General features: G+C 40.6%; 2 protein-coding genes across 3 annotated transcripts; both read right to left on the bottom strand.

Moving 5' to 3' along the window:
- Positions 1-6,503: 6,503 nt before the first annotated feature.
- Positions 6,504-10,298, bottom strand: LOC148015583 (putative proteasome inhibitor). Its single transcript, XM_087665222.1, has 2 exons — positions 10,271-10,298; positions 6,504-7,180 (listed from the first exon to the last, which is right to left on the bottom strand). The coding sequence occupies exons 1-2, from the start codon at positions 10,296-10,298 to the stop codon at positions 6,504-6,506; spliced, it is 705 nt and encodes a 234-aa protein (XP_087521348.1).
- A 27,182-nt stretch (positions 10,299-37,480) lies between these two features.
- Positions 37,481-120,249, bottom strand: LOC148015582 (uncharacterized). 2 transcript variants are annotated; one of them, XM_087665764.1, is made up of 9 exons: positions 120,079-120,249; positions 118,322-118,509; positions 117,709-117,890; positions 117,335-117,619; positions 117,143-117,201; positions 73,368-73,404; positions 73,206-73,277; positions 72,843-73,119; positions 37,481-38,141 (listed from the first exon to the last, which is right to left on the bottom strand). In XM_087665764.1, the coding sequence occupies exons 1-9, from the start codon at positions 120,110-120,112 to the stop codon at positions 37,737-37,739; spliced, it is 1,539 nt and encodes a 512-aa protein (XP_087521890.1). In that variant the 5' UTR covers positions 120,113-120,249; the 3' UTR covers positions 37,481-37,736. The 2 variants fall into 2 exon arrangements, with proteins under 2 accessions (XP_087521890.1, XP_087521889.1); XM_087665763.1 differs by lacking the exon at positions 120,079-120,249 and adding an exon at positions 118,988-119,955 and having other exon boundaries at positions 37,482-38,141.
- Positions 120,250-144,179: the final 23,930 nt, after the last annotated feature.

Below are 144,179 nucleotides of genomic sequence, written 5' to 3'. Positions count from 1 at the left end.
CATGAACTATGGCTCAGAATTGAGGGCCACTAAAAGGAAAATGGCTAGTTCAAAGGGAAAAACAAGGGGGTAGGATCAGATTTCAATTTTGATCAATGTAGGGGGCAATCTCATGGAAAAGCGGCAAAACAAAGGATAAAGACAAATGGACAAGGAACAACCTCGGGGACGGGGTGAAAATAGGACGGGTGGGTGGGGAAGGGACCCCATTAGGGAAAATTAGGACATGGTATATATGAATAATCAGATAGGGGTGTTTCCATGAGGATATGCAAAATAGATGTGCAGGGACGTGTCCCCACACTTAAGACCTTAATAGATCGGATTGACTAATCAACAGGGACCTAACACTTGACCACGACCCCTACCCGTACACCCCCACACTTAAAACATGACAAGCACTTGTAAATAAAAGGGGTAAAGTTAGAAAAACTTGGCTCGATTTGCAAATGGTCAAGGTGAACTATCGCTGACACGTAAAGAGTTGTAATTATTGACAGATACCACAGTTCGCCATATCACACTCGTCCAACATGGCAAGGACCATGTAGTAGTACCTAGGGAGGTAGCATTATTGAAGAAGAGCTGATTCAGGTGTCAATGATGATGAAGAATCAACACTCATCTCAACAGCCACTCACATGAAAATGATAGATCAGGCACTCACCCCATAACTCACATCACTTGAAGAGAATGATTGAAATACATATCTCACACTTGATTTAGAAATGAACAAGAGGGATGGTTCAAAAGGAGTATGTCAGTGCGCACAATTGATGGTGCATCAATGTGTCCCAACCCATCTGACATAGGTGCAAGAAGCAAGGCCAAGGAGCCTTAACGTGTAGTGCACCAACACAGTGAGGTGTGTAGTGATGATGGTGGAGGTGTGTCCCATGTGTGCATAGGGAAACGAGAATGTACCTGACTCCAATTGTCATAATGTCCCTCAAACCTCACTCTCAGTTGATAAAGGGAAAATCAACCACTCTCAGTCCCCTCTCTATTTGACGCTTTGTTGATAAATAGAGAAGGATAACCAAGTTCAGCACACCCATGGATTGAATCCTTACTACCATTTGTGCGAAGGTTGTATGCCTTGTGCACAAGTGATAGTACAATAGTGCATCCCGTCCTATGCCAGCATTTGGTACAAGAATAAAGGCTGCATTGAGAGGTCCATTCTATGCATGCAACACTCCTACACACATCTCACCTCTCAGTTGAATATAAATGCTGTTAACCCGACTTCGAGATGGAGAAAAAGAAGTCCAAAAAAACTCCAAATGCACACACAAAGGAAGAAGCAAGAAGGAAAATGGCCAAAAGCGCAAGGGCAGCCTCAAAAGCTAAGTCAAAGGCAAAATCACATTGTTAAATGTAAGGTGCCCATAAAACTTTTGTAAACGAGTGTCAAGATCCCTCCTATGCAAATTCTAAAGGGTAGATGGGCATAGGTAAAGAGAAAGGGCAACTACAAGGGAATGGGAAAAGAGGAACTTGCCATAATGGCTGGTCATGTAAAAAAGGGGATGGGTGCCCAAAGGGATAAGGGTTTTGTATATAAACTCAAAAAGTGAATGAGAAGCTCATTCTTTGGTGTGTGGCAAATTGGACTCTTCTTTTCTTCTTCTCTCCTTCTTTCTTTCTTGTGTGTGCTTGAGAGAGGGAGTGTGAGTGTGTGAGGGAGTGAGTATGGGAGGGTGAGGGATCAAGGAGAAGAAGCTCTCCATCATCTCCTCTCTTCTTCTCTTCTTTTCTATTCTCTTCTCTTGTCTCGCGCGCAGCTAATGAGGATGGAGCTTGAAGGAGGAGGCTTGAGATTTCTTGAGCTCACATCACGAATCATGAAGCTATCAGTATGCTTGAAGGAGGAGCATACTCAATCGAGCATCGAGGTAAGCTCACTACACTTGTAGAGAGGGATAACACATCGACTATGTGAGAGGTAGCCATTAGTACTGGGCTTGAAATACTTGAACAATAAGCGGTCCATGGGTCTTGGTGGTTGAGCGTGAGCTCCCAACATTTTGGTTCCATTTCTAGGACCAATGGATTCGAGTCTTGAGTGCTTGTGCACTTCAAATTGAGCATTGAAGTAGGGTTTTACCCTCGAACTAGTGCTTGATATAGGTGGGAGATTCAGACACTTTGATCTTCGAAACAAGTAAGTGTTTGGAGTTTTTTATGAGTAGACAAGTAGATTACTTTAGCCCAAGGATTGCTTTGTGATTTTTGGTTGCATTTAGGTAGATTAGGACCAAGAACTTGTAGGGAAACAATAGGATTTTGCTGTTGTGAAACAGGGCAGAATAGGGAAAAGAAAATGGAAAAAATGAGTTCTGGGGTTTAGTGCATGCAAGATAAGGTGTTTGAAGGTTAAGGATGGATAGACAGGACCCTAAAAGCCCAAAACCAATAGGGAAGAGCTCATCTCTGCACTTTAGTGAGAAAGAGAGAGTGAGAGAGAGAGAGAGCTACAAGTATAGAACGAATCGAGCGTGTTGATTTCGAGTCCAATCTTTTAGTCCAGATGTCTCTAGGCCTTCCTTGTCTTCTAAATGTTTGTTTTGAAAGGTTACCAGTTGGGCGATAAACCCTAGGGACCTCTAGCATTGATCACACCGGCATTTGTGTTTGCACTCTCCACAGTTGGACCAACCATCGGTGTCCGACTCCAAATCAAACTGTCTGATTGGTTAGTCAGCTCAATCGGACAGTCAAATACCAAAGTCGGACCGTCCGACTTTGGGAATCAAACCAATAGTGCAAAACAAAAAAAAGTGCAGATTTATGAGTCTCTAACCAGAACCAACTAAGCCACAAACTAGGGAACCCCCCGAGATAAACAAACCGGCTTATTGAAGTCAAGAACACGGGAAATCATGGCCTATGGCCTAGAGGCAGCCTCTAGTGCCCCAGTAGAGAGTCCAACCCCGGTTAGAGCCAAAACCAACTCATAGACTCCAATTCCGCCCTGACAAGCAAAGAGGAGAAGTAGAGACCCTACGCAATTCTTAGGAGAAGCCAGACACCTAGAGCCACATTAGGCTAGAATGAAAATGGGAATAGCATGAGTTGCATTTTCCATTCTGCATCTGCACCCCACATTGATTTTATCACTTGAAGTGCACTAAAAAGCCAAGAGCCTGATTTGGCGCAATGCACGGAAGAGAGCACATACACATATATTGAGTGAGTTTAAGTTGAGGAGTGTTTGTAAATAATAAGGAACTCACTCAGACCTAACCATCAGAATGAACCCACTAGTAGGAGAAGACCCTAAAACATAGTCGGGTGATTGAGAACCCCAAGCATAGGACCAAGTAAGAACCGACATCATTGGAGGAGTGGATCTACCCAACTTGATCAACCTCATTGACACCCTAGTGGAACAAGAGACCGCAACCATGGTAGAGTCAAGTACCAACCACAGACATAGCAAAGAGCTTGACCTAGGTGTTTTCCCGATTGAAATCTAGTCGCTAATTACCAATTACGATCTACAGACCCGGATAGACCGCCATAGTAGGACATCCGAGAATATCATAGCAAACCTCGAAGAGGAGAGGAGACTAGTGCGGGAAGCCTTGTAGGGCATAGTAACTTACAATCAAGAGGAGCAGCAAGCCAGGAGCTTGCAACATGACATAGAAATGCACGAGATTCAATGAGTGCTAGCCCTAGCAAGCCAAAATAGGATAGGACCTAACGCAGAAAGGAAAAGAGCGCTGGAAGGAGATCTCACGTTGAGTGAGCTTCTTATGAAACAACTACTAGACAATGCTTTCGTCGAACAGAGTGTTGCTATGATGGCAACCTCATTGCTTGCAAGATTAAGGGTCAACCAAGGCTCTAAGAGCCAATCAAGAATCCCTATCGTGCTTAAGCAGCTAGATAGGTACCAACCGAACAATGACCCATATGGCTTCGTGGAGCAGTTCGAGAAAGTCTATGAGGCCAACGGCCTCACCGATCTTACTTTGCACTCGCAAGATTTTGGTCTATACTTAGGAGATAAGGGTAGGACCTGGTACACAAGTCTATATGCTGGTGAGTGGACTAACTTCAACAACCTCAAGAGTCTCTTCATTAAGATATTCTCTGAGCCTGGGAACTCTAATAACCTCCTGGTGCGACTGATAAACATCAAGCAAAAAGACAAGGAGGACATCAGTGACTACATCACCCATGTGCAGAGTCTCTTCAAGAGGATCCCAACTCGTGAGTGACCTAAAGAAAGAGTGGTCTTCATAGTCTTTATCAATGGGATACGAAGCAAGGAACTCTACAAGGCCTTGGCAAGCAATTCAAGCTTGCAACAAGACGTGCTAGCTAGGGTCTTTGATGAGGCAATCAGAGTGGATGACCAGCTCAAAGAGAGAAGCTCCAAGAGCTTGACCCAAGAGGAGATAAATGCTAGAAACTCCAAAAGACTTTCAACATCAAGTGAAAGATCAGTCCCAAGTTCTCAGGATAAAGGAAAGGGCATATATGCAAGTCAGGAGCTAGCGGAGATGAAGATAGAGCTAGCCAAATTACAAGAAATAATGAGACAACCTACACACCCTCACGTCCAATGTGTGTATTGTGGTGGAAACCACCTGCCAGTGAAGTGTCAGGACCCGAGGTCCTAACCTTGAGCCAATGGCTGTAGGTTTGGTCATTATCTCATGCATTGCCGACTACCGCGGAGACTCTCGTACTACTCGCAACCATATAGATAGCCTTACCTAGCAAATAGGCTGCAAAACTTCTTTAGAAGGGGAGCCCCATTGGCTCTCCCAGTACCTAATGATGCCAAACCAACCATTCCAAGGATGGAGATAAACCCCACAAGCATACCTAGACCCTATGTAACCCATCCACCAAGCAACACTCTAGTTCACTACATGGAGGAGCCAAACGATGAGGAGCCTTATGTGCATCCCTACGTATCATATGATGAAGAGGGCAATCCAAACCTTATGGATTACCAACCTGTACTGGTGATGGCATTAGGTAGAGGTAGAGGCAAAGGCTTTGGAGGGTAGACCCAAGAACCAATCTCGTGTTGGACTTGTGGACAGCTAGGACATATCTCCTTGCACTTCCCTGAACGGGAGCAGGTTAATCGGGATAAGGCCGGATCTTAGATGCCCAAAGTGTGGAATCACCCACCTATCTGCCAAATGCCCTAGATGAAGACCAACCTTTGGTGCAGCAAATGAGCCATTTGTACCATTTGGGTTGTTCAGAGTTGAGACATTTAACGGAGAGGACAGACCCATCCCGCTACATGTCATGACCCATGCGTAGACAAAGTAGGCCAACATATCCCTACCTAGACCCAATAGCTTAGACATAGCCTCAATCAGAAAGAAAATTGAAAGACAAATGAGAAAGAAAGCTGACGCAAAGGTTGTTAAAAACACGAATCTAGAGCTAGTTAGCTATGGTGGACACAAATCAAACACACAATACATTATCAGAATGAAAGATTGTAACTCAAGTGAATTAGGTTCTAAGATAGATTAACTTAGACTCATAAACACAATCTTGAGTAATTCAAACTAATAGTTCCATTACCTTGTCATGCGTGTCAACCAAGTACATGCCTTTATAGCTTTTTGGATAGTACCATTGTACTCACTGTGCATATGGATTTTGGACATCTGTTCCTAGAGCTTCTAGAGCATACATCTTTGTCATATCTCTCATACAAAGCCTCTTATGGGTAGCCTCTTTTAGGCATACATCCAACCTTTATAGGTGTACATGTAAGCATCATTTGCTATTCTCAACACCCCCCCTCAAATGATGAATTTTTACCCTTGCTAGATTTTGCCCTCCCTTCATGATGGCATGGCCCAGGAGACTAGCTCTTTGGCAGCCTAGACAAGTTAAGGCTTGAAACTTTACATTTTTGGTAGGGTTTGTTACATCCACTATGGGAAGCATATCCACTTAGGGAATTCGAGATCTTCTATGGGAAATTTTTGCAAAACATTTTGTTGGTTTGTAGCAGCGGAAAATATTTTCTTCATCCTTTTTATTTTGTTGCTTCTTTGATAACCTTTGATCTTCTTCTTGGTCTTCTTGGACTTCTTTATCGTCATGCGCCTTGGCTTGACAGATTCTCTTTAGATAACTCTTGACTAACATGACTTGATAGCTCATTACATTTTCCTTGGATACATAGATTTGCAACCTGGGTTGAATTTCATGATTTTCTTTTAACATTTTTAAGAGTTTCAATCATGGATTTCATGGAGAGGTCTTACCATGAGCTTGCAATTGCTCGGACAGTGTCTAACTCCTTACAATGAGATTGAGATTTTTCAAGGATTTAATCAATTGTGTATACAAACACTAGCTTGTTACAAGGATATGAATCACTATTAAGCTCAAAAATCAATTACCTCAACTTATGAAGAAGAGGATAATGTGAATGAGTTCAAAGCTTAACTAGTAGGTGTGAACATGGCTTTATTATAAAGGAGTTAAAGCCTTAATAATTCAGCTCACAATAAGAAAAAATAAATGAAGATTCCAGAGTTGATTGCGTCGATGATTGCACTATTGACTTTACATGAATAGCTTCTGGCCGTCTGCAAGGGGCGAGCTCCTAGACAAGAAACTCCCGCCATCTCTTCTGGCAGATTTGCACGTGGCTCTTCTGCATTTGTAAACCCAACTCCACCCACAACTTCCTCACTCAACTCCCTAGCTATTACTTTGCATATGCTAGGTGTTGGAGCATCTAATTTTGTTAGCAAGTCAGAGTTGATTCTTTCAACCAACTCATTGAGATTCTTGTAGAGTTGACTATAATTACACCCCTCTAAGCTGGTAACATAAATTGAGACCCGGATATCCAAGTGGAGAGGCTCCTTGCAGCCATCATCAAGGGGAGCTACATCCACCATCAGCATATCATCTACAAGAATATCTTTGACCAACACACACTTGTAGAGGCCTTGTTGGCAAGAACCAGAGTATCGAAAAGCATATGCCCCTAGCATATCATTCCAGCCATCAATACCTACATCCTCATGACTCTCTCCACCTTCTAGAGGGGGAGAAGATGTGCGCGAGCCAGCTGCTATAAGGGAGTGGCCGGCCGAGAGGAAGGCAACATTCACAACAAATGCAACGCGATCGTGCAGAGATCGGAACTTTGGCTGTGCAGCCTTGATGACTCCAAGAACTCCCCCTCGGTCTCGCCATGGCCATTGAACCTTCTAGGTGCAGACTCGATTGGAGAGCTCTCTTGAACTAACGAGATGACTTATATGGTAAGTTACAAGCTTCCAAGGCCCCTTTCTCTTTGTCTCTTGTCTTCGTTTCTCTCTTTTCTCCCAAATGACAACTTGAGGATAGGAAATGACAATGGGCCTCAATGCCTCCAATGTGAACTCCAAGCAGATCTTCTTGAAAAGCACTATAACACTTCCTTAAGCTTCTTCACCTCCTACATAGTAGTGAGTGTTGAATGGTTTGTACAAAGGAGAAAAAAAATGAGAAGGAAATGTTGAAAGACTATGCCTACTAGCTACCTAGCTCAGCCATAGCTCTAAAACCTTGTTAAAAACACGGGTCTAGAGCTAGTTAGCTATGGTGGACCCAAATCAAACACATGATACATTATCAGAATGAGAGATTGTAACTCAAGTGAATTAGGTTCCAAGATAGATTAACTTGGGCTCATAAACACAGTCTTGAGTAATTCAAACTGATAGTTCCATTACCTTGTAATGAGTGTCAACCAAGTACATGCATTTATAGCTTTTTGGATAGTACAATTGTAGTCATTGTGCATATGGGATTTTGGACATCTCTTCCTAGAGGTTCTAGAGCATACATCTTTGTCATATCTCTCATACAAAGCCTCTTATGGGTAGCCTCTTTTAGGCATACATCCAGCCTTTACGTGCGCACATGCAAGCATCATTTGCTATTCTCAACAAAGTCACACTAAAAACCAAGAGTGTTACGATGCTACCTGTAAAAAAAAAAGTGATAGATGCAGAGGCAGAAACATCAGCTCCAAAGACGGTTGAGAAGGGGAGTACAAAGGTTGGGGAGTATCCCAACCCAAAATGCCAACTTGAGGCCATCAAAAAGGTCAAGGATTGGGTAAAAGAAGCCCAGCAACACCTAAAGGATGCTGAGTCCATATTGGAATATGAGCTAGATGATCTCTCAAGCGTAAGCACACCAGTCTCACCTCCACGACCAAAGTCAAGGAATGCAGTTGTACCACAAGCATGCTGCTTAAATAGAGCTTGCACACTACCTGCCAGCACACCACTTAGGGCTATTGGCCAAGAAATGCAGAGTTAGGTGTTGGGATAAAGAGTAGTGCCCGTCTCCGCCCATAAGGGCCAAGCTGTACATAGTATATATACCTATCTAAAATCATAATTGAGATACACTCTTTAGTACCACTACACTCTATTTTTGTCAAGAAATTGGTATGCTTACTATCATTGAATGCTTTTGAGGTACTTTGCGCAATGAACTAATGTATGCTCTTGATGTTACATGCTTACGGATATTCCTAACATACTATTGAGTGGATTTTGGAGCTTCCATTGCTTGGCATTGGCTATCATTTACTGTTGTATAGTTATTTGAATGTGAATCATGGCTAGCAGCAGTGAAAATCATCTTATGCATATCAAGAAGATTGAAGGAACACACAACTTTGCAAAAGCAGTGATATAATATCTTGTTGCAAAAGAAGCAAGCAAAGACGATTAAAGGAAAGGGAACAAAACAAGCTGATGTAGAGCACGACGACTCGGATGAGCTGAACGAGCTTGCACGCTCGACCATTGAGCTATCAATTTTTTATGTCTTGTTGTTTAACATTGAAGGATTGGATTCTTCTTATAACATTTGGAAGCGACTGGAAGAATTGTATGCCCAAAAGAGTGCTGCAAGCAAAGTCTACGGCTGAAGAAACTCATGGATTTGCATATGAAAGAGGGTACTGCAATGTCTACTCACCTTATTGAGTTTAACTCTATTTTTAGCCAAGTTTCTGCTTTGAAGTTTCATATTGATGATGAGTTCAAAGCTATGTTCTTGCTTTGCACTCTGCCAAAGAGCTAGGATACCTTCAGGACTGCTATGAGCAATTCTAATGCTATGCTTTTGTATGTTGATGTAGAGAGTGCTCTACTCATGGAAGAAATGAATCGGCAAAACAATGCATCTAGTAAGTCTTCCAATGCTTTGCATACTAGAGGCAGATCGTAGCAAAAAGGAAAATCTAATAGCAAGGGACGCAGTAAATCACATAACAAGGATGTTGAATGCCATCACTATGGAAAGAAGGGTCACTTCAAACATGAGTGCTATAAATGGAAGAAAGAGAAAGGGAAGGGCAAAAAGAAGGATGTCAGCAAGGAAGAGAAGAAAGAGAGTTGGCTTGCTAAGAAGAGCAATGTAAAGATTGAAGAGGTGAATGTAGATATCCATGAGAGCGACAATGGGAAGGATGTACTCATCTCTTCATGTTTCAGTGCACATGCTTTGATAGCCAATATGGATGATGACATGCATAGTTGGATTTTGGATTCAAGTGCCTCTTTTCATGTCACCCCTCATAGTGAGTGGTTTACAGACTATACAAGAGGTCAACATGGTATTGTCCATCTTGGGGAGAATTATGCATGTAACATTGCAAGAATTGGCAGTGTGCAACTGCAGTTTCAGCATGGATCTATCTTCACTCTTTAGAATGTAAGGCATGTACCTCAGCTCAAGAAGAGCTTGATTAGTACTGGACATCTAGATGACGATGGATTTCATACCACCTTTGGTGATGGAAAATGAAAGATTTGCAGAGGATCTAGGATTATTGCCAGAGGCTCAAAGAGCAGTACTTTGTATCCTCTCCATATATCTAGTGTGCATGACCATGTTGTTGCTGTGATTGAGCAGCCAAGTGTTTCCTTGTGGCATGGCCAGTTGGGATACATGAGTCAAACAAGAATGAAAGTACTTTCTCATTTGGGTTACTTGCCTTGTCTTCATTTTGTTGATTTTGAGCACTGTGATAATTGTGTTTATGGTAAGCACATGTAGACATCTCATAAAAAGTCTCTTTCAATGAAATCTTTGCCTCTAGAGTTAGTACATTCCGATGTATGTTAGATGCCAGTGAAATGAAGGTTGCCACTTAAATGGAAATTAACATAGAACTAATAGGAAATGCTGAATTAACAAGAAATGTTGGAAACCATAGCTTGTCATTTCTTAATTCAAGATGTCTCACAACCAAGAATTACAAGAGATGTTGAAGCCATGGAAGCTTGAGAATCAATTGATGAAGGCTGCTGCAAGGAACTCACCCCTTACAATGGTGGGGAAGGAAATACCTTCAAGCTCCAAGAAGTGGAGATGTGTAAAATGATTCAAAGATGATTTACATTGGCACTCTCTTGCCTTTTATACTCCAGTCCAAAATAGACTAATTTCCTAATTAAAGCAACATGAAAATTGCTTTATTACAATCCATCCTTGCCCAAAAGTTTTGTCCTCAAAACTTTGAAGAGTGAAACGATATATGAATGATAAGTATGAAGAAATGAGAGGCCAATGTTGAATATCCTTGTTGAAATTGTCCATTGAAGAAGATAATCTTCCATTGAGAAGAATCTCCAAAGTAAGCTTAAAACAGTGGAAATCCGGAATGCTGTCCTGGAGTAAATGACCCATAATTTTGGATAGAAATGTCATATTGTTGCATATGAGATACATAAATGAATTATACTTCATAAGGTATCCATCCATATAATTAAAATCCAATTTTGATGTTGATAGGTCAATTATTTTCATGGCAGAAAATGAATATAGCAAGCAGTCCACTATATAATGAACTAACCATCTTCTTGAAGAAGCCATGGAAATTGATCCAAATAAGTAGCATGTTGCCAAGATGATTCTTCCATAGGCAATCCCTTCCACTTGACAAGGTATTCCATAACAATACGGTTCCTTAGAACCTTCTCTCTCTTGCCAACAATTCTTCCGGGCTCATAGATGATTAAACCATCTTCATCAAGAGGAGGTAATTATTCAAGAACTTGTATGTTAGGCCCAATGTATTTCTTGAGTTGAGACACATGAAAAACATTGTGAATGTGTGTGGTAGGAGGTAGATCAAGTTGTAAGCAAGATCCCCAACTTTCTTTATGATTTGATATGGACCATAATAGCGATGAGCAAGCTTATTATGTCCACCCTTGAGAGAAACATAACAAGACTTAGGTACTTTCAAAAATACCCATTCTCCTTCTTCAAAATCCACATTCTTTCTTTAATCATCTGCATATGATTTCATTGTCTCTTGTGCCTTGCTGATATTTTCTTTGTACTGCTTCATTAAGGCTTCCATCTTTTCTAACTCTTCTCGAGAAAGAGGATTCACTTCATCATGAAACAATGCTGAAGGTACTTGGACTTTATATCCATATAATGCCTCAAATGGTGACATACCAATACTCATGTGATAAGTATTATTATAACAGAACTCCGCTATATGAATCCAATGATCCCATGCATTTTGTGTATCATGACAAAAGTGTCTGAGGTAGATTTTTAACCATTTATTGACCCTTTCAGTTTGGCCATCTGTTTGTGGATGATAGGCAGTACTTGGAGTTAGTTTTATACCCATGGAAGTAAAAAGACTTTTCCAAAAATTCCCCATGAACCTGGAATCCCTATCAGAAACAATATTTATAGGTAATCCATGAAGTTTGAAAATCTCTTCCATGAATTGATCCGCCACCTGTTTGGCTGAATATTGGACGTTGGTAGGTATGAAGTGGGCTGATTTCGTAAGATGATCAACCACAACAAAAATGCTATTCCAGCCCTACTTAGTGGTAGAAAGTCCTGTAATAAAATACATGCTGATATTAGTCCATTTACCATGTGGAATAGGCAAAGGCTGAAGTAAACCACTAGGCAATAGATTTGAATCTTTGTTGGCATGGTAAGCACTGCATCACATATTCCTTGACATCTTTCCAAAGTCCCTTCCAATAGAAACATTTATGGATCTTGTCAAAGGTTTTAAACAATCCAATATGTCCTGCCAAAGGAGAAGAATGCATCTCCTGTAAGATTCGAGATTTAAATGATAACTGAGGGGTCAAATATACTCTCCCTTTAAACCAAAGAAGTCCATTTTGCCATTTGAAGTTGGAAAATTCAGATCCATCATCTTGCTATAATTTCTTCACAATATTGGCAGTGTGCTCATCTAAAAGATATTCTTCTTGAATGTCCTAGATCCAATCCTTATGTAGGGTAGAAATGCCATAAACAGAACATGCCCACATCCTAGATAAAGCATCAGCCACTACATTATCCTTGCATGCCATATAAGAAAGCTTGAAATCATATCCCTGAAGTGTAGCTAACCATCGTCTTTGTTTGGGAGAAATATTTGGCTAAGAGAGCAAATATTTCAACACACAATGGTCCCTCTTCACCTTAAAATGGCTGCCATAAACGTAGTGATGCTACTTCTTGATCGCATGAAGAATGGCTAACATTTCCTGCTCATAAACATGGAGCTCTCTTTCTTTATCATCCAACTTCCTGCTTTCATAAGCAATAACACCATGGTCTTGGCATAAAACAGCCCCAATACCTCTTCCACTAGCGTCAGCAAATATAGTGAACTCCCTGGAAAAGTCTGGACACACTAAAATAGGTGTTGAAATGAGTAGAATTTTCAGCTCATTGAAACTCTTAGTGGATGTAATATCCCAAAAGAAAGCTTCTTTTTTTAATCTATAAGTAAGAGGAGCTGCTACATGGGCATAATTCTTAATGAATCTTCTATAGAAAGAAGATAGTCCAACAAATCCTCGTAGTGAAGTAGAATTCTGTGGTTTGGGCCAATCCTTGATGCACTGAACCTTCTTTGGATCAACCATAATTCCTTTCTCACCAACTATATGACCCAAGTATTCTACTTCATTAGCCATAAAAGTACACTTGCTTTCCTTTGCAAAAAGCTTGTGTCTTCTCAAGGTAACAAGGACTTCTCTGACATGCTTCAGATGTTCATCTCTACTCTTGCTATAGATGAGAATGTCATCAAAGAATACTAAGACTAATTTATACAAGAATGGTTGCAAAATCTTGTTCATAAGAGCTTGGAAAGTTGTAGGTGCATTTCAAAGTCCAAATGGCATAACTAAAAAGTGGTAGAGACCTCTTTCTGTTCTAAAAGTTGTCTTGTACTCATCCCCTGCTTTCATCCTGATTTGGTGATATCCTGACCTTAAGTCAATCTTTGTGAAAATTCTTGCATCTTTGAGTTTGTCCAACAAATCATCAATGTGGGGAATTGGGTATCTGTTCTTTATGGTGCTCTTGTTTAAGTCTCTATAGTCAATACACATCCTGAATGACCCATCTTTCTTTTTGGCAAGTAGTATGGGAGAAGAAAAAGGTGACTGACTAGGCTGAATAAACCCCATTTCTAGCAAGTTTTTAACCTGTTTCTCTACTTCTTCTCTCTCATACTTGGATAATCTATAAGGAGGTTTGTTGATGGGTTTAGTGTTAGGCATTAAATCAATAGGGTGATCCACTTCACGCTGAGGAGATAATGATGTAGGTGGTTGAAATATATCCTTAAAATCTTCCAAGAGTTTACATAGATATGGATCTTGCTCCTTAGGTGAAGTAGATTGCTGATTTTCATCCACCTTTGATAGAAGAAGTGTAAAAATGCAAGACATAGCATTAATTTCCTTCTTCATCTTCTTCTTACTGATTATTTCCACTTGCTTTCTCGCCATGCCATTTAGTTTTACTTGCTGCCCATTCCAAGTAAACTCTATGAACATCTGATTTAGATCCAAAGAAAATTTTCCAAGCTGTTTAAGCAAATCACAGCCAATGATGATGTCAATGGGATCCATTTCTAGGACAATCAAGTCCGTCATAATAGTGCAAGTCTGTGATAATTCAATTGGAGTCTGTTGGCATATCTCTTTACTCAACTCTTGAGCACCATTAGCTACTTGTACCTTCAGTGGAACTTCTATCTCTTGAGGTAATAACTTCAGCTCATATAATGATTTGGCATTGACAAAACTATGTGTGCTGCCCGTATCAATGAGAATATGGGCAACCTTTGAATTTATAGTTCCCTTAAGCCGAAGTGTACTTTCACCTTTACAACCCAACCATGCATCTTGAGATATGGAACATAACATGGGCTGACAAGTAACCATAGAAGGATAATCAATCTTAGATCCACCAGGATCAAATGGACCATGTGGATCATAAGGAAAATTACTAACCGGCTCTAATTCCTCCTGTGTGTCCTAATCATCATGCTCATGCATCTCATCACAAGTAGGAACTGCCTCTACTTGCAAAAGATGTCCTTCTTGTGTCTCCTCTTCATCAGAGTCTTCAATATTCAACATATTAGACTTTGCTATATATCCCTTGCACTTCTCCTTGTGCTCAAGAGACCATTTCTCCCCACATTTGCAGCATAAACCCTTGGATTTATCATTAGGAAGTACCTTGTTACTGTTATTATTGGGATATTGCCTATTTGCACCTTCAGCCCTTTTGAAATATCCTTTTGGATCATCATTATATCTGAAAATATTGCCATGTTTTGAAGCATATGCTGTAGGATAGGTTGGCACCTTGCTGGAATTATTTTGAAACCTGTTTTCAGCTCTAAATCCTTCTCATTGTTGGCTGAACTACTGTCCAAATCTCATAGGCTTTTTTGTTTTGGGCTAAAATGAAGTCAGATCTCTTCTATACTTTTGGCTGTACCTCTTGGCATATTGAATGGCTGCATGAACATTTGTAGGCTTGGCTACCCCTACTTTAGTTGATAGGTTTGGATCAAGACAAAAAATGTATTTGTTCAATTTGGCTATATCGGAAATGCCTTCCACATACAAGGAGAGGTTTAAAATTTGTTTGGAATACTCCCTCACACTAGAACCCCTTTGCCTAAGATCATACCATTTCCTTTCAAGCATTTCTTTCTCCATTGTTGACATGAATACTTGAGTCATGGTTGATTTGAAGTCCTCCCAAGACTGAAAATTCTCTCCAATCTTGCTCATGTATCTGCACCACGTATGCGCATAACCCTCTAGGTATAGGGCTGCATAACAAATCTCTGCTTGATCATTGCATGGGTAGAGAGTGAAATACATTTCCAATTTGTTGAGCCATTCTTCAAGTTCGGTCGATGAAGGGTATCTCCTTTAAAATTAGATATATTGACCTTGTCCTTGTATTCCTTGTCATAATGATAGTGTTGCCCATTATGGTTGGTATATCCAAAAGATTGTTGTCTATTAGAATGATCACTCATTGCTTGATGTCCATGATTATGTGTAGATGAATGTTGTCCATTTCCATTATTTCCAAAAGATTGACAACCAAACAACGAGTTTCCATTCGAATGTTGGTTATGAGTGGATATCCCATGTGACAACCTATCTTGTTGATCTTCAGCATGTTGGAAATTGTCTCCTTTCCTTGCTTTATGATGTGCATATTGCCCTTGATCATCTCTGGAATGAGAAACTTGGGTATGTTGAGAACCAAACTCTTTGTAAAAGGGATGACATCCATGTATAAACTCATTTCTGTCATCATGCAGAGAATAATCTTGTTGTCCTTTGTCTCTTGAACTAGTAAAGTTGGGCTTGTTCCTATTCCATGAATTGGTATGAGGCTGAACTGTTTCATTCACCTTAGAAGGTCCCCCATGTTCAAAAGTAGATGGTATATTCTGTTGGGATGTTGTGAACCTCACATTGCCATGAACAATAGGTACATCTTTTAGCATGGGAAGGTGAATTGCTTTGCAATTTGTTACCCAAGTTGCTGAATATTGTGACTAACTGTTCAAATTTGGCATCCATTCTATGGTTTTGTTGCTTCATATGAGTGATAATATTACCCAAGTTGTCATCCATTGAATGTGTGAGTTGGATTAGACCTTCATTCAAGTTACCAATTTGCTTTGATAACTGTTGGAAGTCATTGGAATCATGGGTAACATTTGCTTCAGTTTTGGGCTCATTGTCAAAAGGAACCCTTGGCCAATGGTTCTCTTCATTTGTTGTACTATTATGTAGCTCCAATGATAGGATTAGCTTCAGCATGGTAATCTTCTAATCCTTCATTAATGGGCTCCAATACCTGATCTTTCTTCTTGTTCCTTGCCATCATGCAAACTGTGACAATTTTAGGACTACCTGATAAACAATGGTTAATATCCAAAGCTATTCTCCTCCAATCTAAGTGCTTGATAGCTCCACACAAATATAATAACATGTAGATATACAGATTTACTAAAATAACAACTTTGGAAGAGGTATGTGGTTGCTTTGGATCAAAACAGTGTACCCTGTCAACCAGTCCCAGTGCTGTTTACAGTGACCACCTGTCACTAAAATGGCCAAAACTTTTGATCCGTTGGTCCAAATTAAGTGTTCTATAGCTAAGGTCAAAGCTAACTTTGTCCTCTACGCATTGAGTATAAGAACCATTATTTCAGAGTGAAGTATCTCATTTTTGTAATTGATTCTTTATGACTGTCCAGGATTAGACAGCAACCTGTAATAGCCTATAAATTCACTGTTTGGACCGTGTTTCAAACCCATTTGTCATGGATCATCAATAACTACTTGTGGACACTGAAGTATGACCTGGAAGCTCATGCATTCACCTGGATTCAACTTCAAAGTACCTGTAGACCTGTATATCTGATCAAAATGTCACTGGCTGCCCTATTTTGCTATGTTTGGTACCATGAGTCTTCCAATCTTCATCCACTCTTTCCCAAGTGGTCTTCCGTGGTCCACCACCTATGGTGAGGGATAAAACAGTAGGATGGGCACCTACGTGGGCTCTGAAACTCTGAAAGGTGTGCAAAGTTTCTTTCGGGCCAGGTTGTGCACCCTTACAAAGTCTTAAATAGCAAGGGAGGGTCACCTCTCTTTTGTCTTGCTATCTCTTCCGGCTTCGACCTTTTTCCTCGGTCGGAATATACATGGCAGATCTAGTGTTCTAACAATCAAGGAATACAATGCATGGCTAAATCACGATTTTTTCATTTCATGGTATGTAAGAATTGAAGGGTAAAATGTATGAAAACTAAGGATGAGAAAGGCTTATCAATAGTAATCAATGACTCACTGATTTACTATGCTCACCTTTTACAATTTATTGGATATTCTCAATGGATTGAATCACAAAAACCCCAAAGTTAGAGGTTAAGAAATTCTTAAGCATCAACGAAAGGAAATTGCATGAGTTTGTAATATGGGTTGATCAAGCAACAAATCAAGGAGTAATGAATCAATCTATGCAATCATTTGGGCATCAATTTATGAATGGACAAAGCTGGAAATCAGTAAACAACATCAATCAACACCCTAGGTAAGGTACTATATGATCATGACATGAATGATTTACTCTTAATTTCTTCCCTTTCAGCAATTGGAAAGCTTGAACAAGTGGATTAATAGGGAAAATTAAGAGTAGGGAACAAGAATTACCTCTTGATTGTTGTTGAAGAATGGTATATGAACCACATTCGGTCAATACTCTATAAAATCCACCATCAATTTGATCCAAATTGAAAGGTATAGGCCCAACTTCAAGAGAAGATTAACCCCATAATGCTTGCTCCAACTCCAAGCAATCAAGAAGCTTCAATTGATTATGGGAATGCCACCATTGATTGAATGTCTTCAAGAAAGGGCTATAGATAATCCAAGAACCTTGAAGAAACCTCAATTCTTGATTAGAATCAATAATTTATGAGAATTCAGAACCTTCTTGCCTTCATGAAGAGAAAATGCATTCAATTCTTGATAGATTGCTCCAATGTTGGCCCTCCTTTGATGTAGTAGATTTAATGAGACCTTCTTGAAGCTGAAGAATACAAAAGCCCCATGATCTGAGCCTTGTAAGACCAAAAATTTTGAAGAATTGAGTGGCTGGCCTGTTTTTCCCTAAATTTGAGAAGAAGAGTTACTCCAATCTTGACAAAAGCCTTCAATGTCGCATCCTTAACATGTAGGGAAGCTTCAAGAAGCAAGAAAGATCAAAAGCCCCATGAATCAAGCTTCATTTGACAAAAAATTTAATGAAATACATGGTTGCCCTATTGGGAGTGGGTGGAACTTGCATCGACCTCTTCGTTCTCATAATGCATTCGGTAAATGGCATCTTGAGAAGTGTCATGTTCACCCCTTTCCTATTGATGTTCATCCCTTTCCTGTTGATATTCCTTCAATTCTTCATTGATAGTATCCAAAACAGGGTCTCTCTTCTTATTCCTAGCCATGGGTTGATTTCTATCCTGAATTTCCTGTAATAGAAAAACTTGATTATCTTCACTTCTAGGGCTCCAAATTACAAGGTCTTTGGCTCTGTTCAAAGCTTGAAGAGCCCTCTATCCAACGATCTATCAAGTGCAGAAAATGGATGAGTACAGAAATTTCTGTAAGGGATTTTCTGTTGCTGTCTGAAAATTCCCGTAGGCAGTGAATACCCTGTTCTAGTCAATTAATGGCTTGTACCATCAATACCAAGCATGTACCAACTTCATATCCCTGTAGGAGAGTCTCATACGTCTACCCATACTGAAAATGACCTCTGTAACCAGTAAAATAGCTGTCTAACTCAATGTAGACTGCAATCTTTAATGAGGGTATGTATACATACTCTATCCCAAACTTTAATGCTGAACCATAGTGTCTTTACCATAGGATGCATACATTTTACTGTAGCCATATGTCTTCATACATTTGCCATACATTCATGAGTACCATACATTTGCCAATATCTCAAGAACTCACTGCCCATAAACTCATGCTGTAGGCTGATTTCAAGTGCCTTTGAGATTTGTACCTGCACCTAAATTTGAAAATGCATGGGATCCGAGACCCGAGGGGTTTGCAAAGTTCCCTCTCGAGCCGGGGGGGGGGGGTTGTGCTCCCCTTTAGGGTCTTCGTCGGTAGGGGAGGGTCACCTCTCTTTTGTCCTACCAACTCGCCCGGCATCCACTTTTCCTCATGGGCATGTACATGGCAAGTGAATTCTAGCTCTAAAAATCAGTATGATATGCATGGAATAGGAAGGAAATACAATTGCCTTTCATTTGCCCTTTCATGGTATGCAAGATTGGAATTGAAAAGACTGAAATGTAAATGAGAAATGGAGAGGTATTTACCTCAGCAGTGACTCACTGCTTACAAAGCTTTTCTCACTTACCAATTGGGTAATGATTTTCTTATGATCAAGAGGCAAAATAGGCAATCAATTTCATGTCAGGGTTAGGCAATAAAGATTGAGTAATGAAGCTCAAGAAATTATTGATTTCAGTGAATGAAAGTAGATGGGTAATGCTCATTCATTATGGAAGAGTTTGAGACATTTAGAGATGGCCATTTCAGTAAATTGAAAAGGTTTAGCAAAGACAATGACTGACATAACCTTTAGGTTTCATGTAATACATTAAGCTATGAATGAAAGCTTCATTAATCCTCTTATTTCTCTTCAACAATTGGAAATGAGATCAGCAATTGGATGTAAAGAGAAATTAAGAGTGATTAGAGTACCTCATTTAATTGATTGGAGAAGAGCATTGTTGATGGAATGACCTTCAATCCATAATGCTTGACATAGGTGAGTTGAGCTTGATAATCCTTCTAAAATCAGTCCAAGTGATCTTCAATCTTCAAGAATAATCCCTTCCTTGATAAGCTTCAGCTTCATTAATCCCATGAAAGCTCCATGACTCCATGAATGCTCCAAATGAGGGTTGATGAAGACCAATTACCTTCTCTACTTGAAGTAGGTTGCAATAGGTAATAGAGAGGGCTTCAATGTGTCCAAGAGATCCCGAAATTTGAGAGGGAATGCCAAAATTTAATGGCATGAAAGCTTCATGCTGTCCATTGAACACCTAGACCTCCATTGGCTTCAATCTCCTTCAATGTCGGTCCAATGTTGATGGATTCTTGAGGGGAAATGGTTGAGGAAGCTTCAGAGATGCTTTGCCCAAAAAAGCCCCATGATTTGCTTTAAAATTTTCAGGAATCTTTGATGATGTTCCAAACTGCCATAGCTAGGGTTTTGAAGAAGAGGGAAAACTCCAAACTAGTAAGAATCTTGAAGAAACTTGTGAGAGATCTCTTGCCCAGGGTTTGAAGATCATTAGCAATGCTTAAGAGACATCATATCTCTGAAATTTTTCCACGCAGCAAGGGAGTATGTGCAGGCGGCGCAAACAGCGTGAGTACATACTCATGTACCAGAAATCCACGATGATGCTAAGTAGCTATATTAGCTACTCCACTTGAAGCTCTTGAAGCATGGAAAAAGGTCATCCAATACATTCTCATGATAGAAGTGAGAAGGAGAAAATCTGATGTTGCCTTGGCCATGGATTCTTGTGGACAGCTTGAAGGAAAAGAGAAGAAACCCTTTGTTTCATGAAAAGTAACTCTAACTTTTCCTTCCTCTAAATCCTGTAACCATTAGTTTGTCCACTTACCCAAATTTTTGGCTCAAATCTTGATCACGTCCTACTATTTTGTTTGGAGCCCTCCATTTCTTCCATTATTAATGCCAAGAATTGCCATCTTCATTCCTGTTTGTAGCAGACTTTCACATGTAACTCCGGTTTGAAGCCTTCATGTCATGTCAAGTCCTGTCACTCAAATTTCTAACTATGGTTTGCTCTCCCTAGCCTAGGAAACTGAATCAAGTACTTGAAAATGACTTCTGCAAGGATCTAAGCTACTGCTTTGATACCAATGTAATGAAAGCAATCAACCATGGAATGAAATCTAACTGAAATTGAAAATTAACTAAGCTACAACAAAGAATTAACAAATCTATTGCACCAAGACATCCTCATCATGTATTAATGGTTGGAGATTCAAGAATACATGACGGCCATGGCTGAGTGCTTCATAGGCTAAGAAGAAGCTAACTCCAAGAAAATTGTAAAGCCAAGATAATTGAATGATCAAAAGATGTCTTGCCTTTGGCCTCTAGTCCCTTTTTATTCTAACCCTCTTCCAAACTTAAGGGCTGTTCACACATGTACACATAGGCTAGGGCTAAATTTACAAAGGCTGGAATTAATCCAAGGTGCAAATATTAATGTTGTATTTTCCCTTCATGACAACAGAGGATACACTTGACGCTACTGGGTATGAGGATAATCACAACCTTTGGTAAGGGTGACCTCATCAAACCTCGAGGGAAAGAAAAGAAACATCCCGACATGCCAAGCAAGCCTAGTGATGAGAGCAAGGACTTGTTGAAAGAGTTGCTACAAGTGCATGTTGAATAGAGAGAACTAGGAAGTGAGGCCAGGCTTGAAATAAGATGGTCAGGAGACAATGCCAAGGGTAGGCTTTGGACTTACAAACATTGTAGAAGACCATGAAAGAAGCCCAAGCCTTATAGATGAAGGCACCGATGGAGAGCTAGCACAACACTGTGATGGATATCCAAGACGTCGCTACATGCTCAAGGGTATTACGCAGGTAACCAATGGATTTGGGTATCAAAACCCCCTGCTAAACCACCCCTATCAGTTGAAGGCCAGATTGCATCAAAAGCAAAGAAGAACAGGAGGAAATCTAAGAGAAAATCTAGATCTCGGGGCAAGAAACCAAACATGAGTATTAGAAATGAAGAGCCTAGCATGCTTAATAAGTAGATGTCAGATGTAACCATTGAGCATGCACGCAAGAATCAAACTTATGGTAAGTCTCCCTATGTATCTACTTAAGCCCATCTTGGACTACAGGGTGTTGCCACCTTTTCCACAACCAGCTTTCTATTCAAGGGTATTTACCACCTTTTTCTTGGAATGAGGCCTATTACAACATGGAATTTCTTCCTTTTCTCCCCCCATAGTAGATTTTTTTTCTCTCTTTTTTTTCTTTTTTCCTACTCCCGAGAGTGTTTTCACTTTTTGTCAAAGAATAGATCAACATGATAGGGACCAAAGTCATTTTCTCTCATCACCAATATATATTTATGTTGTCTTTTTTTTCAAAAATAAGAATAGCAGGAGTACCCTATATCAAAATCGTTTGCACCACCCCTGCTAGATTAGACGAAAAAGAAGCAATATAGGGGTGGGAGGTGCCTGTGAGGAGCTAGAAGAACAAGGTCACCTCATCAGGATAACCAGGAGGGCGATCAAGAGCAATAGGCAAAGCCTTACCAGTCGATGTGCAAGGGGTGAAGGAGCTATCTGCGGCGGTGATTGTCAGGATCCCTAGGGAGGGTAATACTTCTTGAGACAATATCCCTTAATTAAGAAGGGATTATCAAAAGTATCGATTGTCTGCACTTAGATAGAACTATTTGAATTGACATCAAGCACCTTACAGGGGCCCATCCATCTTGTTTAATCTTGCCTAAAAACTTGCCAAAACATAAACCATAGGCTAGTTTTAAGTCGCCTTCCTTGAACTCCTTCTGCTGCTTGATGAAGTTATCATGATAGGCATTTCTTCAAGTTTTCGTGGCTTCCATGCACTATAGGGCCATCCTACGGGTCTCATCCAGACATTCCAAGTGCAAGAGACAGTACTGCAAGGAATCATCATCTCCCAAGCACTCCTTGATAGCCACGCACAAAGAGGGCAACTCCAGTTCAACAAGAAAACAGCCTATGTACTATACACCAACTGGAAAGGTGACTCTCTTGTAGTAGCCTTATAGGAGATTTTGTATGCCCAGAGAGCCTCTGTAAGTTGATTGTCCCAATCATAGAAATGTGCAGCAATCGTCCTTGTCAAAATTGAATAGAGGATGTGATTGATAAGATCGACTTGGCCGTTGGCTTTGGGATAGTAAGGTGTGGACTTGCAATGGTGGAACTTGTGCAATTCTGTCAATTCTTCCATAATCTTGTTGAGAAAGTGAGTGCCACTATCATTGACTAGCTCGAGGGGAATGCCAAAATAGGTGATGATATTCTCATACAAGAACAAGGCCATGTTGTTGTCATCATCCTGCTTCAGAGCTTTAGCTTCACACCACTTTGTCACTAATCCATACAGAGCAAAATGTATCTGTTCTGTTTCCTTCTAGTTAGTAGATCAATGGGGCTCACGAAGTCAATTCTCTATTTCTCAAACGGCTTTAGGGAAAGGATATGTTGCAATGGCACGATGCTAGTTTTGGTAGGCTTCCTCATTCTCTCACAAGCATCACAACGTTTGTAGTAGTCATAGACATCCTTGTGGAGGGTTGACCACCAATATCCTATGAGCAAGTCCTTTTTGGCTATTGCTTCTCTTGCAAAATTTCCTCCACGAGGCTTGTCGTGGCATGCTTTCAGCACTATCCCAATCTCGTCTCCTGTAACACATCAGCGCAGTACTTCATCTTTGTCTTTCTTATACAAAGCGCCACCTAACAAGGTATAGGGAGCTAATTCTAACAAAATCTTTTCTCCAGCTAGAGATGCCAAGAGGATACTGTTGAGTAGCCAAGAGGTTGGCTATATTTGCATACCATGGGGTGACAGTTTTGACTAGAAAAAGGGAAGCATCAAAAAGGTCAGGGTCATCCTGCTCCTCTTTGTCACTCTCTGAGGGATCCACGATAGATGATCAGCTAGGACATGGGCCAACCAGGCTCAATAACCACTTCAAAATCGAACTCTTCTCTAAGACAAATACCATTTCCAAGCATTCGATCTCTGTCACTGTATACTTTCCTTCTTTATTGGTGACCTTCCAACTTGCATAGTGAATGGGTTGATCTAACTTTGAGGAGCCCTTTTGGCATAAGACCACTCCTAAGCCTTCATCAAATGAATCAGTGTGCACATGGAATTCCTTTGTCCAATCAAGAGGCTACATGATGGGTGCTTTAATTAGACACTACTTTAGGGTGTTATATGCTTCATCACAACCAATGGTCCATGCAAACTCTGCATCTTTCCTCAGGAGCTTACACAAGGGGGATACCTTTGTCGCAAAGTGTGCAATGAACCTTTTGTAATAACCCACATGGCTGAGGAATCCCCTCAATTGTTTGAGGTTAGTTGACACTGTTAAAGTTATAATCTTCTCAATCTTTGCAAGGTCTGTTGCTATCCTTTGTGCAGAGACAATGTGGTCCAAGAGAACTCCTAGGAAGAGACTCCAAAGACACATTTGTCAGGGTTGAGAGAGATCATATACTCTTGACATCTGTCAAAGCATTGTTCCAAGTATCCCCAATGCTCACTGATTAGGCTATATGCACAAAATTCATTTAGATATACCTCAATGAAATCATGCAGATGATTTTAGAATGCGGCCATCATCACTCATTGGAAGGTAGCAGGAGCGTTACAAAGCCCAAATGGCATCACTCTATAATTATAGGTTCCCCATTCTGTTGTGAAGGTTGTTTTGGATTGATCTTGTTCTACGATCTGGACTTGGATGTATCCATTGAATCCATCCAAGAGGAAATAGAGCTCATGGCCATCCATGTGCCCAGAAATTAGTCTATGAAAGGGATAGGGAAGTGATCCTTCTTGGTCTTGGACTTCACCTTTCGGAAGTCTACACATATTCGTAGCTTTCCATTCTTCTTGGGTACTACCATGATGGGTGAAACCCATTTACTATTGGACACTAGATAGATAAACTTGGCTTCAAGGAGCTTCAACAATTTGGCTTTCGTGAGGGAGGAGTAATTTGGATTCATGCACCTCTATATTTGCCTCACAAGCTTGGCATTAGGCTCTAGGTCGATGTGATATTGACATACCATCAGATCAATCCCCTTTAGATCTTTGTAGGACCATGAAAACACATCTAAGTTCTCTTTCAGTAGGTCATACATGACTAACAATTCCTCTTGTGAAAGACTAGTGCCCACCTTTAGGTGATGTTCAATACCATCAACAAACATTAATTGCTTTTCACCTTCCACTTCGCGTATAAAGGTCCCACACAAACTACTTCTGGGTAGAGATCCAACTCCTTTAAAAAAGGGAGTGGCCTTCTCATCTAATACGCCACTAGAATCAACTTCCTGTTTCCATGGGGACTGAACTTGCTCCTCCTTGGGATATTGAAATGGTATCAGGTTTGTTTCGAATCTGATGAGAGGGTTATTTATCTCTTGACTCAAGGACTCATCTTCTGAGGATGCCTCCAAGAATGTCAAACAACAAGGACCTTTAGAGATCTATTTGGTTATTAGGACTGGTGGTTTTTGGCAAGGTACATCATCATCATCCTCTCTTGGAAAGAGTAGATTCGAATGACAAGATCCACTACTGAAGGAAGGTCTATTTTACTCAATCCATTTCTTATGGATATTTTTCATATGATGTGATTCATTAACCAATCCAAAGGATACCAGCGTCATTCTATCTAATAGCATGGGATCTTCTGCTTTTGTAGCCTCTGAAACTTCTTCCTCATTTGTGCCTTTTCTGGGTAGGATAGATTCTTCTGGCTCGCTCTCATAGTCTTCTTCTTCACTATCATCTTCATTCTCTTCAGACTCTGTTTCTACCTCTATAGGGACTTTGTAAGAGAATAATAGATTCTTTGTGGTATCCTCTACCTCTGCTTGTGCATCTATGTCTACTCCTCTCTCTAGCTCTGCTTATGTCCCAATGTCTATCTCTAGCTCTGCTTTTGTCTTTGTTACGGCCATGTAACAAGTGTCTCTATCTCACTGTCACAAGCAATTTCAGAAGTCATTCTTGGGTTAGGAAGGAGGTATTCACCCATTGACAAAGACTTTTCTTCTTTTGGGAGTTGGCTTACAGTGCTCATTGTCAGGGACTGTGCCACTATTTTCTTGGGAAAAATATGTTTGACAACTTCTTCGTCTCCTGACGTGCCATCTGTTATTTCATTGGAAGAGTCTCTTAAGACTTCAATGAAAGTGGATCCATTACTTTTTTGTGATCCATACAACTTCAACACCACTTTGTTGGATCCTCTGCCTAGGATTAGGGTTTCTTTGAACAAATCTGTCCGTGCCCTTAGTTCAAAAAGCCATGGTCTTCCCAAGAGCAGAGGTTATGAGGTCCCATAGGAATTTGGTTTTACCACTAGATAGTTTAGCCACCAATAGTCTCCTCCTGCTAGGGTTGTCTTCACGTATGGGAGAATGCCCAAAGGCTTAATTCCACTTTGGTCTACCTGTCTAATAAGCCACTGTGTAGGCTGCATTCCTTACAAGCCTAGATTCTTCATTGTCACATCCGTCATTATGTTCACTGATGAACCTCCATCAATCAATAATCAATGTATCTACTATAAAGAATCCTTCAATCCACATGCCAATCTCTGGGGTACCAGAATTGAGGAAGGCATTAGCCACATCCACGTCTTTCATAGACTATGTGGTCTTGTTCAACTTAGGGATGGTGGTAGGAGCAATCCTTAGGCCTCTTTTTCTTGTTAGTATGCTTTTGAATTTCTTTCGACATCTAGGAGACAACATTAATGTTAGGTTTGGTTTAAAGGTGGCTAGGTCCTTGACCAAGTCATATTCTTTGATGGGATTCATGGGCTTCTCCATTCACCTAGGGAATGGAGAAACACCCGCTTTTATTTTTCATTTTTCCTCTGGGTGTGGCAACATCTACACTTCTTCTATTGCTGGAGGTACTTTGTTATCCTCTATCTCTTGGACCTCTGAACCTATCTATATAATTGTCTCTGCAGCTCTCTATGGCATTGTAGTGCTTTGTACTACATTGTTATGCTCTGTATTGTTCTATTTCTCCTTAGGAAGATTAAATTTCACCATTTTGGTAGAGGGAATGTTCTCTTTTGGAACTCTGGGTTCTCTTTTCTTGGCACGCGTTATTGCAGCAACTTCCAATTCCACAAGTTGGAGGCAGGTTCTTGGGTCTTCTATTGGGTATTGAAAGGTGAGAAGGATCGAAGCTTGCACTCGAGAGGTATGGCGAGAGAGTAAGAGCAAGAAAGAGAGAGGCAAGAAATGGGAACTCCAATAGTCACAATATGTGACTAGGCCTTCCTTTATTCAAACTGTCACTAAAAGAATAAAGAATAAAGTGACGGTGACGGGCGCCCACCACTTGCAGTGTGCAATGGCGGTGACTGTCAATGTAGTAATACACGGGCGGCTAGGTGGAGGTGCCTTTATCCCCAAGAACCTCCCACTTAAAGGTGAATCTGCCCTAGTGAGGAGTGAAAAGAAAAAGAAAAAGACAGTACAACATGTACACATGTACAACAAGATGAGGAAAGACATCATCTCATCCCACGCCCATCAACCTCCTAAGGAAGGAAAAGCGCACTATAGAGAGGATTTTCGTGAGCAGATCTGCAAGATTCTGGTTAGTTGAGATCTTGATAAGATCAAGAGACTTGTCCTCAACGACCCCACGTATGAAGTGATACCTTACCTCAATGTATTTCGTCTTCGCATGGAAGACCGGATTCTTGGCTATGGATTCTTGGCTATGGATTCTTGGCTAACTGAATAGCACTCATAGAATCCGAATGCAGTGTAGGGATAGCATCAATACCAAGGTCAGCAACCAAATGACCCAACCAAATGGCCTCCTTGCAAGCCTCAATGGCTGCAACATACTCGGCCTCTGTAGTAGAAAGGGCCGTACATTTCTACACCCTGGACATCCAAGAAATAGCACCTCCAGCATATGTGAATACATAGCCAGAAGTGGACATCCTACTATCTGCATGTCTTGTATAATCAGAGTCAGTGTACCCCACGACTCCTGTATCATGGCTGCCATAGCATATGCACATATGTGCAGTGCCCTTCAGGTACCTCATGATACCCTTCACGGCATCCCAATGTTTCTTGCCAGGTGTAGCCATATAGCATGCCACAACACCAACTGCAAAGGCAATATCTGGACGAGTGGCTATCATGGCATACATAAGACTATCCACTACGGATGCATAGGGAATCTTGGCCATCTTGGCCCTCTGCTCATCTATCTGCGAACAATCAGCCTGTGATACCTTCACATAAGAAGGCAATGGACAGCCAATAGGCTTTACGTCCTGCATGCGGAAGCGCTCAAGGGCTTTATGAATATACTCCCTTTGTTGTGACAAGTAGAGGAGTCCCTCATGCCTGTCGCATCTAATACGCATACCAAGTATGTGAGCGGCCTATCCCAGATCTTTCATCTCAAAGCTCTTCTTAAGCTGAGCCTTAAGAGCATCTAGCTCATCATGAGCTTTCCCTGCTATCAACATATCATCCACATAGAGTACCAAAATCAATAAAGAACCATCATGGGCTTTTTTCGTGTAAAGACACGGATCCATAGCACTCCTGCTATAGCCCTGTGACTGCATAAAGGCATCAAACTTATGATACCACTCCCTATCTATTCATACACTTAGCCAAACCATTATGGGGGGGTGTACGGGGCGGTCAAACTGACGCTTAATACCCCTCTCATCACATAACTACTCAAAAGTACGTGAGACATACTCATCCCCATTATCTGTCCTTAGGCATTTTAGCCTATACCTAGACCGGTTCTCAACCAATGCAAGCCATCTTTGAAACACAACCAAGACATCGGATTTCAGCTTAATGGGATAAGCCCAAACTTTCCGTGAAAAATCATCTATGAAAGTAACAAAATACTTGGCATCACCCATAGACTGACAAGGCATGGGCCCACAAACATCCGAATGTACCAATGCCAAGGGCTCACTCATGCATGGCCTACCAGACTTTTTATATGTAGACCTAGTCTGCCTGCCATAAAGACAATGCTCACATGAATCAAAACATGCATAATCAAGGGGCGATAAGTACTGCAAACCAGAAAGCATTTTCATTCCCTTCAAAGACATATGGCCCAAACAGGCATGCCAAAGAGATACATAGGGGATAGAATCCACAGACAAAACATGATCAAGGGAAGAAGCCGATACAATCAAGGGATAGAGGCTACCAACCTTGGCACCTGTCGCAATCACAAGTCTGCCATGAGTGATCTTCCATGCAGAGTCTCCAAAACATACATGATATCCTGCGTCATCAAGTTGTCCAGCTGACATGAGACTGCGTGTCAAAGCAAGTACATGTATGACGTACATCCTGCATAACAAAACTGTTGCCAGAAGGAAACTGCAACCTAACATCACCAATGCCCACAATATCAAGAGAGCTATCATCACCCAAGCGCACAGAACCCGAAACAGTACAGTATGAATGAAACCACTCTCGGCAAGGTGTCACATGAAAGGACGCACCTGAGTCCAAGAGCCAACACTGTGCATACATAGAGTGTATCTCTGTCATCTGCGAAGTACTAGAAGAAGCTGCAAGGATATAATCATCATCATCAACATCCTCAGGCTGCATAACATTGATCTCTTCAATTTTAACACTGGACTTTGCAGGCACTATGCTGCGATCAGAAGAATTATCATGCACTTTGTCTTTCCCCTTATCTTTGCGCCTTTCATTGTGCACTTCATGGCATTGTGGCCTAATATGGTCCTTTTTCTCACAATGGTGACAAGTAACATCTACATTCCTGCCACGGGATTTGCTACATGACTTCCCATGAGACTTGGACCGAGATTTCTGAGAATCCCGTCCACGGCCACTACCACTGTCACTGCCATACTTTCCATATCCATCATTCATGCCTCTAACTGTCATAGCATGCGAACACATGAGAGGCATCCAAATTCTTACGGTTAACCTCTTCCTGCAGAAGAGCACTCTCAACATCAGATAATTTCAAGGTAGCAGTAGAGGCACATAATGCAGTGCGGAATACATCCCATGACTCATTAAGAGTACCAAGCAAGAAAAGACGAGTGACATCCTCTGCAAAAGTGATGTCCTGCGAAGTCAAGTTCTTGAGTATAGCATGGAACTGGCTCAAGTGAGCAGACATAGTCACATTCTCCTTCATGCGCAAATCCATAAGCTGCTTCAGCCAATACATCTGACTCGCGGGACTTTTCTTGTCATAGAGATTCTTGATTTTATCCCACAACTACCATGCACTCTGTTCTTCTTCAAAGACATTGTAATGAACCTGTTCTGTGAGAGACAATACAATAGTGGACTTGCATAACTCATCAAGCTCAAGCCATTCCTCATCTGGCATAGTTGCAGGTGGATGCCCGCTCAACCTCAAAGGTTTGATCTGCGATTTCTGCACCAACACCTGCCAAATCTGGCTCTTCCAATAAGAGTAATTCATACAATCAAGCTTTGTGATGTTGAAAATAGCATGTTCAGTGGATGAACTCGCCATAATGCAGGCTAAAAGACTGTAGACAATTCAAAACTGCTTGTTGTTTACTGCAAAAAATGACCAAAAAATCACCAAAATCGAGAGAAAATGGCGAGAAAAGTGTAATCAAAGTTGCTTCCCACCAAGTACTAGTGAAAGTACATCATTTCATAATATTTCAGCATGAAAAATCCATGTCAATCCATACATATATGCTTGCTGTAATAAATTACAGATTTCAGTATGAGAGCTAACATTGCCAAAATCGGATCCCAGGCCAATCAGATACTGCCAAGACCAAAGCCGGCATCATGCGGCCATAACATAGGCATATGACAGTTGAGAAGCATGAATCCAACACCCAAACATGTCATACAAACATTTGCCAGTGAGTAGGCACACCCCCCAGTCAACGGGGCAAAGTGTTCCTGCCACTACCAAAATTTGACGCAAGTAGGTGTCAGCTCACAAAGAGAGGGACCCAAAGCAAAGAGTCAGCTCATAAGCATCAGAGGAACCAAGACATATGAACCATCATGCATCATCCTGAAGGGTAAAAGATCCCAAATAGTCTCAAAAGCTCAAAGAGCATAGACCGCCTGCTCAATGGCTGTCAAGCATCCAAAGACGCTCCCAATGTAAATATCAAGCAACAAAGCTTGAACAAAGCATGTACAAGCACTAGTGACAAGTGTCCAAGATCAAGCATCAATGGTACATCTCGGACATGTAGGCGGTAGAGCATCCGTATGTAGCATCCATAAGCATGTAAGACATCAAGTACATCCCAAGATACAACTCTGGCAAGCCAATAAATAGCTCAAGTAAGCTCCGGGAATCCAAGGTCAAGCCAAGACCGAGCTCCAGTAGCGATAGGCTCCAAACAATGTAACTAGCATGTAGTAATGGCATAGGCTAAGCATGTCAAGACTGATCAGATATAAGCAACATACATGCCATAAGTACATCCAATACGGAGCATCCAAATGCTTTGCAAAGCGAGCTCAAGCTCAACCAACGATCCCGAATCAAAACCAAGCTCTGTGTCGAGCCCCAAGTGTCAATACATTACCATATATGCCCTAAACATAGCCCGAAAAGCATAGGCATAAGCATACATGAGTAAAATGACTTCAGCCCAACTGTGTACAGCAGTGATTTACTGTTCAAAACTGAGAATTTCAGCACCAAAATCAGCTCCAAATGGTTGCCAAACAATAGGCATACGTTCCCCTAACATCCGAGCATCAAACGGGACCAACCGGGCATCGAATGACAATGCCAAACAAGCTATAGCATCAAATGTCAGTGTAACACTGTCATAAACTGCCTATGGATTGTTATCATAGTCCCAAAATAGTGTTAAATCAATCCAAATTCTATGCCAACACATCAACCATCAAAACCAAGCATCAAAGCATGTTCATATGCCCGAAATGGAGATGGAGGGGGGGAGCTGATGTTGTGACTGTCAATGTTAAAGACACATATGGGAGGGCTGCGTGATTCCACCAATTGTAAATGCTGGTCCTGGGGCTGCAAAAAATGGTGGCCAAGCTTCGGAGGGGTCCGGTTAAAGCCAAGGAAGGCCTCAAACAAACTCCAGCAAAGGGGAGAGTAGCCCACATATGAAATGAGAGCTGGGAGTGTAATGGCTACCATGTTTCAAGAGGGCTGAAAACTTAGGTAAAACATGTAAAGAGTGAAGCAATACCTATGTGTGAATGTCTTGAGGGTGCCCAAAGGAGCCGGGAAGGTGCTCGGGAAGCCGAGGAGAGACGGGAGCTCGAAGGAGTCAGATATGGCTGCCGGAAAGGAGACCCAATGCGAATGGGGAGTCAATGGGAAGCTGAGAATGCCACAAACCAAGCTCAAGAGTCGGGAAGCCGAGCTCTAATACCAGTTGAAAGGTAAGAAGGATCGAAGCTTGCACTCGAGAGCTATGGTGGGAGAGCAAAAGCAAGAAAGAGAGAGGCAAGAAATGGGAATTCCAATAGTCACAATGTGTGACCAGGCCTTCCTTTATTCAAATTGTCACTCTAAGAATAAAGAATAAAGTGACGGTGACGGGCGTCCGCCACCTGCACTGTGCAGTGGCGGTGACTGTCAGTGTAGTAATACATGAGCAGCTAGGCAGAGGTGCCTTTACCCCCAACAGCTACTATCAGTGGTAGCTTTCACAGGAGCTAGACTAAGACAGTCTTTTGCAGTGTAGCCTTCTCCTTTGCATCCACTGCATAAGGGTTTGTAGTCCATAGACCTTCTCACGTTTGGGAAGTTTAATAAGATATGTCCATTTTCTCCACATCTGTAACACTCCACTTCTAATCTCTGGCCACTGTCATAATGTCATCCTCTATAACTTTGAGAGAAAAACCTCCTTGGGCCGAAATTAGGACCAAATTCTCTAGGCTTTGGTCCGATATCCTCAGTAGTCATCTTGGATTCCAACAAGTTGAATCTTACTTCTTCATATTTCTTCCTTTCATGCATCTCCTTCAAAGAGCAGATATCCTCTGTATGGTTTTTCCTTAAATAGTACGAACTGAAGGCTCCAGGGATGGTTAGTTTTCAGGTACATTTAGCGGCTAAATGTCCCACTTGATGGCACTTTCCGGACCATGTATTAGATTACATCTTATCTCTTCCACCTCCTGCAAGACTATATATATTGCCAATATTCACCTTGAATGTATGTATTTGTTCTATAATCACATCCATCATCTCTTTATTTGATGCAATTGAATTGGACAAATACTCCTTCAAATTTTCTCCTCCTGGAGTAGGGGCTGTAGGGTTTTGGAAAGCCTCTTAATTACTGCATAGACTGGTTGGTTGTTGTCGGTTCCACTGGAGTAGGGGCTCTTGTTGAAACTGGTGGTTGTTGTCGGTTCCACTTGGTAGGATTCCACTATTGTTGAGTTGCAATTGGGGAATTGTTTGAGGTCATTGTTGTTGTGGTTGAACCATCATTTGAGGTACTATCATCTGCAGCCACCCACTGTGGATTCGGTGCACTGTACTGTGGCATTGTTTGCTTTTGAGTAGGGGTAGGAAACATTCCCTAGGACTGCATTTTGTGGATATACAATTCCTGGCATGGAAGGAGGTAAGACTCCTCTTCCTGAGGTCATCAACAGCCTTGCTTCAAATTCATCATACAGTCTTGCACCTTCCAATACAACTTACACATTGACCAATCTTCTTAATTCCACAAAGTTACAAACTTATGGTTGTAGACCTCTAAGAAAAACTCCTTTCTGGATGCCTTCATCCAAGTGATGGTTGGTCCATCTCTTCAATATGGATTCCATTCTAGAGGCATATTCTTTCACTCGTTCACCAGAGAACTAACATAAGTTTATGAAATCCACTCTATCCGCTCTTCAAAACCTTTACGGCTGAATTTAGGGAGGAAGGCCAACTTTAGGTCATCCCATGTGCCAAATTTCCTACTACTTGTCTCTCATACCACTGAAATGCCGCACCTTTGAATGTGGCAAGGAATATCGCCAACCAATGCTCGAGGGTTCTAGCATTGTTGGCTGCACATGCTACCATGAACTCAACTACATGAAGATCAGGTTATTCATTGTACTCTCCCTTAAAAATGGACAACAATACTACATTTGCTAGCCTGTCCATCAATATTTCCAAAACAAATCTATCTAGGAAGGGGACCTTGAGTCGCCATGGGGACTTCTATAAAGAGTGTCGCTAGGGCGTCAAAGGAGGCTTTTGTTGCTAACTGGTTCTCAGCTTTGATTTTTTCCTTCTCTCTTCTCACATGTACCTCTGGACTCATTCTAGTGCTTGCCTCTTGATCACATCATTCATCAAGAGTTAGATCCACCCAATTTGTCTATACTCAACAAAGAAAAATCAGAGGCGCTTCAATCTCTGGAGGACTCTCTTGCCAACATTTCTACTTCCTCCTTTTCTACGTCTCTGAATTCATCTTTCATTCCACTACAGAGGGGAAGATATTCAGTTCTGAAGGTATCAAAACTCGTTCTTATGAGCATCATTGTGGTGCCATCATCATAGTAATGCCAGCTTCTTTTGATAGTTTCAGTAGTGTATGATATGAAGAAAACTTTGTCTACCAAATTCCAATGGGTCGCTAATTGAACAAACACAAGGTTGTCAATGCACCAAGCATCCCATGTATCTTACTATTGGGCATTCACAAATAAATTCCAACTATTTTCCTTCTTATTCTTGTGAACTTCAACTGACCACAACTCCTAAAGCTTCTTCACAATCTCCCACTTGATGATGTTTGGAAACTCTTCAATGAAAGCTAAATCTCCCATGGATGGTCATTCTCTTTGTTTTTGCTCTAAAATTTGCTCCCAAATAGTTTGTCACCAAGATGCAGATCTCTGTTACTTTAGTAGGGAGAGGAAAGAGTCCACCACATAGAGCTTCCATCAAGATGGTAATGTGTTTCCACCATTGTGGGATAAATTTCTTATAGAAAGTAGCTTTAACAATGAGAATTTCCAATTCTTCAATGGTAGAAGGAACTTTACAAGCATCCATTGGATTCTTCTCCTCTCTTAGTAATGCCATTTCCTTCATTTTCAACCCCTTTTGATACCTAATGATGGAAATTTTCCCTGGATGCACACAAAAACATGGAGCTCCAAGAGAGACACCAAGAAAACAGAAAATCTATGAAACTCCAATGAATTCTATTATAGGCCCCAGCTAGTGTTAACATATTCTAATAATGATGTGTATGAATAGATTTAGGACCATCATGGCACTTTTTTCCCTCATGAGATTGTATTTTTCCTCTGGTGCTGTATATGTACCCATTCACTCTAGAGAAAACTTAGTCTTGTAAATCTTCTGAAATTGATACTTTTTAGCACACTTTATGTGCTCCCAAGCTTCTTCTTCTCTAAGTTGTGTGCATTAGTACAACCCCAAATCCAAAATTGAGTATTAGAGTAGGCTTTGACTTCTTGGACACATTCATTAACATTCTCCACCATCTCCTCCAATCGGAACAAGATTTTATGAGCATTTGCATGTTGACTAATATTGTGACACGACCTATAGGGCTTCATATTATCAAGTTTTTTGTTTGGGCTCCATTTGCGCTACTATCAATACATTGTAGGCTAAGGTAAGGCCTTTTATAAACTACTTTGTTGTGCAATATAGCATATATTGGTTTTGTACACATTTTCCTCTATATAAGCAACTTTTCTATCAAGTGCAATAATGACTATGGCTAGTAAAAATGATTTATTTGTATCTTGGCTATTGAGGATAAGTTGGATGGAACCAATCAACCACTGCGGGCTTATATGATGTATCATATATTGATTGCAAAAGGGTTTTAGAACATTGTTCAAGAAATTGTCGTGTCCTATTATGGCTATGGAAGCTATAAGTGTAGTAGAAAAAACTCATATTGAGGATGTTGTAGATTCTAGTTCTACCACAATATATGTCACACCACCACCATCTATTGTTGAGCAAATTTGCTAGGACGGTAGAGATGCAAAAGCTCATACCTTGATTGCATTATCTATTACAAGTACAATGATCCCACACATTTGCTTACAAAAGATAGCTAAAGATGCTTGATATACACATGCAACTCTTTATCAAGCAACAAATTAGACATATGGATAAAGGTGACTATGGACAATTTTTTGACAAAGATCAAAGATCTTAAGGAACTCTTCATTGTTACAAATGAGATTTTGCTAGACACAATTCTCAATGCTCTCCTTGATTCTTATCAAATACTTCTTGTTTGTTGATGATGATGGCATGCAATCCCAATACTTTGTCATTCAAGGGCTTATTTTTCTGTTTTACTACCAAAAGATAAATCTTGACAAAACAAGTCCATTATGCACATTGCATATCAAGCTTTTCTAGCTTGTCAAAAAGGTAAATGAAATTGTACCTTGTACTAGTATGTACAAATATATAAATATTATTTAAATAAAGAAGGCTAACAAGCATGAGAAGGAAATTAATAGTAAAAGATTTTGTATGTATTGTAGAGCAAGAGATCATTTTTAAAGTGCATATTTCAATAACATGAAGGGTTATTGTATTATAGTCCCACATTTTCTGTGTTATACAAATCCAATATTTTGTATTATGCAACCCAGATTCACGTTAAGTTGTGGTCTCAAGAATAAAGTTACTTGGATAGCATAATAAAGTTATCCATCAAAGCTACTTCATTAAGAGTGAAGGTCATATAAATATGCACGAGGAGGCTATTATGTTGGATGTTTGTCTTAAAACAAGGGGAGCAAGATCGTACATAGAAGCATGTTTTGCTCCATTTGTTGGTAGAAGGACAAATGCACCATTACTACTATGATTTTATTGAGAAACATAAGGAAACTATAACACTAAATGCATTAACATGACTCTCCTTTTAGAGATCCTACATAGTAGCATGTTCTACTCCATTTGTTGGAAGAAAAACAAATGGACTATTGCTACCAGGATTTTATTGAGAAACATAAGTGAACTATAACACTAGATGCATTCAAGGAGCCTACATTAAAAAGAGCCATTAATCATCATGATTCATACCCAATATTGTTGTATAATCGTCAACAATGGATCACACATACTTCCTATAATGAGGTTTGAATGCTCAAGTGGTTTTGTATGTTAAATGATGATTGGGGCAATCACTCATTTATAGGCATGCACATGTCACTTTGGAAGCCATAACTTAATATCCATATCTTACTGCACATCAAAATTCATCGTTGTTGCTTGGTAGCATTCTTAAGATGTAAGTGTATAGGAGGGAGTCTATTAAACCAAAAAACATCCTTATAGATATAGCATGCGTTCTTTTATATGTCATAACAAATAACAAGATCGATCACTCTCTTCTTTTAGATGCAACTCACTAGCTCAAAGTAATGCTCACAATAAACCTAAAGGAATCATACTATATCAATCCATGCAAAGCTCGGGGTCACCCTTTTCTTTTAGATGCAACTCACTAGCTCAAAGTAATGCTCGCAATAAACCTAAAGGAATCATACTATATCAATGCATGCAAAGCTCGGTGTAAAATTTACAGAGAGAAGGTTGTGACATTAAAGCACGCAAGCACACGTGCACATCCCCATATCACCAAAAAGAAGTTCCTAGCCTCAATTTTTTAGTGTAAGGTGGTTTGATTAAAGAATATTGATGTGTTCAAGAGAGATTAAATCCAGCCTGAAGATCGTAAGACACTTCCAAGGGACAAAATGTGGACATGTTCCAAAGCTTGTAAGTATGAATAGCCAAAATAATTTTAAAAAAAGTTAAAAACTTGTAAAGCGAGATACAGGTGAAAGTACATATGGGAGCAATCAGACACTATTCAAACTATGTGGAGTATGTATGGAAGCTGCAAATACCATACATGGGAATTCAGCTAAAAGCTTTGCTATCACCCTGTTTTAGGTAGCACTTCTGGCGGGCCCCTGTAAATAAATTGTCCAGAACTCGGTTCTGCAGTTTGAGGGTGCAAGAACGTGTGCCGCCGTCTCCTACTGAACACAATCCATAACACGATTGAGAACATTAAGCCTCCTGAAATCAAGATTAGCCCAATATACTGCCATCCAATGTACTTCCTTAACGGATGGCAGTGTCTTTCCCTAATCTCTGTAAACGCTTGCCGCACAAATTGACAGTTCGCCAAATCCAGCAAAAATGGTGTGCTGTCATTGAGATTGCTTATCACGTCTATCGATTGATCCAGCTGATTGTACACCTCGGCTGTCAATCGACCCCCTAAAGGGCAGGCTGCACTGGCAGTACCGCTGCTGTTACATACATATGGTAGCCATTGCTGCAACCACACACAGTCATATGTTAACTCAAACTTCCTATGTGAAGTCAAAAACCATCATGTGTCTTACCAAAATCATGCAATTTAGTATACAAGCATCTAGTTGACTAAGTGGTATGATACCAGACTGGTGAACTTTTATCACAGCACAAAACAGTAGAATGAGATCTTTGCCTATCCGAAGTTAGCTCTGGATCAGTTACACAGTCAAGAGACTTCAGACTGAGTAAGAATAGGCATCTTCAGAGCACATTTTGACTGTTCAATTAGGTTCCCATCGGCCAAAGGAGTGACATGAAATAATCAATTCTGCATCAAGATAGCCAATGGAATCAAGGGCAGTGGCATTGCATCTATGCCTTCTTATCGAGCGTGTTTCCAATTTAGACCACTTACTGCAGGAAACATAGCATCATGCTACTTGAGGCACATTCGTGGCAGTGGTATTTGTTGAAGTGGAGGTAGGTCAGGGCCTCTATTCACAAGCTCCACAAGTATCTCCCTATCATCAGATTAATGTCCACCTTTCTAGGCAAGGTTCAGCAGGAAGGTCAAGGATAAAGAAGAGTTAGGGAGAGAGATCCTTCCCTCGCTTTAGTCATCCTCGTTGGATTAGTTGCATGCTTTTAAAGCCCCTAGATTTCCTGGTGCTTACCATAGCTTTTAGCCTATTTTGTCCTTGAGATTGCATAGAAGCATTCTGCAGCTGATAGCATTGCTGCCAGGAGTTAAGTGTTTACATGTGTTAGATTGTTTTCTGAACAATTTACAGTGGTTCTAATGCTCAACATATCACTCTATTTGCTCTTGGGTTGGTCAGTAGCGTTTTCATGCTCTTTTTTGCTCCTATGATCTGCTTTGAATAATTTAACTTGAAAGGGGGTCTCCCACTCATGCATTTTCTCTAGCAGTTGCTCTTCTGATGCACAGAAATTTCACATGGCTGGTTAAAAGAGTATCAAATCGGCATCCCCAAGCTTCATTGAGCCAATCTATGCACATGCACCTTGACTGAAAAATCAGCAACTCTAGTTTCCATCATGCGCCTTGACTGAAAAATCAGCAACTCTAGTTTCCACGAATCAGTCCCCCCCCCCCCCCCCACCTGTTTCAAACTTTCAGAATCTTTTTTGAACTTCAATTCGGAGTAAATTCAGGTCGCATACCGAGCCCAACATTTGGCAACCAGATGCTAATTTGGGCCTGTCCATATTTTTTGGACTACTCAACTGCAAACAAGTTGCCTGTAAGACCAAAATTTTTTGTGCCCCAAAGAAATTTCTGCAAAGTTGACTGGGAGGTTTTGGATGTTTTTTGAGTGCATTCATGATACTCATTTCCTGATCTGACTCCAAGTTGGTAAATCACACTTTTCTATTGTCAGCTTTGTCTTACAGGTGCATTTGGCAGTTGGGGCAGCCATTGTTGGCTATATTTTCTGTTGTATAAAGCAGCAATGTTCATCGTTACTTAAGACATCATAGCAAAGACAAATAATGACTTGTTTGGATGTTGTCAACAAAGGGTAAAACTTGATAGCACAAACCATCCGATGTGGACATACAAGAAGAAACAGACAAAGAAGCCTTGGAATGTTGTTATAGAAATTGATGCAAGGCCAGCCTGCAGGTGGCACACATGCATCTACATCTGGCTCATCGGAAGTTACATCCTCTTCATCCATAGTCACTACCTCCCACTACAAAGCACTTGCATAGGGATGGTAGCAATACTCTGGCACATGCACTTATCACATTTATGATTGAAGTGGGAAACTGTACCGTGTTTAGAGCTGCATGGACCGATCAACCACTTTGATAGGTGATTAAGTATTTGCCTTATTAGATTAAAAAAGGACAAAGCAAACTCATCATCTAGTGGACAACATAAGGAAAAGGAATTTCATCATCTTCTAGTCAAACAAAACAAGCAGAAAAACCTAAAAAGAGAAAGGTGCAACTATTGATGTAGGCCTGGCCCCTAGGCATAACGTCTTAGTGTGTGCATGCATAAGACTTCTAAGGAAAATAAATAGCAGGTTGGTTTGGGGGTGGGAAGGATGAATCAACAAACCTAAGCACATGCTTCTGGGGATCAGGCATTCGCTATCTTATGCTTGTATGATCCTTCCATCCATGATGTAAGTCTAAGAAAAACATTGATTTTTTCAAAATGGTGCTTCTGGCATATCACTGCATGCACATATATTTTTGCACCATTAGATGGTACATCTAAGGGAGAGACTATTGCTTGCTAATAAAATGAATTGGAAAAGTCCACATTCCCACAGTGAATGGGAATATTGTCACTTTCAAATGTGTATTATTTGCTCCTAGCATTAAAAAAGCTGAATAGTGTTACTTTCAAGGATGTATTATTTGTTCCTAGCATAAAGAAAGACGTGCTTTTGTACTTGACATTATGACAAGTGGTTTTGATGTTTGCTTTGTTGGGCTTGTTATCCACATTATAGAGGAGACACTCAATATATCCATGCTATTGTTTTCACTAGCACGATATGTCAATGTTATTGTCAATAGTTGTGGAATGCATAGTTCAACTGCTTGAATTCTAGACATTTTGAATAAATACTAAGGCATACCATGCTGCAAGATCCTCCACAAATACTATAACAAGCATGTGAACTTACCCAGGCTCGAGGCATGACAACCATTGCATTAACAATGTTGGACATGATCAAGACCTTGGAAATTAGTAAACTAAAGCTAAATGTGAAACTTTCAATTTAGGGCCAAAAGAGTCGTTTTTGACCTTCCTATGAAAGTTTGTTTGAGCAAGGCCACTTAAATTTGAAGTTTGGGGCAGCCTTTCAATTCAGCCAACTGAAACTTAGGGCAAACCCATAATTATTTAAATCATTAAAAATCAGCATGGGATTTTTGCATGCAGTGGGAGAAAGAAAAGCTTGAAGCTTGACCAGTTTCGTCAAAAACTTGACATTTTTCTATTAGCAGAGTACATCTCACAAGGGTGTCAGAGTTTGTGTGTGGGCATTTCAGATTTTATGCCAGAGGTGTTCTATGCTGGCTGGCCTGAATTTTGGCACCAGTATTATGCTGGCTGATTGGCCGTTTTTTGGCATTATTTTCAGCCTATTTATAGGCTGCACTTCTCCCACTGTCAGTCACTTCAGTCATTCACTCAATACACATCTCACAAAACTGCCTCCTGGAGCTAGAGAGGGGGAGACTAGTGCACATTGCCAATGACTCACTGCTTGTACCTTTGTGGTAGTTTGTACTGTTCCTGAGCCTTGCTATTATATGCATTCCATTTCTCGAGTCTATTCACTTTGAGTTCTTTGTTTTTGCTGTTCTATTTTCTGTTCTTTGAGTTCATTGCAGTCTATATCAGCAGTGTCTCTTTGCTTCCATTTCTCCACACTTTTTTGACATGGTATCAAAGTCTGTTCCTCTTGGCTTTGGCTGTTGTTTTGCGACAGCTTGCATTTTGTGCTATCTACACTTGAACAGGTCTAGGCAGCTAAGCAGAGTGTTGGGTGGCAGTTTCAAGTCATTAGATGGCTGTTTACAGCCTGCATTTTGCTGCTTTTCCCTTCCTTTTACGTTTTTGCCTGTATTTTGCTTCATATGCAGCCATTTTCATAAGGACAGCTAATGGTTTGCCTTTGCAGTTAACAATTTTACTGTTTTACAGCCATCTTCAACATTTTTTTTCACAAGTCTTCTGTTCTTTGGCAGTCTAAGTTTTCAGCCAAGTTTGTTTTTTCAGCATGATTCAGATTTTCAGAGGACGGATCACACGTACAGGTTGTAGTGCTTTTGTCACAACGTCTCTTCACCATCGTTCCTCTATTTGTGTTTTGAACTATACTACCAGAACTTTTGCATTCTTGATATTGGGTTATCTCCGCAAGTGCCTATCTCTCTCCAACCTTTTCACAATTTTCATCTTCTCTGTACTTAATCCCAAATGGTACCAGCATGTTGCCCTACTGATGACAAACTTAAGGGACCTAACTATCTTACTTGGACTGTTGTATGCCTCACAAAAGCTTGGTTTCTATAGAAGGACCTATGATGCATTGTTACAGGAGCCATCTTACGTCCCTAGATAACCCTCTCCTATTCCAAAAGATTGGGACAAAGACAACTATGAGGAAGCAATGCTTACTTGGGGGAGAGATGATTCCCATGCCTACTCTGCTCTTCTTCAATGAGTCACTAAAGAGGTTCTTTTGGTGATTACCTCCTATGGGGCGTCTTCAAAAGTGTGGTAAAAGTTGCAGTTTATGTGCAAGGGCTCCATTGACTACGAGAGCTGTTTCATGAGCCATCATATGTCCCCAGATGCCACCTATTCCAAAAGATTGGGATGAAGAAAATTATGAGGAAGCAGTGCTTATTTGGGCCACAAATAATTCCCGCGCCTACTCTAGTCTTCTTCAATGCATCTGTAAAGAAGTTCTTCTATTAGTTACCTCTTGCAGAACATCTTCAAAAATGTGGGAGAAATTACAACTTATGTACAAGACTCCGTCGACCATGCGAGTTGTGACGCTTTATGGTCAACTTCAAACTATTAGGTTTGAGACAACTAATACGATTCAACCATTCCTTCTTTGGGTTACATTCATATAGGATCAGCCTCAATACATGCAGTCAGCCCTTCCCAAAGCACATCTTGTGGGGATTGTTATCTAGAAGCTTCCTCCTGAGTTTGATGGTGTGGCAAAGACCTTATGAGCTCAAACATTGGCAACACGTGTTAGCTTTGAGCATATGATCTCTATGTTGCTTGAACATGAGGCTTCTTTGCATTTATAGGGGTAGCCACCATCTTGATATGGTGGCAAGTAGGAAGCATCAGCAGCTTCAGAGAGGGGTGACATGTAAGAAGAAGAAAGCACACTACCAGCATCGTGGCAAGAAGAGGCATCTCCAAAAGGAATGCAAGGAAATAGCAGCACAACACGAGGAGGAGGAGGAGGAGGAGAAGAAGAACAAGGGTAAGGACGTCCCAATGAGTCATCATCATCATTGTTTCATATTTAAATTTTGACTTTGACCCTCCAATAAAGGCCAAGGGCAAGGCTACAAAGGGCTCCTCTTTTGTAATGAGGGCAAAGGCCATCAAGACCTCCTCTTTTGCCTTCTAGCCCTAGTGTGTTGGCATCCCTCATGGCTCTCCAATGACAAAGAGGGAGTAAGGGGTGGTGGTGGTGGTGGGGCATATTAGCCTCATCCGTATAAAAGTGCAGTAGACCCAAAGTGCCACTTTCCACACACATTAATGAAGTCTAGCAAGTTTTGACATCCTCGAGCAAGATTGACTTCCAAGTTCATAATGGGCTATTTTGTTTGACACAAAGCCATCTTTCCTCCTAGTCTAAGCTCACATTGGGGCGGGAGCATTGATCTCCAATTGTTTAGTATATCTATAATTAGAATTTGCAATGGAGTATATCTCTTTGCTTGTTCACCAACAAAGTCCATCTTGAACTCGATCTGCTAGGAAATTAACATTTATATTGCTCCAGTTGTCACATGGACGTAAAATTTTATGTTGTGCTTGGCATTTTGTCTTAGGTATTAATAAAATGTGCACATGTGATTAAGTTACAATGATGGGGCCAAGGACCTTGAAATGTTCGTAGGTGTCAAAGACAAAAGTTACAACAAATTATACTCCTGAAGTACTAGGTGGCTCCTTGTCATGAGGACATGTATTTTTGAAAACCTCACTTAACATGTGGATTAATTTTTAATCACATGATTAAGTAAATGTTGCACATGTGAGGTTCAACAGGGATTAGAGTAAATTTACGAGCCCTGGACCCAAGAAAATCACGAGATATCAAAGGCAAAAGTTGCTATAAGTTATGTTGCACAAGTACTTGGTGGTATCTGGTGTCAATTGTTGGCCCAGGTCATTCATTTTGGCCATAAGTGTCAATTGATGACACTAGAGATGTGGCATTTAATGGTACCTAACGCTGATCTAATGGTCAAAGATGGCACAGAGAGACTCGGTAGTGGAAGATGCCTAGGCAATTTAATAATTGGCCAGTCAGATTATTTTTATGGCCATCGAAATAATTATTAGATTAATTTTCAGTAATTAAAGGCTGAAAATTAATATTTAATGATGGATAATGTTGAAAAAACCATTTGAGAAGGCTTACCATACAGGCTAGTAAAAGGCTAAAGAAGAGAAAAAATGAGATCATTCTTACTGTAGCTAACACAGGAGGAGAGCTATGAGCAACCATGGTCAACCTATTTTCAGCCACTGCAGCCAACCACCAGTGAATTTTGAGGAGGCGATTGCAAATTCGAACCCTCCACAACTGGGCGATTGCATCTAGGTATAAGGTGATAGCTTATTTGAATGTCTCAACTATAGATGACAATATTTAATGTTGTTGTGACAGGGCAGCAGCTGCATTTGATTTCCAATCATTCTTCGGAACAAAACTCTTCTCTCTACAGCTTTCTCTCTCATCTCCCAGCCATTTGATAGCCTTGCTTCAAAGATCTCAACATTTGGACCTTGGAGGCTAAGAAATTGTATATTTCTCTGTTGTAAACCCTAATTCACAGCATAAATTAGGGTTTAGCAGCAACCTTGGAAAGCATGCCAAAAATTAAAAGCTCCAAGACTTGATTTTTTAGGGCTGAAGGTGAATTTCAGCTAAATTCAGGTGGAGAACTAGTGATCCATTGAATTTGGGGCATTTTCATCGTCTATGAAGTGGATGAAGGCCAATTAAGTGCCCAAATCAAGGGGCAAATCAAATTGAAGACTTGCTGATCACTTTGGACAGCAAGGGGAGTTTGGATTGCGAAGGGGATCGGGAGAATCCCATTGTAAATCAACTTCGTCTACAATAAAGCTAAAGAAATACCGAAAAGAGCACTAATTTTGAGACCAATCAAGTATGCATTGTCCAAGATCAGTAGGTAAATTTGTGTTTTCAGATTCCTCCTGTCAAATTGAGCCTAGGGCATTTAATTATCCATTAAATGTTAGTGGTGACATAAGGAACTAAACATTAATTAATTAAGTAATGCCAATTCAAGGGCTATATAATAGTTAGAACCACTCGAGAGTCGAATAGTCTAGCCAATTTAATTATAGATGGACATATATAATTTTCTAGGCAGAGACAAGGGCTGAAATTAACTTTTTGAATTATTAATTCTAAAAATCAAATAAATGGCTTTAAAATCTAATTACAAGACTACTACTTGGCAAAACTTATTTCTGCGACGAAATATTGAAGACCCTAAATCTCGCGCAAAAGCGATTCAAAGTAATCTCCCACAACAGAAAAACCTTGGGCTAAGTGCTCCATCCTCGCGCATTAACAAACTCCAGCCCCGCGTCGTGTATAGGAAGCCGTGGCTAAATAACGTAGCCCACCGCAGAAACACCCCTTCATGGGAAAAAAAGAGATAATGAATTGTTTGCAAAAAAAATTTAATAACTCCCTCTCCTTCACCCGTTGCATGGTGGGGAGAGAGAAAGGGAGTAGGTGTATGGAGGGGCATGGGGAGGGAAAGCATGCTACCTGCCACTTGTATGGCTACCCCCCTCCCCCCCTTCACACCATATAAATCCCCCCCCCCTCCCCGAGTTTGGGAGGGGTGTGGTGCTGCTGCCGCCGCTGTGAGGAGCTGCCCGCCTGCTGCCGCCGCCAGAACTACCACGTCGCCAGGCTGCCGCTGCCGTCGCCTTCATCATCTTCATCATCATCGTCCTCATCGTCATCTTCATCTCCATCGTCATCCTCTCCATCATCCTCTCCACATCATCTCCCTGTTATCCAGAAGACTTGAGAAGCTTCTATGGGAGATCCCGGGCTGAAGGCAATTTCTAAAATCGAAAAAAGGGACCAAGGAGAGTTTGCTGAGTCAAAATCTACTGTGTCTATGGCTCCTAAGCAAAAGTCGAGAGGAGCGCATGCAGGAGCTTCCACCCAAAGTACGAGAGTGGACAACGCCCCGACATTGAATGCCCAGGTTCCAAATAATATTTCCGCATGGAAAGGATGCACAAAGCATGTTTTATTTGGTGTAGGAAAACTTAAATGCATCGTAAAATTTATGTACTCGTTCAAATTACAAAGTTTAGTTGCATGACGAGTACTTGCATTTTCTTGCATTTCCATGGTCAAGGGTAGTTGCATTTTTGAACATATGATGCTTAAGTTAAAAAGATGGAATTGTGCGAAGGCGTCATTGTTGCATTACGCAAAGAACAAGGCATATAACTCATAATGCACTTATGTAATAATTTCCTGGTTGTGACCCGTGTATAGGATAATCGTAGACGGTCACTAGATAATGTCTAAATAGTTGCACGAACTTTGACAATGAAACATATTTGCATGCTTTGATAGCTACATTTCTAGGTTGAGATAAGCGATAAAAAAAGGATTAAATCAATGATAGATTCATGGCATCTGATCATGAGAGAATGATACATCCATGCATGGAGTTCTTTTATCAAAGTTTGAATTTGGGAAAGGATGCATCTTCATTAAAATACTAAAAGCCTGAATTCAATACATAAAACGTAGGGTTTATAAGAATAGCTCTGAATGTCAATAAACGCCGCATAAGGCAAGGAAAAGAAATATCACTATAGATCCTACAGTTGCATAAAGGCAAAAAGGTCTATGGTCTTGATATTGCATATTCGCATGGAATGATATAACTCATACATCTTGCAGTTCCTTACATCTTTTAGGAAAAGTATTTGCATCTCTAAGGGAAAGATCCCCTTTAATCGTAAGACAATCAAATCAATTAGATAGATCGCATGTAATCGTGTAACTCACATGAGATTCATAAAGGCGTGAATAGTTAGCATACGATGAACACCTCAATGTGCTGGGTTAGGTTAAGTTATGTTAAAATTTTGCCTAGTATCGCACTTAGGATGCCGATCTAATATTTCCGATCTCAAAGGTCCTACCCACATTCTCGAAATGTTAGGATTATTTTTAAATGCCATACAAGAACAATCTAGGGTTCTCACCCTAAGAATCAATTGACCAAATGCTAGATCTCCGCAAGGAACTTAAGGGACCCTAGGGCCAAAACGTTTATCAAGCCTAGTAGGGTTAGGGATTTGGATTGGGTCAATAGGACTCCCAAACCCCATATCTTGATTAAAGGTATTCTTGATCAAGAAATACTGTACAAAGGGAGATATAATCCCCACAAGTTAGGTATTGACACATGTCTCATGCAACAAGCTGCAACATCATATGCTCTTGTGTCTAAATCACACAATAGCATTGCTACACCTTAGACCAAGTTTGAAGAGTTCTAATTACAAGTCTAATTTTCTACGTCCTGCTTCAACACTCTTCCTTGAAGACTGATTTGTGAAGCCAGGGTAGTAATAAATTGCCAAGAAAGCAATTGACCAACCAAGTTAGGGCGACAAGGTTGCCCAGGATTTATTGTCTATAATTTAAGGAAACCTAAGGTAGTGACAATTTGAGTTAACAGGGTATAAACCCTAGCCCAAGGAAAGAGGGTAAACAAGCAACTCAGCTTACGAAACCCTTGGGATCTTGCTAAGTTGCGATTGATCCAGGATCGAATGCTGGAAGCATTCGGGGAGAAGGAATCACACCTTAGCAGTTGGCCGTACGAACGACCACTGGAATGTTCGTGATTGTACACTTAGGTGCACTGTTTGTACTTCTTTGCTCAAGAAACTAATTCGGGAAAACAACTAATGCTTCAGGTTAAAAGCCTGGAGAGAGAGATAGTTTCAGTTACCTCCGACTGTCTGCCTGATCCTATCCAAGGGGGTTGTTAGTCACGCCGGGTACGTGGACCGAACCCGCGGCGAGAGGTCTCTCCGTGGGTGCTACTTGGAGCCAGAGAATGCTTGGGTACCAGGGGAGGCTCTAGCCGTAAATCCCTTGCCTCCGGATCCTGCACAAGAGACTGATGTGACTCGAGATGGAATCTCGAGGCCCGCATACTAGTCAACGGATGGAACTTGGAATAGCGATCCCTGAGGATTGCTGGAATAGCCTTCGGGTAGGTTATTTTATGTATTCCAAAGACTATGATAAATAAAGATCAAATATTGAAAAAAGAAACTTGCTTGACATTGATTTTCTATGTCAGTGCTTAAGTTACATGAAGGAACCAATGATTAATTGGTTAATTAAGGAAGCTATTTTTGCATGTTAAACTAAATGTGGTAGGTAATTAGATAACTAAAGCAACCCGAGGAAAGTGCGGTGGATGTGACCCTGGGTCCGTCCTACGAAAGGGTGGTCCCGGTTGGCCGGGAACTTTTCTCAAAGGAATTGACAGCGAGGTAACAATGATCTAGAATCTATAGAGCTAGAGTCTCAATATATGCTATTTTAGGAGAACGGAATGGGACTATGCCTTATGAGCAGAGAGGTCGAGCTTCGCATCCCTCTCATTTTCCATTCTCCCTTAACCAAGTGCAATATAAATCCGCTTCGACCCTGATGTTCTGCGCAAAGTAGTTTGTCTAGGGCTCGACACTAGCTACCTCCTAAGAACTTGACTATTAGGAAAACCCTGATTCAGGTCGATCCTAAGTGGGAACGGCCGGAATGCTTCCTCTTCGTGGTACACTTGGGAAGACCTAGATCACAAACCCCGTGACATTCCTTGTGAGTGCCGAGCGACGCTTTCTAGACTCTCTTCCCAATGGGTTGCTAAGACGTGTCCTACAAGTGGACCAGGGACACGTTACAGTTGGTATCAAGCCCATGCAAGTGAGGGAAAGGCTGGTAGAGGTTGACTAAGCCTCATTCCAGCATTGTGGAGGCTGAAAAAAAAAGAAGAGAGCTATTGCTACAATTTACTAACCATTGGTGATCAACCCAACCAATGAAGACTATGAAATAGCTAACGTCAATTTATCAAGAGATCTTTTGAAACTATCCTTCCTCCTTGGAGAGGGTGGTAATTACTTGATTAATCAACAAGTATAGCAAGTATTAAATTCACATAAACTGAAAATGCACACTTTACCACTTTAATCTTAAACAATGAACAGTCTGTTGGCCCCAAAACTAGCGCTCCTTGCAATACTTCTTTAGCTTGTATTGAAAACGGATGGAATATAATTGAGATTCTTTGTCTCCTGTAGTGTCGGGTTACATACCAACAGCTGAAGCATATGGTATCCTGGCCATTTCAGCCTTGTCATCATCAGATGTAGGGCTGTCCTCTGCACTGAGTTTCACATATGAAGGAAATGGAACCCCAATTATTTTCCCCCCCTCCATATTGAAATGCTGCAAAACCTTGGAGATATACTTCTGCTAAGATAGATAGAGTAAGCCTTTTAATCTATCTCTTAGTATTCGCATGCCAAGAATGTGATTTCATCACCAAGATCCTTCATGTCAAAGCTGCCATGAAGATTTTGCTTCAGTGAGTCCAAGGCATGAGTATCCCTGCCAGCAATCAGCATGTCATCTACATACAAAACCAAGATAATCAAGTTATATTCTACTGCCTTCTTGGTGTACAAGCAGTGATCCACTTGACTTCTATGAAACCCTTGAGACTACATGAATGTATTAAACTTATGATACCATTCTCTTGGTGCTTGTTTCAGCCCATACAAACTCCTTTGAGTTTACATACCATCTTTTCTTTCCCTTTTTCCACAAACCCTTCAAGCTGCTACATATATATGTCTTCATACAGATTATGTAAAAATGCAATCTTTACATCCATCTATATGAGTTCCATATCTTCAACTACAACCAAGCCCAAAATGGTTCTCAATGTAGTCGAGTACAGGAGAGAAAACCTCATCAAAGTCAATTCCATACTCTTGCTTGTATCCCTTTGCAACCAACCCTGCTTTGTACTTTGGTGAGGAACCAAAAGTGGCCTCATCCCATAACAGCCTCTGACCAAAAACCATGGGATAATGCAACATGAGACAGCATCGTATAGACCTTATCCTGTATGGTCCGATTCATACGCTCTGCAACTCCATTTTGGGGTGGATTATGAGAGACAGTGAGCTCCCTCTTTATTCCTTTGCTCTCACAAAATGCCTGAAAGGCCTTGGATACATATTGCCCACCATTGTCAAAGCGACGACACTCAAGTGTCTTATCTGTCTGATTTTCAGCCAATGCCAAGAATTTTTTAAGCTTGTCAAGCACTTCATCCTTACTACGAATAGGATAAACCCATACCTTTCGTGTAGCATCATCGACAAAGGTGACAATATATTTCTTTCCCCCTAAAGATAATCCTAGCTAACATACATCAGAGTGTACTAACTCTAGACGAGAAGATTTCAGCGAAAAAGACTTTTTATGAGATATCTATGCATGTTTGTCATAAATACAATGATCACAATGCCCAAAATCAACATAACGAGACAAGGCAAGTAACCCAAACAAGAAAGCACTTACATTCCTGTTTGACTCATGTGTCCCAACCGGCCATGCCACAAAGAAACACTTGGCTGCTCGGTCACGGTAACAACATGATCACGCACACTAGATACATGAAGTGGATACAAAGTATCACTCTTACACCCTCTGGAAATCACTCTAGATCCCTTACAGACCTTCCGATTTCCATCACCAAAGGTGGTATGAAAACCATCATCATCTAGCCGCCCTGTGCTAATCAAGCTCTTCTTGAGCTGAGGTACATGCCATACATGTTGAAGTGTGAAGACAGAGCTATGCAGAAACTCCAACTGCACACTGCCAATACCTGCAATGTCACATACATAGTTGTCCCCAAGATGGACAACACCATGTTGACCCCTTGTATAGTCAGAGAACCACTCATGATGAGGGGTGACATGAAAGGAAGCACCTGAATCGAGAATCCAGGTATGCATGTCATTATCTGTATCAGCAAGTAAAGCATGTGCACCAAAGTGTGAAGAGACAAAGAGTACGTCACTCCCACTATCACTGCCATGAGTGACTACATTCACCTCTTCAATTTTTACACTGCTCTTCTTAGATTTTTTGTCCTTCTCTTCCTTGCTATCATCTGTCTTCTTGCCCTTTTCTTTCTCTTTCTTCCATTTTGTAGCAATCACGTTTAAAGTGACCCTTCTTACCACAATGATGGCATTCAATATCTTTGCCACGTGATTTACTGCGTCCCTTGCTATCATATTTTCCCTTTTGCTGTGATCTGTCCCTAGTATGCAAAGCACTGGAAGACTTACTGGATGCATTGTTTTGCCGGTTCATTTCTTCCATGAGTAGAGCACTCTCTACATCAGCATACAAAGGGATCACATTAGAATTCCTCATAGCAGTCCTGAATGTATCCCAACTCTCTGGTAGAGTGCAAAGCAAGAAAGCAGCCTTAAATTTCTCATCAATCATGAACTTCAAGGCAACCAACTGGCTGAAAATAAAGTTAAACTCACTCAGGTGAGTAAACATTATTGTACCCTCTTTCATACCCAAATACATAAGCTTTTTCAACCAATACACTTTGCTTGCAACACTTTTTTGTGCATTCAGTTCTTCCAATCTAGTCCATATAGCATATGCAAAATCCAAACCTTCAATGTTAAACAGCAAGGCATCTGAAATCAATAGCTCAATGGTTGAGCGTGCAAGCTCATTTAACTCATCCTAATCTTCCTATTCCTTGTCCACGAGCTTTGCCCCTTTGGTTTTAATCAGCTTTGCTTGTTTCTTTTGCAACAGGATATTGTAGCACTATTTTTGTCAAACTGCAAAGTTATGTGCTCCTTCAAGCTTCTTTATGTGCATGAGATTACTGCTGTCATTGCTGCCAGCCATGATTTTCAGCCCAAATGTGACCAAAAAACAACAAATGCAGGCGCAAAACTGTCACCCAAGTGATCAAGGTACAAACAAGTACCAACCGGCAATAAATGACCACATAGAAGCACAGATTTCAAATCTGTAATTAAATTTTCAGAAGCATCAAACCATGTGCTACAGCACTCCACAACTGATTACAGCTGTTCCAAGAGCATATGCATCATATTACATGAGAAATCCCAAAATTTAGCTGCAATTTTTGTTGTATATGTACTCATGGGCATAAAATTTGACACGAACGGTCAAAAGCCCCAAAATTTTGTGCTCAAAGTATCAACCACACATCTGCATTTTCTCTATCATGCATAGAACATGCCAATTTTTGCCAAAATAGAGCAATTTCAACAAAACCCCCAAATTTTCCAAGTGTTGGATGTCCAAATTACATGAAATTGAACCTGCATGTACATAAAATGACCAAATGCCGCACAAATTTTTCCCAAACTGCAAAAGCCCCAAATTGCACGAGGTTCAATGTGTATCAATGTCGAGAAATTGGATAAATTTCAGCCCAATTTGTGCATGTACATGAAAAGCCCCAAATGTCAAAGGCAAAATGTCACAAATTCCTTCAATTTCTGAGACAGATATCACTTTGCATCTTGCTCTCACCAAATAAGACAGTCTTGATGAGCATTCAGATGGTTCTAATGATAATATTGATGATGATAGTGATGTCTCATCATAGATTCATAGATCTCTCTCTTTTTTGTATCTACTATCATTGTATCCACGTGTCACTATGATCCATCATCCATATATGTTCTAGACTCTAGTTGTATTGCATGTTGCATGCAATGCATGCGACCATGAGAGCCATCCTCATGTAGTCATCTTATTTTGTAATGAATAAGGTATCATTTAGTATCGTATTTTATTGTACCATATCATATTGTACCTTTCATACTCGATAACTATGATTGGCAATCTCTACCCTTCACTTGTTTCTGGGTCTATTGCCCATGTATTGGCTATGAACAATCTTCTACATGTATCTTTATGGCATCGTCGCCTTGGGCACATATATTTGAAAGGAATAAAAGTATTGAACCATTTGCAATACCTCCTGTCCTTGGATTATTCTTCTTTTGATTCATAATCATTGTCTTTATGGCACGTGGACTCATAATTCTCATAAGAAGTCTCGTTTTACGCGTGTGGGTGAGCCTTTGGCTCTTGTGCATTCAAATGTTTGTGGCCCCATGCCCTATCAATCCTTGGGCGGGTGAAGTATTTTGTTACGTTCATAGATGATTTTCGATATAAGGTTTAGGCCTATCCCATTAAGCAGAATTTGAATGTTTTACCTACGTTTCAATGCTTCCTTACCATGGTTGAGAACCAATCAGGGCATAGGCTGAAACACCTACGTTCTAACAATGGGATGAATATATATCCAAGGCTTTGAAGTAGCTACATGACGAGAGAGGTATTAAGCATCAATTGACCACCCCATACACCCCACCCCGGAATGATATTGCAAAGTGCATGAGCATGACCATTCAAGAAAGAGTCCATAGTATGCTTAGTCATGTAGGCTTACCCCAGCACATTTGGACCAAGGCAGCTACTAATATCATACATCTCATTAATAGATCCCCATGCACTACTCTTGATGGTAGAGTTATAAAGGAGATATGGTTTAGTAAACCTTCCTCATATGCACACTTGCAAGTCTTTCGATGTCAGTTTTCTTCCATATTCCCAAAGACAACAAGCACAATAAGTTGAATCCAAAGTCTTTGGATATAAGATTTTTTGCCATATTCCCAAAGACAAGCGCAATAAGTTGGATCCAAAGTCTATCAAATGCATCTTTCTTGGATATGGAGATGCAAGTAAGATGAGCTATCATCTTTAGGATCCGCATACTCAAAAGGTAATCCACAACTATGATGTTATTGTCCATGAGAATAAGATGCATATGAGACCAAAGTAGGTGATTGAGATACACAAGGTGAGCTTTCAAGAGGAGCCTCCTATCGTAATACAACCAGCCCGAATGAGGCACTCTACTGCAGTAGTTGATAATGTAGTGGCCCAAGATCTGCCTATTGTGTAAGATCATGATATTGGACAAAGAGAACACACCATACAAGCCCCACAGCTAGTTTTGAGATGCTCTGCTAGAGCTTCACATCCTCCTGATCACTATGAACCCTCTATGGATTATGTCATTGTGACAGACTATGTTGAGTCACTTACTGATGAGAAGGCTATGAACAAAGGTAATTCTTATTCTTGGGAGAGGGCTATGTGATCTAAGTTTGATTCATTATAAAATAATCATACATGGGACTTAGTTTCCTTGCCTAATGGACAGTGTGCATTGCTATACAAGTGGATGTACAAGTTGAAGAGAACCCCTGATCACCCTAAGCCTGCATATAAAGCCAAATTGGTTGCCAAGGATTTAAGCACAAAAAGAAAGTTGATTTTAATGAGATCTTCATTGTTGTGGTCAAGATGACTACTCTACACTCTTGGCCTTGGTTGCTCAATTGGATCTAGATCTTCATCAAATGGACATTAAAACGACTTTTCTACATGAAGACCTGTATGAGGACATTTATATGCAGCATCTTAAGGGCTTTGTGAAAAGAAGCAAGAAACACCTAGTGTGAAAATTGAAGAAATTCTTTATGAGCTTAAGCAGGCACCTAGCTCGTGATACCATAAGTTTGATGTTTTCATGTATTTACAACGGTATTCCCACAATGATACGGATTCATGTTTATACCCAAAGAAGAAGGCCTATAAAGGTAGCCTTATTATTTTGTGAGATATATTGATAATATACCTATAGCTGAAAAATTGGAAATGTGTATGTTGAGTTGGATGCTTTGAAGACTCAGCTCAAGAAGAGCTTTGAGATGGTGGACATGAGACATGTCTCACATATACTTGGTATGCGTATTAAGCGCAATCGCTCTAAGCAACTTCTCTACTTGTCCCAAAAGAAGTATATACATAGAGTACTTGAGCAATTCCATATGTAGAATGATAAGCCTATTGGTTGTCCTTGATCTTCTCATGTGAAGATTAGTTAGGCCGATTGTCCGTAGTCACGTAATGAGAGGGCCGAGATGGCCAAGGTTTCATATGCATCCACAGTGAGCAAGCATAATTAATTAATTAATGCCTAGCCTCATATGTGCTAGTCACATTAGCACATTTGATTAACTTTTAATCAAATGCTAAGCAAAGCAATAAAATTTCAGGTCCTCGTGACACCATTGGAGCAAGTGACAGTCTCTGTAGGCTATCCACAAACAAGTGACAGCAAATTTTGGGGCTCAGAGAGGTAGCCGGCTGCATGTGGAGCTCTTGCTTGTGGTAAGCTGCAGTTATTCACTCATTTGTGGTAGGGCAAGGGTGAATTCTAGCTGTTTTTGCTGATAGAAATTTGAATTCTCTCTCTCCATAGCCTTCTTCTCATCTAGAGTCATTCACTTAACCTTTTTGCTTTTTGCTGCTCCATGTAACTGCTGCACTACTAAGGGAAAACATGAATCCATTAGTAGAACTATACATCCTTAACTGCCCAATCTGCATCTATGTATCCAAAGACATGTACATCCTTACCTGCCTCATAAAAATTTCCATAATGTAAAGTGGACTTCAAATATCTTAATATATGTCTAATTGCATCCAAATGAGGCTTTCTAGGCATTTGCATAAACTGACTAACAAGGCCAACATCATAGCTCAAGTCTAGCCTTGTGATAGTCATGTAAATCAAACTCCCTACTATTCTCCTAAACATAGTAGGGCCTTTTATCTCATCCCCAACGTCAGCACTCAACTCCACATTTTTCTCCAATGGTATTGAAAGAGGTTTACATGCTATCATACCATACTTGGATAACATATCAAAGTCATATTGCATTTGGGATAGCCATATACCATCATCATATTTGATCACCTCATACCAAGAAAGTATCTCAACTCACCCAAATCCTTCATCTCAAACTTCTTCTTCAAGAAGTCCTTAACTTCAACAATCCCATTGTCACTGTCATCTGTAATAATCAAGTCATCCACATAAATGACTATGATCACCAAACTTGCATCCTCCCTTCTCACGTAAAGTGAGTGATCAGCATCGGAAATACAAAATCCAATATTGACAAGGTGGATAGTAGAGCGTTTGCTGCTGTAAATCCTAAGTTAGAGCAGAAATTAGGGTTACCACAACCATGCTAGGAAATTAATGGCTTAGTACTTGGAATCAGCAACTTGGACTCAAGGAATTGCAAGAGATTTTAATGCCATCCCTATTGAATTCGGGGTTAGATTTGACTAGTCAAGGGTCAGTTGGAGGCCAATCCCTTGTTAGTCAAAATCCCTTGTTAGATGAAGGCAAATTGATAAGAAGGCTTGCTGGTCCTTTCTGACAGCTAGAGATATTGGATAATAAGGGAGACTGGAGCCAAGTCTCAGTGTACTTCATCCAATTTTAATAGAAGCTAAAGAAATATTGCAAGAGGTGCCAATTTTGGGGCCAATTGAGAGTCTATTGTCCAAGATTTGATTTGTAACATTTTTATTTTCAGCTTATGTGAATTTTAAGCTTGTTGTAATTAGTACATAATTAGGTTATTTACCACCCTTTCAAAGAAGGCTGGTTTTACCAATCCCGAGCATGACTTGGACGCCCAAGTCCTTACCGTACGCCCACTCAAGGACTATATTTGACTCGCCTCCCAACCATAGAGCCAATGACAAGCTCTCCCCTATGCTTAAGAGCTTTTAGCTACACTAGCCTACCTTCTGAACTCAAGGACCAATGTCTCATACCACCAGCCACACTCCCATGGGTACCAATGTGCCTTGCTGAACAAGGAAGAGGTGAAAGAGGTCAACTACGAACCATGAATTGCAATGTCCACCTCAAGGGGTGTGAGGGCAGTGCAAGGGCTGGAAGTGAACTGCCAGTGGAAGGATGATGCTACCTAGGAGGTTGCAACCAGCAGAAAAACACAGGGTACAACAGTATGATGGAGCTGTCAAGTTGTAGAGAATAGCCGCCAGTAGACTGCCTGAGCCGCCAAGTTGCAGAGAATAGTAGCCAACAGTCTGGCTCAGTTGCCAGCAGTTTGGCTGAGCCACTAGAGCAAGGAGGAGCCACTAGCAACAGAAAATAAGTGTTGGAATACCGTCAAGTGCAGCAAAAGAGCTACCAGCAGTAAACGCAACAAAGGGAAAGTGAAGGCAGTAGCAGCAACCCTGAACGCAGGCTGGAAAACAACAAACGCAAGAGGGATCAGCCTCCAATTAGGGTATTGATGTAGCAAAAGAAGAATAGAAGTGGATGTTGAACCCGCCACTGGTCTTTGCCTTCACTGGAGAGGAGGATCTTTGCCACTATTTGAGCAGATCCAGCTCTAATACCATGTCAAAAGACGACGTACCAACGAGACAGTAGGGTTTGCGGAGAGGAACACAAAGAGAACTCAGCAAACATGGATAAGAGAAGAGAAGAGAGAAAAAACTCTGATAAATGGAATGATGAAGTTCTCAATCATGGAGTGAATGTGATACAAGGGAACAAGGATGCAATAGCACAAGGAAGATGATGAAGATAGCCACGAACCACGAAACGCAATGTTCTCGTGAAGGGGTATAAGGGTAGTGGAGAGGTTGGAGAGAAGAGGTGACGAACTGAATGAATTAGCCGTATGGAATGAATGAGAGAGTGGCCTATAAATAGGCACAAATAGTCTAGGATGGTGCCCCTTTTTGGGGCTGCAAACCCTAAACGCAAGCCCTAAACGCAAAAACACAAAAACGCAAAAACGCAAAAACACAAAAAACACAAACTATGGGTGAAGGGTGAAGGGTTTCTCAGCATCCTTGGCATCTCCCCGTGGCCTCACCCATCAGGCCTTCATCCATCCCACAAGTCTCTACCCATTCCCCACCATCTCCTCTATTGGTTTCCTCAGATCCTCTTTCCCTTTTAGACAGGGCTATCAATATCGGTGATGACGATGCGCATTCCCTAGCCTTCCCCTTAGTTTAAAAGGAGGATTCTCGAGATCCTAAGGATTTCTTTTAGGGATGCACATTATCTTAGAGGCTTTATCTGATACAGTGGCTCCTTTCCCTCTCCCCAAGCCATGTTTCTGTGCCACTAGCATGCCTATTCTATGCTCATTAATCCCTGATGTCTTTCATTGGAAAGAGTCCTTTATGGCACTTTTGATAGCTTCTTGCTATCATCTTCTAGTTGGATTAGAAATGTGGCTCATCCATTTCTAACTAGATACACCTTTTGTGACTCGTTCAAGGCCTCTCAACTCCCATTGGCTTAATTTAGTCACCCTTAGCAGCAAGTCCTCATCTGAAAAGAGGGTCAGGTTACTTGGCCAGATGTCATCAACATGTGCATGGTCCAATCTTCCATCAGGTTATTTGCTCCTCTTGCCTTCAGCCATACTCAAGTTTTGCGAGGGAATGTTAGCATACATGTTTCACATTGTCTTCTATGTACCTATTACTATCTTTGCCCATCATTCATTCTTGTGCATCATTCTTATTCATTTCAAGCGCATTAGGTGGTGGTTAGAGTGCAGTTTGCACCAATTCACTCCAACCTATTCACATTGGCCAATTCGAGTTGCCTTTGGAGGTACATTCCTAGCAGTTCATGGTCCATTTAGGACGCGTTTCATAGCTGCCATGTGGCAGTCCAGGGCGGCCAGTATTTTAGATCATCTTATTGCTGGTTGGATTGATTTCAGCATTTCGCTGAATGCAGGTCTTGTGAATAAAAATGCTAGGGTTTGCACTGAGGACACACAGAGTGTACGACCACGACAAAAACACAAAGAGACAGACACAAACACAGAGGGCAAAACTCAAACCCTAAACGCAAAACTCAAAACTCAAACACAGAAACTCAAACACAAACAGAAGAAGGGAGAGAGAGAACACAACTCTGAAGTGAATGAAAGCTGTAAGTGAATCTAAGAGTGTATAGTGTGCTCACGAGCAGAGCAATGTCGGAGTGTGACATCCACCAGAGACAGATCCCAAGTCTGTGACCACCAACAATCGAAGTGTAGAAGTGCTGAATAGTGAATAACAGCAGACAAGTCACCAAAATGCAACAGTCTGGAGGCTGAAAACTAGTAAAAGCAGTAGTGTACCGCCAATCGGAGACTAGAAATTGCACACAATTTGCTGTAAACAGTAGACTGAAACAGTGTATGATGTGGCTAGCGATGATTGGATGATTAGATCGCAGCAAATGATGATGTTGCCAACAGCATGGATGAAGGCGCTAGCAATAGGAGCAAGCACGGATGGAGTGGCAACTGTCTCGAGAGCTGGACAGCTACGTGGGAGGAGGCTGATGGCTGAAATCTGCACGTGGAGTAAGAAACCTGCATAGACAGAATGAGGCTGAATGGGAGCAGCCTATCTATTTATAGAGGTAGAAGGATGCTCCAAAAATTAGGGTTTCCACTAAACTCTCTCGAACCACTGCCCATTTTAGGGTTTCCACTGAACTCTCTTGAACCGCTCCCCGTTTTAGGGTTTTTACTCTAAAAGAGCATTTTTTAGTGTGTTTTGGAACTGTTTAAGAGACTAATCAGCAATAAATGCATGTTTTAGCCCAACACCCTCTCTCAAGCCCAAAACTGAGCTGAAAGGTTAAGCTAGCCATTGTCATGTTTACTTACCCCAAGTCATCCCATCCCAAAGCAACCAAGGAATCAGACAAAGGCTGCACGTTGGCTGCCCAGTGGCCTACAAAGACTACAGAGGTGATGGTTATCTTACCAAGGGATTCCAAGTAGTCACCCCAGAGAGGACAAGGCATTGGAAAAAGAGTGCACGTCGGCTGCCTAGTGGCCTACCAAGCCCTACAAAGGTGGATGGAACTACATGGAACTTTTTTTTTTTTTAATGAGTGAGATAAATTTTATGGGATACGGCTGATTCAATAATAGTGACCCAAAAGACAATAGTAGGAAGGGTACACCCAACACATCACGAAACAAAACAAGCTAACCCATCCACTCAGGGTGTCGATGATGAGAAAAAATAGGTAATGAGATATCCACGTGATGGAGGATGGTGGTGTGGTAACAACGGCCACCGGTGAAAACAGCTTAGGATCCGCTCAAGTGGTGCTCTGCACAATGAGATGCAAAGTATGCTACATGCTGAAGAATGCTCATGCAATAGGTGCCACTTGGACGTGGGAAAATTGTTCACTTGCCCAAGCGCCCTAGTACAAAGATGATGAAATCATGCAATGCAAAGCAAAGGGTAAGGTATAACAAGCGGGAAGAAGCCAATGTTGAAGACAAAGTGTTGAAGCTTGGAGAATATCAAGAAGGGTAGAAACCCCAAGAAGAGTAGGAACCCCCTCTCAACCTGGATGTAGATGCTGAAGAAAAAAGAGAAGCCTGATGTCGGTCTTTGGATGAGGTCGAGAACCATGCACTCTTAGAGTCGAGCCCATAGGATTCATTGTCCTTAGCTTTTCCATTCTTTTGTCTTCCGCTGCATTTACTCACACATACACATTCATTGCCTTTATTTTGAGTTAGATTTTCTTTCTGTTATGTTTTGCTTTGGAGCATCTCACTACTAACCTTTATGTTTGCAAATTCTCATCTCTTTTGCAGGGTTGTCTTTCAGTGTAGGGCTAACTTGCAGATTGCTTTGGTCCTACCTGGGCTAGAGATGTGGGGATGCGTATTGTTCCTTTCATGGTTTCATCATCCTAGGAGTGCTTGCTCTTCTTTCAGCATGGCGGTTTTCCCTCCTGAGACGGATCATGCAGCATCTCTCTCGATGCTGATGTGTTGAATGAAATTGAAGTACTTTGCGGGCAACTTATTCAAGAAAAATGTAACCTGATCGTCATCTGACTTGGGAAAGCCAATAGTGGCGAATTTGGCAAGTAACCGCCAATATTCAATCAGCTTGACTTTCAAATCACCCCTTCCTCAATAGAGAAATCTTGAAGCTCAAAGTCAAGATTGATGCGCCGAGTATGATCACAAGCCACATAGCGGTCAAAAAGGTGACTCCAATGCTCTAACGCAAGAGGGAAGTGCGGCAATTGAGAGCGAAACCCAAGAAGCAATCCCTACATTAGCTCAACATTGGCTATGGCATTGCAAGCTCTCCATTGACGGATGTAATCAGGGTGAGCGACATAGGCTCTAGACCAATGACGAGGTCCCAAAGACCGTGAGACTCAAGCACTTGTTGCATGAAATTAGACCAAGTGGTGAAATTTGACCCGTTAAAACGTGTCTTATCCGTGAAGGCATTCTTGGCTGTTGCAACAAGAGTGGTAGTGCTCGGAGATAGATAGTGTGAAAAAGTATAGTGTGTGTAGGATAGGAAATAGAGTACACTTGGAAATAGGCCCCAGAGTGCCCACCAAGCATGCGGATAGTGTGGAAGGTGGATCCATAGGTAGAGATGGCTGACTAGGCATGGGCATGGTAGCCACATGAGAAACCCAAGGAGGTGTGATAGGAACATGGGGAGCAGAAGATGGAAATCCCTGTGTAGGTGTAACCCAAGGAGAGAGTGAAGATGCACCATGAGCTGAGGATGGAATTCCCTGCGTATGAGTGGTGATGTGAGATGTGAAGCTGGGAATAGTGAGGCGGATGCCCATCACAGTCGACCCAGGAGTTATGGGTGTGCTCATTTGCTGAAAGGTGAGAGGCACTGTGTTAAAGGGTGGCATTCCCCCTAACGAAGTACCATGGTGCAAAGAGGTAGAGAAAGGGGTGGAGAAGGAAAAGGTACTAGGAGCGGAGATGGAAAATCCAACCCCTAGGGTGTGTGATGCAGATGTGGAGTATAATCCAAGGTTTTGGAAAGATGATGAGAGGTGATCAAGATGTGATATAGAAGAGGATGGGATGGGAGGAAAGTGAAAAGTGTGTGTGATATACTCAAATGAGACAAAAGTTGTAGATGTACCTGAATTTCGTCTGCTTTGTAACCCCCCTCTATTAAAGTTCACATACGCAAAGCCATCTAGATCCTATACCTCAAAAGAAGAAACAAGTGAGGGTTTTGATTCATGAACACAAAAAAATTATGCAAACCTGACATTGGACCTGGTTGAGATGATAAAGATGGATCGCCAGACGTTTCGAATGCCGTATGTCCTCCACGATCGAAGAGGTAACCAATCTCACCAAGCGGTCCGGATGTGGTAGCAAAACTGGTAGGAGGGATGTAAACATCACCGTACTTGTTGTGATAGTACTCAAAGTCCTCCTCTATCATGTTAGTGAAATCTGGTGAAGGTGGAGTGTCGTCCTCCTCACCGAGTCTATAATGCCATCTCAAGGCCTTCAATGATGGAGAAGCCTGATAAGACATCATAGAAAGTGGAGAAGGTATCTAGGACATTGTAATTCGATTATGTGTCGTATTGTGTGCCTCGCACAAAGACTAGCTCTCCACAATATCCGCAGGTTACTCTTTACAAGAGCACCGGCTCTGATACCATGTGAAGAAAACTGCTAGGCTTTACACTGAGGACACACAGAGTGTATGACCACGATAGAAACACAAAGAGATAGACACAAACATAGAGGGCAAAACTCAAACCCTAAACGCAAAACTCAAAACTCAAACACAAACAGAAGAAGGGAGAGAGAGAACACAACTCTGAAGTGAATGAAAACTGTAAATGAATCTAAGAGTGTACAGTGTGCTCAAGGGCTGAGCAATGTCGGAGTGTGACGTCCACCGGAGACGGATCACCAGTCTATGACCACCATGCAATAGGTGCCACTTGGACGTGGGAAAATTGTTCACTTGCCCAAGCGCCCTAGTACAAAGATGATGAAATCATGCAATGCAAAGCAAAGGGTAAGGTATAACAAGCGGGAAGAAGCCAATGTTGAAGACAAAGTGTTGAAGCTTGGAGAATATCAAGAAGGGTAGAAACCCCAAGAAGAGTAGGAACCCCCTCTCAACCTGGATGTAGATGCTGAAGAAAAAAGAGAAGCCTGATGTCGGTCTTTGGATGAGGTCGAGAACCATGCACTCTTAGAGTCGAGCCCATAGGATTCATTGTCCTTAGCTTTTCCATTCTTTTGTCTTCCGCTGCATTTACTCACACATACACATTCATTGCCTTTATTTTGAGTTAGATTTTCTTTCTGTTATGTTTTGCTTTGGAGCATCTCACTACTAACCTTTATGTTTGCAAATTCTCATCTCTTTTGCAGGGTTGTCTTTCAGTGTAGGGCTAACTTGCAGATTGCTTTGGTCCTACCTGGGCTAGAGATGTGGGGATGCGTATTGTTCCTTTCATGGTTTCATCATCCTAGGAGTGCTTGCTCTTCTTTCAGCATGGCGGTTTTCCCTCCTGAGACGGATCATGCAGCATCTCTCTCGATGCTGATGTGTTGAATGAAATTGAAGTACTTTGCGGGCAACTTATTCAAGAAAAATGTAACCTGATCGTCATCTGACTTGGGAAAGCCAATAGTGGCGAATTTGGCAAGTAACCGCCAATATTCAATCAGCTTGACTTTCAAATCACCCCTTCCTCAATAGAGAAATCTTGAAGCTCAAAGTCAAGATTGATGCGCCGAGTATGATCACAAGCCACATAGCGGTCAAAAAGGTGACTCCAATGCTCTAACGCAAGAGGGAAGTGCGGCAATTGAGAGCGAAACCCAAGAAGCAATCCCTACATTAGCTCAACATTGGCTATGGCATTGCAAGCTCTCCATTGACGGATGTAATCAGGGTGAGCGACATAGGCTCTAGACCAATGACGAGGTCCCAAAGACCGTGAGACTCAAGCACTTGTTGCATGAAATTAGACCAAGTGGTGAAATTTGACCCGTTAAAACGTGTCTTATCCGTGAAGGCATTCTTGGCTGTTGCAACAAGAGTGGTAGTGCTCGGAGATAGATAGTGTGAAAAAGTATAGTGTGTGTAGGATAGGAAATAGAGTACACTTGGAAATAGGCCCCAGAGTGCCCACCAAGCATGCGGATAGTGTGGAAGGTGGATCCATAGGTAGAGATGGCTGACTAGGCATGGGCATGGTAGCCACATGAGAAACCCAAGGAGGTGTGATAGGAACATGGGGAGCAGAAGATGGAAATCCCTGTGTAGGTGTAACCCAAGGAGAGAGTGAAGATGCACCATGAGCTGAGGATGGAATTCCCTGCGTATGAGTGGTGATGTGAGATGTGAAGCTGGGAATAGTGAGGCGGATGCCCATCACAGTCGACCCAGGAGTTATGGGTGTGCTCATTTGCTGAAAGGTGAGAGGCACTGTGTTAAAGGGTGGCATTCCCCCTAACGAAGTACCATGGTGCAAAGAGGTAGAGAAAGGGGTGGAGAAGGAAAAGGTACTAGGAGCGGAGATGGAAAATCCAACCCCTAGGGTGTGTGATGCAGATGTGGAGTATAATCCAAGGTTTTGGAAAGATGATGAGAGGTGATCAAGATGTGATATAGAAGAGGATGGGATGGGAGGAAAGTGAAAAGTGTGTGTGATATACTCAAATGAGACAAAAGTTGTAGATGTACCTGAATTTCGTCTGCTTTGTAACCCCCCTCTATTAAAGTTCACATACGCAAAGCCATCTAGATCCTATACCTCAAAAGAAGAAACAAGTGAGGGTTTTGATTCATGAACACAAAAAAATTATGCAAACCTGACATTGGACCTGGTTGAGATGATAAAGATGGATCGCCAGACGTTTCGAATGCCGTATGTCCTCCACGATCGAAGAGGTAACCAATCTCACCAAGCGGTCCGGATGTGGTAGCAAAACTGGTAGGAGGGATGTAAACATCACCGTACTTGTTGTGATAGTACTCAAAGTCCTCCTCTATCATGTTAGTGAAATCTGGTGAAGGTGGAGTGTCGTCCTCCTCACCGAGTCTATAATGCCATCTCAAGGCCTTCAATGATGGAGAAGCCTGATAAGACATCATAGAAAGTGGAGAAGGTATCTAGGACATTGTAATTCGATTATGTGTCGTATTGTGTGCCTCGCACAAAGACTAGCTCTCCACAATATCCGCAGGTTACTCTTTACAAGAGCACCGGCTCTGATACCATGTGAAGAAAACTGCTAGGCTTTACACTGAGGACACACAGAGTGTATGACCACGATAGAAACACAAAGAGATAGACACAAACATAGAGGGCAAAACTCAAACCCTAAACGCAAAACTCAAAACTCAAACACAAACAGAAGAAGGGAGAGAGAGAACACAACTCTGAAGTGAATGAAAACTGTAAATGAATCTAAGAGTGTACAGTGTGCTCAAGGGCTGAGCAATGTCGGAGTGTGACGTCCACCGGAGACGGATCACCAGTCTATGACCACCATGCAATAGGTGCCACTTGGACGTGGGAAAATTGTTCACTTGCCCAAGCGCCCTAGTACAAAGATGATGAAATCATGCAATGCAAAGCAAAGGGTAAGGTATAACAAGCGGGAAGAAGCCAATGTTGAAGACAAAGTGTTGAAGCTTGGAGAATATCAAGAAGGGTAGAAACCCCAAGAAGAGTAGGAACCCCCTCTCAACCTGGATGTAGATGCTGAAGAAAAAAGAGAAGCCTGATGTCGGTCTTTGGATGAGGTCGAGAACCATGCACTCTTAGAGTCGAGCCCATAGGATTCATTGTCCTTAGCTTTTCCATTCTTTTGTCTTCCGCTGCATTTACTCACACATACACATTCATTGCCTTTATTTTGAGTTAGATTTTCTTTCTGTTATGTTTTGCTTTGGAGCATCTCACTACTAACCTTTATGTTTGCAAATTCTCATCTCTTTTGCAGGGTTGTCTTTCAGTGTAGGGCTAACTTGCAGATTGCTTTGGTCCTACCTGGGCTAGAGATGTGGGGATGCGTATTGTTCCTTTCATGGTTTCATCATCCTAGGAGTGCTTGCTCTTCTTTCAGCATGGCGGTTTTCCCTCCTGAGACGGATCATGCAGCATCTCTCTCGATGCTGATGTGTTGAATGAAATTGAAGTACTTTGCGGGCAACTTATTCAAGAAAAATGTAACCTGATCGTCATCTGACTTGGGAAAGCCAATAGTGGCGAATTTGGCAAGTAACCGCCAATATTCAATCAGCTTGACTTTCAAATCACCCCTTCCTCAATAGAGAAATCTTGAAGCTCAAAGTCAAGATTGATGCGCCGAGTATGATCACAAGCCACATAGCGGTCAAAAAGGTGACTCCAATGCTCTAACGCAAGAGGGAAGTGCGGCAATTGAGAGCGAAACCCAAGAAGCAATCCCTACATTAGCTCAACATTGGCTATGGCATTGCAAGCTCTCCATTGACGGATGTAATCAGGGTGAGCGACATAGGCTCTAGACCAATGACGAGGTCCCAAAGACCGTGAGACTCAAGCACTTGTTGCATGAAATTAGACCAAGTGGTGAAATTTGACCCGTTAAAACGTGTCTTATCCGTGAAGGCATTCTTGGCTGTTGCAACAAGAGTGGTAGTGCTCGGAGATAGATAGTGTGAAAAAGTATAGTGTGTGTAGGATAGGAAATAGAGTACACTTGGAAATAGGCCCCAGAGTGCCCACCAAGCATGCGGATAGTGTGGAAGGTGGATCCATAGGTAGAGATGGCTGACTAGGCATGGGCATGGTAGCCACATGAGAAACCCAAGGAGGTGTGATAGGAACATGGGGAGCAGAAGATGGAAATCCCTGTGTAGGTGTAACCCAAGGAGAGAGTGAAGATGCACCATGAGCTGAGGATGGAATTCCCTGCGTATGAGTGGTGATGTGAGATGTGAAGCTGGGAATAGTGAGGCGGATGCCCATCACAGTCGACCCAGGAGTTATGGGTGTGCTCATTTGCTGAAAGGTGAGAGGCACTGTGTTAAAGGGTGGCATTCCCCCTAACGAAGTACCATGGTGCAAAGAGGTAGAGAAAGGGGTGGAGAAGGAAAAGGTACTAGGAGCGGAGATGGAAAATCCAACCCCTAGGGTGTGTGATGCAGATGTGGAGTATAATCCAAGGTTTTGGAAAGATGATGAGAGGTGATCAAGATGTGATATAGAAGAGGATGGGATGGGAGGAAAGTGAAAAGTGTGTGTGATATACTCAAATGAGACAAAAGTTGTAGATGTACCTGAATTTCGTCTGCTTTGTAACCCCCCTCTATTAAAGTTCACATACGCAAAGCCATCTAGATCCTATACCTCAAAAGAAGAAACAAGTGAGGGTTTTGATTCATGAACACAAAAAAATTATGCAAACCTGACATTGGACCTGGTTGAGATGATAAAGATGGATCGCCAGACGTTTCGAATGCCGTATGTCCTCCACGATCGAAGAGGTAACCAATCTCACCAAGCGGTCCGGATGTGGTAGCAAAACTGGTAGGAGGGATGTAAACATCACCGTACTTGTTGTGATAGTACTCAAAGTCCTCCTCTATCATGTTAGTGAAATCTGGTGAAGGTGGAGTGTCGTCCTCCTCACCGAGTCTATAATGCCATCTCAAGGCCTTCAATGATGGAGAAGCCTGATAAGACATCATAGAAAGTGGAGAAGGTATCTAGGACATTGTAATTCGATTATGTGTCGTATTGTGTGCCTCGCACAAAGACTAGCTCTCCACAATATCCGCAGGTTACTCTTTACAAGAGCACCGGCTCTGATACCATGTGAAGAAAACTGCTAGGCTTTACACTGAGGACACACAGAGTGTATGACCACGATAGAAACACAAAGAGATAGACACAAACATAGAGGGCAAAACTCAAACCCTAAACGCAAAACTCAAAACTCAAACACAAACAGAAGAAGGGAGAGAGAGAACACAACTCTGAAGTGAATGAAAGCTGTAAATGAATCTAAGAGTGTACAGTGTGCTCAAGGGCTGAGCAATGTCGGAGTGTGACGTCCACCGGAGACGGATCACCAGTCTATGACCACCAGTCGGAGTGTAGGAGTGCTGAATAGTGAATGGCAGCAGGCTGATCACCAAAACGCAAGTCTAGAGGCTGGAAACTGGTAAACACAATAGTGTACCGCCGATCAGAGGCTGGAAACTGTACACAGTCTGCTGTAAACAGCAAGCTGAAACAGTGTATGATGTGGCTGGTGATGATTGGATGATCAGATCGCAACAGATGATGATAGTTGCCAGCAATTAACATCAGCATGGATGAAGGCGCCAGCAGCAGGAGCAAGCACGGATGGAGTGGCAGCAGTCTCGAGGGCTGGACAGCCACGTGGGAGGAGGCTGATGGCTGAAACCTGCACGTGGAGTGAGAAGCCTGCACAGACGGAATGAGACTGAATGGGGGCAGCAGCCTATCTATTTATAGATGTGGAAAGGCGCCCCAAAAATTAGGGTTTCCACTAAACTCTCTCGAACCGCTCCCCGTTTTAAGGTTTCCACTGAACTCTCTTGAACCGCTCCCCATTTTAGGGTTTTTACTCTAATAAAAGAGCATTTTTTAGTGTGTTTTGGGGCTGTGTAAGAGGCTAATCAGCAAGTAATGCATATTTTAGCTCAACAGGTCTGCCATCTACATCATCCTTGCACTGATTACCAGATGCACCCTTCATCACCAAAGTCGTTCACCAGGCTACCTAGAGCTGTGTTTTGTCTTCTCAGCCTCCATCTCTACCATGTTTCACATCCATGCTGCTGCCCTGCTGTCCTCAGCCCTCTGCCATCATCCGTCCTCTCTGGACCTTCTGTGTTGGACAGTCCTCTACACTTCTGCTAGAGTGGTCCAGATTAGATTTCTGCATCGGGATTGGTGGTTTTCTTCACTCTGGATCCATACAATAACTATTTGGGAGCTTGACTCGCACTTCCTTGATAACATCTTACTTTCCTTCACAAATAACAATAGGAGCACTTGAAATGTGCATTTGATAACCAGTCATTCCAAAAAGCAGATGTAAACAAGAGTGAACTCTTTTTACAAAAAGACACATTGTCCATCTTAGATAATGAGAATAAATTGTGGCATCCAATTATTGCTGCTTGACACATGTAATTGTTGATGCTTGATTGACCTCAACCCATGTGTGAAAGTGTTATTGGACATCTTTTGAGTGTACCATCATTCAATTCTCACCACTGAGCGTGTATGAGTCTCAGGATCTGACTTGTGGCAGCAAAAGAGCAGTATTCCAAAGATTAATGTAAAGTGAGAGCACAAGCAAGAGGGCAAGATCCCACTCACAACAAAGGAGCAAGCACCTATAACTGAGTATCCCAAAGATTATGGCCAGCAAGATGGCATGGACATGGAGTACCAATAATCTTTTGACTCAATATAGAAGCTTAAGGCATTCTCCATATGCAATAGATTATATTGTTGAAAATATATGCTTTCAAAAAACTATTCTATAGGGAAGAAAATAAGAAAGAAAGCTAATTAACTCTTCGAAGGCCCAAAATTGAACTATGCTATGCACGTGTGGTTTTTGCCAAGATTAGGCTTTTTGGTGACAACTATGGAAATGCCTTAGATCCTGAATGATGCATAAACCAGAATATTTTACTCAGAGAAATCTAATCTAGTTCTTGCAAATGTCTACCTCATTTTACTTTTGAGGTCTAACAAATTTTTTACATGTACTACAGGTCTCCCTAATAGCCCACTTAACTTTCTTCTAAGCACACTTTACAACAATGAAACTGAAATTAGAGAGACTAGGATTTTGAAAGAAGCATTCCAACCTTACAGTCCCCCAATACTCATTGAAGGAACACCTAGGAGGAGTATTTGCTTAGGTTTACTTGCTCGAAAGTAAGGTACTGATTGGAGCAACTAGTCAACTGGAGTGCATGACCACCACCCAAATGCTTGGTCTTGAACTTAAAAAAGTGCTGGACAGAACTGGAACTTGACTAGGCTGCACCAAAGTGACTAGCTGATCATGCAACCATGCATATGAAGCACAATAGGCTCACTGATGCAAAAAAGCAGCAGTTGTAGCTATGAGGGTGAAGGCTCTGGTGCAACCTTATGAAGGAATTGCACAGGCAGAAAGACTACATGAGCTTAGTTAGTGCCAATCTGGGAAGCAGGGAGAACTCCAAAATGCAGTAGCATTAGCATAACTCTGCAAGGGAGGAAACTGGCATTGCCATGCAAAGCAGCATTGTAGACTGCAACAAAATGCATGCATAGCTAGTAGTAACGGCCATTGGATTGCATTTTGCTAGTAGCTATGGCCATTGGATTGTGTGCAAAGTCTATGAAAGCTGTTCGACATATAGATGATGCAGCTGACCAAAACACAGAAGACTTGAGCATGCACTTGAGGCTGACTACGTGCAGCCTTTGGAAAAGAAAAAGTACACAGCAACTAGGTTATAAATAACTTCTATAACTCTTAACTTGAATGCCCACTCAAATTAAAGAGTGTAATAAGGCTAAAATCCAGGTCTTCCCAAAACTCCAAGCAGGTAGGGTAACAAGGGATTGACTAACTTGTAGCTCAAGGTGACATCTACGTTAGCCCAAGCTCACCACAACATAGGTGTGCCTAAAATGTGCCTAGTCTACCTACACCTCTGAGAACTTTGGTGCACTTAATTGTTAACACATCCATGTGGCTGGAAAAAAAAAAAGAAGACAAGCTAAGAAGGAAAAAAAATGAACTCTAAGAATAGAGTCGAATCTCAAATAGGAGAACACAAATACACAGTGTGGCTAAAGCTGAAAAGTCAAAAAGTCAAAAGACATGAAACTAGAGATATGGCCCAAATTGAACAACAAACTCATTCTAAGGATATAGGCACCATCAAGATTCCATTGCAAGTTAATCATTTAGTTCCTGCTTATTGGAACTATGGTGTTTTTCATGTGAATGCTAGGCACAGAAAGGACAATGCTTAGAGGTGGGCCTTCTACAAGGAAAGTTTATTCATGAGTATAAAATTGCATTCTTACTGAGTATAAAATTGCATTCTTACTTCGATTGGTACAGGGATTTGAAGAAATTGCAAAAGAAGAATATAACGGTACATGCATTGTCAAAAAGACTCTACAGAACAGGCTGTAATCATTGGATATCACTCAAACTTGGCTGTTGTAAAAATGCTTGAAATATACATGAAGGTATCAAGTCACTTCAACGGACTTGCAGTGCGCCCATGAAAATCCAATGCCACTTTATTCAATGAGGGACTCTTTGAGTGAAATAAACATAACGGGCTAGTCTGATGCTCTTCCTTGGAGACCCCCTATGAGATCTAAGAGAGCTGCTGACTTTGATTGGAACAAATAATTTCATCAAAACGAAGTTAAATGTTGTTCAAAGTTTGAGAGAGCATGTCATGGATACCTATGAGAGCTGAGACAGCCGCTGCAAAAGTCAAACAAATCATACATGGCACACCAACTTAAGTGTCATATTAAGGGTTTAAGAAAGCAAGTCATGGTGCACCATTATGTAACCCATGTGTAGGATAAGGAAATCATTGCTACTATATACAAGTTTTTTTAGGCTGAAAAATAGCATGATTGAGTCAAAGAATCTGGATGATCCATCTAACAACAGAAGTGCATAAGATGGTGGAGGTCCTAAAGCAAAACAGATTGTGTACCATAAAGATAAGCCTGGGAGAGGTGAGATTTCCAGAAGAAATCTTCTGAGATTAATCACCCATTTCACTTCTGAAGCTAAGCGAACACATGAGGGATTATCCAGTGGTACTACAGGCAAACAACAAGGGAGCTTTGAACGCACGAGGGATTATCCAGCGGTACTACAGGCAAAAAACAAGGGAGCTTTCCAGTTTAGGAACATTTGCAATTTGTCTGGGAGGAATGTCACCACCCATAACGAGGACTAAGAATTAACAATTTATGATGCAAAAACAAAACTTTTCTGTAAGTCTAGTCCTGGCAGGCATCCAACAATCTTCTTGCAGCAATATATACAATACCTCTATCAAGGTACATCAGTGAACAGCCTGCTCTCTGGCATGCCGTATAGTCTAGAACAAATTTTCCATCCCACTGAACAGCAGAGAGTGCAAAACATTCCTCTTTACAGAGAGAAGGGGGAGGGAGGTGCTGTGTGCAACACCCTAGTTATCTCAAGCAGCATTCTGAATAGGAATGACAACACCACACAATAAGCAGCTCCTATCCACTGAACAGGGATGCAACATCCCAGTACAATGGACAGCCTACAATGGTGCACGTTGCAGAAGCACATGCAAAAATATAAAATTGCCTACAAAAGAAAAAGAAACTCTGAGCTTTGGGGAATGGTCGAGGAAGAGCAGGTGGGGGGAACAGCGTGATTGAATGCAGAAAGTGTGGGCTTTATTATCCAAACCAGGAAAAGCAGCATTGCTAACCTGATCTGAAGGTTGGAGAAAAAAGTAAGGCTGCAGACTCCAAGGTTGAACTGTGGCAGTCTGGGAACAGCCAAAATGAAGCTGCTCTGCTGGAAAAAGTCACTTGATGTTGGACAAACCAAGTGCACAGACTGCCTACAGTGAATGACATAGATACTCAAAGAAGACTCAGAAAATGGAACAAGAAGAGACTTGAAAAGTCCTGGAAATGAGAGAACTGCACTACAGAAGGTCATGCCCATGGTCTAGATTAGAAAATGTAGGCCCATAGATTTAATTAGGAGATTGGCCTTGTGCTCTTGCATTGTTCTTAGCTATTAAACATGAAGTACTGATTTTATTTGAATTATTCAGTGTTCACTTAAACAAGAAAATGATTTGCTCCTGACAGTTAGAATCAAAGAAAATGCTTTCCAATCAGCTAACAAAATGAAAATGTTAATTAGGAAAAAGTTCTTACTTTGAAAGAAACTGTTGTTCTAAATATGGGTGTGTCTTACCTGAGGACCAGTTTTTATGTTGATACAACCGGGTACATCTAGCTGTGGATCAACTGGATTGCACATTAAAGGCATTCCTTTAGAGGCACCATTGTTAAGGCGTGTGGTAATACCCGTGTTGATTCCTGTCACTGTCTCATTGGTTAACTTTCTGGTTTGATCAAGTGCCTTATTGGTTGTATTGACATCTACACATGGTAGAATCTCTGACAAGCTTGTATTAGCAGATGGATTAGCAACCCATTCTTCCATAGCAACACAAGTGTCGCCAATTACACTGTTAAAACAACAAACAACTCCTGTGAAGGAAGTACAAAATACTACTAAACACAATCGATCTACTTTCTAACAAGTCTTTCTTACTTGTTAAGCATGATGTACACCCCACATAAAATCCAAGTGCCAGCAACAAGAAACCATGCTAAGACGACCAATCTGCACAACACATGCAGTGCATAAATCTTATGAAGCGTATTATTACAATGTTGCCATCATCACTATATATCGAAGCAGAGAAGCACTTACAGATACATGCAAAATGTGACACCAAGAGTTGCGAACACTACAATTGCAACAAGCAAGGATCGTTAGGGGGGGGGAGACTTCCAAGAACTAAACAATCCATGCATAGCATATGTCAAAAGTTACACCTCATTGAAAGATTAAAAGTAAAGCTTCAGCATTTGCAAGCACAGACATGCCAAAACACAAATACATGTCTATACATGACAGCAGACTCGTGTGACCTTGAAGCCATTCATTTCACAGGTTTTCAGCTAGACATGCACCTCACTCTTTTTTTTTTGGGCGCTTCTCCTTTCCCCCATCGACATTGACTTTGGGATACCTTGGTAAGATAACCATCACCTCTGTAGTCTTGGTAGGCCACTAGGAAACTTATGTGCACCCTTTCTCTGATGCCCTAGCTACTTTGGGGTGGGGTGCCTTGAGTGATTAAGGGCTTGAGCTATATTGATAGTCCCTTCCTAGTTCCATTCTTGGGTTTGAGAGGAGGTGTTAAGATAAAAATGCATTGTAAACTTATAGCTCTTTAAAACACCCCAAAAACATATAAATTACAAAACTTTCATTAAAAAGATTGTGTTCCTAGAGAGTTTCTATGTCCCATAGGCCAAACCTTGATTTGGGAGGATCCACTCATTTATAAATATACAAGCTGCTTACCTCTCAGCCCACCCTTGTTTTGTAAATTGTTGCCACCTGTCCTTTGCTATTCACACCCACACCCTTTACGATGGATATCTCAGTTTGAGGTTGCTGTCCAATAGCAGCTGGAGCTTGCATCTAGACTAGACTATCTCCTACTACTGGCGACTGATTTTCAGCCTGCTCCCATCCCTCACAGGCTGTGTTTTGTGCCGTCGACCTGCTCCAGCCTGCATTTATCACTTTGCACTTGTCACTCTTGCTACTTTTATCACTTTGCACTTGTCACTCTTGCTAATTTTATCATCTCTGCCTGGTTTTACTGTCCAGAACTGTCATACAGGCTGCCATGTCATCAGAATTGTTGTGTTTTGTTGCAGCAATTGTCGCCTAAATCATCATGACTATTTGCTGATTTTATCATCTCTGCCTGGTTTTACTGTCCAGCACTGTCATACAGGCTGCTATGTCATCAGAATTGCTGTGTTTTGTTGCAGCAATTGTCGCCTAAATCATCATGACTATTTGCAATCTTGGTTGCAAACCTACAGCCTACTCATTCAAGCTATCCAGCTTTGTCCCTGGCACTGATCCAAACTCTCCAAACCTGTGTTTGCTGCTGCATACACTTTCAGAGGTGGTTTGCTATGTTTCCAGATCCGTACAAAGAATGACACTCTCCAGCTCAGTCTCTACCCCAATCCTAGAGAGGAGTTCGGGTTTTGTATTCACCTTGCATAGTGTGTTTACTACATAAGCATTGCATTTATTCATTATTATTTATTCATCTTCAATGTTCATTGTCTCTAAGTTACCCTAACCCTACTAAGTTCTTTTATGTGCTTTGTTGTACGATTGTGTTTGTTATTTGTAGATAAGTATTTCTTTGCACCATCTTAAAGGGCTCAATGGAAGGTATAAAGATAACCTTTGGAAAAAAAACCAAGATTAATATCTTCTTAATGGCAATGGTCAATAATTTGGTTGACACGCTGCCTCTACACATAACAACCACATGGACTTCCCCATGTGACATTCATGATGCCTACTCACATAGGCTATAACCCATCAATGCCATGTGGCGAGCTATAGCCTGACAGTATCATGTGCCACTTGCCACATAGGAGTAGGCTCAACACCTGTCACGCAGCCCCTTAGTCCCCCTCACATAGCCGCCTGTCAATGATTCCGATGCACACTACCATGCAGTTCATCACCGCTATGGCTAGGGACCTTCATTGACTCCATCTCAGTCCAACTCCTCTCCCCTAGCTCGGCAATAGGGATGCTCCCCCCCAACTTGGCAATCGAGCCTATCATGAGCTTTGTCTCCCTCTCTCTTGACACATCATGCTCTCTTCCTCTCTCAATGTCATCGCTTCTCTCTCTTTCTCCCCCACATCAGTCGGGATCATAAAATTAACAATAATGTTAATACCAATGTAAACAATAGCAATAACATTAAAATCAAGTGTGACATCAATATTAACATTAAATGTTAATGATACATTGGCGTAACATGTTGTATTAATAATGCCATTAACATTAAGTGCCACTGTTAAAACAAATCATTGATGCCTATTCTTGAGCCAAAAGACTTCGACTACCAACAATGGTCTACCCTAGCCTCAAAGTGGCAACTCCTAGGCTCCAATCGTCAGTGTGCACAAGCATCCTTAGCAAGTTAGACATCACATGTGTAAGTTCGTGCATTAAAATGTGCAGTTGTGTATTTTATTGCTAGTGTGTGTAGACTAGCAATCCATTTTCTAGCACCACCTTTTTGACTGAACAGCCTGCTCACGTTTAGAGCTTATTTATAGGCAAGCAAGCTCCCTCCTTAGTCATTCACTTAGTTGCTTCCTTGGTGGAGAGAGGGAGCCACTACCCACTACCAATGACTCACAGTCCAAGTTTGTATTCTCTTCTTGAGTTCATTGTTCTTTGCAGTGTTTCTCTTTGTGTTTTGTGTTTGTGCAGTTAGTCCCTTACAGCAATGTCTCACCCTTTCATCATTGCCCCCATTTCTGACATCGTATCAGACGTCCGTGTTAGGTTTTGTGGTGCTTTTTTCTGCTGATTCGACCTGTTTTGGACTGCTGCAACCTTCTTCTAGCCTGGCAAAACCCTCTGCTGCTGAAAGGAAATGTTTTTAGCCTGTATTTGGGTACAGCACCCTGCATTTTCACTTTCTGATCTGTTGCAGGGGTGGGTGACCATCACTCCCTGCTGGACAACCTGGTTTGAGGCCTGTTTTGTCTGCATTTATGCTCCAAAAGCCTGCATTTTCAGATTTTGATCTCCTCTACGGCTGGACAACAATGCTTTCAGGCTGTATGTGTGCTCTATAGGCTGCCAACTCTGCAATTGTTCATCTACTGGCTACGCTTGGTTTACATTTCTTCTGTTTGTCCTCTTTTCATTGTGTAGCAGTCGCTTTCTTTGTGCAGCTATCATCTACATTGTGTGGACTCTTGGATACTACTTCTTGGGCTGAGTCTTGGCAATACTCTCTCTCTCTCTCTCTACACCCCTTCTTTACTTCATTTTCTCTCCTCTATCATGGCACCTCCTGTTGTTCTATTGATGATAAGCTTAAAGGTTTTGACTATCTCAGCTGGAGTACCATGACGAAAGCTTGATTTATGCAAAAGTGCCAATGGTATGTTGTTTCAAGAGCCATGGGCGCATCCCTGAATTCCAAATCCTATTCCAAAAGATTAGGATCACAATTATGAGGAGGTTGTGCTTACTTGGATACAAATGATTCTCATGCCTACTCTACCCTTCTTAAGTGAATCTCTAAAGAGGTCCTTTCGGCAATTACCTCCCGCAGGACGGCTTCAAAAGTGTGGAAGAAGTTACAAACAATGTACAAGGCTCCATTCACCATGCAAGTTGTGACCCTCTATGGTCACCTACAAGTTGTCCGGTTCAAGCAAATTGATAGGATTCAATCCCTTCTTCTTTGGGTGACACACAATTAACTTTGACACATGTAGTCCACCCTTCCAAAAGGGCATCTTGTGGGGACTATTCTCTGCAAGCTTCTTCCAGAGTATGATAGTGTGGCCAATGCTTTACGAGCTTTGACATTAGTGACACCTACTAGCTTTAAGCATATGTCCTCTATGTTGCTCAAGCATGAGGCATCTTTGCACTTACAAGGGAGGCTACCATCTCAATATAGTGGCCATCAAGAGGCTTATGCAACCTCAAAGAGCGATAACAAGAAAAAGAAAATGAAGGCACTGTGTTACTACTACGGCAAGAAGGGCAATCTTCGACTATGGCAAGAAGCACATCTTGTGGGGACTATCCTCTACAAGCTTCCTCTATTGTATGATAGTGTGGCCAAAGCTTCATAAGCTTTGACATCGGTGATATCTACCAATTTCGATGTCCTCAATGTTGCTGGAACATGAGGCATCTTTGCACTTACAAGGAAGGCCACCATCTCGATATGGTGGCCACCAGCAGCAAACTTATTGAAACCGGTCTATGACTCACATAAAGTGGTAGTTCCTTCAATTAACACCCGGTCTTTTCACACACACACACAAACAGAGATCTCACTTTCTCGCTCAACACCAGATTGGCCCCAAATACTGGCGTCCCTCTCTGTATTTCTTTATCAATTAAAAGAAGGAAAGTTACAAAAATGAAATGTTCCAAAATACATAACCTGAGAACCGTTGATTTTCATCTTTTCTGAGTAAATCCCAGCTGCATAAGGACAGTACAGCATGACCAGAACAACATCCCTTTTAGGAAAGCATTTTTTGTAACCATAACACAATGATTTATGTACAGAATTGCAATCTACAGATCTCTAAATTCATTGTTCTTATTGTCCAGCATGTCCAGCATTTTCTGTGACCAATACTCAATGATTCATGTGCAGAATTGCAGTCTCCAGAACTCTGAATTCACTGTTCCACCTGTCCAACATGTCCAGAACAACATTCCTTTTACTCTGGCATCATTCCAGCAATAAAACAATCCCACGAACAGCACTAAATCAGAGCTGAAAAACCCTTCAATGGAATCAGCCCATCATCCAGAGCATTTCCTCTGAGAATAGAGAGAGAGTTGACCAAAGGGACCAAGCTCTACCTCCGTACATGAGTCAGAGACCAAGAAGTACTCTCCATAGCTAATGAAACTGCAACAGTCTGCCCTCAGCTCGTCAAAACTTCATTCTCAGATCTTCCCCTTATGCCTATTACGTTTTTTTTTTAATGCTCTCTCTCTCTCTCTCTCTCTCTCTCTCTCTCTCTCTCTCTCGGGAATTTGTGCCACATGGCATACATGTAACAATTTTCCCATTTAAACCTTCCGGTCTAAAATTGTCCATGATCGGTGCAAGATTTAACCTCGGCACACACCAGAGAATTAAACCTCGTGCAAAAATGAAGATAATGACACGAATAGATCTAGGGTCCAAACATAGTAACTCCCTAAATTTTAGGAATGGTAACCCCTACATTCCTCGAGTTGTTCTAAGCAACTTTTATCATTGCAACCACATCAAAAAGTGTAATGTGGCTCAATTACAGTGACTTTTATTCCGTGAACATTCTTACATGTGCATCTTTTGTCTTGGCCGGGCTCATTGTCCTACACCATCTCTAGTGGCTAAGCACACAACCCCAAACCACTAGCATTCTATTCTTCAGTGCCCATTCAATATGGAACCGGTCCTAAGGCTCAAACAAACCATAGTTCAATTTGTCCCAATGGCTACCGCTTCTGGCCATGCAAAGATCCTGGCTTATTCCAAGAGAACACTGGGGATAAAAAGCAACAACTAAAGAAAAGAAAAATAAAATATTTATATAAGTAAATAAGGAAAGCAATTGCAAAAAGTATCACCACCTAGTGACATACCCCCCTCTTGAAAGAAGCAAGCAACCTCGATTGCATACCAAACATGCTAACGGATGACATAGGACGATAACAAGATTCTCCATGTTATTAGTGCCATCGCATGTATCACTTGCTAACAGATGACACGGGACGATGGTAGGAGCTTTCCCCACTACCATTTGTATCATTGCAAGTTCAAGTCTCACATAGGTGAAGGATCACATCCTGTATCCAACTATGATTACTAGGAGCCTTTCTAATATACATGTTTTTGAATGCAACACAGGGCAATAGCACGTATCCCCGAACTATTAGTGTCATAACATGTATAATCATTCAACCGAAGTGTAACAAATACAACTTCAAAGCACTGAGATTTCATTCAATGATACACATGTTAATGCTAAGCGTAAACCATACATTCTGCATTATTCAATGAGATGTAGTATTCAATTGTACAATAGAGAATGTACATTGCTTCAAAAAGCAATGTAAGTCCCTGTAGATTCCAGTAAGAAAGCTTCTCGGTAAAGTTGCAATAACGAAGGCGAATCTGTCAATTCAGCCTCTTCCATCCATTTGGCATCCATTGGTGAATAGTTCTTGAACTTCAACCAAAATCTTCTTATAACTCTACCTTTCACTTTCGTATTCTTATATGCCAAGATCTGCTCAAGAACTAGAATCTCATCTAATTCCTCTACTTTAGATTGTTCCTCTTGAACCATATCTTCTGGCACTTCACCAATAAAAGGCCTCAATAGGCTCACATGGAATGCATTATGAATTTTCCAATTCTCTGGCAATTTCAGCCTATATGCCACGTCATTGATCTTCTCTGAGACTTGAAAAGAGCCATAGTAACACATACTCAGCTTTGGAAACAAACGTTCCTTGCCCTTCTGTTTTCTCAAACGTGCCTTTTCAAAATGCAATAAGACCCAATCATCCTTTTTGAACAAGAGTTCCCGACGATGACTATCAGCAGCTCTTTTCAGTTTAGCTTCTGACTTTTCCAAGGCATACTTGACCTTTTTATATGCTTCTTCCTAATCTTTTACATAACGATCTGCTTCAAAAATGTTATCTTTTGTCTGCAAAATGGAAGCCAGTTTCTTTCCACCTTCCATAATCTCAAAAGGTGCTTTGCCAGTAGATGAGTGCACTGTATTATTATATGCATACTCAACCAATGGCAAGTAGTGTTCCCAAGAAGTCTTATGATCTAAAACATAACACTTCAATAGATCTAAAACAATCGAATTTGCTTCTTTAGACTACCCATCAGTTTGTGGATGGAAAGAAGATGAAAATTTCAGCGTAGTGCCCATGTTTTCAAACAATGCTTTTCAAAACAAGCTAATCATTCTTGGGTCTCTATCACTGACAATTGACCGTGGCATTCCATGGTACTTGAAGATATTATGCATAAATATATTTACTATGTATTCTGACTTAATCTTTTTCCTTATAGGAATGAAATGTGCCTGTTTGTTGAATCTGCAAATGATAGTCCAAATTCCATCATTCCCTGAAAAAGTTCTTGGAAGATCAAAAATGAAATCCATGGCAATACTTTCCCATGGTCTTTCTCGAATAGACAGTGGTTGCAATAACCCTGGTGCCTTCTATCTATCAAATTTTGCCTTTTGGCATACAAGGCAAGATCTGACATATGCATGAACATTAGATCTCAAGGCTGGCCAATAGAAGAAAGTCTCTACCGCTTTGATTGTAGCATCAATACCACGATGTCCTGCATACGGTGGAGCATGACTTTCTAATAAAACTTTTGGCCTTAGCTGTTTTGTAACGCATAGTCTTCCATGCATCATGATAAAGCCTTCTTTGAACACATAATGATCATGATGTTGGCCATTGATCAATTGTTCATAGATTTCACAGAAATCTTCGTCATCAGCATACTACTCTTTCATATCATCCAATTCATGGTGATAAGAAATTGAAACAGCTGATACCTGTGGTTTGCGAGATAAAGCATCTGCAACTACATTCTTCTTACCTTCCACATGCACTATTTGAAAATGAAACATAGATAGAAAATTTGCCCAATTGCACTATTTGAAAATGAAACATAGATAGAAAATTTGCCCAATGCATGTGTTTCTCTGACAATTTAGCTTGTGTGAGAAAGTATCTAAGTGTTTGATGATCCGTTTGCACTACAAAATGGCACCAAGCAAATAGTGCTTCCAACTAGAGAGTGCATGGATCACAGTCAATAACTCTTTCTCATAAATTTGGTAAGTCCTTTCAATGACAGAAAGTACTCTACTCTCGTATGCCACAACTCGGCCATTCTGCATTAATACAGTACCAATGCTATTTCCACATGCATCACACTGCACTACGAACGGCTTAGACAGATCTGGCAAAATAAGTATTGGATTTGTAGTCATTTTCCCCTTCAAACATCAAAATGTTAATTTCTCTTTGTCAATCCATTTCCATTTGACATCCTTCTTTTCAAGCACATATAAAGGAGAAGTAATCTCTGCAAAGTGTCTTACAAATCTTCTATAGTAAGAGCATAAGCCAAGGAAACTGGGACATCATGAACACTTTTCAAGTTTGACCAAGAGACAATTGATTCTATATCTTTGCAAGATCCATCTTCACACCATCTCTAGAAACTATGTGCCCAAGGAAGTGAATCTCTTCCAAAAAGAATTCACTCTTCTGGCCATTAATGAGCAATCCGTTACGCTTAAGCTCACTAAAGATTGTAACTAAGTGTTTTCTATGCTCTTCTTCATTCTTTGAAAAGATAATCATATCATCAAAGAATGTGCCAACAAAACTTTGATAAGGGCGGAAAATTCTATCTATCATCCTGTTAAATGTAGCAAGAGCATTGGTCAATCAAAATGGCATGACTAAAAATTCATAAAGACCAAATGTCGTTCTAAAAGCAGTCTTATGGATATCCTTTTGCTTGATTCTGATCTAATGGTACCCACTTTTCAAATCTATCCTGCTATACATTCCTACTTCCTATAATCGATCAAGCATGTCATCTATCCTCGGAATCGGAAACCTATTCTTAATTGTGTTCTTATTCAAGGCTCTATAGTCAATACACATTCGCCAAGACCCGTCCTTTTTCTAAACTAGCAATATAGGTGAACAAAACGAGAAACTACTAGGCTAAATTAGTCACTTTTCTAAAAGCTCATTAACCTGTGTCATAAACTCTTTTTATTGCGCTGCACTGATCTTGTACGGTAGCCTATTGAGCGGACTAATCCCTGGAATAAGATCTATGGTATGATCGTTAGGCCTCTCAAGGGGTAACTCTCCTGGTAACGAATCTAAAAAACAGTCACTGAATTTATCCAAGAAAGCCCTTTTGCTTTCATCTAGTACAGACACATTACTGTCAACTTCATTAACTTGCTTTGCAAAAACCAAGTACGCAAAAATATGATTTTTCATTACAGAAGTAATTGCAGAAGCAAAAACAACTGGGACAAACTCTCCTTTAAGCTTCACATCTAACACATGAGTCTTGCCCTTACGTACAAGAGTAATCGTTCTACTGTAAGTATCCAAGATAGCATGCTTCTTGTGGCACCATGGGATACCCAACAGAACATCACAGCCCTCTAAAGGCATAATATGGAACTACTCTGTGTCCACGTAGCTTTGAATGTGCATACTGAGTTTGCCAAGAATGGGGGTGACTGGTTCAATATGTCCGGGCATGCCAAATCAACCTATCCAACTAGTCCCATTTCCTCGGGACGTATACCCAGCTTAGCTACCAATGCTAGTGAGATAAAGTTTGCACAAGCTCTAGGATCAAAGAAAATAAGCACTGTGGAATCTCTGATCTTTCCCCAAGCTCTGCACTATTCTGTAGCATCATCAGTTGATTGATCTCCCACCATATCAAGCACTAAGCCAATGTTGGGCTTCCTTTTACTTGGCGCATCTTTATTCTTCACATCTTTAGAAGATTGCTGTGGGCAATTAGAAGCAGTATGGCCTTTTTATTCACATATAAAGCATTTTCCAACCATCATTAAAGCCTTTCTTTCTTCAAATGATTTGCCAAAAAGTGGCCTCTTCTATTTAAAAGAAGTCTAAGGTTGCTACTGAAATCTTTTCTTCCAAAAAGAATTCTTTGTAAAGCTGGTCCTTTCTGGAAATTGCTTCTTCTTCTTGCCAGGATCCTGCTTAAACTAATAATCCTTCTTTCCAATGCCTTTAAAGCTATCAGCTTTTTCTTTCAACAATGCATTTGCCACACTAGCATTTTCAATTAACTATACCATATTTGTAACCCTGGTCTTGGTACAATAATCCCTGATGGCTTTGGGTAAACCGCAACAGTACTTTTCAATTTGTTCTGACAGGGGCACTATCCTGTAAGAAATCACGAGCAAAAGTGCTTCCCAAAATTTATTATTGTACTCTTCTAAATCCGCACAATTTGTTGCGTCCAATTTATGCCATACAGTCATGACATCTACTTCAAACATGTTAGTTAACCATGAGGCTACAAACAACTGTTTAAAATGGACCCAAGTGGTAGGTACATATCCTTGTATCAACAATATGTTCCAAAAAGTTGCAGCCCTCCATACCTTAGAAGTCTCAATAAAATTCCCTCTAGTGTAAGCTGCATCAAACTGCTATATAAATGTCAAAGCTTTCAGCTTATCTTGCATACCATTGAAGGTTTCAAACTTTATTGCCTAACCACCCTCTTTATAGTCTTTAGGCTTTGAACTTTTTGGTGTCAGGTTGTCATAGACAAGTGGCTGCAAAAAGTGGAGTCCCTTAGGCGCATTATTAGCATTCATTTCACCTATCTGAGCTGCCATATGCCCACTAGGCTGGAAAAAACCAGCCATTGCATTTTGTACTCCAAGCATCAAATAAGGACTCTGTCCGATAACCGGGCTATAGACCAATATTAGCATAAAGTGGGTTCACTACCTCAATAGACATGATTCCTGGTGGCCCTCTAGGCAAGTATCCCTGATAACCAATGGGTAATCTAGCCATTGCTTGAAAAACTAACCCACCACCAAAGTAACCAAGATAAGTAGCAAACTGAGAAGGAATAGTCTGATGTGCCACTTGTGCATAACTGCCTTGACCATTCACACCCTGGTCCTGTGCTTGTGCTTCTTGTTGCACTGGACCTGTCTCCATGTTTGGTGTCTTTTCCACATGCTCACGCACTTTAGAGGTTTGCCTTTTTTAGCACTCCATGGTATGATGTGATGACTCAGCCTGAGAATCCTCATTATGTGACTTCAAAAATTTTTGCATCCGAGGATTCTTTACAAGCTGTTAGAAAGAGCCAACCGTACTGAGAAGTTGTGCCATAAACAAGTCCTCCTATTCTTGCTCATCCTATGGTTCAATCTCGGTTCTAGAAGGTGCTGACACCTGTGCACCAATACTCTCTCTTTGGTGTCTATGAGCAGAAGAAGAACTCTATTCTTCATGAGGGAGTTTTCCTTTGCCTTTATCCATGTCTGCCATCTCTCTAGTCTAGCAATCTCTGTAAACCCCGTGTGTATGGCCTTTTCACCCAAAATTGTCCGAGCTTAAATTCTTACAGAAAAGAATTCAAATCCCGGGGATGGAACCATGAAACCAGTCTATGACTCACATAAAGCGGTAGTTCCTTCAATTAACACCTAGTCTTTTCATACACACACACAAACAAAGATCTCACTTCCTCGCTCAACACCAGATTGGCCCCAAAGACCGGCGCTCCTCTTGGTATTACAAAAATGAAATGTTCCAAAATACATAACTTGAAAACCAACGGTTTTCATATTTTCCGAGTAAATCCCAGCTGCATAAAGACAGCACATCATGACCAAACAACATCCCTTTTAGGAAAGCATTTTCTATAACCATAACTCAATGATTTATGTGCAGAATTGCAGTCTGCATATCTCTAAATTCATTGTTCTTATTGTCCAGCATGTCCAACATTTTCTGTGATCAATACTCAATGATTCATGTGCAGAATTACAGTCTGCAAAACTCTGAATTCACTATTCTTACTATCCAGATCTCTGAATTCACTATATCATCAAGATAATAAAAGAAAAGATCGTGCTATGCCTCCCCCACGGCTAGACGCAGAACTCTGCTCCAAGGGGGATTGTTTTGTACCTCCGCGAGAAGCTTTGGACTGGCCCCAACGGTGAGAGGTCACTCGGTGAGAAATCCGTTAGGAAGAGGAGGCAGGAGTGGCAAGGAGGCTCTGGCGGTAAATCTCTTGATTGCTCCTAGGAACTGCCTGACCCTTGCTCGAATCAGGATGGGATCCTGGAGTCCTCGGTACTAGTAAAGGGATGGAAATCTTGAAGGGTTCTTTTTCTTCAGTGCAAATAGAAGGGATTTTTTTGTGACTTACTATCCAACATGTCCAGAACAACATAGCTTTTACTCTGACATCATTCCAGCAATAAAATAGTCCCACAAACAGCACTTAATCAAAGCTGAAAAACCCTTCGATAGAATCAACCCATCATGCAAAGCATTTCCTCTGAGAATAGAGAGAGTTGACCAAAGGAAGCAAGCTCTACCTCCGTACATGAGTTAGAGACCAAGAAGTACTCTCCATAGCTAATGAAACTGCAACAATCTGCTCTCAACTCCTCAAAACTTCACTCTTAGATCTACCCCTTATGCCTACTACGTTTTTTTTTAGTGCTCTCTTTCTCTCTCTCTCTCTCTCTCTCTCTCTCTCTCTCTCTCTCTGAAATTTGTGCCACATGGCATACATGTAACAATTTTCCTATTTAAACCTTCCGGTCTAAAATTGTCCATAATCGGTGCAAAATTTGACCTCGACATACACTAGAGAATTAATCCTCGTGCAAAAACGAAGATAATGACACGAACAAATTCTAGGGTCCAAAAATAGTAACTCCCTAAATTTTAGAGATAGTGACCCCTACATTCCTGGAGTTGTTCTGAGCAACTTTTATCATTGCACCACATCAAAAAGTATGATGTGGCTCAGTAACGGTGACTTTTATTCCGTGAGCATTCTTACATGTACATCTTCTGTCTTGGCCAGACTCATTATCCTGCACCATTTCCAGTGGCTAAGCACACAGCCCCAAACCACTGGCATTCTATTCTTCAATGTCCATTCAATATGAAACCGGTCCTAAGACTCAGATAAACCATTAGTCCAATTTGTCCCAATGGCTGTCTCTTCTGACCATGCAAAGATCCCAACTTATTCCAAGAGAACTCTGGGGTTAAAAAGCAACACCAACTAAAGAAAAGAAAAATAAAATATTTATATAAGTAAATAAGGAAAGCAACTGCAAAAGTATCACCACCTGGTAACACTTATGCAACTTCAAAGAGGGATGAAAAAAAGAAGAAGAAAACCAAGGCACATTGTTACTATTGCGGCAAGAAAAGACATCTCCAACTATGGACAGAAACACATCTTGTGGCGACTATCTTCTACGAGCTTCCTCCAGGGTATGATATTATGGCCATATACAATCTCTCTCTTCCTTTAATCTTTTTCAGCCTTGCCTTTTCAAAATGCAGCAATACACAATCACCCTTTGCAAACTGCAAATCATGTCTATGGCAATCAATTACCTTCTTTTGCTTTTCTTGTAATCTCTAAAGTGCATACTTTATCTTTGCATAGGTAGCATCCAAGTTTTCCACAAAACGATCAACCTCAAAGATTTTATCCTTAGTCTGCAAGATAGGTGGTACCTCTTCTTACCATCCTCAACCACCTCAAATGGAGTTTTGCCAATGGAGCATTGCACTATGTTGTGGTAAGCAAACTCAACCAATGGCAAATATTGCTCCCACTGTGTCTTGTGGTCTAAAACAAAGCACCTCAAAAGGTCCAACACTGTGGAATTTGCTTCCTCTGACTAATCATCTATCTATGGATGGAAGAATGATGAGAATTTCAGTGTGGTACCCATGTTCTCAAACAACCCCTTCAAAAATAAACTAGTCATCCGAGGGTCTCAATCACTAACAATCAACTCTCACATAACATGATACTTAAAGATGTACTGCAAAATCAATCGAGCCATATAATCAGCCTTTATTTCTTCCTTACCGGAATGAAATGGACCTCTTTGCTAAACTTGCAAACAATAGTTCATAGCTCAAAAATAAAGTACATCACAAAGCTTTGCCAAGGCCTATCTGGAATAGACAAGGGCTGCAACAAGCCCGGCATCTTTGCTTATCATGCTTTACCATCTAATATACAATACATATCTTGACAAACTGCTCTATGTCATGTCTCAAAACTAGTCAATTAAAAAAATGCTCCACTACTTTGACTGTGGCATCAATACTTGTGTCTTGCATACGGAGGAGCATGACTTTCAGTGATAACTCTAGACCTCAATTGCTTTGTGACACACAGTCGTCCATGCATCATCAAAAATCCATCTCTTAGCACAAACTATTCATGCCTCTGGCCATTGCAAAGTTGATCATAAACATTAGCAAAGTCTGAATCAGTAGCATATCGCTTTTTCATGACATCCAACTCAATGTGATAAACCATGCTAAGGGTTGAAATTTGTGGCTTATGTGACAGTGCATCAGCCACAACATTCTTTTTACTATCAATATGTACAATTTGAAAATGAAACATAGAGAGAAAATTTGCCCATCTCATATATTTCTGTAACAGCTTTGTCTACGTCAAAAAGTACCTCAAAGTCTGATGGTCTATCTGCACTGTAAAATCAGCCCCCAGCAAATAATGTTTCCATATAGGCAATGCATGAATTACAATCAAAAGCTCTTCCTCATAGACCTGAAATTCTTCTCTACACTATGGAGATTTCGGCTCTCATAAGCCACAACCCAGCCATCATGCATAAAAACAGCCCGAATGTTGTTACCACATGCATCACATTGAGCCACGAATGACTTTCTAAGTGTCACAGGGACGTGAAATTTTGAGATGCTTTAATCTTGCTAGTAATATTTGATCATTTGATTAAGTTATTAATCAAATGTGCAAGGTTGTTTAGCACATGTGATGCACATAGCAGTCATTTCATGAAACCAACCTTCCTTCTCGGATAGGGTGGTTTAACCTGATTAAGCACTTAATTACAACAATCAGCAAATGAACATAGCTCACTTTACCTTCATAAACTTGGATAGTGGACACCCTATTGGCCCCAAAACTAGTGCCCCTTTCGGTATTTCTTTAATTTCAATTGCTAATGGATAAATTACAAGCCGAGATTTCACGATCTCCTTGGCTGATTCAAAAGCCCCTTGCTGTTCCAATAATCAATAAAGCATTCGGGCGAATTGCCCCTTGTTTTCCACCCAAGACTTACTCTAATGGAACCCCAACTGGTCAAATGCTGGCCCAATTTCACAATACATGGGCTGGCATCTGAAATCCTCACAATTCCACAAATTTCCAATGCTGATTTCAATGTACAATGCCTTTGATTGATGGCACAGATCCCAAGGTGACTACTAAACCCTAATTACTGCTGTAATTTAGGGTTTACAGCAGTAAACTCTCTATTGTCCACCAAATTTAATTGTACTCTGCTACCAATGGCTGAGAATTACTGAGAATGCTTGAGCATAACTGGAGGAGATGAGAGAATGCTATAGAGAGAGAGAAAATCAACTGAAATGTATCTTTTGATTCGTAGCTCTAATGATAAATCTGATGGCACCAACAGCTTCAAAAGGGGGATAAAACACCAGCTCGGTTGGCGAGCCCTCCTCTTCTACCACCGCCTTTCTTGAGGCGGAAGAGAAAACCTGCTGCCCCCTATCCTATCGCGGCACCCGATCAGTTGTCGTCCCCTCTTAGAGCCAAATCTGATCACCTCCTCTCCCTCCACCAAGCTCAAAATGGCTGCAATTCAACTTCCACCACCCTCCAACAGCCTTCTCCCTAGTTGCATGGGAAAGTTTTGCCAAATGGCAACCTTTCTAATGCATTTTCAGCCATTAAATTAATTTTTCAGAATTAATTAATACCAACTGTAATGGGTCCACCTGTTCCCTTTCAGGACACGTCTTAGCAACCCATCGGAAAGAAAGTCTAGAAAGCTCTACCCGGCACTCCCATGGAATGTTACGGGGTTCACGATCTAGGACTTCCCACATCTGCCACGTAGCGGAAGTATTCCAACCGTTTCCACTTAGGACCGACCTGAATCAGGATTTCCCCTAATGGTCACTTTCCTAAACGGCAACTAGCGTCGAACCCCAGGCAAACTACTTTACGCAAAAACGCCAGGGATGAAGCAGATTCATGCTGCACTTGGTTCAAGGAGAATGGGAAACGAGAGGAATGCAAGGCTCACCTTTCTGCCCATAAGACATAGTCCCATTCCGTTTCCCTAAAACAGCACAAATCGGGATTCTAGTAACCTGAACTCTAGGTCAGCGCCCTTGCTATTCATTTCCTTTGAGAAGAGCTTCTTGCTGTCCATTTCGTTTGAGAAAAGTTCACGGCCTGATACCAACTGTAACGTATCCACCTGTTCCCTTTCAGGACACGTCTTAGTAGCCCATCGGAAAAAGAGTCTAGAAAGCTCCGCCCGGCACTCCCATGGAATGTTACAGGGTTTGCGATCTAGGACGAAGCGGATTCATGCTGCACTTGGTTCAAGGAGAATGGGAAATGAGAGGGATGCAAGGCTCAACCTCTCTGCCCATAAGGCATAGTCCCATTCCGTTCTCCTAATACAGCACAAATCGGATTCTAGTAACCTGAACTCTAGGTCAGCGCCCTTACTGTTCATTTCCTTTGAAAAGAGCTCCTTGCTATCCTAGAGAATGTAATATTCCCACTCGAAAATATTACTAAACTTGACTCCCCGTACGCCGCGTAATACCTATGCAAGGTTATCACCCGCATCGTAAATTACCAGCAGCTTAATCCGTACCCCGCACGCCCAAAGATGAGGCCTCCGCATTGGGAAATCGAGCCCGAGGGTTCAAGACTGCATAACCACGGGGAAACACCCTTTTGAAAGGGGGCAAAATGGATAATGATGCAAATTAAGGAAGAATACACACTTCTTCATTTTGGCATAAAGCTTGTGTGCCCTCATTGTCTCAAGGACAATGCGAAGCTGGGGTTCATGATCTTCTTCATGTTTGGAATAGACTAAGGTATCGTCGAAGAAGACGAGTACAAAGTTGTCAAGATTTTCCCAGGTAACGGATCCTTCCGAGATCCCTTGGTCTCTACACCATTGCTTCCACCAAAGCTTGGCTTCGCCGGTGAGCTTCAGCTTGGCGAGCATTACCTGGTTGGCGGGTGCAGTACCGGCCGCTTCAAAGTAATCTTCCATGGACTCTATCCAAATCTCAGCATCAGCTTGGACAGTCCTTTCTTTCCCGTCAAATTCTGGCGGCTTGATCTGCTTGAGAAGAAACTTCTTCTGCTAAATCACGGCCGTACTTGGTGTAGGGGTCGGACTAGGAATCTGTACTTGGGGTTTTGCCTGAGTAAAGGATTCTTAACGTTAACAACTTGCTAATCGTTACTATTATATTTCATACCCAATTCAGCTTTCAGCCAAGAAACCTAACCACTTAACTTTTTATCAATACTCATAGACAAGACAATTATTGATAAAAATAAGTCTTATTTCATTTATATGGGCATAGCCCTTTCGGAGTACAATATTTCTTGGGATGGTAGAGCAAGCTGATACATTAATTCGAAGAGAATAATGTTATGTTATATTCAGCTACGGGAATTGGGTAGTATTATGGATTTGAGTCATGGATCTTCAGGAATCGATAAGTCATCGGAAGATTAGGGTATCCTTTCCTTTGGTACCCATTCTTCTCGTAGCGTCCCAAGACCTTGATCCTGTCGGCGGGGATTATGCGGGTCACTTCCTCGTACACATACGTGTTTAGCTCGACCTTCCGACCTTCGACATGTAAAGTTGTGTTTACGTGAGCCTCAACAAAAATGAACAGCTTTACGATCTTCAGATTCTCCAACCATTTGATTCTCTTTAGATTGGTTCGAAGGTACAGAAACCGGTAGGGACTATGTAATAGATTCCTGAGTTGCCCGTCCATATCCGTTCCACGTACAAAGGCGATGGATTGTAAATACGGTCTAGGATGTTCATCATATCGATCCTTCGTCGATAATCTTAGGTATGCATCGCGGTCATAAACATAACCTGAAACACCATGAATCTGTTCCATGCTTCATAATTCTGCAAGACAATATCGATAAGTAAGGAAATGTTCTTAACAACAACATTTGATTTTTTTCTTCTTATTAAGTTTTCTTATAAAGACAGATCCTTCTTTGGTTTGCTCTGATACCAACTGTAACGTGTCCACCTGTCCTCTTTCAGGACACGTCTTAGCAACCCATCGGAAAGAGAGTCTAGAAAGCTCCGCCCGGCACTCCCATGGAATATTACAAGGTTTACGATCTAGGACTTCCCGCGTCTGCCACGTAGCGGAAGTATTCCGACCATTCCCACTTAGGACCGACCTGAATCAAGGTTTCTCCTAATGGTCACTTTCCTAAACGACAGCTAGCGTCGAACCCTAGGCGAACTACTTTACGCAGAAACGCCAAGGACGAAGCGGATTCATGCTGCACTTGGTTCAAGGAGAATGGGAAACGAGAGGAATGCAAGGCTCAACCTCTCTGCCCATAAGGCATAGTCCCATTCCATTCCCCTAAAACAACACAAATCGGGATTCTAGTAACCTGAACAGTTCAGGAGGTGCAGGCCAGGCCAAGAAGTAACAAGACTTGGTCTTATAATGATCAGAACAAAGGAGCATATAGGTCCCAGGTGAAGAGAGTTCAAGGTCAAAACCGGGGACAAAGAAAGAAAGCAAGGACCAACAATGTCAATAACTTTGTCCCTACCCAAGGTAATGGCCGCAATGTCCATTGCTTCCATTGCAACGAGCCCGGTCATTTCAAAAGACAATGTCCCAAACTTGGCGGAGGACAACGACAAGGACCATTCCAAGGAACTGCCTGTGGCCAAGGAGCCGTCACCCGAGGCAGAGGAAGAACCGCCTGCGTTGCCAACAGGAAAATACGCGATGAAGAAGACCCGACCATGGAAGCAGACTTTGAGAGGGCAACAGTCCATGCTGCCCTTCACAAGAAGGATCCGAATCGCCAATTTTCGGTGATTCAGACACCATCGGACTATCAAGGTAAAAGCTTCAAAACCTTGATTGATTGTGGCAGTACGCATTCCTTTATCTCACCAGCTTGTGTAAGAAGATTAGGAATAGCCACAATAGAAGCACCTACCTTGCTTGTGGAATTAGCAAATGGTCGTGAGGTCACTTGTACCAGGCAAACTGCTAAGGTGGAATTCTTTCTGGGAGGAAAGTTGACTTCGGTCAAATTCAGGGTCATGAACCTAGGTGTCTATGAGTGTTTGCTCGAAATGGATTGGCTTAAACCTAATGACGCCCACATTCATTGTGGAAAGGGCCAAGTTTCCTTTCAAAACTCTGAAGGGGAATTGGTCACAACTCAAGGAGAGGCTGTAAAGCCGAAAATTCAATTGGCCAAGGCATCTCGGATTATAAAGGGAGTTAGAAAGGGACTACCTGTCTACTTGATTAAGCTTAACAAGCTAGATCAGAATCAGGAGTCTAGTGAAGAACCTTCATGGCTAAAGAAGTACGCAGACGTATTTCCTAAGAAGTTGACATAACTTCCGCCTCAAAGGAAAGTTGATCATGAAATTAAGCTAGTGCCGGGGGCTACACCAATTGCAAAGAGGCCTTATAGAATGTCCATCCCGGAAGCAATTGAGCTGAAGGAGCAACTCAAGCAACTGTTAGATCAGGGCTACATCCGTCCTAGCAGTTCACCATGGGGAGCTCCAGTGCTGTTCCAGAAGAAGAAAGATGGAACGCTTCGGCTGTGTATTGTTTACAGAGGGTTGAATCAATCAACCATTAAGAACAAGTACCCTATTCCTAGAATAGATGAACTTCTTGACCGTCTTCAGGGTGCGAAGATCTTCTCCAAGATTGATCTCAGGTCTGGATACTATCAGATAAGGATCAAGGAAGAAGATATTCCAAAGATGGTATTCAACACAAGATATGGATACTTTGAGTTCCTGGTCATGTCATTCGGACTGACAAATGCACCTGCCACCTTCAACAGGTTAAAGCAGAATATCTTTAGGCCATATCTTGATGATTTTGTACTCGTCTTCTTCGACGATACCTTAGTCTATTCCAAACAAGAAGATCATGAACCCCAGCTTCGCATTGTCCTTGAGACAATGAGAGCACACAAACTTTGTGCCAAAATGAAGAAGTGTACATTCTTCAAGAGTCAGATTGAATATCTGGGATTCATCATATCAGCGGAAGGAATCTCAGTGGATCCGGCCAAAGTAAGAGATGTTCTAGAATGGCCAATACCAACAACTGTCAAAGAAATACACAGTTTTCTTGGATTGACAGGATGGTATAGGGTCTTTATCAAAAACTGTGGGAGCTTTCGCTCAACCGCTAAGACCCACGGACCGCTTATTGGTTCAAGCGTTCCAAGCGAGCTCTCATGGCTATCTCTCACCTAGCCGACGCGCTGTCGATCCTACGAATGCAGTGAACTTACCTTGATGCTCGATCGAGTGCCCTCCTCTCTCTCACACTTCGGTAGCTCCACGATTCTTGATGCTAGCTCAAGCATCCTCAAGCCTCCTCCATCTCCAAGCCTCATCCTCCATAGCCACGCGCACAAGAGAAGATAAGAAAAGAGAAGAGGAGAAGGGGAGAGGAGATGGTGGAGAGCTTCACCCTCTTGATTCCTCACTCTCTCACACACTCACTCCCTCTCTCAAGAGCATACACAAGCAAGAAGGAGAGAAGAAGAGAGCAAGAAGAAGACTAGTTTTGCCACACCAAAGAATGAGCTCTTTATTCACTTTTCAACTTTATATACAAAACCCTACTTCCCTTTTGGGCGGTCATTCCCTTTTTCCTTTTTTACATGGCCGGATCATAGCCCAGGCCCTGTTTTCCATTGTCCTTTTATCTTCCTTGCTTCCTTTTCACTACCCTTCTATATTTACAAATAGCACGGGTGAGAGCCCGGCACTCTTTTACAAGATTTTAGGGTGCGCTTTTTATGCGCCTTTCCCTTTTCGTGGTTGCCTTGGTCTTTAACAGTTGTCCTTGCGCTTTTAGCCTTTTCTCCTTCTTTTCCTTCCGTCGGGTTGCCTTTTTTCCGCCTTTGCCCTGCGTCTTTTCCACTTTCTTTCGCTTCCTTCGTGTTGGGGTTAACAAAAACTATGCTTTGATTGCAGCACCTCTAACCGATCTACTGAAGAAGCAAACATCGATTGCATGGTCAACTGCCGAACAATCTAGCTTTGATAGATTAAAGCAAAGTTTGGTATCAGTACCTATCCTGAAACTTCCGGACCTCAGTAAGGAGTTCGAAGTAGTAACTGATGCTAGCACGCTTGCCTTAGGATGTGTGCTTATGCAAGAAGGTCATCCTATAGCATACTCTTCAAGAAAACTGAAGAGGCATGAAAAGAATTATGCTACCCATGATCTAGAACTGTTAGATATCATCCATGCTCTAAAGCTTTGGAGACACTACATGTTGGGTAACAAGTTTACCCTAGTGACGGATCATAAAATTCTCAAGTGGATCTTTACTCAGAATGAGCTCAACATGAGACAACGTCGATGGATTGAAGTGCTGAAGGAGTATAATTTTGAAATTAAATATCGGCCTGGAAAGGAGAATGTAGTTGCCGATGCACTCAGTCGCAAGGCATTCCTTAATTCTCTAATCTTGCAAAATCCATCAACAACTAGATCTCTAGTCACAAAGGTATCCATGCCAAACAACCCAATACTTGAGCTAGCTAGAGAAGAAGCATGCCATGATCCAACCTATTAGAAGATGCTAAGGAAGATCCCTATCAAGGATCAAGACCCAAAGCTACAGGCTAAGTATCAAGAACTCTCTATCAATAGTGGACTTGTCTACTATAGAACGAGATTATGTATACCGGCAAGCCAGTCACTCAAGCAAAAGATACTTTGGGAAGCTCATGATTCCCCTTCTCAGGACATCCTGGCTATGCCAAGAACCTCAATGCAGTCAGAAAGAGCTACTATTGGGAGAGGCTTAAGGTGACGTTCTCAAATATGTCACTGAGTGTTTGCCTTGTCAACGTGTTAAGGCCGAACATGTCAAAATGCCAGGAAAGTTGCAACCACTTGACATTCCCCAAATGAAATGAAAATTCATCAGTATGGACTTTGTATGTTAAGACAAACTATAAAGCCTCAGACATTACAAGGTTGTTCATCAAGGAGATATTCAAACTGCATGGGTTACCCAGAAGAATCATTAGTAATCGTGATTCTCTCTTCACATCACACTTCTGGAGAGTTATCTTCGAAGCCATTGGGACTCAACTCTGTTTTAGTACAGCTTACCATCCCCAAACCGATGGTCAACGGAGCGAGTCAACTAAGTCATCGAGGATATGCTAAGGATGCACTGCTACCGTGAACCAAAAAGGTGGATTCAATACTTGCCACTGATTGAGTTTGCCTACAATGCTTCTTACCAACAAAGCATTCAGATGACCCCTTTTCAAGCATTGTATGGGCACGACTGTCGAAGTCCTTTAAACTTTTCAGATCCAACCTTGAGGGTTGAAGCTTCAAGGCAGATGCTGGAAGATATGGATGACCAAATGAAGTCAATAAGACAGGACATCCAAGCCGCCAAGGATAGACAGAAGACATACGCGGATTTGAAACGTCAAGATAGAACCTTCGAGTAAGGAGACATGGTCTTTATTCGCGTACACCCAAAGAAGAGTTCCCCATCCTTAGGAGATTGCAAGAAGCTAAGTCCAAGGTATTGTGGACCCTACAAGATCCTCAAGTGCCTAGGACCCAATGCCTATAGACTGCACTCCCTGAGAACCTTAAGGTTCATAATATATTCCACATCAGCCTACTGAAGAAGTATGTACCTAACCCTAGCCATGTACTTGATGACCAACAAGTTGTAATGCCTAGCCAAGGAGTCCTTGAGCTATGGCCTGACAGGATCTTAGATGTTAGGGAGAGACAATTAAGATCCAAAACCTTGAGAAAATGTCTCGTTCAGTGAAAAGATTATCCCGAGGAGGATGCCACTTGGATAGATGAAAGTACTCTCAACCAACAATACCCCCAGTTCTTCTTGAGATGAGGACATCTCGATTCCTCCAAGGGGAAGAGAATGTAATATTTCCGCTCAGAAATATTGTTGAACTTGACTTCCCGCACGCCGCGTAAAACCTGTGCAAGGTTATCTCTCGCATGATAATTACCAGCAGCTTAATCCGTACTCCACACGCGCAAAGATGAGACCTCTGCATTGTGAAATCGAGCCCGAGGGTTCAAGACTACATAACCGCGGGGAAACACCCTTTTGGAAGGGGACAAAATGGATAATGATGAAAATAAAGCAAATTTTTTTACTAATTCCCCCAGCCGATGCATGGTTGGAGGAAAGGGAATGGGAGAAGGAGGTGATGTGGTGAAGTTGGTGTATGGGGGGAGAGCCATGCACCAACCATGTGGTAGCTTCCCTCTTCCCCCCTTAAGCTATAAAAACCCCCCCTTAGCTTTGGATTGGGGGAGAGGAGGAGACGATAGGCTGCCGTGTCGACGAACGCCGCCGTGCTGGGAAGACACCACTGCCGCCACGAACCCGCCGCCAGGCTGCCACTGCAGCCGCTACCCCGCCCAGTCCATCAAACCACCGCCATTTCCACTAACGTAACCGTCATAATCTTCCTTCCCCCTCCCGACATTAATCTGCCATTAACCCTCCCTCTTCAACGTAAGCTACTGAAGCATAGAAGCTTCCATAAGGGGGCTTCCTTAAGCCCTGTTTTTGCGTGGCCACCCCAGTTTCAAAACCGGGTCATAAAGCTCATTCCCACAAGCCTTCCTATAAGCCCCAATCCCACAAGCCCCGGGTTTTTAAAGATCCGCAATTCAGTGAAGGAATCTCCTGCGTACGAGGGAGAAGGAAAAATCTTGAGGCTATTCGGAGAACGCGTAGAAGCAAGGGTAATCCGCGGAGTTCAAGTCCTCAATGATGGCTCCCAAGAAGTCACAAGGCGTGCCTGCGGGAGGTTCTTCCCCCTAACATTCACGTGGACATCACTGCGGATCCACAAACCCAGGTTCCACGAATTTATTTTCCATATAAAGAAATGCTTTAAAGCACTTATGCATGTTTCTAATTCACCTAGCATAGGGATAATGCATTTCTCGCTTATCATTAGTTCAAGTAATAGCGATAAAAGTACATTTAATAAATTCTCTCTTTAAACGATAGATAAGGAATTATGCATGTCACGCAATTGGATCATTTGCATTTCCAGAGTTGTCGGTCTTAGGAGATTAGCTGCATGTTGCTATTTTGATGCATTTCCAAGTAATGAGTCTAAACGCCTATTACTTAGAGCAAAGGAATGAAATTGTTAAGTGCATTTTTTGATTGGACATGAAAGGAATAAGCGTATGTTGCATTTTAGGCAATATCTTCCTTGTAATGATTCATGAGAAAAAGTCATTAACACCCGTAGGATATTATCCGAAAAGAAATATCAGAGCACGAAAATGATTCTATGGACTTGCGTGTGGCATGTGCTTGCAAAATGGAATAAGCCAACACTAGTCCTACAATATTCACTTTGCATGAACTTCATTAACTACGTTGTAGTTAGGAAAGGGTTGCATGTTGCACATTCGTCGTGCGTAAATTTCAATTCATCGAGTGGCATTTAGAAAGGATTGCATGGCTTATCAAAGCATGAAACTCAAATGACTAGACAAAAAGGTTGTAGGCATGATTCTTTGATGAAAAACCTAATAAACCTTATGTAAGTTACTCTCCAAATTATCATGCGTAATGACTTTAGTAAGAAAAGTTAGGGTTATTGCAAACCTTTTGGTGCGTAGAAGTAATGATTCACATGTTTACATATATTGTGACGTCTTGCAAACTAGTTTAGCATCTCTAGGAGAGAATCGTCCTTGTCGTAAGACAAGTAGGTCAATTTACCCAAATCATTTGTGGTATTATAATCGTTAGGGTTTCGTATAGGCATAACTAGCCGATACGATAAAAACCTCAAGTACTAGCTAGGGCTTGGCACGTTGGAAGTGCTGCCTAATATCGCACTTGAAACGCCAAATCAAAATCCTCAAACCCTAAGGTCCTACCCACATTCACGGAATGTTGGGTCAATTGGACGCTAATGCAAACAACGATCTAGGGTTTCTACCCTAAGGATCGTTCGACCTAATGCTAAAACTCGGATTGAGTTGGAAACCATATGACCAAACGTTGTCGGCCTAGTACAATTAGGGTTGTCGGTCTAGTACCATTAGGGTTGGGTTCGGTAAGAAGACGCCCTAAACCCTGCATATTGTCTACACAAAAGTCCTTGACCAAGAAACGTCGTTAAATGGATGAAATGATCCCATGAGATAGATGTGACACTTGTGCAACAAATTGCAACGTCACATGGCCTTGTGGTTTAGCCACAAGATAGATTTACCATTCCTTGGAATGGGGTTGGCTGGTTCTAGCGCAATTATAACTTGCAAAAGGATGAGTAGCCATCCTGTCACATCACCTTCTTGGGGAAAATTACCAAGAAGGTATTGCTTGGTAAACTAAGGTTCAATCAAGTTAGAGCGACATGGTCGCCACGATTCACGGACTTAATTTATGAAACCTAAGGTGTTGGTTAAGTTGGGTTAATAAGGTATGACCCTGTCACAACTCTATAGAAACAAAATTTGTATCCTTTTTCATTAATTTGTTTATATAATAATTTATTAAATTTGTTTCCTTTGCACTAATTAGATATAAAGAAAAGTGCATTGGAGCTGGCCACTGATGAGTGGTCACAAGTTATGGTGGACCCACGCGGTGAGTTAGAGAAAAGATAGTTCACACTTCTACCTATATGGCCCGATTAGGCACCTGTGACCAGAACTCACGCATATCAAGGTTAGACTCACACATAAAAAGGATTGATGCCTTAAAGTATGGGCTAGATCCGCCAGAACAGACAGTTACAATCAACAAGATGGCATGATCATGAAATGCTTGTACAATGTGCATGTGTGGACTGAAAGCTTGAAATGCACATTTCTTTGCATAGAAAGTCACATGAAGATTCCGATACCGTTTTTGCGATATACACGGAAAAAGCTTTCATATGACACCCATATTGGGGGGGTCCCTAAATTTTAGGAGCCTCGAATTAGCCTAAAAATGCTAGTTCTAAAAAATAGGGATGTCATTCTAAAAATAGTAAATTCTGTACTCTGACTATGCTTACTAAATTTGGTTGTTTTTATTCTTGACAGTATTCAGCCCAAAAAGGAAGACCATAGAGAAGAGACAAGTATCAAGACACTTGTCACACAAGTTTCGAAGTGTCCCACCACTTGTCACATCTCATGACATGTGGCTGGACACTTGTCTTATGCTACTCCACTTTCCCCTTTTGTACTAGCTTTTCCCTCTCCTATAAATAAGAGCTCATTTTTCTTCATTCAGCATCATTTTTCTTTGCTGTAAACTCATGTACAGCACCCACAGATTGCCAGAAACTGGCCCCATCCATACCCATCATCATTTCCCACTTTTCCATTATCAAATTCCTCCATATTCCCTCTTCTATCACTGCTATTTCACAGGACAGCAAGCCTATAAATTCATTACAGCACCTCCTTCTCGAGCTCTTTCTTCCATTTTAGCAACAAGAAGCAAGCCCTATCCATGTACTGCTGATCAACGATGGAGAAAGGCTGATTTCCCCTCTTTCTTCTCTCAAACTGTAAAGAAATCAGTTACTACGTTGTTCGGAGCGTTTACAGTGGTATCAGAGCTTTGGCTCGATCCTCACTCCAACACTCGTAGTGCTTACAATTATAAGTTTGTTTGTTTTCAGCCCTTGCATTGAGTGCTTGAGTTTTTTTTTTTTTTAGAGTCTCAATGGATCAGTCGAGTGCTATCCTTCAAGCCATTCAAAGTCTTAGAGAGGAGAATCAGCAAATTCGTGAGCAACTTCTCAAACTAGAAAAAATTGAAAATCCCAAAGAATTCAAGGAAAGAAGCCCATCTGCTTCAAGGAGACAACGCCATACCAATGAAAGGAGCCGATCAAGAAGTCCAACTACTTCTAAGAGGCAGTCCCATTCTACTTCAAGACAAAGAAAGAGATCGCGTCGAAGCTCATCCTCTTCTTCAAAGTCATTTGGCGCCTACTCTGATGGACCCTCTTCTAGTGACGAAGAGTCACACCCTTCTCATGAAAGACCTCATCATCGTCAAAGGCGTCGACATTCTTCACCCTCCTCTCCATCTTCATCCCCATCAAGCACTTCACCATCTTCAACCTCAAGATCCGGGCATGGACGAAGGCATAAGAAGAAGAAGAAGACTAAGTCACTATCTCAACTTGAAAAGAAGATCAAGTTCAGTATGTATGATGGTTCCCGAAATCCTGATCTTCTTCTGAAGTTTATTCGTCAATTTCAAATTTTGTATGGTCGTGACAAGTATAAAGAAAAAGAAAAGATTAAGTTTGCAACTTTACATTTGACCGACTTAGCCCATACTTGGTGGACGGGTTTGGAATATGATCATGCTGCCCCAAAATCATGGCGGTCCTTTGTTCGCATGATACAAAGCCAATTTCTTCCTGTTCATTTCAAAAGAGATGTAAAATGGAATGGGATCGGCTTTGGCAAAGGAAAAATGAGTCACTTGGTGACTATACCAAGAGATTTTGGGAGCTACTTTTGAAGATCCAACATTTCAAGAAGATCAGCAGTTCGGAAAAGCTTAGGAAGTTTCAAGGAGGTTTGCATTTTAAACTTCGTATTGCTCTTAATCATTATCATTGTTCTAGTCTCAGGAAACTCATTGACCATGTTGAGACATGGGAATTGGAGCACAATCACAACAAATCATTCCAAAAGAATGATAAGAAGAGAGTAGCTGATGATGAGGAGTATTCAGCCCCAAATGAAGGACAAAAACAGTGGCAAAAACAGCCATCAAATCAAAAGAAGATGAAGCCCTATGCACCTCCTAATGCTCCTCAATTTCGCTCCAATCTATACCCACAAGCAAAGCAACTTTCCGAAGAAGAAAAGCAACGCTTCATGAAAGAAGGGAAGTGCTTTAAATGTGGACAAACAGGCCACATAGCGAAGCAATGTCCAAACAAAGGACAAAGCAAGGTTTCTGACAACAAGCCTAAGTCACCAGTGAAAATCAATGCTATCAATGATGTAGTTGCAAACACAACTCACACTCCAGAGATGCGCAAATTATTAAAAGCTTGGGGACAGTTGCAAGGTAAGCAAGCACTATTCTTGATAGATCTTGGGGCGAATGAAAATGTCATTTCCTTGCAATTAGCTAAAGAGCTTGGATTAAAGAATGAAGAGATGGACACTCCGGCAGAAGTTCGCCAAGCTTTAAATGCCGACGAAGGTGACACAGTGAAGACTATGACACCCTACATTGGCAAGCTCAAGTTTCAAATTCAAGGCTACAGTGACGAAGATATCTTTTGTATCGGAGACCTTGATGGTTGCGATGTGATTCTTGGCATGCCCTGGAATCATAGAGTAGATTCAACCATCTTCTCTCAGAAAAAGAAGGTAGAACTCACCAACAAAGGCAAGAAGTACGAGATCCAAGCTGGAGTTTCTGGAGACACCATACCTATGGTAAGCCATATGCAAGTCTCTAGAGCAATTAAGGATTGTGTTCAATGTTGTTTGCTTTATGTCACTGATGTAAAAGATAATAGGAATGCTGAAAACCAAGAGCGACTTCAGCTCTTGGAAAAGTATAAAGATTGTTTTTCGGAAGATCTTTCTTATCAGCCTCCCCCAGAAAGGCCAGAAGACCATCATATTGATATTATTCCGGGAAGTTCTACTCCTAACATAGCACCATACCGTGTGAGCCATCCTCAACAAGAAGAAATTAGAAAGCAAGTCAAAGAGCTACTCAACCGTGGGCTAATTAGGCCAAGTAGCCACCATTTTGTTCACTGGTTCTTCTTGTTCAAAAGAAAGATGGCACATTCAGGATGTGCATTGATTATCGAGCCCTCATCAAAATCACTGTGAAGAATCGGTTTTCTATTCCCAGAATTGACGACATTTTGGATCGTCTAGGAGGCTCAAAGGTTTTCAGCCGCATTGATCTAAAGAGTGGTTATCATCAAATTAGGGTAATACCACAAGATGTACACAAAATTGCTTTCCGCACTTCATACGGTCTTTATGAATTCTTGGTGGTTCCTTTCGGATTAACCAATGCACCAGCCACCTTTAATCGAATGATGGAGCGCATCTTTAGAGAGCATCGACAATATGTTGGTACTTTCTTTGATGATATTCTTGTCTTTAGCAAGAATGAAGAGGAGCATTATCAACACTTGGAGATTATTCTACAATTACTTCAACAAAATCAACTCTTGGTAAATGGTAAAAAGAGTGAATGTTTCATGGATAAAATAAATTACCTTGGGCATGTCATCTCTTCTGAAGGGATTCACATGGATCCTGAAAATATCAGGATAATCCAAGAATGGCCTCATCTTCATGATGTACATGAGGTGCGATCGTTTCTTGGCTTATGCTCTTATTACCGCCGCTTCATCAAGCATTTTGCACATATGGCTTCTTCACTTCATGACCTTACAAAGAAGAAGATCTCTTTTCAATGGAAGGAAAAAGAGAAGACAGCTTTCACAAGACTGAAAACAGCTCTTACTTCTGGACCTGTTCTTATCATTCCAGATTTGGTAAAACCATTTGTGGTGGAAGCAGATGCTTGCGGTGATTGTATTGGTGCGGTGATAAATCAAGAAGGCCATGCCATAGCCTTTGAAAGCCGCCGTCTAAATGATGTGAAGAAAAGGTATGACATTTATGAAAAGGAGCTCTTAGCAGTGGTTCATGCTTTGAAGATATGAAAACATTATCTTTTAGGCAATGAATTCCTTATTAAAATTGATCATCAGAGCTTGAAGTATTTCAAGACTCAAAAGCATTTGTAGGAGAAACATGCAAGATGGGAAAATTTCTTGTCTATGTTTCATTTTCAAATTATGTATACTCCAAGAAAACAAAATGTAATTGCTGATGCACTTTCCAGAGTGCCTCGCATTGCAACTATTACAGTGGCTCATCATGAAGATTTTCAAACGATGAAAAATACTTATGATGAAGATACTGATTTTGCAACAATTTGGTCAAATTTACAGCAAGGAGGTTCTCATCCAGATTATTCCATCAAAGACGGTAACCTTCTCATGAACAATCGCCTTTGTATCACTCTTCCTGTTCAACAAAAGGTGCTTAAAAAAAGTCATGAACCCCCTTATGCAGGGCATAGAGGGAGGGCAGCCACTCTAAGTGCAATTGAGCGCTACTTTTATTGGCCAACATTACGAAGAGATACACATAACTTCATTGAGGCTTGTCTAGTATGCCAAAAATCCAAGTATGATAGGCAGAAGACTTCATGATTGTTGCAACCTCTTCCAATGCCCAAAGATCCATAGGAATCTATCACAATGGATTTCATTTCAGGTATTCCAAGAACACCTCAAGGTCATGATATGATTTGGGTCATAATTGATCGATTCAGCAAGCAATCACATTTTATTCCATGTCATAAAACATTGAAATCCGCACAAGCTGCAAGACTTTTCATTCAACATATCTTCAGATTACATGGTATGCCTTCTGAGATCATTTCAGATAGAGACTCCAAATTCACAAGTAACTTTTGACGTGCTTTATTTGAGAATTTGGGAACCACTTTAAAGTTCTCCTCAACTTTTCATCCTCAAACTGACGGCCAAACAAAGGTGATGAATCTCACTCTTTTGGATATGTTGAAAGCTTATGTTAGTGAACATAAGTCACAATGGGAGAAATATCTTCCATTATTGGAGTCTGCTTACAACAATACAGTGCACTCATCCACAGGGAAAGCTCCAAATGAAATAGTACAGGGTAAAGTGATTCCTCCTCCAATTATTCGCACTAAAGATAAGATTTTTGCTGCTGATGAGTTTGCTTCAAATTTTAAAACAACAATGGATCAAGTTCGAGCCACTATCAAAGTTGCCCAAGAGCGACAAAAGAAGCAAGCAGATAAACGAAGAAAACCTTTGGCTTTTGAAAAGGGTCAATATGTCTTGCTAAAGTTTGATAAAAGCAGGCTCAAACAAGATTCCGATCAAAATTCATCTTTTCCAAAGCTCTCCAGTAGATACTTTGGACCCTTCAAAGTGATTGAGAAAATAAATGATGTTTCTTATCGACTTGAGCTTCCTGCTCATTGGAAAATACACAATGCTTTTCATGTAAGTTTGCTAAAACCTTACATAGGACCAGAACCAAAGGAACCCATTACTGAACATCCCCCAGAAGTTGAAAAAACAGAGCAACTCTTGGAACCTGAACAGATTTTGTTTCACAAGGATCGAACCACGAGAAGTGGCCTTGTGATACGAAAATTCTACCCACAACAGATGCACAGTGGGTAGATGAAAAATTCATGAAGGATTACCCAGACATTCTTCAACCATATCACGAAGCTTTTCAGCTGAGGACAGCTAAATAAAAGCCAGAGGGCTGTCACAACTCTATAGAAACAGAATTTGTATCCTTTTTCATTAATTTGTCTATATAATGATTTATTAAATTTGTTTCCTTTGCACTAATTAGATATAAAGAAAAGTGCATTGGAGCTGGCCACTGATGAGTGGTCACAGGTTATGGTGAACCCACGCGGTGGGTTAGAGAAAAGATAGTTCACACTTCCACCTATATGGCCCGATTGGGCGCCTGTGACCAGAACTCACGCATATCAAGGTTAGACTCACACACAAAAAGGATTGATGCCTTGAAGTGTGGGCTAGATCCGCCAGAACAGACAGTTACAATCAACAAGATGGCATGATTATGAAATGCTTGTACAATGTGCATGTGTGGGCTGAAAGCTTGAAATGCACATTTCTTTGCATAGAAAAGTCACATGAAGATTCTGATACCGTTTTTGCGATGTACACGGAAAAAGCTTTCATATAATACCCATATTGGGGGATCCCTAAATTTTAGGAGGTCCCATTAGCCTGGAATTAGCCTAAAAATGCTAGTCCTAAAAAATAGGGATGTCATTCTAAAAATAGTAAATTATGTACTCTGACTGTGCTTACTAAATTTGGTTGTTTCTATTCTTGACAGTATTCAACCCAAAAAGAAAGGCCATAGAGAAGAGACAAGTGTCAAGACACTTGTCACACAAGTTTCGAAGTGTCCCACCACTTGTCACATCTCATGACATGTGGCTGGACACTTGTCTTATGCTACTCCACTTTTCCCTTTTGTACTAGCTCTTCCCTCTCCTATAAATAAGAGCTCGTTTTTCTTCATTCAGTATCATTTTTCTTTGCTGTAAACTCATGTACAGCACCCACAGATAGCCAAAAACTCGCCCCATCCATCCCCATCATTATTCCCCACTTTTCCATTATCAAATTCCTCCATATTCCCTCTTCTATCACTGCTATTTTACAGGACAGCAAGCCTATAAATTCATTACAACACCTCCTTCTCGAGCTCTTTCTTCCATTTTAGCAACAAGAAGCAAGCCCTATCCATATACTGCTGATCAACGATAGAGAAAGGCTCATTTCCCCTCTTTCTTCTCTCATACTGTAAAGAAATCAGTTCTTATCATTGCATAATAAATAATACATGTGTGTTTGTACATCTTTGCATGATCTTATGAGAGTGAGAATTACTTCTTCTCACTCTCAGGTTGATTGTAACTGAGCTCTTCCCTAAGGGACTTGGGTTGAGCAGAAATACATTCCTTCGGGAGGGAAGTTGCCCATCTTCAACCCTTAATTTTGTCTCCATTACTTTTACATTTTCATGGCTGTAATTTTGTGAGTAATTTTCATTTTCAGCTTTAAGTGTTCATTCTCTTTTATATTAAATCTCGAAAACAAGCGAATTTCATAATTGTTAAGCATACTACGTTGTTCGGGGCGTTTAGAGACCCTAACCCAAGGATAAAAGGGTAAAACAAACAAACTCTTGGGGATCTTGCCAAGTCGCAATTGATCCCAGATTGAATGCTGGGTGCATTCGGAGAGAAGGATTCACTCCTTAGCAGTTGGCCAAACAAACGACCACTGGATTGATTGTGCTTGTAACAGTTTAGGAGCACTGTTTACATTGTTTGCTTAAGGAACTAAAAGATGGAAAGTTAATTAATGCTTCAGGTTGAAGGCGAGATGCAAGCTACTTTTTTACAGTTAAAGACCCAAGGACCCTGTGAAAAAGATGGGTGTCAAAGGCAGAAGTTATAACAAGTTACACTTGTTAGATTCTAGGTGAATTTTGGTGTCAGTTTGTCCCTAGGACCGTTAATTGGCCATTAAGTATCAGTGGTGACACTAGGGACTCGGCATTAATTAATGGATTAATGCTTGTCCAAGGGTCAATTAATGCATGGAACCACTTTGAGTTGCAAATGGCCTAGCCAATTAATTTTTGGATGGGCAAGGTCAATTTTCTGGGCACAGATTAAGGGTTGAATTAATTTTCAGAATTAATTAATTCTGAAAATTAATTAAATGGCTGGAAATTTCTAAAAATTGATTAAGAAAGCTACCACTTGGCAAAACTTTCCTATGCAAGTGGGAGAAAGGCTAAATAGGGCTGAAGGGAGAGAGAAATCTCGTTTTTTTCATTTTGGACTGTTGGAAAGAGATGTTGGACTGTTGCTGCCAGCTTTTGGGGCTAATTCCCAGCCATTGGAGACCATTTTGGTGATGGAGATTGCATATTCTTGACCTTGGGAAGCTAGCAATTGTTGCTGATGCACGTTCTCCTGAAGATCACAGTCTTTGATGCTCCTATTGTTGTTGATGCATCCGTTTGGGGCCGGTACAACAGGGCAGCAGCAGCTGATTTTGGGGGCACCATTTTTGGGGCCAACAGGGTGTCTACTGTCCAAGAATGTTATGGTAAAGTGTGTATTTCATTTTATGTGCAATTATTTATTGCTGTAATTAGCTCTTAAATCAGGTTACCACCACTCATTCCAAGAAGAAAGGCCGGTTTCAGTAATTAAGTGCTTAATCAGGTTAAACCACCCTATCCGAGAAGGAAGGCTGATTTCACTAAGATTGGAAAACACAAACACATGATCTAAAGTCATCTTTTCCTTTAACTTTTCAAATGCTGAAATTTTCATTGTTGTCCTCTAAATGGCATATTCTTCTTCTGTAAAGCAAGCAATGGAGAAGCAATTTCAACAAATCCACGTACATTCTTTCTGTAGTAAGTGAAATTCTTCTCTACACTATGGAGATTTCGGCTCTCATAAGCCACGACCCAATCATCATGCATAAAAACAAACCGAAAGTTGTTACCACATGCATCACATTGAGCCACAAATGACTTTCTAAGATTGGAAAACACAAGCACATGATCTAAAGTCACCTTTTGCTTTTAACTTTTCTAATGCTGAAATTTCCACTGTTGTCTATCTAAATGGCATATTCTTCTTTTGTAAAGCAAGCAACGGAGAAGCAATTTCAACAAATCCATGTACATTCTTCCTGTAGTAAGAAGATAAACCCAAGAAGTTATGTATCTTGTGCACATTTCTCAAAGGTGGCCACGATCATATTGCTTCAACCTTTACAAAGTCCATATAAATACCGTCAACCGATACAATATGCCCCAAAAGATGTATCTCATACAAAAAGAATTCACTTTTCTTGTCATTGATAACTAGCCTATGCTTAAGCAGTTCATTGAACACAATGTCTAATTGATTTCTATGCTCTGCCTCATTCTTTGAATAGACAATCATGTCATCAAAGAAAGCGCCCACAAATCCTCTATGTGGCCTGAAGATGTGATCCATCATCTAATTGAAAGTGACAGGAGCACGTAAGTTCAAAAGGCATGACAAGAAGCTCACATAACCCAAAATATATTCTGAAGGCTATCTTAGACACATCCTCCGATCTAATGCATATCTAATGATACCCACTTTTCAAATCTATACAGTTGAATATAGCTGCTCCCTACAATCTATCCATAACATCATCAATCTGAGGAATCAAAAACTGATTATTTATCGTGATCTTGTTCAGACCATGATAATCAATGCACATATGCCATGAAACATCCTTTTTTTGCACCAAAAGCATTGAAGAAAAAAAAAGGAGATGAGCTGGGCTAAATCAACCCTTTTTCTAACAACTCATTCACCTGACTCAGAATCTTCTTCTTTTAGGCTGCACCAATTGTATAGGTTGGCTTATTAGGTGGACCACTTCCAGACATAAGATCTACGCCATGATCTTCAAGACTTTCAGATAGTAGCTACTCTGGAAGTAATTGAGAAAAGCAATCAGCATACACTTTTAGAAATGACATGCAATCCTTTTCTAACTTAGACATATTCCCAACATTCTCACTATCAACTTTATCCTTAATAAAAACCAAGTACATTGAAAAATGATTTTTCATTACTTTAGAAATGATAGCTGCAAATACAACAGAAATAGAATCCCCATTTAACTTTACATCAAGTGTAAGTGTCTTTCCCTTATGTTGAATAGTGATATCTTTTGCACGAGAGTCAATCACTGCATGCATACGATGACACCATAGCATACCGAGCAATACATCACAACCCTCAAGTGGAGAAATGAAAAACTCTTCGTTGTCCACATATCCATGTATATGCAACCAAAGCTTTCCAATGAGTAGTACAATAGGCTCTGCATGGCCTTTATATGCCATTTCAACTTTCCCTATGGGTTCCATCTCATCCTCTCTGATGCCTAGAAGGGTTGTCATATCAACAAAGATAAAGTTGGCTCGTGCACCATTATCAAAGAAAATCAATGCATGTTGATCTCTAATTTTGACCCATGCTCTGCACAACTCAACAAGATCATCATTGGGTTGATCACTAACAATATGGACACCAATCCCACTGACGTTTTGAGCGCCATTCTCTTAGAATCTCCCCTAATTTTCTGATTTTGTAGTTTGCTACCTATTGGGATAACCCCTCCCAAATGAAACATTTATTTTTTGCTATCAATTCCCTACATTGTGCCAATATTTTCAAGCCCTTTCTCTATTGTTTTGGTCTCTTTGTAAGTTGATTTTCAAATATTACCTTTTCTCGATCTTCATCAACTTTTTATTCGGCTTCTTCCCACTCTCTAGGAAGCCCAAATCCTTTCCACGCACCAAAGCATCTACTGTAGCAGCAATCTCTATGAGCTGAGACATGCTAGAGACAGCGGATTTAATGCAAAAAATCCTTGATTCCTTTAAGCAGCACACAAGCATATTTTTCCACTTACACATGAAGGGATACAGGGCAATAAAAGATAACGAGCAACAATAATCCCGAAACTTCTTATTGTATTGCTTTAAATTCTTGCATTCCTTAGTATCCAACTTATTCCAGGCTATCATGATGTTCACTTCAATGTACTTGTCAACCAATTTGATGTAAGCATTTGCTTGAATTGTACCCACATTGACGGTGCTCTACCTTGCATCAAAAGAGTGGACCACCATTGCAATGCATTCCCCTTCAAGAAAGTGGCTACCTTTTAAAACTTCGAGGACTCAATGAAGTTTCCCCCTGAATAGGCTACATCTAACTACTGAATGAAAGTCAAAGCTTTTAACCTATCTTATGTGTCACTAAAGGACTCAAACTTCACTGCTTTTCCACCCTCATCATTGTCTTTTGATGCCCCTTTGGGTGTCAAGTTATCGTACACTGGCTGCTGCAAAAAGGGTGCATTTGCTGAATTTACATAAAAACCAATACCAAACAAAGCATTTGCATAACCACCACTCATTCCTTGAGCCCCATAAATATTCAAGGATGCATATGCATTACCAAACATGCTGCTTTGTGCCACAAGCATCAAGCCAATGTTGGCATACATAGGATTTTGCATATTTCCAACTATACCCGAATACATTGAGCCTTACACACCATGCATTTACTACTGTATACCATAGGGATTTATGTTATACATTCTTATATACAGTCCCCATCCAACCATAGCATTAAAAATCGTGCTTCCACCAAAGTATCCTAACTGCCCCATCATAGCATGCATGCCCAGCTGTCCAAAATCCATTGGATTGGCACTTCCATGATGGCCTTACATTTACATTCCTTGCCCCGTAGATGCCAACCGTTTTGCCGTCCTTCTTCGGAGCATTCAAAAATTGGGTGAATTGAGGACCTTTTGCCAATTCAGCAAAGAGATTTGCTACTGTCCTCATCCGATTCTTGAATTGGTCATCAAATTCCTCTTCACTTTGTTGGTCATCAACCTCATTATACCTTGAAGGCCCTACATCTTACCCAACAGCAACATTTTCAACTTGTTGTCCATGGTCTAAGCCTTGTCCAAGATCAAGCATTGCATTTCCTTCATTCCCGTGTGAATGTTCATACTAAGAGACATCATCATTACTTGATTTCATCGCACTGTATGAAGAGTCAAGACATATTGCTATAATTTCTCAGTTGAGAGCAATAATCAGCACTAGCACAAAGCTTTGGCTTACAATCAGGTGCCTCGGGCCCACCAAATAAAGGGATTGAGTGGTATCTCAGCAATGGAGCCATGAAATCAGTCTTCCTTCTAAAATAGAGGGGTAATTTCCTGATCAAGCACGTAATTATAGCAATCAACAATATAAACATAAATTGGAATGCACAATTTATCTTAATAATCTTGGACATTGGACACCCTCTTGGCCCCAAAACTCGCACCCCTTTCAGTATTTCTTTGATTTTAATTGCCAATTGATGTATTACAAGCCAAGATTGCACAATCTCGTTGGCTGATCCAAAAAACCTTTGCTGGTCTAACAATTAGCAAACAAATTGGCCAAATGTCCCTTGCATTTCACCCATGACTTGCTCTAAATTGGGTCCCAACTGGCCAATTGCTGCCCCAAATTCACAATGAATGGCTAGGCATCTGAAATCCCTAACAATTCACAAAATTCAAGTGTTGATTTCAATATACGATGCCTTCTCCTATTGGCACAAGTCCCAAGGTGGTTACTAAACCCTAAATGGGTTTACAACAATCCCTACTGTCCACCAAATTTGGCTAAGATTTGGTCCAAATGCCTAAGAATGGCCGAGCACAAATGGAAGAAGATGAGAGTGCCAAAAGAGAGAATTTTTATTTCCATGTAGGAAAAGTCTGAAATCAGATTGCTACATGTACCAAACTACAATTAAGGTAGTCGCTTGTGCCAAGAAGGCAATTAATGCGATCACCAGCCCCTAGCTGCCGTCACCTGCACCTGAGAGGGCTCGAACTATTGTTGCTTGCTCCTAGTTGGTCTTCTCTTGCTTTTGGCAGCCTTAGAAGGTCCTCCAATAGTTGGAGATCAAACCAATAGCATCTCCTTCCTCTCCTTTCTGGGTTAAATGCATTGAATGCCTTAAATCAAGCCCAAAAAAACGTTTTCTCAGTTTACATAAGCATTTTTGCCAAGTGACAACCTTCTAAACCCATTTTTCAGCATTATCTAGCCATTAAATTAATTTTCAAAATTAAATAATTTTAAAAATTAATTTAGCTTTTCTAACCCTGCTCAAAATTAAATGTGCCCATCCATAATTAAATTGGCTAGGCCATTTGCAACTTGGAGTAGCCCCAACCTCTGTTGACCCTTAGACTCCCATTAATTAATTAATTTATGCTAGTCCCTAGTGTCACCACTTACACTTATTGGCCAAGCAACTATCGTAAGGTCAAAACTAACATCAACTGACCACCAAAATCTAATTGGCATAACTTATCACAACTTTTGTCTTTTGACACCCATTGCCTGAGATCCTTGACCTGTCACCATGAAATAACTACCATGTACAATACATGTGCTAAATAAACTTACATGTTTAATTAATAACTTAATCAAATGTTATCGACAAGATTAAAGCATCTCAAAATTTCACATCTCCATGAAAAACGCCCTATAATTATACTTGGGTCGTCATTGACGAGATGCCCAAGAGAAATTAAAAGTTTAGTCAGGCGGTCAAATTGACCAAAAAGCTTAGATAAATAAGACTCTTTACACTCGACTAGCCACATTGACTAGAAATGCATATAATGAGTGGTTTCAAAAAGTGAAACCAAGTGCTCATGATCAAAGACACAAACCACGAAGCAACGAACCTATATAATGAAGCTCTTTCATATCTAAATTTGGTGACTTCTAACATTTAAGAGATTACTATTTTTGAAAGTTGCTCAAATGGAAATTCTATTCAATCAAAGCCTCTAAAATTTTGCAAAATACAATTTTGTTTGCAATAGCTATCTCAAATTCTCAATCGTTTTAGAGATGTTTAGAGTAGAAGGTCTAGAAACTTTTTCCTCCAGAAAAGTAGCATGTGGCATCTAAAATAAGACAAGTGTCATTTTGAAAAGACTAGTGTCCCTACACTTATCATTTTCAACAAACACTTGCCATCTATAGCCTCTACTTTCCACTTTTGAGCACCTAAGACCCACATCTATATATTGGGAGATTTTTTCTTCATTTTCAATAAGCTCTCATGCTGAAATTTCAAACACGTGCTTTATACTCTCCTATCTATCACTCATCTAAGAAACACTTTCTATTGAGCTTCACGTAGAAAATCAATTTATTGCCCAAAGTATACAAAAATTAGAATTTCAAAACCCTAATTTTTAGCATTGTAACAAATCAACCCATATGGTTCACGCACTTGATACCCATGATTTATCAATTCCCCTCTCAACGTGGTGTTTTGACACACAAACACACACACACACTCTCTCTCTCTCTTTCTCTCTCTCTCTCTCTCTCTCCCCTAATTTTCATGGTAATAATTGATTAAGTTGATTATATTCAAAATATTGTCATTCTCACATTCCTCCCCACACTCATAGTCCTCCAATCCACACAAAAGGCTTATCTTCTATAGGAAGACAAAGGCCGTAGAGGATTCCTCTTCCATCTTCTAGACCTAGTAGTAATTGTCATCCCTCAGGACTTTCCGATGCCAAAGAGAGAGAGAGAGAGAGGATTGTGAAGGTGAGACACCCGAACCTTATCCATATACAAGTGCAGTGGACCCAAAGTGGAGCTTTCCACACACATTGAAGTCTGGCAAGCTTAGAAATCCTAAAGCTGGAATTGGCATCCAAGTTCATGACATGTGTTATGTTAAACGGAGAACATGCTTTGCTCCTAGTCTGAGCTCACATGAGGGGCACTTTGGTGATATGGCCGAAGACAAGGAATCCATAGTCATGATGTGCTTCCCGCGAAGCTGGTTCATGGAGCACATCGAGAGTTGTTGTGACTATTTTCTGTTTTCAAGGATTGCTACAATCGACGTTGATATCAATGTCTTGCTGAGGTTCTTTGGTGGTGGCTTGATTACCCACTGCTTGGGTATCCATGGTCCATTCTAATGGTCATTATTGTAAGTACTATGATAAGTCATTATCATTATCATTGTATATTATATTATACTAGATCACCTATCATTTGAGAGAGGGTATTAGCAAATTAGACACATTGTGTGTGAATCTATGCATTAGAGTGAATGGTTATGTATTTTACTGCCTAAGTATGTAGATTAGTTGCCCATTGGCCGAAAGCAAGGAATCCATAGTCATGATGTGCCTTTCATGAAGCCGGTTCATTCATGGCGCACATCGAGAGTTGCTATGACTATTTTTTATTTTTAGGGATTTCTAAAATCCACATCAATATCAATATCGTGCTAAGGTTCTTTGGTGGTGGCTTGATCACCCACTACTTGAGTATCCACGGTCCATTCTAATGGTCATTCTTGTATGTACTATAATGAGTCATTATCATTGTCATTGTATGTTGTATTATACCAAATCACCCATGATATGAGAGAGGATATCAGCAAATTAAACATACCACGTAGATTAGAGTGGGCAGTTATGTATTTTATTACCAAAGTATATAGATTGGCCGCCCATTTTTTTGTGCTAGCCTTTTGACTAGCCAACTAGCATTTATGTAGGTGCCCTACTGGGTTGGCTGACTTGCTCATGTTTAAGGTCGATTCATAAACAAGCAAGATCCCCCCTCAGTCATTCACTCAATTGCTTCTTTGTGGTGGAGAGAGGGAGCCAATACCCACTATCAATGACTCACAATCTAAGTTTATATTGTCTTATGCCTTGGGATATGAATTCCATTTCCTGAGCATTCTCTTCATGAATTCATTGTTCTATGCAATGTGTTCTCTTCGTATTTTATATGTGTTGTCTCTTACAATAATTTCTCACAATTCCATCGCTCTCCCGACTCCTGACAAGCATCACCTCAACACCAATCTGAACATGAGTACTGGACACAAATGGTGGTAGATGTGATACGATGGATGCTCAAGGAGGAAGGGCTGTCCAACAGCCATTGTGTCTTACGAAAGTGGAGCTGAGGAGCAGTGTCTAAGTTTATATTGTCTTATGCCTTGGGATATGAATTCCATTTCCTGAGCATTCTCTTCATGAATTCATTGTTCTATGCAATGTGTTATCTTTGTATTTTATATTTGTGTTGTCTCTTACAATAATTTCTCACAATTCCATCGCTCTCCCCACTCCTGACAAGCATCACCTTAGCACCAATCTGAACATGAGTACTGGACACAAATGGTGGTAGATGTGATACAATGGATGCTCAAGGAGGAAGGGCTGTCCAACAGCCATTGTGTCTTACGAAAGTGGAGCTGAGGAGCAGTGTCCAAGAGTTTATCCTCCACAATGGAACCCAAGTCTAAGCTCTTATAATTATCAAACTTGTTGCCACTGAACATAGAATTCTTAGTCTATTGAAGCTGTCCCAAGAATGTAATCTTCTCTTTTCGTTAGTCTAATATTTTGTCACACACACTCTCTCTCTCCCCTCCAAAAAAAGGCTCGATTGTGATACCCATATTTATAGAATGAAGTAACTTATCCATGCCACATGAAATTGAATGGTTACAATAATGACGACAAGTCCTCCTCCATACCCCTAACCCCAAGAAAAAAGATTTGGAGAGTGAAAGAAAAAGAATCACCATGAAACAAGAATTTGAAATGGTAGATATTAAGCTTAGAAAGCAACTCTTCATGTCACTGAATCAATGATAATTATATACAACTACACACCTAAATTTCACATATACTGAAAATACAAATGCTACCACTTAATCTTTGACACTAGACATCCAATTGGCCCCAAAACTTGTGCCCCTTGCCATATTTTTTTAACTTGTATTGCTAAAGATTGAAGTGCACTAAGATCTAGCCTAATCTACTTCAATCTTCAATGTCTTACTATCCATAACAACCAGGAAGCCTTTAAACCAATTTGCCCCTTGGTTTGCTACGGGATTGACCTTTAAATTTGCTCCTTGGATGGCCTCTTGATATTCTCTAAAATTCCCAAATTTTACTTGATGAATTTCAAGTACTAGGCCCTAAATTTTGAGCACTCTTCCCAAGTTAGTTGGTAAACCCTAATTTTTGCTAGCAAATTAGGGTTTTAGTAGCGAAATCTAGAGACAAAAATTTTACAGTTTCATTGCCAAATTGGCTAAACTTTAATGCTGCCTTGCTATGAATGGCTACTAATTGCAACCCACTATCAACAAGAGCCCCACATGCAGTCATCTATCCCTGTGGAGCCCAAAATTGTTCACTTGCCTACACACAACCTATAGGGGCTGTCATGTGCCTCCAATGGCCTCCTGATTAGCTGGGAGCAGCTCTTTGACAACCTCCAATGGCTGGGCTGATTACCTATGGCTGGCAAATTGCAGCAGCAGCTCTCTCCTCTTCTAACCTCCACACTGCTAGAATGAGGCTGCACTAGCCTCTAATAGCCTTTCCCTCACTTGCATGAGCACGTTTTGTCAAGTGGCAACCTTCTAAATGATGCATTTTTCAGCAATTTTCAGCCCAATTAAATTCATTTTCAGAATTCAATTTAATTATTAATTCTTACTCAAAATTTTAATTTTACCAGCCAACAATTAAATTGGCTAGGCCAATTTGTCATCCAAGTATTCCTAAGCATTTATTAGCCCCTAAACTGGCATTAATTAATTAATTAATGCCTAGTTCCTAATGTCATCACCACTAATACTAATTGATAATAGCATAAAACTCAAGCCATCTTCTTTTCTTAAATTCAAGAATGCTCACAATATTTTACAAACTTCCACAACAGGCCATCTTTAAGTCAAAGAGTGTTTACAACCCCCTACGCTAGTTCCCATATCCTCTTCCTCCAGCCTCAACCACGAGCCATCTGCTTTTTCTTTGATTGAAGAACTCACAATCCTTCACTCTCATTTCATGCAGTACATGCATGAAGCTCATTGACCACAATCCCATATCAAATGCCATGAGAGGATACTCTAGTCTCCTATTCCCTCACTTCCCTACAAGCATACACATACATGTATTATCATCATTTGAGAGTGTCAAGCAACAAAGACAAGGTTTCTTCTGATTTGGCCTAGAGGAGGTAGACCCTTTGCAATACTCTCTCTACTGGTAAAGGTCAAGAGGCTGAACCCTTTGCAAATACTGCAGATCTCATTCAATTCCTAGCAGAAGCAACTTGCTCTAATAAACTTCTATGCTGACAGGTTTTGGAAGCAATATATAGAGCTTTGGCAACATAAAGCTCTAGTGCTGAATAGCATTGCTTACACTACAGTGCAATCACCATGACAGTCTCAGGCACCAAAGCCAAGATTACACTTGACTATGCCTAGAACAGGTAGAACCTGGCATTAGTATTCGCCCTCTGGTGAAAAAGGTGTACCCTTCACAGAGGGTGTATATCTCATCCGATACCCATCACACCCCAACATGCTGTCTGCTAGCAAATAACCAACATCGATCACAGTAAAGAGATGTACATGCATTGTTCGATTTTACAAACTTTCTACCATGCAAGCGTGCATACACCGATAAGTACACCCCCTCCCCCCAAAACAAAAGAAATGAATGGAGAACAAGCCAAAAGGGACTTACAAAAGCCAAGTAGAACCAGCAACAGCATTACTCCTGCAACAATAATCATAGCAAGGCGTCTGCAGAAAATCATGACAATTTTTGGGCATGTTAGTGTTAGGGCAGGACCATCTTGCTGTTGAATATTACTATTTTGCAAAATCTTACATGCCATTGGCATCCAAACCAAATTGAAACAACTAGCTGCATTACATGTTATTCAAGGCAGTGGTTATGTGGTCTGCATTCTCCTTTGTTTTGGTTTCCAAGTCTGTTGCAGCAACTGTCAGTTGTACATTTAATTGCTGAATCTGCGCCTTTTCTGAATTTGGAATAGCAAAATTTAGTGCATTAATCGTTTGAGCCTGTGTGAGAGCAGTGGACACATTCCTCAACTGGATAACTACAATATCAGATTCTTCAACCACATAGCTTAGGGTATCTGAAAGCTCATCATGAGAACCTCCTTGTCCAATGTACACCAGAATACACCCAGCCCTGTGGAAAACATCCTGTTAGCACCCAGCTTACAGACACTGAGCACTCTATCTAGCTGCTTGGTACTATGAATAGGGTGCAGAACTTACACAGCAGCACCCGTAAAGATTAATAGGAGGATCAAAGGCACTAGATTACCCCCTCGGTGGGGCCCTTTCAAGTTTTCACTACAGCAGCAGCAGCAGCAACAGAGGATTAGCAAGTAGCCTAATCCAAGTATCAGCCATACAGCTGCTAGAACAAAACCAGGGCCACCAGTAAACCCAGCTGACTGCCAATTCCAGAATGAAGTATCAGCTAATCAATATCTATACAACATTCGCTTTGAAAACAACATATCCAACAAAACCAACAATATTAAACACTCTCAAATCTCCCCCACACCCAACAAAACCAACAATATTATACATTCTCAACTCATAAACCCATCTGACTGCAAATTCCAGATGAAGCAGCTACTAGTTAATGTCTATACAACGTTCACTTTGAAAACAACAAAACCAACAATATTAAACATCCTCAAATCTCCCCCACCCCCTCCCCCACCACCCCACACACCACATCCCCCAACCCCCCCCAAGCCTCCTTTTCTTCTCTCATACATGCAGCCACCTGATTGTTTAAAGAGGTATTTGTGGTGAATAACACGAGCATATTAGCAAAATATTAAATTCATGTAAGACCTCAATCACCAGAACTTACAGCCCAATAATGCTCGTTCTTAATGTCCCAGCCTTTACGATAAGTCTCAAAGTTCTTCAGTGGGTCTGGTCTTTCAGTTCTGTCTTGCGCCAGGATAAGCAAAGGTTTTGTACTGTTGTTTTGGCCTTCTTTTGGCAGCGACAGCTGCTTCAAACTGCGGCCATGGTGTGAAGACCATGTAGAGTATACTGGTAATCCAAAGAAAGGAGGGGCAATATCAGAGTCTCAGACAATAAAAATGCCCAAGACCGGCATCAACAAGAAATTTGAATCGATCCAAAATGAAAAACGTCAAAAGTACACGAATTGGGGGGGGAAAAACCCAAAAGCTCAAAGCGAAAAAAAGAATCCACCAAAAAAGTAATGGTCTTGTATTATCTAAAATTGCCATTACCGTGAAGTAATTTAACCCTGATTAAGATACTGTTGTCAGATCAAATTTCCTTTCCATCCACCGAAAGGTTAATGGTCTTGTATTATATAAATTGCCATTAGCATGAAGTAATTTAACCCTGATCAAGATACTGTTGTCAGTTCAAATTTTGCTTGGAAAGGAGTTTGACTTGAGACTGCCTAGCCGAAATCGTAAAGCTCCCTCCCTACATTGATTTATCCAGAAGCAAACCCATTGAGAGCAAATAAACCAAACAGCGATAGCTTTCTCACCTTGAGCATCGAACCCAGATTTTGTAGAGCAGGATGCCTCTGCATGTCTCAAAGCGCCAAAATCGAGGCACAAACAGATTGAAAGGATAAGAAATTTGAAATAAACCCGAAGATCGATACGGTCCATAAAGCAAAATCTTCTGATAGTATTGGTAAGCGACGGGTAAAAGGATTTAACAGATTAAAGGATTGCTAGAATTAATATTCACAACATAGAGAGAGAATTTCGGGGGGTTTTCTATTGACACAAAGCTGATCAAGTTATTGCACCCAACAGAACTACTAGGAAAAACCGGCTAAGACTATAAAATCAGGGCTTTGATCTGTTTCCTTACACACAGAGAGAAGTTGGAGGGGGTTTATTAACACAAAGCTGATCAAATCACTGGCCGCAACAAAGCTAGAAGGAAAGATGGGCTAACACTAATAAAAACAGGGATTTGATCTGTTTTCTCCCCTGTTCTGAGAAAAAATGGAATGGGGGTAAGCTACCAAGGGTCTTGTAAAAAGCGGGTCCGTATTGTGCAAGCTTGGCTATGTCCTCCCCTGTTCTATTGTTTTTAGTCTGTCTGCAGAAGATGATGATGAGAATGGGCAATGTGCTACCAAAACAGAAGGGAAGGGGAGTCAACAACAAGCCTGCATGATCGGCGAGTTAACAGGAGATTTGGGAGATGTCATCACGCGGCAAAACCGAGAAATTCTCTCTTTTGGTGCATGATTGTTTGTTGTGGGTTTTCTTTTTCAGCTGTGAGAGAGAGAGAGAGAGAGAGAAAGGGGGGGTCGTGGGAAAAGCAGGAAAGGTATCTGCAGAAATGAGCATTGAAATGTATGAAAAACAGGGTAAAAGGTTTAATAAGGAGAGAGAGAGAGTGTGTGCATCTGATTGATCTAATGAGATGGATGAAAACAGAGTAAGTGTAACACAGAGCAAGTTTAAGGAAAGCGACTTTGCATCTGACACAAATCTGTCTCTTGTCCCAAAATGGGGACTGCTGACTTCCGAGTCCTACTACTGTGACAGATTTGTAGCTTTCCGATCAGACAGCGATACTATCTACGGTAGATCATAGGATTATAATCAATCATACCCTGCGGGCCACGGCATGAGAAGAGATGCGTCATCGGTCTTGCAGTTCCCGGCGCCAGCTCGATTGATCACCCACAATTTACAAACATAATAGAAGGCAGCAAAAGGCTCGATCAATCAAATTATCTATCAATCAAATTATCTATCAATCATCATCGATCTACCGTCAGATTAGGCTTAAAATTGTGCCGTATTCAAACGAGAAACGACGTACAGCTGGCTGGGATAGAATGCAAAATCGACGCCGGGATATACTGCTTGTTACTGCTACTGCTACTCATCGCTATAAGCTTTTTTTTTTCTATTATTATTGTTATTATTATTATTATTATTATTGCGGTATCTTTCTTTGCTGCTTCCTTGAACCTTCTTCGTTGTTTATTTTACCGTTTCACGACGCAACCAGCTTCACAAAACAGCTACCTTTCACAGATTCTCTCGGTTTCTCTAACAATAACTTATTAATAATCCCCATCATAATAACTTGCCAATGACTGGAAGAGCCAACTGAGGATCAATCAAGACCGACGCTTGTGTGGATCATGTTTTCTTTGAATTGTATGTGAATATGTTTGAGGGCTGGCCACTTTCCAAGTTCTTTCCTAATGTTTGGTTTGCATGGCAACACACAAGGCCTACCTAATACCTATCTCTACCAGGGACCTACATTTCCTTTTTGTTCTGAAACCTGTAGTTCCGAAAAGTTCTTGGGCCTTGTCCGATACTTTAAGGTTAAACATGTATAGCTTTGTGTAGAAATCATGTCGGCAAATCCGCTTTCAACACGTCAGCATCACGAGCCTATATGTATAAGTTTAAATGTGGTCTTTTGCACAATTTGAACTAGGTCCCTTGCCTCACCTATATAGGGCATGTTTTTTCTTCGACCTTGCATTCAATTGCATTAAAGTAAGAAGCTACATCCATAGGGACACTGCCCACCCACAAAAGTAAGAAGTTATGTGAATGGCCATTGTCCCCCTCCCCTCAAGAGCCTCCTTTTGTAAAAACTAGTGTTACACACTCAATGCACACAAGCACAACTGTCAAGATGCCTGTCTCTGTAGCATGTATAATGTGACATTTTACGATTAAGTTTGTCTTGAAATCTAGGCAATGTTATACATTAGATTAATGAGAAAATGGCAAGCCACATTTTTAACAAGGCATGTCATATGACAAATACAATTTTTTTTCTTATTTGATGGAAAAATAGCCTAAAAGGCATGATATCGATCAAATTTAGGCATTGCTAGCATGGACATAAACACACACACACACACACACACACACTCTCTCTCTCTCTCTCTCTCTCTCTCTCTCTCTCTCTCTCTCTCTCTCTCTCTCTCTCTCTCTCTCTCTCTCTCTCTCTCTCTCTCTCTCTCTCTCTCTCTCTCTCTCTCTCTCTCTCTCTCTCTCTCTCTCTCTCTCTCTCTCTCTCTCTCTCTCTCTCTCTCATATTTTGATATTCTCTCACTTATATTGTCAAGTCTACATTTTCAAAGCATAATTTACTAAATCTATCCATGTGTCATTTTGGCATAAGAGGATATATAGAAAAGGAAGAAGAAAAAGCATATACCTATGGAGCATCTTGAAGGATGTCAATAAAGCTTGCTTTCTTTCTTTCTTCATTTCTTTCTCCACATTAAACCCTGGAACAAAAAGCAACCCTAACATGTCATTGTTTACATATTAGTGCATAAATAATGGCCCTACTCGTGTATAGATAGATGTGTGTAACAAGTTGAAATTATAGGCTTCACTCTTATGCATTTCCATTCGAACATAATAATGCATAAAGGATCTTAAATGAATATCTTACATGCTAACATTATATGCAATGTGGTTTCTTTACTTGTGTATGTGTCATCTATGCCAGATATTAGTTTTGTTGTGACTAAGGAAAGTTCTAAATCTCCACAGTGCTTGTTGAACCTCCAAAGGGCTCCCTAAACCTACAGGATACCCAAACCTATTTTGAACTTCAAAATACTCTCTCTCTCTCTCTCTCTCTCTCTCTCTCTCTCTCTCTCTCTCTCTCTCTCTCTCTCTCTCTCTCTCTCTCTCTCTCTCTCTCTCTCTCTCTCTCTCTCTCTCTCTCTCTCTCTCTCTCTCTCTCTCTCTCTCTCTCTCTCTCTCTCTCATTGTCGAGTCTACATATTCAAAGCATAAGTCTCTAAATTGATGTGTCAAAAATGAAGAAGAAAAGACATACACATATGAGGCATCTCAATGGACATTAACAAAGTTACTTTCTTTCTCCACCCTAGAACGCATTAAAGCAACCCTAAAAATGCCATTGTGTACATATTAGTCTATAAATAATGGCCTTACTTGTGTATCAATGGATGCGTGTAACAAGTTCAAATTATAGGCTTCACTCTTATGCATTTGCATTCAAACATAAGAACACATAAAGGATCTTATCTTACATGCGAACATTATGTGCAATCCAGTTTCTTTACTTGTGTATGTGTCATCTATACCATATATAAATTTTGTTGTAACTAAGGGAAGTTCCAAATCTCCAAAGAGCCCCTAGACCTACAGGATACCCAAACCTATTTGAATTTCAAAGTACACACACACACACACACACACACACACTCTCTCTCTCTCTCTCTCTCTCTCTCTCTCTCTCTCTCTCTCTCTCTCTCTCTCTCTCTCTCTCTCTCTCTCTCTCTCTCTCTCTCTCTCTCTCTCTCTCTCTCTCTCTCTCTCTCTCTCTCTCTCTCTCTCTCTCTCTCTCTCTCTCTCTCTCTCTCTCTCTCTCATATTGTCGAGTCTACATATTCAAAGAATAAGTCACTAAATCAATCCACATGCCTTTTTGGCATAAAAGGATATGTTGAAAATGAAGAAGAAAAGGCATACACTTATGGGACATCTTAAAGGATGTTAATAGATCTTTCTTTCTTTCTCCACATTAAACCCTAGAATACATTAAAGCAACCCTTAAATGCCATTGTGTATCTTTTAGCATATAAATAATGGCCCTACTCAAGTATAAATGATGAATGTATCAAGTTCAAATAATAGCATTCACTCGTGCATTTGCATTCCAACATAATAATGCATAAAGGATGTAAAATGAATAATTTTGCATGCTGACATTATGTGCAATGTGGTTTCTTTACTTGTGTACACACATTGAAAGTGGGCTTTAGAGTATGCTACATTCACTTTTCTTGATTCTTATTTGTGGAAGGACCTCGTTTCCATCAACTCATGCCATGCAAGGTTTCTATCAAAGGTACTCTTACATTGATTTTTCTCTTGTTTGTGTACATCAATGAGCATCCAATGTGAAGGTGGAGGAGTAATACTCCTCAGTATTTGGCAGCACAAGTTGATGCATGGAGACTACCCTAGGAGTAGGAGCCTTAGCCCTCCCATGTGTATTCTTTTAGCCAATTGAGTGTATTTTACTTTAATTATGCATGTATTTTGGAACTCTCTTACATTTCTCTATATGTTTGGATTCCTTTGTTCTCCAAGCTATACCACCTACAAGGGACATATGGTGTCACCAATGATATTGATAAGGATGGTTGCATCATTCCTATTGGAGAAGGCTTGGTTTTTTTTCAACGGATTGTTGACCTATATATACCACATGTTCATTTGTAGTGGGTGTGATTTTTTGTGTCTTTGCAATGAAATATAGAGATCGTGATAGCATGTCAAAGAAGTTTGCAATTGGAGTAGGAGTTCGGGATGGACTAGAGCCATATGCAAGTCTTGCATCGCATTACTCTCCTACTAAAACATAAACAAACTTTGAAATGAATCAATGTTGCACAACTCACCAAAGAAAATAAATGACACAAAGAACTTGAGAGCTAGAGCAATCTTGCATAGTAGATGATGCCAACACTTTTGTCAAGTATAATCAATATGACTATCATAGACTAGCACTTGCTCTTCAATGGACTAGATTCACTCCCGTTATTAGGTTAGGATTCAATAGCATGCACACGCTCACACCCTCTTACACTGAATGAGTGAATAGAAAGAGAGAAAAGAGTTATTTGAAGGTCTCAACTAGATGAATATGCTTGTAGCCAAGGTATATGAAATCGCTCAAGGAGCTACCTAGTGTACTTATATTGTTGCAAAACAATCCCCCTCAATGATGGTGAATTGCATGCCAAGATAATAGTGTAAGTCGTAAGAGTATGGCATCAAATGCATGTTGCAATTTAGTCTTTGAGACTGCAATCTTTGTCTCATGTGTTAGAAATAACATGCTAAGTTTGAGTTTTCCATGGTAGGGTACATGCATTTGTTCATGTCAGCTTGCAGCATCAAGGGAAACCTATTTCCAAACTCTGCCTCATTGCAAATACTACAAGTATTGGTGGTTCCCTTAATCAAATCATTGTGTATTTGCATCACATAGATGCACTTGCAGAAGCTTGATAGGCAACCTCTCTATCCATAGTGAACCTAATTACATTGTTTCCAATCAACTTCTAGGACTACAAGCCTAAAATGAATCAAACTAGGGTTTAGATGATAGTAAAATATTGCATAAAGTCCCACTAACCATGAAGCTGCTCAATGGAGAGTTTGGTTTTCTTCACTTGTTGAAAACAAGGTTTTATGATTGGAACAACCTATTGACTAGAGTGGACAATGTTTAGCATGAATGCTTGACCTTCAACTTGATGAGTTCTAAACACAACTAGAACTTGACTTGGCACTCTAGCTAGTGCATGATGCAATCATGTGCCAAAGCAAGGGAGGTTAGATTTATGAAAAAACACAATAGTTGTATTCAATGAATATGAAGGTTATTGGGAAGCTTGCATATAAACAGCACCCACATTAGTATAGGAAAACATGATAATACGAAAGCAATGATTATGAAGGCTATTGGGAAGCTTACATAGAAACAACCCCCACATTACATTGCAACAAAACTGGAATATTAGGACTAATGGCACCATGCTCCTCCCATCACCAAATCTAAGTTACAATCTGCAACCTTTGTTTGGTTTCATTTTAGCCCTTTGTCATGTTATTTCCAACTTGCTTCAGATTATCTTTAGCATTACATACTTCCCCATTTTCAGTTTTCTCTTGTTCATAAGTGTTGGGTACCATTGTTTACGCTATTTTTCCACTAGTTTGGGTTGTTTATTGCTATGTAGGCCTATTCAAAACTATGTTTAGTTGCACAACATCTTCTTGTACATCCCTTTGAAGGGTACAATACCTACATTTCCTTCTAGGGTGCTCATTGTTGCATTTTTGTATGGACAAGCATTAGGTGTTGCGTTTCTATGTAGATGGGTTCTAGCTCCTACATTTCTACCTAGAGGGTAGAGGAGTGTTGGTTGTTGTGTTTCCTCCTAGGGAGAAGTAGTTGAAGGTCTTGTGCTTATGGTGGCCATCCATCTTGTGACTTGGACATCTTGTGTTTGGTTGACAACCACCTTCCATTTGCTAACTGCATCATTATTGTGCAATCTTAAAGGTACGTCTTTGAAGTTTCCTTAGCATGGATCTCTTTGAAGCATATTCTTCTTCTTTTGCCACTTCCTTTGAGTCCATTATAGCAAAAATGAGTTCGCAACCTCACTTCTCTGCTTGCACTAGTGGTGCATGTTGTCATTCTCCCCAACCCCCATGAGGCTCAAAAGCTAGATGGTTCCAACTATTCCTTATGGAAGGTGGAGGTCCATGACATTCTTGATACATATGGGAGGTGGGCATTATTGATATGTATGAGAGGTGGACATTCCTCTCCCTACCTATTCTCCACATGAGACCTACACCCAATGACGGTGATTCACAAGCTATGGACAAATAGAGAGCATGCACCAACAATATGCAAAAGATGGATGGGTTGAGCAGTGGGCATCCTATCTATTTGTAGATCTATGGATCCTTGTTAATGAGGATTTGAAATTTTTAAGGAGCTAATGATTTATAATGCATTTTTTAGGTCGATAACTTCATAATTAGCAGTGCCCTGATCGATGGGCTGAAAATCAAGTTTTTTAAAGCATGTGTTTATTGCTAATTTTATCGTTGTAAACCTTCAACAAGTTTTTGAAATTGACCAAAGCTAGGTTGACTTTGCTGAAACAATGAAATAAATTGTCAAACATATCCATGTGCCCCATATAGAGCTTATGAAGGAGCAACTAATCTTACTCGTCAAATGGCTATTGTTGCTTTCACATTAGGAGCTTCATTCATTCCTCTCCTACCTACCATTAGGGAGCTTCAAGTTTGGTGATTCTCACCAACCATTATTTGAGTTCAATTTGCTCCATTTTCTTTAGCCAATATTCTTCTTCATATCTTACTCTCCATTGGAGCAATTGCATGGCTCTAGTAGTAGGAGCAACCAATATCAACAAAAAAGTTGCAAAATAGCCCAAAATGTGCACAAAAACTTTGGGTAACATTCCCTCTGATTTTTGTAACTAGTCTTAGTACTCATTGGGAGATAATTGAAGCCTCTTTCAACTAGCTTTTGACAACGATTCTTGGTATACACTTTGTTATTTTATTGGTGACCTCATCATTAGTTTGCTATTTATTTTTTATTGTTTAGTTTTTATTGTTTTTTATGCAGTAATTGTCCACTATTTTACTTGTTGACTTGGTCATGAGTTTATAAATTTGATATCCTATTTATATTGGCCCGCTTCAAGGTCACAATCACTTCAAATTCATGTAGAGTGAGAGTATTCTAGCTATTCATATTAACACATCCCTTGTACATATTAGGCTACAATGTATCATTATGGACAATGAGGCTAAACTAGGCCACAATATAAGTAAGTAATATCATTATGGACAACAAGGCTACATTAGGCCACACTGCAAGTAATACCATTATGGATAGCGAGGCTACATTAGGCCACAATGCGAGGCATGAAAGTGGCAAAGGCAAGGCATAGGATGTTAATAGAAGACATGAATGTATTGGAGTTTGATTCAAATAATAACCTTATTATATATGTTTCTTCTTATGAGCATTCATTTTTGGTTTCCAATCATTCTATGTATGCACAGACATGGCTTTTCGGTTTCCAATCATTATATGTATACATATACATGGTTTTTGAATTTCGAGGCTTCTTTCTATGTTACCATGCATTGACATTGGTCTTATAGTTATTGACCTACAAAAGGAATTGTGTGCTTGGGCACATTGTATCCTCTCTTTGTTTCTCATTCTATCGACCATGTATTGTCTAACATAGAAATATCCCATGCATCCTTATAGCATCATTGTCTTGGGCACATGTCCTAAAAAGGAATGAAAGTACTTTCCTATTTACAATACATTTTGCCTTTAGATTATTTGGCTTGTGGTCATTCTGATCACAACTTATATTGTTGAGAGGTTTGTAATGCACCTCAATAATGGCTTAAGTCCTTTTGTTGATATTGATAACAACATGCATATATTGATGGCTTCCTCTATAGTTAAAGCTATATCATCATGTATAATGGACCACGATGCAAGTATATATTGATATTATGTTTGCATTTTCATTTGCATTAAATAGGATCATGAATGATGATAACTCAAATTATAAAAAAAGATAAATGTGATATTTTCTTCTACATGATCATTGCATATTTTCTATATTTTTTGAATAGCAAATATGAGATGATCAAGGAGAATAAGAGACCACCAACACTTTCTTAAGAGTCTAGAGCAAATTTTGCCAAATGACATGTTACAAAATTTCTTTAGCAAAAGGTATGATTGTTTTTTTTTTTTAAAGAGTTTCTAATTAGAAAAGTGTTGTAGTCTAATGTTTGTTTTTGAAATGTACACAATGCTATTAAAATCACTCTTATATGCTTCATGCACAACTAAATCTACTCATTTATAAGACAAGACAACCTATGCGACAATGCATTTGGTCAAAAAGAGATACCATGAAATGAGAAGGATGTTGGATAACCTAAAGCATGGGCAAATATGCATGCTTGAGTTATATATATGTTAGCTATAATGATGATTTAACAAAACAAGTTATATTACAAAATTTAAAATGAGAAATTACAAAAAGCTCATTCAACCACTACTAAATGGAGATTGTTGCTAGTTTTCAATTTCATATTTCAAGAGCTCAAATTAATAAGGACAATATTTAAATACCATCTTAAGTTTTCATGTAGCAATAATATTACTTGTTTAAAGCTTTCCTTTGACACAAGTATCTATTTTGGATGTGATTATTCAATTCTTGTTAATGGAGACTTTAGGTTTTAGACTATATTCATGTGACAAGTTGGAGGCCTTTGTATGGATGGATGGCTGTCAAACCTTAACATAGGCTGACATACTCAAAGTGGCATGAACCCCTGAAATCAGCCATATGCATCCTCAACCGAATCATTTATTTGGCTTTTAAGTTTTGGCATGTGGTACTGAATATGCATCAAAAGAGACAACACAAGTCACGCTATGAGCATGCCACACATCCCTTCTAGGATGGACAAGGAAGAGAGGACTTTATTGCCACCTTTGTGAGCATTTAAGCACATTTTCATATATTTTATTTGACATATAGGTGTTCTTCGTAAATTGGTTTTTTGTCTATAAACAAATGAAAGACTATCCATCCACTTTTGCAAATATAGATTCCACTATATATTATGGTTATCAAGCTTTGCAAGCAACACTTCCTTTTGCATAGCTTTTTATAAGTGCCTAAATATAATTGTGAACCAATTAAATTTGTGAAAAACACTTCATTTTGCTAATAGATATCGTATAATGTGAAGGAGTTTCAAAAGACATGTGATATGGAGGCCATTTCTCACAAGGAGGTTGAGGGTAGGCATCAAGCCGATAAGCAAGTGGATATACAAGAGAGGGACTAGACCCATGGAGCAAGGCCATTCTTCTAGGCACTCTAAATATGATATAGAGGAGTCCAAGGATGACTCAAAAAATGATGATAGTGGCACAATTGAAGTCACACATTCATGCATTAGTTGGCTACTTAGTGTTGCTCGAGTCATACTTTCACTCATTAGCCCACCACTTGGCCATTCATTTTTTTGGCCCTCTTTTTTTATACTATATAGCTACATTTAATTCAACCACTACGTATGTTTTGCTCTAACTACCTACATGCTCTTAATAACGTTAGCTAGTGGTGGAAGCATAAGAGCCAAAGGGGATTCTTGGTGAGCATGACACTTTACCACGACCACCTAAGGATCTTTCATTGAAGTTTGTTTATGATAATTAGGACAAGGTTCATATTGAAGCCTACCATCATGAAAATTCTTATTTTCAATTTTACCCATGCTCAAGTCAAGTAGAACCAATAAAATTAATACCCTAAAAAAGGGCCGATAGACTTTAATTTTTTTTACTGAGAACATGATAATTATTTGTTTTTTTTTTCTTGAAAAACCGATAGAGACCACAAAAGGGGATTATCATAAAAGAGATGTTTGTTGCATTTGGCATAAGCTTGCATTACATTGTAACAAAATGTAATCTAGATTAAACATCTTTGTAAAAAAAGTATCCCCTTAGATGAGCTTATTACACGTGTAGTTAAAGGAGGCAAGGAGGCTTTCTTAGTTCTTGTTTTCCTCAATCTTCTCTCTTTTTTACAAGTGTACTAATGATGAGGTGTATTTATCTTATTTTTTATTTTTTCTTATCCTTTTAAAAAATAAAAATATTATTAAAAGTGAAAGTCAAACTCATAAAAAATGATGAGAAAACTGAACAATGCTTTTACTTTCCTGCATTTGCTACACTAAAATTTTAGTTTCGAAGTGTGTTAGGACCAAGGAGGGCTATGGCATTAGAGACTAGAACTAGTAGATACTTTTAAACTAAAACAGAAAACTAATTTGAACATGAAACTAATATTCTTTATACTTTGAATTCTAATATTTAGAATTATAATATAAATATAGTTATAGTGATCAAGATTAGCCAATGGTAGTTAGTATTTAATATGAATAACATACCTAATCAATAGTTAATGATGGCTAGTGTAGTACCTAATTAAGTAATTAGTTAGACAAAATATGTGTAGCTAGTGTATATTTTAGTTAATAACTAATAAGTTAATTATAGTGTTCCAATCAAGAGATAGAGAGAGAACATGTGTGTGTGTGTGTGGTTAAACATAAAATTAATAATTGTTCTACTTACAACTAATTGTATTTCCTCATTTAGTTATGTCTTATCATTGTAGGTTGCAGTTCAGTGAAAGTAAATCCAATCTTCACATGTACAATATTTCACTAGGTTGGAATTTACCTTTTTGCCATTTCCTGATAATGAACAATAATGGAAATTAAAGAAAAGAAAAGGAAATTCCAAATCTTCTCATAAGATGGGGGAATGGCACCATAGTTATAAAACAATGAAGAGAACTGTGCTAACTCTTCAACATGTTACTTGTATAGCTTGTTTATGTGTTTTCTTACATTAGTACTATGTTATTACAAAGTTATAAGTTAATTCTTAACCAAAGAAGTTAGTTAAATGTCAAAGGCACCACATCTTAGAGTTTGACCAAGCAACTTTCCTTTTTTAAATTAAAAAAATTGTTTTGCAAGGTACTCTCGTCAAAACAACATCTTAGGCTATATGACAACTTTCTTGGTAAATTTGATTAGCTTAAATTTTTTTCATTTAGCAACTCAATCAAAGTGTCCTAAAAAGTCATATAATTTTTTCAAAACGTAGAGGTTAATATGTAGAATCATGTTTAATCATACAATAGTACCATTGACATGAATAACATAGATTCTTACGCTAATAGAACATATAACAACAATGCAATCCATGTAGATGCCAAATCATTAGCTTCAATAAAAACATCACTAAAACTTGATGGCCCAAGTTGGTATATATATATATATATATATATGCATGCATGTTTGTATGTATCAAATTGGGGGACTTAATGTACAAGCATCATTGGCACACTAATAACATGTTGAACTTGCAGATTAATCATGATGGAGTACTCATGATACAACATCACAACAATGTTCCACAAAGGAGTGACATATGTATGGAAAAAATGCAAGCTTCGATGTCTCTATCAAGTACAATCCTCATCCTTGCATGCTAATAGCACTGGGTCAACATCATAATAACAAAATGTGTATTGTATCATGCAAATAAAGAGACTGAAGCAAGCATGTGGTATCGTGAGACTATACAAAAATGATTCTCCATGTTAATCCACTACAACTACAACTCCTAAGCGTCATCAATGTGTCAATCTCATATCTAAAACAACAATAGTGTGATCGCTAACAGAACATTGGACTGATGTTCGATTGTCGACAATCCTTTAGTATCTTGGAATGTTGCACCATTTACTTGGCAATCCAGCAGTCTTCAGTTGACAATATTTGGCGTTATTGATATGTTTGCTTTTAATATGCTACATAATCGAATGATGTAAAAATACAACACAATACTAGCATCCAAAGATATACCTTTATATTCTTAGCCAAGGAATCAATTAAAAGAATTTTAGAAGTGCATTGTGAAAACTCTGTGTTTGATGATACAATGCTATAAGTAGAAAATGAAGTAGGTTATAGTCTACTCAATAATATAATTGAGCCTAGCTGGCAATAGGTGTTCCAAAGAGTTAATCAACATGAGTTTGCATCCATCATCGTATTGAATAGTAAGTAGCTTCTAAAATGAACAACAACATTTACAACAAACAATTTACCTATAACAATCTCATCTTGCTCAAATATCACCTTGGAGATCGCATTGTTCTTGTTTCTCTTCCCACTTGGTCATGGTACATAGGATGATAACATGTATCTCATTGAATGCATCAACATGCACACATCAATCGTGCTCTCTATCTACAACATGCACAAGCCTTACATCCTAATTCCATACCAAGAAAACTAAGCTCTTTTTATCGTGAATAGTACGAGCACAACTTGCTTACAAAGAGACATTGATACCTGTAGGCAAGCAAACAAGAACACTTCCAATGAGGAGGCAATTAGGCACATACTCTACTACGACATTCCCACATCAATATCAACCTCCCCATCTTGGCATTAGTGTAACTTGAAGGGCCTATTCACAATGGTCCGTGTGTGGGGCATGCCTCACTTCTTCCTCACATTCACTGCAGATGAGGTGACTTAGTAAAAGGTGGGTGGAGATCAATACAATGGAAGCCATTGCAAGGGAGTTCAATGGAAATTTCTCATGGAAAGGTTGCCCTATCAAGTGTGCCATCCTCTTTTACACTAGGTTCCATCTCTTCTTCAATCAATACATCATTGGGAAAGCTACTTGCATGGGATGCATCCAACATCATGTGATTATGTATGATATTAAACATAGGACACATTGCATGCATATGTCATCCTGTGGACAAGGCAAACATTAAAAGTACAACAAATGAGATCTACACATATGTTCTATTCGATGATGAATGATGTAGTTCGACACAAACATTAAGAGTCCTCATCATGACAAAGCAACTTTTTAGGTGTCATTGCGATTGCTACATAACCAATACTAGTGGCCATGGAGAAAGTAACTACATATTTCCATTTTCCATATACAACAATCTAGAATCAATCATGGATCCTAAAACTCAATGATACATCTACTATCATCCTATATATGAGCATCATAATGTTTTTCCATATCATCCAACATTACTACTCTTGTGGTGGGGAGCCCATATAAATATTCAACATGTAACAAACTCATCCATATCATTCTACTTACTAAGTATGCCATGAAGGTCAAGTTGATGCGAAATTAAACATTCAAATAAAATATGCCAAGAGACTAGATCTATAAGACTTGGACTCAAACAAGTGGAGACTATCCAAGCTTGTATTGCCTACCAAAGCAGCCTCAGACTACATGCAAATTTTGATTGTGACAAGTAATGAGGCTATTGAATACATAGACACCTCTCGTGCCAATATACAACAACAAAAACTCACAAGCATAGGGAATATCTTCATGTATCTTGTTGATCTATATTTTGAACAACCACCACCAAGTGTAGACCGCTTGACGTTCTATAATTGGCACAAAACCTATAGTATCACCAAAGCCACATCTAGATTTAATATTTGAAGTTAAGTTACGGGATGCTTATGAAAGCATCATCCATCAACACAAAAGACTAATTCGATTTATCAATTTCCATCCAAGTCATCACCAAATTGAAGGTTTCTTAAGAGCAAACTAATAAGCATCCGAACATGGTGGAATCATATTATGTCTAGTGCCAACTTCATGCTCTCATGGCCCATATAGAAGACCTTGAAATATAGATGACCGAGTATACACAAAGAAATTTATTGGTCTCCAACCACACCAACTAGTCAATGAACCCATAAATATTTAACATTGTAACAACACAAAGTAAGATGTTGGAGCTCATTAAAGAGTTCAAAATAATACATGGCAATACTTTGAAAATAGAACAATAAGCAATGTACAACCAACTCAACAATGCAACATTTGGCTTACACATTGTCAACAATATACTAGGCAATGGAAAAGGTTTTCTCATATGCTATCATAATTACAATCCCATTATGCCTACAATAAGAGTGTGTTGTTGATAGCAAGTGTAGGAGCATAGCTAGACTATGTAGGCTCTCCAACATAATCTACTACTAATTTAAGATACTATTACATGCATAACAATATCCAAAAGCATTATAGTAGACAGATGAGCACTTCATTGCAATAAGAGAAGTAGATGTAATCATCATTTATGATACGTCCATGTTGACATTGACAACATTTGACATAATAGTGCACAAAATAATAAGTGTTCTCATGATATTGTTTGGCAAGCTTACACAGTTGCTACAATTTTGCAACCACCAAGTTGAGTTGTACTAACAATGTCACATTTGTCTCACAACAACCACATGGTAGATGGATTTGCTTGAGTTGTTGTGCTAAATATACATGATACATGCAAGGAGAAGCTCACTCAAGGATACAAAAAGTTCAAAATGTTTTATTTTTGGTTTTTCTTTCTTCTTTTTCTTAGAATGCAATGTGCACACAATATAGATAAGATAAAACATAAAGAAAAAGTGTCCTCCTAAGTCAAGCAGTGCATAACAAACTATACTAATCGACTAGCGATGTGACTATGCTAGCTATAGGTAGGTGTAATTAACCAAATACAATAAGTGATGAGTTTTTGGCCATGTGAGGATCATAATGACTGCCAACATGCTAAGTGTAGATGTGTAAACTCATCTAACCAGGCGGTCCATAAAAAATTTATGCATGTGTTGAGCTTTTAGCATAACTCAAGTTTGACCTTGTGATAGTCATATGCTAAGTGTAGATGTGTAAACCCATCTAACCATGCGGTCCATCAAAAATTTATGCACGTGTTGAGCTTTTAGCATAGCTCAAGTTTGACCTTGTGATAGTCATATAAATCAACTTCCTACTATTATTCTAAACATAATAGGTATTTTTATCTCATCCCCAACATCAGCACGTGCCACTTTATTTTACTCCAACGGCACTAAAAGAGGCTTATACATCATCATATTAATACTTGGATAACATATCCAAGCCATACTACCTTTAGGGTAGCCATATATCATCAACATATTTAATCACCTCAATATCAAGAAAGTACCTTAGCTCACCCAAATCCTTCATCTCAAAATTTTTCTTCAAAAGGCCCTTGGTATCAACAATCACATCATCATTATCACCTATAATAATAAAGTCATCCACATAAATAACTATGACGACTAAATATATGTCACCCTTCCTCACATAAAGTAAGTGATCTACATCAGAAACATAAAAGACAACATTGACAAGTTAGTCTCTGACCTTGTTAGACCATGCTCTAGGGATGTTTACTTCAACCCATACTATGCATTCTTTGACCTGCACATGTACAACATGGGATGCTCTAAATCCTCATAGCCTATTGGTTGTTCCATATATACCTCTTATTGCAAATCATCATATAAGAAGGCATTCTTCATATCCATTTGTTGTAAGCTTCAATATTTGGCTACTACTACTATCACATCTCATTGTTGCTACCCTAGCAATTGGAATAGATGTCTCTTCATAGTTTATGCCATATGCCTCTACATAACTTTTCACAACCATCTTTGCTTTACACCTATACTAATAGAACCATCAGCATTATGCTTTGTTTTATAGACCTACTTATAGTAGCCAATAGCTTTATTTTATAAACCCACTTATAACTAATAACTTTCTTGCCCTTAGGCAATGGTGTTGGACCCCAAGTCGTATTGCCCTCTAATGTAGCCATTTTCATATCTATTGTTGTATTTCAATGAGTACGACTAATAGCCTTGTCAAAAGAAGTGGGCTCAATATCCTTGGCTACCTTTATAATATAAACATAATGGCGAGTTGCATAACCCTCAAAACCAAATCTTCTAACATAGTATCTCTCCCTACTAGACCCATGTACCATCGGATCACTTAATGGAGCCCTTATATTACCATGTGCTCTTTGTATACCTGGTGTCTTGATTGAATGAATACCACGCTTATCATCCAAACTCTTTGACACATTAGAGCCTCCATTAAGAATTGAATGACTAGTAGATGCATCATTACCATAGACACTTTCTTTTTCCCTTTGTCATTATTTGCAACACTAATAGATGCTTCTAAAGACAATGTATCTAGTCCATTAAGGGTTTATGATTCTTACTTTTCTGTTTGCATACGACTATTATGATCATCAATTTCATCTAATGCATTTTCCACTTGATGCATACCAACTGCTCATCTCGTGAAAGATAACATCCTTCTCACTCTAAACTCAACATTGATAGAGTTATAACAATTATATCCTTTTTGCTCAGTAGAGTATCCAATGTAGATACATTTTTAGTCTTTGGGTTCAATTTCTTTCTCAACTCTTTCTACACATGAATGTATGAAATACAAGCAAACACTTTTAAGTGTGACATGAAAGGTGAGAAGGATCGAAGCTTGCTTGGAAGAGCTATGGTGAGAGAGCAAGAGCAAGAAAGAGAGAGAAAATGGGAACTCCAACTGTCACAATGTGTGACTAGGCCTTCCTTTATTCAAACTTTCACTAAAAGAATAAAGAATAACGTGACAGTGACGGGTGCCCGCCACCTGCAATGTACAGTGGCGGGTACTGTCAATATAGTAATACACATGTGGCTAGGCGGAGGCGCCTTTACCCCAACAACCTCCCACTTAAAAGCGAATCTGCCCCAGTGAGAAGTGAAAAAGAAAAAGAAAAGACAGTACAATGTACACATGTACAACAGAATGAGGAAAAAACATCATCTCATCCAACGCCCATCAATCTCTTGAGGAAGGCAAAGCCCTTAGTAGTGAGGCTTTTCGTGAGTAGATTTGTAGGACATCCATTAGTGGAGATCTTGACAAGGTCAACAGACCTGTCCTCCGCAACCCCACGTATAAAGTGATACCTCACCTTGTTGAGAATAGCAAATGATACCTGTCCATAGAGGCTAGATGTATGCCTTGAAGAGGCTAGAAGATAGACAAATGATGTATGCTCTAGGAAGAGATGTTCAGAATCCCATATGCATAGTGAGGAGAGTGGTACTACCCAAAATTTATATAAGCATGTACTTGACACTCATTTCAATGTAATGGTACAATCAGTTTGAGTCACTCAAGATTGTGTTTATGAGTCCAATCTAATTTATCTTGGAACCTAATTCACTTGAGTTACAATTTCTCATTCTAATCATGTATCGTGTGTTTGATTTGTATCCACCATAGCTCATCTAGTTCTAGATCCATGATTCTCAATATGGTATCAGAGCCATGACTGAGCTAGGTAGCTAGTGGTGTGATTTCTAGTGTCATGCCTATGGAGATCCCCTTGTTTCATCTCTTTTGGGCAAGATGCACTCATAAATAGATTGATTGATTTTGTTTCTTTGTGTTTGTATCATAACATGAAGGATTGAAAGCAGTAGCATGAGGACTCCTCTCAGGACACTCAGAGCAAGGTCATATGTCATGAATTTGAGAGGTTAAGTGGATATTTTGTCCTTGACACACAGATCACGATCCCTTCTCCTTATCAGTACCTATTGCAATGGTGGCCATCCATATGATTTTAGCCTCTGATTTTTTGGCCTCCGCTTAATGGCCTTTTCAGGCTCCAAGAAGGCATGGCTTCAGGCATGCCATGGGCAACAAAAACTTGTCGTCACTTTGTTGCTCTTCCAGTAACACCACTTTGTGCACTCTTGGTGATAGGTTGAATACCATGAAATCAGTCTACTTTTCTCTAGGTTCTCAGATGTGCAAGAAACCAGTGTTAAGTACATCGACTTATGGGGTAGGCTTAGGCGCTTGTGCAGGCGAATACAGAGGCTCCTTTGCATCGGAGGAAACCTCCATGGCAACCTGGAAATATCTTCAAGGGAAGATCGAACTTGACTACCTCGGCTTAGGTTATTCTGCTCAAGTGGCCTAGTGGTTGGATATCCGAGTTTTCTATGTGCGTTTTAGTTGCTACCTTGAAGATACACCAGAGACGCTGTCAATCTGACTCTACCCCAGGCTTAGCTCAACTTATTTGGAGGTGAATAGAAGCCAAGTACTGCATGCAGAAGAGGTTGTTCTAATTCTTCGCAAAGATAGAGTGGATATAAAGTCATCAAAAGCAACTTATGTGAGTACAGATAGGCTCAGAACCAGTGGATCATTGACTTTTGACGTTTGTGAAAAGGACAATCTTGTTATTTGTGGAGCAGTGAAAAAATTTGATGGCTGGCCAAATAGCCAGGGGCTTGCTTGGAATTGTAGGAACATTGATGAAAGGTTCAGGACGGTCATTGGAGTGCAAATGTGCCACTGCTTCTCAAATGGTTCTAAGCCAACAGATTCCCTTCAAACTTTGGTTTTCAATGGCTTATTTGATGGAATTAGCTTTCAAATGAATTGGGGTTCTCAATGCAATGACTTCTAATATTACATTTACCTACAGAAGTGTGTCTCCAAGAAAGCAATGACATGGATGGACAACACAAACCTCTATGCATATATTGCAATCAATTGGGGTTGTGGCACATTATATGGCTCCACCTGGCAAGAAACATTGGGATGTCGTAAAGGGTATCATGAGGTACCTGAAGGGCACAACAGATATGTGTCTTTGTTATGGCTGCTAGGATACATGAGTTGTGGGATACACTGACTCTGATTATACTGGACATGCAGATAGTAGAAAGTCCACTTCTACTTATGTGTTCACTTATGCTGGAGGGGCTATCTCTTGGATGTCCAAGGCACAAAAGTGTACAACACTTTCTACTACAAAGGCTGAGTATATTGCAGCCACAGAGGCTTGCAAGGAGGCTATCTGGTTATCCCATTTGATTGTTGACCTTGGTATGACAGATGCTATGCCTACACTACATTCGAATTCTATGAGTGCCATTCAATTGGCCAAGAATCTGGACTTCTATGCGAAGACGAAACATATTGAGGTGAGGTATCACTTCATTCACGAGGTCACTGAGGACAGGTCTGTTGACCTTGTCAAGATTCTGACTGAGCAGAATCTTGCAGACTTGCTCATAAAGAGCCTCACTACCAAGCGCTTTGCCTTCCTCAAGAGATTGATGGGCCTTGGATGAGTTGCCATCTTTTTCCTCATCATGTTGTACATGTGTACGTGTTGTACTATCTTTTCTTTTTTCTCTCTCACTGGGGAAGATTCGCCTTTAAGTGGGAGGTTGTTGGGGGTAAAGGCACCTAGCCAGCCATGTATTACTACACTGACAATACCCGCCACTGCACACTGCAGGTGGCGGTGGGCGCCCGTCACAGTCACTTATTCTTTATTCTTTTAGTGATAGTTTGAATAAAGGAAGGCCCGGCCACACATTGTGGTTGTTGGAGTTCCCACTTTTGAGTCTCTCTCTCTCTTGGCTCTTGCTCTCCATCTGCCATAGCTCTCACTGCCAAGCTTCTTCCTCCTGGGTTCCACTTCCCTTTCAACTGGTATCAGAGCAAAGGCAATGGAGCTTGCTTGGCATTCTCTTCAACTTGGATTTGAAGAGCTTCAACTCGAGCTTCAATGGCAGCCATGGAACCTTCATTTGCAGGTATGTTTTGATCTCCTGCTTCCTCCCCGAGCTTCGGGACCTCTCCATTAGCAATAGGATATGCTTCAACACTTGAAATTGAAGTGATTAGAAAAGAGTGAACAAAATACATTGGTCATTGCTTGATGTTGATGAAGTATGTTGATATTGATATTGAATTCATTAGAAGTCTTTATCTATCTTCAAGAATACCAATCTTAAACCAATGTTCCATATATTGGCTGAAGAATGATCAAATCTCCATAAATCTAAATCAATGCCTTCAACTAAAGTTGAAGACTAATCCAAACTTCACGAGAATTCCTCTTGAATAATCCAAACTAAAGTTGAAGACTAATCCTTGGTACAAGCTTGGTTATTAAAATACTCGAAGCAATTCTTCTTGAATGCTTGTTGTCCCTATTCAAGAGTGTAGAATGACACAATATTCTTCCATAGTTCAACAATGTTGGCCAAGATTTTGTGGAAGGGATCTCCTCTTAAGTAGCTAAAGTAATTTAGTATAAAAGTCACATGATTAAGAGCACAATATGTTGGGGTAAAAGGCCTTTAGGCCTGCCTGTGTACACTATGACCGCCCATTCTTTATTCATATATAATATGATAGTGCAATAAGGCTGTCAGTTCGGTTGGATAGTGTTGGGGTAAAGGCGCCTCCGCCGTTCCGCCCCGTGTATTACTACACTGACAGTACCCACCACTGCACACTGCAGGTGGCGGGCGCCCGTCACATCACTTTATTCTTTACATTCATTTTAGTGACTAGTAAATAAAGGAAGGCCCGGTCACACATTGTGACTGTTGGAGTTCCCATTTCTTGTCTCTCTCTTTCTTGCTCTTGCTCTCCCGCCATAGTAAATGACAGTCCCAAATCAGAGAATGTCAGCCCCAAACAAGCTGGAAACAGGGCAGCCACACTTGGCATTGGCATTTGATGCTTATACTCTACTCCGGTTACCTTGTTTGATGCCCGTATGCGGCCTACATGATGCCTAGTGCCTTGGGAATGTATACACATGATTATGCCGTGATCTTGGCCTGAAATATTGGCTAAAATTTCTCAATTTTGACAGTCAAACTTGGCTGTAATAACAGTGGTGGCTAAAGGTACTTTGGATGCTTTGTCACTTACCTATTGGTACCGGATGTATGCTTTGGGATTTGCCATCATGTATCTGACATTTGGGGACGATTTTGAGCTCATCTTTGAGTCTATGGAATGTATTTGAGCATTTTCGACTCAGTTTGATCATTTACTTGGTTGCTATCGGATGTCATTGAGTTGACAGAGATCTTATTTTGGGATTATGTATTGCTCGTTGGTTGCTTCCATCAGTTGCTTCATGTATGTCATGCTCTTGGGATGCATATGATGCATTGACTTGGTCACTTGTCACTGGTACTTTGTCTTGGGTTGCTTGAACCCTTGAGCTCTTTTGTGCCAGTGGGAGCATCTTGCATGCTAACTTGACCTTGAGCAGGGATTACATGCTATTGGAGCAGTTACATGTATTGGAGCAATCTATGTCATTGAGCAGTTACAGATGTATTGAGACTTTGGGATTATACTCCGACAATTGGATGTTGCATTGAGTATATGTCTTGGTTCACAGGATGCTTATGAGCTGAGTCTCAGTTTTGGATCCGCTTTCTTTTGAGCAGACACCTATTTGTGTCAGGTTTTGGTAGTTGCAGGTACATTTTGCCTAGATTTTCTGGGGGTGTGCCTCTTACTGGCAAATGCTATTTGACATCTCTCGGTGTTATGCTCATGTATTTTCACTGTCATTTGGCTTTGTTTGTTCTCTTTATGCCGGCTTTGGACCTAGCATTGTTTAGTTGACATTAGATCCAGTTTTGGGACAGTTTGCTCTCATTATTGCAGTTCTGAAATTTATTACAACAAGCATTTATTGGTGGACTGAGCAGTATTTTTTATGCTGAAACATCCCAATTTGGTGTACCGCACATAGTACTAAGTGGGCAGCATCTTTTGGCACACTTTTCTCGCCATTTGGAGCTCATTTCAGTGGATTTTGGGCATTTTCTGCAGTAAAACAGCAAGTAGTTTTAGACTGTCTGTGCATTTCCAGCCTGCATTGTGGCGTCCTCTTCGACTGATAATGCCATATTTAACATCACAAAGTTAGATGGTACCAACTACTCTTATTGGGAGAGTCAAATTTGGCAGGTCTTGGTGCAGAAATCTCAGATTAAGCCACTTCGATTGAGCGGGGAGGAGCCTGAAACTATGAACAATGATGACTAGCTTGAACTTGATGAGCTATGCAAGTCTATGATTGTATTGTCTCTCACTGAATAGGTACTTTATAATGTATTTGAGGAAACCACTATCCAGTCCATTTGCACCATTCCCACCAGCAGATCTTAAACCTTCCTATGCGATACGACCTTTCCTTTCCTTGGCTAAAGACCTCGCCGCGACTTCTCAGGATGACTTAGTAACCTGCATCAAGATGTTGGACAAAACCTTCACTACATTCGCTAGAAGTTATGAGAGGCTAGACCTAGGTCTTCTTGACAAAACACTTGCTTCGGATGTTCGTGAATTACTATGCACTTGGGAAGAATACAAACTTATGACCACTAAATTCCCCAAAATTGCTGCTGAACTGATAGCAAACGACGAAATCTCAAAGGAGCAAGCTGCCCTCAGAAGACTAATCCCTTCATATCGTAAGCCTCCTCGTTTTATTCCTGAGCACAAGTTGCAAGAGCTCACACAGATGGCAAGCTCGCCTTCCACGTTCTTGCAGCTGTGGTTTGCTCTGAGAATCCAATGGGAGAAAAAAGGTTGCCGGATAATGACCAATGCTGAGCAACGCATGGCAGTTAAAACTATCGAATATGACCCTACTTATGTGGAACCTATCTCGTTTAGGGTTTTGGCCATCACCCGCAACTAGCATTTAGACGACCACGTGCTCGCTCACCCTTACATTGACCAATTCCTTACGGAAGAGGAATTACATGTTGCAATACTGGAGATCTCTTTCACGATGTCTTGACCTACATCTCCCAAGTCTCCATCCAACCATCTGCTCTTGATTGTCATGCCCAACTCGAATACAATCCAAGCTTCTATGATTGGTTATTGGCTAAGTAAGTCAATCCACGAAAGACAGCATTTGCCTCGTACTTCCTGTGCTAATCCTAGGAAGGATTCCTTGAAAGATCCAAGACTGGGGGGAGCAATGTGCAATGTGAACAAGAGCAAAGCAAAATGAGAGTCAACAAAATGAGAGTCATGCTATCTAGCAGAATGTTATGATTAATTGAGTTTCAATGGAAGATACTGCAAAGGGAAAACAATAGCAATTGCTGCTGTGAGCCTGTCTCTAAAATTTAAGCCTCTAAGTAAGTATACCAATTTTTGACACATACATTTTTCTCTCAAAATTGAGTTTTGTAAGAAATAAGCCGATTTTTAAGCATTAATGTTGGCATGGTGTGCTGATAGGTAACCACCATGGCAGGACAAGACAAAGGGGGCAAACTCCCATTTTTTTGAAGAAGAGATGACCAAGTTCGGCATCAACACCGAGACACGAGGATTCAGTCAATTCACCTTCAAGCACACGCTGAACCTGGATGAGGCCATCTTGGAGGAACCTGCAGTCAAAGAATTGGTGGACAGATGCCACCTCCACAAGTATGTGGAAAAGGTGGGGCAGGCCGTGGATTACGGCAAGTGTGCTGAATTTCTGAGGAACTTTGACAAGGGCAGGAACTGTGGCACTGTCACAGTGAGGACAGGGTAGCGGGAAAGAAGAGTTGAAGTGCCCCTCAATGCGGCAATCGTAGAGAAGGCCTTGGGGCTCGTACCCAAGAAAGAGAGGTAGTCGAGAAGAGATGTTTACGCCATGCTGGGGGTAAAGAAAGAAGAGGTGCACACTGTGGATGGAATCAGCTTGGCTGACATCCCGAATCCAGCAGTGAAGGTGCAAGCGAAGATGATCCACACACTCTTCTCGGGCCAAAGGTACAACGCATTGATGAACAGGATCAGGGTCCTGTTGTTAGAAAGCATCGCAGTAGGAGTCCCTGAGGAAGTAGACTAGAATGGGTTCGTGCAAAAAACCATTCAAAGCTCAACTACCCTTCTCACTCCAGCGGAAGCACCAGCAGCAGGAGGAGAATCCCTTGCCTCAACAACACGCTCCACAAGGAAGAAACCTGCCTCAAAGGCGGCCACAATTAGATATGGTGGTGTTTTGACAGCCATCATAGATGAAGCAATGAAGGGTGCTAGAGTCATGGAAGAGCAAGCTGCACATCAAAGCCCACCTCACCACGGAGGAGAAGAATCAAGTGAAAGAACGATAAGTGACAAGGGAGAACAGGAGGTGCCGCCTGCACAAGCAAGCAAACCCGAAGGACAAAAGAAAGGGGATAGGGGATAGGAGACAGAAGGGAAGGAAAGAGGAATTAATCAAAGAAGAACGAGCTGAAATCAAGAGGGCTCAAAGAGAGTCTAGGAGGGTTGAGGAAGAAAGAAGGAGGAAAGAGGAGAAAGAGCTTGCAAAGATAAGAGAAGAATCAAAGAATGCAGAAGAGGACAGGAAAAGAAGGACGGAAGAAGAAGCTGAAGAGCAGAGACTGAAGGAGCTGGCCGAGTTGGCAAAGGCTACACGAAGATCTGTGGAAGAGACCCACGGGGGTGGAGAGCTCGAACCTGTGAGCCCTCGTCATAAAGCTGAAGCTAGTTCAAGTGTGGAAGCAACTCCAGTGGCTGTAGGCAAGGGCAAGTCCCTACTACATCCACTTCCTTCCTCTTTTGTGCCTGCAACGATTCAAACCACGATTACAACCCCCACACAACCCACACCTCCCCTCGACACGGCACAGCTAATGAACATGATGCAAATGCTAGTGAGCAAAGTGGCCGAGATTGTGCCAGGAATCGGATTGAAAAGGCCCGCTACCGCAGATGCAGAGTCA

Source organism: Lygodium microphyllum, chromosome 24 (genome assembly GCF_053477565.2).
Source record: "Lygodium microphyllum isolate KBCC chromosome 24, Lygodium_microphyllum_v1.1.10, whole genome shotgun sequence".
NCBI lineage: Eukaryota > Viridiplantae > Streptophyta > Polypodiopsida > Schizaeales > Lygodiaceae > Lygodium > Lygodium microphyllum.
The sequence above is the reverse complement of the archived record's forward strand: the minus strand, read 5'-3'. Positions and strand labels throughout refer to the sequence as shown.

Coding starts and splice junctions, on each gene's coding strand:
- LOC148015582 (XM_087665763.1), bottom strand. CDS start 119,114: ATGGACCGTATCGATCTTCGGGTTTATTTCAAATTTCTTATCCTTTCA. Junction 73,405..117,142: donor GCTGGTTCTACTTGGCTTTT/GTAAGTCCCTTT, acceptor TTGCAATTGTAG/TGTTCGCAACTCTTGGTGTC. Junction 38,142..72,842: donor ACATAAAAACTGGTCCTCAG/GTAAGACACACC, acceptor GTGTGGTTGCAG/CAATGGCTACCATATGTATG.
- LOC148015583 (XM_087665222.1), bottom strand. CDS start 10,298: ATGGCTTCAACATCTCTTGTAATTCTTG. Junction 7,181..10,270: donor AACATCTCTTGTAATTCTTG/GTTGTGAGACAT, acceptor GAGTTCTTGGAG/TCATCAAGGCTGCACAGCCA.